The 144,179-nt window shown below is 38.6% G+C and overlaps 1 protein-coding gene across 3 annotated transcripts; it reads right to left on the reverse strand.

The window, feature by feature from the left end:
• Positions 1-12,251: 12,251 nt before the first annotated feature.
• On the reverse strand, positions 12,252-101,468 carry RAB28 (RAB28, member RAS oncogene family). 3 transcript variants are annotated; one of them, XM_031943314.1, is made up of 8 exons: positions 101,197-101,468; positions 96,323-96,419; positions 90,914-91,002; positions 77,668-77,797; positions 27,213-27,316; positions 21,627-21,704; positions 16,239-16,333; positions 13,154-13,238 (listed from the first exon to the last, which is right to left on the reverse strand). In XM_031943314.1, the coding sequence occupies exons 1-7, from the start codon at positions 101,269-101,271 to the stop codon at positions 16,244-16,246; spliced, it is 663 nt and encodes a 220-aa protein (XP_031799174.1). In that variant the 5' UTR covers positions 101,272-101,468; the 3' UTR covers positions 13,154-13,238; positions 16,239-16,243. The 3 variants fall into 3 exon arrangements, with proteins under 3 accessions (XP_031799173.1, XP_031799174.1, XP_031799175.1); XM_031943313.1 differs by lacking the exon at positions 16,239-16,333 and having other exon boundaries at positions 12,252-13,238; positions 101,197-101,459; XM_031943315.1 differs by lacking the exons at positions 13,154-13,238; positions 16,239-16,333 and adding an exon at positions 16,433-18,982 and having other exon boundaries at positions 101,197-101,466.
• Between the last annotated feature and the right edge of the window lie 42,711 nt (positions 101,469-144,179).

Genomic DNA, 144,179 nt, shown 5'->3' on the forward strand with positions numbered 1-144,179 from the left:
CTCCCTTTGCTAATGCAAGTCAGCAAGAGTCCTCCAATTTATAATCTGGATGACTTGGCTGAAATACAGAGGGGTTAAGCAATCTGCTCAGGGTCACCCAGCCAGTATACATCAGAGACAGAACGTGGCACTTCGGGGTCCAGTTCTGCTTACTATAATACACTACACCAGCAAGTAGCTTTGAGAACTGGCGTATGAAATAAAGCCCAATTCATGATTCTGTTGATCGGCCTTCGGTTGCTGTGTCCATTAGCCGGAGTCCAACCTTAAGTCAAAACATAACAGTGTGAGCATCAATTTTACATCCTGCATCCATTTCTGAGAGTGCTGCTCTTGTCACTTTCTCATGACTTATGGTGCTTTGTATGCTCACACATTAACCGAAGTGCTTAACAGACCGATTAAACGACATTAATCATTCTAATCCCTGATGGAGATAACAGAAATATTAGGAAAGAGAAATGTGAAAACAGTTCAAGTGAGGTGTAATTTGTTAGGGACCCAAGAAATGATCCACTTTATCACAGCAAGGAATTTTATTTGACATACGCATACTTTATCATTACTAACACATTTAAAACATGAGTTTACATTATTCTTATCCATAAAATTCAAATAATTTTTTGTCAGCAAAGCTTGCAAAAAAAAAAAAAAATCCGTGTTCTCAAGTATTTTCTCTAGAACTAAATATGGTCTTAATACAGTGTATGAGCAAGCAGCGGATCTCCATCTTCTCTTTCCAAATGGTTTCTCCAAAAAGGATACACAGAAAATAAACCAGAAGAGATTCCTTTTTCCATTTTATCCTAGTCTAGGGGAAAAATAAGGTTGCGCTCAGCTGGCTGTTTTTCAGTCTGGTCAGCCTTTATCTCATCTCTCTGCCCTCCAAATCTCCGGGCAAACAATTAGTTGGTTGGCAATCTGCTACTTGAAGAAAAAAGAAAAAAGAAGATTTTATGGAATCTCCAAAAGGCAATTGTGTGGTCTAGAAGAGCTTTGTCTCTTGTGTTAGAGGAACAAGCGCTTGTGTGATTCTAATTGTAGTTCTGCAATATTTGAATTGCTTTTTTCTTGTTGCTCATATTTTCTTCTTAACCTGTAAGTTTTGGAATTTGACTATGATGTTCCTCTGGGTTATCATGCTGGGATCTCTTTTAGTTAGTGAGCAGTGAATTTTTTTTTCTATTTCTATTTTCCTCTCTTGTCCTAAAACTTCAGGGCAATTTTGTTTCTTGTATTACTGTATTGATTCTTTTTTTTTTTTTCTGATCCTAGCTTTTGGGTAATCTGATTAGTCTCATGTTTTCTTAATCTGTTCTTCACATCAATTATCTTTTTATGAGATGTTTCATATTCTCTTCTGCTTTTATTTTTTGTGTTGTTTTATTATTTCTCAATCTCTAATAACATTGACTTCCCCTCGTCCAATTCTAGTTTTCAGGGCATTGTTTTCTTCCTTGAGATTCTGGATCTCCTTTTCCAGTTAGTTAACTTTCTTTTTATAATTTTCTTGGTTTTCCTCAATTACCTTTTCCCCCCTTCACCTCTCTGATTTTTAAAGTCTTTTTAGAGTTCTTTTAAAAATTCTTTTGGGGTGATCATTTGTCATTTCTCTTTAAGATTGAAGAGGATTTTGTTTTGCTTTTTTTTTTTTTTTTTGATTCAGTATCCTTCTCTGAAGATGAACCCATCTTCTTTATTTATAGTACCCATGGTTGGGTTCTTTCTCTTTTGCTTGCTCATTTGGTTTTGGTTTTATTTTGATTTGATTTTTAAGAGCCTGTTACTGTAATCCTTCTGTTATTTTTTGAGCTTTGTCCTGAGCCCAACCTCTGTACTCCTTCCCCCCTCCAAGCCACAGGCACACTCTTCTGGAAATGTTCTTGTTCTTGGAAGACAGTCTGGTGGCTATATCCTTCAGTTCTCCCCTCTGGCCTGGAACCAATATCAAAACCTCCCTCTCCTGTTAAGTGCCCACAGAAGCATCATCCCCACTGCTTCTGCACTTAATACATATCCTGGTTCCTTCTCTTTACTATATTACCTCATATTTCTGGGTTTTCTTTTTTTTTGGTAAATATGATATAATTTATAGACTTTATTCTTTCCTCTTCTGATAATTAGGGAAATTTTAAAATATAATCCTAGTCAAAAAAACTACAGAAGTATTTGCAAAAATTATTCATTATTATCAAGTTGATGCAAAAGTAAGTCAACGTTATAAAAAAGGCATATTTAATCATATGAAAATAAAAAGTAACAAGAAGATCATAAATGCAAAATAAAGCCTTTGTCAAAATATATTGTTCATACGTGTTAAAAATAGGCTTGGGATCAGGAGGATCTGCATTCATATTCAGTTTCAGACATTTACCAGCAGCATGAGCCTGGGTAAGTCACTTAAGCTCTGCTTGCCTTAGTTTTCTCATTAGTAAAATAGAAATATAATAGCATCTACCTCCCAACATTGTTGTGAGAACAAAATGAGATACAATTTGTAGAGCTCTATATCAGTGCTATATTAAATTCTGGCCACCATTATTATTTTTACCATCATTAAAAACCCCAGTTTCTTAGGTAGCCCCTCATCAGCAAGAGAGCTGCTTAGAAGTAAGTTTTCTTAGTTGTCAGGACTGATTGAAATCAATCTTAGCAAACTGATTGCTAAGAGACTGGAAGCCCAGGAACCTAGGGTTCCTGAGGAGAGAAGCCTGGAGAGATAAGGCAGCCCATCACAAAGGCCAGTGTCGGCTCACTGACCGGCTTAAAGAGCTTGGATGCTATTTTACTGTTCCCCTGCTCTCCCAGCCTCTTGACAGATCACCTTCCTCCCCCTCAGATTCTCTTTCCAAAGCTTCTCCATGTCCCTGATAACATAGACCAGGTTATCAATCTATTTTCAACCCTTTTAACCTACCTAGAGATGGGAGCTGTTCCTTGTCACTCATAAACACAGAGCATCCTCCTCGCAGATCTGCACATCCAGCATCCTCTGACCCTGCTGGTCATCCTCAGGACTGACCCTCCTCAAAAACTGCTCTTCGGCAAAAGTGGGTCGTGACACTGAGGGGAAGGGGTCAGGGACCGATACCTTCTAGCCTACGTTTATTTAGAGTTCCTCCCTTTTCTCTCACGTGACACTAATCGACTGGCTCCCCATGATTAGCAATTAGCTGGTTCCTGCTGAAGCCCCCACAGAAACCCCACATGGCAATAGCCCGTGAAGGCTCATGATGAATCCAATTCCAAATTTCCTCCCAGGTTCTCTAGTCAAGAACCATATGATGTTCCATCTTGGTAGCTCAGAGCCTAACACGATGTCTTTCCCAAAATAGGCTCTTTGTGGTTGTTCAATTGAATAATGCATAATTAATATTTAATAATGCAGTGCTTTCAATCCTCCTATTTAAATATACACACATAAATCCAAACACACATGCATTGTATATGCATGTGTGCACATGTACGTGACCAAAATCAAGTTGGAAAAGAGCATCATACCAGTTCTGATGGACCTGGCCATCCTCAGCAATGAGATCAAACAAATTATTTCCAATGGTATACCCAGAGAAAGAACTCTGGGTGATGACTAAAAACCATTACATTGAATTCCCAATCCCTATATTTTTGCCCACCTGCATTTTTGATTTCCTTCACAAGCTAATTGTACAATATTTCAGAGTCTGATTCTATTTGTACAGCAAAATAATGGTTTGGTCATGTATACTTATTGTGTATCTAATTTATATTTTAATATATTTAACATCTACTGGTCATCCTGCCGTCTAGGGGAGGGGGTGGGAGGTAAAAGGGGAAAAATTGGAACAAGAGGTTTGGCAATTGTCAATGCTGTAAAGTTACCCATGCATATAACCTGTAAATAAAAGGCTATTAAATAAAATTTTAAAAAATATTAATGACATTAAGAAAGATTCCATAAAAAAAAAAAAAAAAAAAAAAAAAAAGGAAAAGAGCATCATACTATTCCTCTCCCCGGACTGGAGGCAGAGAAGGCAACAACAGGAAAAAGAGCCCAGAAGGGACAGTTTTTAATTTTTAATAGGGTGCCAGAAAATTCTATTCACAAAGTAAGTGTCATGCACTAATATGAAAACTCAGTGCCTCCTTTAGACAACAGGGAGCGGGTAACATTTTCAGCTCTTCCTCAGAGTGGACAAATATCAGCTCCTTCATTTCAGATATTCTGCTGCCATCAAAACTTTCAACATCTTTCAATCATTTATTATGCTTTTACTATGTGTTAGTCACTTGTTCCCAGAAAAACAAAAAATTATGCAGGATTTAGTGAAAGTAGGAAAAAAAAGAAACCAAACATAAATCTATTATTTTCTCCCCTTTCTAAAATAAGAAGATCTAAAAGAAAATCCCAAGGAGAGACATTCCTCTATGAAGATCACTGAAGACTGGAGGAAAAATTCTCGTTTCCATTTTTAAATTTCATTTCAATTATTAAGTTCCATGCAATTACTTCGGTGACTGACTTCGAAGGGCCTTGGCAAACTCTCTTCTGGAATAATCAGGCAATCCCAGGAGTAGCTCTTTGAACAATGCCAAAAACCACTGGAAAGTGGTTCGCCATCCATAATAAAGGGTGCACTTCGAAGATGGTTTACAATAACTGGCTCTTGTTGAAAACCTTTGTATTTTTCAAAGTTCATTCAGCAACAGAAGTAACCACAATAAGTATCTGAAATTTCAGAGCATGTTTCTTTGAAGGGCAAAATGCCTAAAACTGGATGGAAAAGACTTATAATTTTTTAAATTAAAAAGAGGTAAAGTCTAAATAAAATAAGCCCAAGTCTACAGTTTTTGTTTCAAAAACAAAATGAGACATAGAGGGAAAATTGTAATATGGAATTTAGAAATCTGCTCCATGTATAAGTATACATATGCGTATGGATATATGAAATTCCCTTTAGCTGTCCTACTGTCAGCTACTGTCTCGGTTTGTCATAATACCCCTCCTATCCTTTCCTGCTTACCACACGTGCACAAACTCTAATATAGTCATTTTTGAATCTCAAGGATCAAGTTATTATCCACCCTTTCAGTACAGCATGGTGTGTTTGTTAGGCGAGTCAGGAAGTGTAAGTCAAACTCCACTAAGCCAATGGGAACAGAGAGAATGAAAAAACACATTAAATGGCAGAAAATACTGCTCTTCTGGAACCTAACATCACTAGTGTCTCAACAATTCAACTTAGTTCAACAAACATTTTTAAGAGGAGGCTACAGGCCAAATACTATGCTGGGTGCTAGAGACCTAAAAATGACACATTTTGCTTTTTAAAAGTTTATGGTCTAATAAATAGTTAACATTCAGCCAAAAGTAAATGTGCATATGGTTATTAGTAAAAATAAGAAACAAAAGGATAAGGGTCAAGGTTTAGGCAAAGTATATCTGAGAATCCGAGGAAGTTGAGATCACTCTTGGCTGGAAAAGATCAGAGGAGACTACAGGAAGGACTTTGGATATTTAAACAATGTTTGCCTATAAAACAGAAGCAGAGTGGACAGCAGAATGGATTGGAAGCCAGGATCCAAGACACTGTTTACAAAAGACACACTTGAAACAAAGACATAAGAGTTAAGATGAAGGGTTGGAGAGGGATCTAATATGCTTTAGCTGAAGTTAAAAAAAAAAAAAAGGCAGTGGGAGCAATCATGATCTCAGACAAAGCAAAACCAAAAAGAGACCTCATTAAAAGCAAAAAGTCAGGAAACTAGATTTTGAGAAAATGTATCATAAACAACAAAGTGATACAAAAAAAATGTTACAGCAAGTTTTTTTCTGATAAAGGCTTCTTTTCTCACATATCTATATAGGGAATTGCATCAAATTTATAAAAATAAGAGCCATTCCCCAATCGATAAATTGTCAAAGCAGATGGCAGAAAAAGAAATCAAAGTTATCTATCACCACATAAAAATGCTCCCAATCACCACTGATTAGACAAAAGCAAACTAAAACAACTCTCGAGGGATCACCTCACGCCTTTCAGAAATGACAAATATTGGAAGGGCTGTGAAGTAGTCTAACCATTCTGGAGAACAACATGAACAATACCCAAAGGGTAAGAGTATTGACTCAGCAATACCACTACTAGGTCTGAATCTCAAAGACAAAAAGGAAAAAGACCTAGAATGTACAAAAATATAGCAACTTTTTGGGATGGCAAAGAATTGGAAAGTGAGGAATGGTTGAACAAATTGTGGCACACAATCATGGCGGGATATCATTGTGGTATCCCACACAGGAAATGATGAAGGGAGTAGATCCAGAAAATCATGGGATGACAAGACCAAATGAACTGACACAAAATGAAATGAGCAGAACTAGGAAACAATCTTACACAATAACAGCAATATTGTAATGATAATAAACTGTAAAAACTTAACTATTCTGATCAAGACAATGACCTAAGCCATTCCAAAGAACTCATGATGAAAAATGTTATCCACCTCCAGAGAAAGAACCGATGAACTGAATACAATTTTCAAGTAGTTTATTTTTCTTTTTTTTTTTTTGTGATAAAGCCAATATGGAAATAAATGTGCATGATTTCACATGTATAATTGATATATTACTTGCCACTGGGTAAGGAAGAAGTAGAAGTGAAGGAAAGAATTTGGAACTCAAATTTTAAAATGAAGAATGTTAAAAATAATATTTTTTGGAAACGAAATCCATCCATTTTAGGTAGGTGAGAAACTAACATGCTCCTACAGATAATTCCTACAAAATAGTCAAACAGCAGAATTAGTCTTATTCTGTGAAAGCAAAGTGACCACACTACCTACCTACCTCACAATAAACTGAGGTGTACTAAGAACAGAAATTATCTTAGCCTTTAAAATAAAGAATCAATTACAAGAATCTAAATGTGTAGTAATTAGCCCATGAATTAGAGTGACGGACATGGGATTAGAAAGCAATGCAAGGATGCAGGACTAAGACTAAACGGGCAGGACTTAGTGATAGGGTGTCTCCTGAAGCAAACAGTTAGTGTTGGACTATCTCCATAAAGAGGAGCTCAATGGAGGAAGGAAAAGAAGAACAGAAAGAAGAGAAAGAGGAGCAAAAGAGAAGGCAAGCTCATACTCAAAAAGGACTTCAGAGGGAAGATTTCCATTTAATTCTAACGCAGCATTTCTAGTACTCGTAGAAGTTTTGTTTTGACCAGCTAATGGAGTCCTCAGTAAGTGATCTTCACAGGGAAACATTAATCTAATGCTATGCTGGGGCGACGTATTTAAAGCAGTACAAAGAGAGCTATTTTGTATTCATTGGCATTACCAATATTTTCTAGACAATTTCTAGGGCCCAAAACTCAGGTAACCATGGAAGCTTATTTTATATTCATTAAAATATACACCTGTAATCAATTTTTTAAGAAGATTGCTAAATGAACGTGATACTCTGGTGGTCAAGCTCCCCTCATCTCTCTGGGTCTCTCACATCCCTCTCTTTTTTCCACTCACACAGCCAGGCCGGGCCCTTATGGGCTCTTTCCTGAATTAGTGAATCTTGTAATGGGTCTTCCTGGCTTAAGTGCCTCTCCTCCTCTCCATCTGCCTCACTGCTGCCAAAGGGATTTTTCTCAACTGCAGATCTGACGATGAGGATGTCTAAACTCAACAAACTCTAGTGGTTCCCAAGTGACTCTATTATCAAATATGAAGTTCCCCCTTTTAAAGCTTTCAAAGCTCTTCGCAAGTTCCTGTAAACTTATCTTTCCAATCTCATTCAACATTAATCATAGCCCTGCAATCTGTGATCCAGACAAAATGGCCTGTTCTTTCTATTCACACAAAGACATCTTCCATTTTTGTAACTTTGCACTGAGCGATCATCAGACACAGAACTTCCTCCTCACTTTCCTCTAACAGAATCACTCACTTCCTCCAAGGTGCAGCTCAAGAACCACCTTCTACACAACACTTTTCTCGATGTGCCCAATTGCTGGTACCCTCTCTCTAAAACTACATAAAATTTATTCTCTTCATATTTGTTCTCTAAATATTTCTATGGGTACTTCCTCTATGCCCTATTAGACCTTTAAGACCTGGGATCATTTATTCTTTGTAATTTTATTCCCAGTGTCTAACAGTTCCTGGAATATAGTAATCAATAATCGCTTGTTGATTGAGTCCTCTGATCTATCAGTCTGGTAAAGCTGTCAAAACAGTTTTTCATCTGGTGTGATCTATTCTTAATAAATAGTCACTCTCTATGATCCCTTTTTTCCCCTAGATATTCAATGACTCTCCTTTTAATATGTTCTAGAATTTTGTGAGGAATCAAAATAATATCACTCACCTATAGTTTATAATCTCCATTCTCTTGACTTAAAAAAAGAGATATTTTCCCTTATTCAATTCTCCTTTCCTCTAAAACCACAATTGTTTATTATCACGGACAGTAGCTCAGCAATCAGTTGCCCAAAAAGTTCATTGGAGTTGGCTGCTCTCTTACAATCTCCTTATTTGGAGTTTCAGTCCCAAATTAGTCGTTTCTATTTTGTCCATTATCGTTGGAAAGGAAAACAGTAATATATTTAAATCTGAGCAGCTCCACCTTTTATCCTTTGTTATCACTGCCCAATCCCAAGTGCTAAGATCACATTTAGTTTCTCTTTTTGCCCATGTAGATTAAAGAACCCAACTTTGTTATCCTTAGCTCTTCTAAGGATGAAATAAGTCTGACTGTCACCATGATTTAGCAAACTTTCCTCCTTCAAGATTCCTTTTCTTTAGATTCTGGGGCATTTCCTAGCGGGGACCTAGACATGTCCCCTCCTCTGCTGTGCAAACTCCTGCACAGGTTAGTTCTATTTACGTGCTAATGTTCCCTCATATATCCCGATTTCCCCGTTCTCAATCTCCTAAATTCCCATGACATACTACCCACTTACTCCCTGAACCCGTCTCAACCCCTTGGTCTTGCCAACAACCCATGGTTTAAATTCTACAATCAAAAACTCCTCTTTCCAATCACAATTTCCTTTCCATCCAGGTTTCTGTACCTTACTCCCAAACTGGATGAGTTCCATCTTGACTCTGGGATCCCAAGCTTCTTTGTCTCATCCCCATGTTCTAGCCAACACCCATCTCTACTGCTTTCCCCTCTCCCAAGCCACCTCTTCCATCTCTACTCGCCTCTGGACAGATTCGCTCAATCAGCGAATTGAGCTCTCTGTCTCTGACAAGTCTCTGACAAACAGGCGAAAGGCCCTACTCTCCCCTCCTCAGGCTTTCCAATGGGCTGCTCCCACCGTGCCTTCTCTGTTAGTTCCTTCCCTATTACCCAAACATCACTAAGACCTGTAGAGCCCACTCCCCCATCAGCTCCCATCCTAAGCTCTCTTCCCTTTCTCAGCCAAGCTGCTGGCAGAAGCAACTTACTCCCTGCCTCCACTTCTCCATCTGGGCCCTCCCCGATCTGGCTTTCGGCACCACTGCTGAATCGAAGCTGCTCTCTCCAGTTGCCAGTGATCTCCAATGGACTTTTCTCACTCCTCAGCCTGCTTGATCTCTCTCTGGCACATCATTGTCTGCCGTGCTGCTTTCCTCCTGGATTTTCATAACCCTACCGGGTGTTGCAGCTGAGAGCCCATTCTCCATCTCCTCTGCTGCACCTTTACGCCCTGCTCCCTGAGGAAGGCCCTCAGCTTGGGCCCTCTTCTCTTTTGAAGAGTTAATCAGTTTCTATGGGTTTAATGATTATCTTTATGCAGGTGACTCTGAGTCTATAAATACACAGATTACATACATATGTATATATATTCATACATATATGTGGGCAGGGAGGAAGGAAAAGGGGGGAGAGAGAGAGACAGAGACGAGAGAGAGACAGAGAGACAGAGAGAGAGAGAGAGGAGAGAGAAACAGAGACAGAGAGACAGAGAGACAGAGCTCAAATCTAGTTTAGGTTTTGTATTCCACTCCTATATTACCAGACATCAATTAGACACAGTAGAGGTCGCAAACACCTCAAACTCAGCACATCCAAAACTAAACCACAAGAATCCTTTGTTTTATTGCAATTTGTGCAAAAAGTTTTGTGTTTGCAGACAATGCATTTTAAAATAAATTTTAAATATTTTAAATAAATTAAATTTTAAATAAATTTAGAATTCAGAATTTTAATTTTTTAAAAAATATTTTAAATAAATTTTTAAATAAACATAAAAGTGTGTGGCAATCCTTCAAGCAAGTCTATCGGTGCCATTTTCCCAAAAGTATATGCTCACATCATGTCTGTTACATTTAGGAAATTCTCATTATATTTCCAACTTTTTCATTATTATATGTGTTCTGGTGATCTGTGATTGATCTTTGATGTTACTGTCATAATTATTTAAGAACACCTCAAATTGCACCCGTATTAAAATGGCAAACTTAATAAAAGGTTGTGTTCTGACTGCTCCACTAACGAGCCATTTCCCATCTCCCTCTCCTCAAGCCTTCCTATTCCCTACAACACAACAAAATGGAGTATTACCAAAACTTAAGTTGATAGTAGGATTGGAGGGGACTGACTCCATTTTGAAAAAAGTTCCATTGTGGCTAAAATGCTATCAAACTATCACATGCTAGAGAGAAATCTTTCATTGTGTCATTTTAAGAAATCGCCAAGCCACCCACCTTCAGCAACCACCATCCTGATCATCAACTACATCCACCAGCAAAAAGTTATGATTTGCTGAAGTTTCAGCAAATGGTTTACATTTTTTAGCAATCACTTTAATTAAGTACATTTTTAAACATATTATATTGCACACTTAAAGATCGTGGTATGGTATAAACACAACTTATTTGCACCTGGAAACCCCACAATTCATGTGACTTTGGGAGCTTTGCTTTTCTGTGATGGTTTAGAAGAACCACAGTCTCTCTGAAGTATGGCTGTATTTACCTTCCCTCTGAAGCTACCCCACTTCTGAATTTTCTTCCTATTTCTGGTGAAGAGACTTCCTTCCAGTTCCCTCCTCTCTTTGTACACATCCAAGTATTTCATCTTTATATTCATTCTCCTCATCACCATCCCATTATTTTTTGCCTCAACTATTTTAATAGTTTTGTTCCCTGCGATTTTCTCCATGCTAATTCACTCATCCATCAAAATGACTTAAGGTACAGATCTGCCCGTATCACTCCCTCCCCCTAACTACAAATGCTCCCTATTATTTCTGGGGTCAAATATAAACTTGTTTAGCATTTAAAACAATTTTCAACCTGTCTTGATCCTCCCCTTTCCAGTCTTAAAACAGATTTCTCCCTGTATGTATTCTGTGGTCCAGTCACATTGACCTTCTCCCCCCCGATCCTGACATCCTATGGCTCTCAACTTACCTTCTGCCAGAGGTCTCTCCTGGTTGTTCCATGTCCTTCTGCCTTCCCCGTACAGGGAAGTTAGTGTCTGGTCTTGATTTTTTGTATAAATCTGTATGTGAGCATATTGTACCCTCCTCCACCCTGCAGGAATAAGTTCCTAGAGAGCAGGAACTTCACTTTGACTTTCAACCCCCACGCCTCCACAGTGGTACCTTAAATACTTGTTGGTCCCAGCTTATTCTGTGACTTAACTCTCAGCACTTTTCTAAGACCATCCTATGCTCGTGTTCCCTTCCACCTTATTTTACTGACATCTTCTATACACACCTTTCAAAACTAAGTTGGTGCGCCAATTTCTTTTGAATTCATATTGACCAGTTCTCCATTCTCCCTTCAGCATAATTATTCTTCATGTGTCCAGGTTTCTTATCCATCCCTACCTGACTGACAGATCCTTTGGAAATATAACATTCTACCTAGGCTTCTTGAAATCGGCTTTCACAAAATTTAGGTGCATGTCACATGATTTCTACTTTTCCATCCCAAATTCTATGCTAGAGTGATCCCTCATCCCCAAGGTTTCCCTCATTTCCACTTTAGTTCTTCCACACTGACAAGAATCGAATCCAGAGCAGCAATTCTTCCTGTTGGTTCTTCAAAGTTTGAAAAGTGAATGATGTAGATAAGAACCTTCCCATACTTTTAACACATGATCTCTGAGAGATGCCATGACTGAAAAACCATGACCCTTCAGCCATCCTAGAGAAAAGCCTCTCCCAAAGTAGACAGGCCAGTCTTCAGACAATTGTCCAGCACTGGGCTTTTAAATACGATATCCAAACAGATTTTGTGTCCTGCTTGGATAAAGCAAGGCAGCTGAAATATCATTCAAATAGGAGTGATTTAAATAAATTTATTTGAGGGAGAAAAAGAATATTTGAACATCAGGTATAGTCTGATCCACATTGATCCAGCAATACATCATAACTCATCTTAAGCACATAACTAAGCAAACAGTTTATGAAAAAAAAACAAAACACTTCATATTATAGCTAGTTAATGTTGATCAAAATTCATAAAGCAATCTAACCTGACTTTTAGACAATACATAATGACCATGATACAGTAAGAAAAATACAATATCAAATACTCACTCTCAGTGAGTGTCCAACTACAATATGAACAATTTAAGACCTTTTTTTAAATGAAAAAATATTATTAGCTTTATTTTAAGCATTTTCAATTAGATACAGCTTTGTACAGTTTTGATCACTCTATATATACCAAAGGAATTCCTTCTAAATTATTTCTAGATAAAATATATTATTCATTTCATGTTTTTCTCTGACAACAGCATCGGAATTTCATTGTTACATTTGAGTTTAGACCACAGAATCAGACAGGGTTGTGGCAAAAATACCTTGTTTGGAGTTGGGTGAGTTTCAAATATAGACAGTCCAATTTATGGAAACATTGGTTAAAGACATGTAGACGTCCTTAAAGAATATAAACATCGCTATCTCCAAAGAAGCAGTCTAATTCCAAAGAATAGCCTCTCAATTGGGGGGATCAAAATGGGTGGTCCAGAGGCTGAATTCTTGACAATTCAAGAAACTAACTGCTTGCCGCTTTGCAACACAAACGGTGTGGTGATCTGTTTGGTTGTGTTTTCCTTTTTGTGCTATAGAGATGGCCACTGTTACAACAGCAGTTCTTAGCAGTCCTTGAGCCCATCGGTGTAAGAGGTGTGCAGCCTGCCAAACTGATCATTAGAAAGAAAAATGTGTTCACTGAACTGTACACATCGAGCTTCTAGGAGGGTTAATAGTTTTTGACACAGGCTCCTGATTGTAGTTTACAATATCTGCCTTCACCACCCTCTGTCATAGAAAAAAAAACCAAAGTTATTATTGGAATATCAGACACAAGCACAATTTAGAAACAGCTCTACCATTTTTATTTTGTGAACTTTGCTGAGTTTGCTAAAAGCGTACATTTTAACTGAAGCATTCTTATCAATATCAAAAGAACTGATTAAAACAAACTATTGCAGTGATCAACTGCCTACAAAATCATGCTTCAGCAGTATCTTGTATTAACTTTGAAACTAATTGTTTCCGTGACAATGCCATATGCCATTAACCACCACAATCCTTTTATTACTGTTGCAGAATCATTTGCAAACGAGAAAGTTGTTATTGTGTCTTAACCTGTTCCAAGCAGTGTGTGAAATACAAACACTAGGGGCCTAAATCTGTTTGGCAAATTTAGAGAACTGTTATTGTTTGTCCCTAGTTTTCAAAGGGGACCATGACATCAGGGAGGTGATGTCATGACACGCAAATGAGTTGGATTTAGGTGAGGGAGGGCGTCCAATCACCAGCTTTATCTTTTCCTCCAGAGCCATCTGGGTTCGGGGGCAATATATAAATCAAGAAGATCGGACACAGTCTTGGATACAGTGGGAGAGATCTAGGCCTTCTTAAGGTTAAGGTTTTTAATGGGTCTCAGTTTTTCTGAGGTGACACCCATAAGTCTAAATAAGAAATAAGACAATGCTTCTTAACTAGTCAAAAAAAAAAAAAAATCTGGGAAGGGAAGACCCTCAGGATTTCTGGCCAACAAAGAAACAATTGCTGTTCACATTCACTCGGAGTCGATCAGAACTCAAACAATGACCAAATGGGGCGTGGCCTGGGCCCTCCGAGTGGTGAATCAAAGAGACTCAGAGTAATTCAAATTAAGGTAGGATCCTTAAAAAAGAAATTAAGCCAGTAAACTCTGAGATGTTTCATCAATCAAAATTTATATTCCTTTGGGCAGAGAACCTGCAGGTGGGACAGAAGGAGAGGTGGGAGAGATGGAAGAAGGAGGAGAAAGGGAGGAAGAAAGGATGAAAGAAAAGGAAGCAAGGAAGCAGGAAGGGAAGGAGGAAGGAAGGGGGGAGGAAATGAGGAAAAAGGCAGGGGAAAAGGGAAGGAGGGACAGAGGGAGGGAAAATGGAAGGAGGAAGTGAGAAAAGGAGGAAGAAACAAAGGGAGGAAAGAAGAAAGAAAAGGAGGCAGGAAGGTAAGGAGAGAGGAAGGGAGGGAGAAAGGGAAGAAGGAAAGAGAGATGGGGAGGGAAGGAAGGAAGGAGGAAAGGAAGAAGGGAGGGACAGAGGGAGGGAAAGAGTGATACTACATAGGACTTAGATACTCTGCCCAAAGGAATATACATTTTGATTGCTGAAACCTCAAAAGATATTTTGGGGTTTAGTGGCTAAATGTTTTTTAAGGACCATGCCTTAAATCCAATGGATTATTATAATCCATTGATTATATGAATATACACACATTATATGCAAATATACCTAACATCTCCTTGTCGCCCTTTCCTTACTTAATGTGATCCATATTCTATTAATTACTTTAATAGAGTTTGCCAGAAGAACACTAGGTAAGAGCTCTATCATACTTCTTGAATTACAGGCAAACTTAACTAGATTAAAAAATTCAGACCAGCCTAGTTTACAATGAATCTTCTTATCAGCTTTATTGAATGAACTGAGCAATGTTAGGCTTTTATGCGACCCAAAAGCAAAGTCACCATTATAGGATGTTAAGAGAAATGGACCTTTCAGGAAGAAAAGCATAATAAAAATAAAAACTGTCAAGAGTCCCTTATGTTGGTCACATAGACTTGGCTTGATATATTTTTGAAGTATTTACTAAAAAACTGAGCATATGGTTGACCACCAAAGGGATGAGTTTTTTGTTTCTGTTTTTCTTATCCTAGCAACTAAAAAAAATCATCTATTAAGGAGTAGTAGGGCTGAAACTTGTGCTAAAAGAGGAGCTCACCCATATCAAAAAAAAAGAGATCCTTTGAAGTGCTAGAATATTTATAAAGCTATTGTTCTACTCTACCAAAAAAGGTTCCCATCCTGAGTCTGGGGCATTAATACACTCTTGAGTGTCAATAATTGTGCTCTGAATTAAGAAACAGCATGGTATGGTAAGAAAACCAGTGAACTAAGGGTCAGGGTCGTGAAGTCCATTTTCTAGTTCTGCTACTTCCTAGCTGTAAGACTTTAGGAGCCAAGTAAGTTATCTGAAGTTTAGTTTGTTCAAATGTAAAATGGAAATTCTACTACCTATCTTAACTACCACACTTAAAGCACCCATTGTCCATGTAACAGGCAGGGGGTACACTAGGGAGAGCCTCGAGAGTTTGTGAAAACACACTGTAAATTATAAAAGGCTTTCGGAATAAGAGAGGAGTTCTCCCTTGGAAGCCATAAGCAATTTTGAAATAGTCCTAATTAACTTCCCAATAACACTTTACTGTAGGATATGGCAAAGTCAGTAACCCAAAAACACACACAACTTTAAGGAAGCAACTTTTAAAAAATAATTCAATTAAGAACAACATTCCCTTTTAAGTGGTAACTTCAATCAAAATGTTCTCAACGATTTAGTATTTTCTTTTACATCTACACCCAGAAATAAGCATCTGAAGATAAAACAAACCAAAAAAACTTATCACTGGATTGTTTCAGAAAAATTGCCGAGTGCTGAATTACCAAGTAGATGTTTCAATTTTTTTGCTTCACTGAACATAGAAAAAACATCTATGAAGTCAGTTTTGAAACATCATTTGTCTGTAAGTTCTTCTTTAAACTGTAAACCTTTCACAAAGGGCCAGGTTTTTTTTTTTTAGTTTAAGTTTTTAAACAAAGCTGCTATGTCATTGCTCTGCAAAATTTCCTCAGTTATATTGACTTCCTGTTGGTAAAACTATTATGGAAGCATAAGTCCTAGAAAGCAAAAAGCTATTTGGCATCAATTACCTCTACTACCCTTCTTTCCCACCCACAATTACAATAATTTCTCCAATACCTGTACTACTGTAAAGAACAGGTTCTACTCTGTGTAGAGGTGAGCTGCTGATTATCTTCTTCCGGATACGTCACTATTTCTGCCCTGACAATATGCTGTCAAATCCCGTACACAATAGACAAACGAGAAGGATGAGGAATAAAAAAAAAAAAAGGGGGAGGGGGGTGAAATGAAAGAGAGATAGAAAGAGAAAAGAGAAGGGAGAGAGGGGGAGGAAAAAGAGAAAGAAAATTCAATAACTAAAAAAAAGAATGAACATTCCAGAAAGAACAAATAAAGAAAATCAACGCACATTTGACTAAGTAGCCAAAGATATAGGAAAACATGAACATAAATAAAGAAAGAAAAGGAATAAAGATCCAAGAGCTAATTTTCTTTATCATCCTATTTAGTTAAATATCAAAATGGAGAAATGCCTACTGAGTCTACAGAACAAGAGTTTACTTCTTGGGGACTGCCTTAGCACACACATCCAGAATACATACCAATGTAAATGGTCAGGCTTTTTTCTATGAGGGATTAATAATAATATTACATGCGTTAGATATTTATCATGTGAACTTTTTTACTTAGTAGCCTTTTCGTCATGAGAATATTTCTATTTTTCATTATATGAATGCCCTCACAACCACTCTGATTACAACGCCCAGAAACTCAGCAAAAAGTAGGTTCATTTAAAAATTTTAAGATAGGTTCCAATTTCATAAATGCAAATCTCCATTGGGTTTGAAAAAAAAGTTCTGTACAGCTAACAAGACGTTCCATTTCTCTAAAATGTTAATGGCAGTTACTTAAAGCAATACAAATGAAAATGTTTCCCCAATGAGAGCAAGGATAGAGAAAAAAGGGCTCTGAGAGAAAGAGCTCTGGTGGGGGTTCAAAAGGCCTTTCTGAATCCTTTGTTTAATACTTACCTGTTAAAGGAGGGAATCACTCCCGGTGAATTCTAGCATTTCTTCCAGAGCTAAATCCTAAAATCCTAAAATCCAATCTTTGAATTGCCTTGTTTCGAAGTTCAAATGACCAATACATGTGAAAGGGCCTTGTAGCTGTGAAGCTCTACCTACATCCCAGTGGCTATTAGGATTTCCACTCCTACAGCTCTTAAGGACAGAGCTGACATATAAAATATTAAGAAAAGCATTTATTAGATGCATTCTGGGTACAAGGTACTGAAAAGACATGGTATTTTTTCCAAAAAATCTTTATTCTTAAAGAGCCTATAATCTCATATGAGGGATGTACAGATGTATATTAGTCCAGACAGAATAAATGCCAAAAGAGGCTGGAGCCGGCTGTGTGAGCCAATTCTAGCAAAGGTTTGGGAGCATCTTTTTGCAAAAGCAAATTTTCATTTTGAACATGAGGTTAAGAGACGTCATCCAGGATAGAGGCTGGAGCCCCCGACTCCTCTGGTTGCTCTGGTCTATGAGACATTCTCCTTGTCATGATCAAACCTGATGAGGTGCCTGCACTCCCGGCAGACAAGGCAGCCCGGCAGAGGCCGCGGGGCCCCCGGGAAGGCAGCAGGCACAGGGTACATGGAACCGCCACCCTGCGGGCCCTTGCCCTCCAGACTAGACCCAGGAGGTTCAGATGGGGGTCGATTTGTCAGAACCACTTGTGTATCTTGTCTGTAGGAAAGGGTACTACCACCTGGGGGGGAGGGGCACCAAAAGGCTTCCTGGGAGACATGGCCCATCAAAGGAAGGAGACTTCAGGCTCGAAGAGGGAGAGACAAGGATCGGGCACCTGATAAGCGTGAGCAAACATCTCTCCAAAGGCCCAGAGGGGGGTAAGAGCAGGGACGCTCGGAGGACTCGTTACTTCATCTACACAAGTGGCTTCTCCCTTCATTAGCAGGCCCCATCTTGGCAGGGAAGCTCTGAAGCTTCCATGACACTTATAAGAAAAATCCCTAATAGATCAAAGGAAAAATGCCTCTTCAACTGAAACTCCAAACTTCCCTCAGTATCTGAAGGAAATTCCAATTCACCCAACTTTCCTTTGTGGGACTCAGCCACAAAGTTGCTTTGTGAAAGTCCTTGAAAATGTCGAAGCCCCAAGGCAGGCATCCCACCATGCTGAGCTCTGAGGTCTCTGTCTTCTTGTCCACCTGCCCATCTAACCAATCAAGAACCAAGCTCTTCTTTCCCGGGGTCTCTTCTAGGTCTCTCTATTCCAGGCCCACCAAGAGAACTCAAGTCTTCTCCCTTCAAGCCAACGACCACATCTGGTGTCTCAGACCACAGGCTCCTCCTCTGGACTCATACTCAAGGACACTAACGCCAGAATAATGTCCAAGAGGCGATCAAAAAGCGCCAAAGGGCCTTCCATCTGCTTCTTTCATTAAATGGTTCTTTAGTGCAAATGGTTCTTCTCCTCAGGGAAAACTTTTCCTGACTCCATTGAGTCCACGCTCTGGAAGCATTCTGGGTCCTCCATCATTAGTCCTGTCTCACATTTACCTGGGTGCATCCTACATCCAACGCAACTCTTCAGGACAGGAAATGTAATTCTCATGTTTACATTACCCAGAAGCTGGCGTGAGACCTTGCACATAGGAGTACTTATGTTTACTGAAAACGTTTGCTGACTGCATGAATGAATGACTAGGAAAAGTTCACAGGAGGCAGGAAGTGGGAGCAGGGAAGGAAGCACATCTTCACTGTACGTGCAAGTGGAGGAAAATAACTCAAATTTATTGCTGTCAATCACACGTGTTGTTCATCACATTTAAAAATCTAAATTTTAGGATATATTCCATTATTAAAATTTTTATGTCTATATATAAGTTAATAAGCATTATTAATGTGTTATATTTGGAGAAGAAAAGGTCACAGAGACCTATAGGAACTATATATACAATATATATGTATATCTAACTATTAGTGCAAAAACAAAATTCATTTAAGTCACATCTGTCAGCTTTGAACAATTTTCTTTAAGAATGCTATTTAAAAAAAACAAGAATGCTACTTTATTTTACATTCCTCTTTCTTAAAAGAACAGAACAGAAGTAGTGCCAGACAGGCTTTGAAACTCTAAGTTGATTTTATTATATACTATGAAAAGAAAAATGAGCCATACCTACCAGTCCTGTGCTTTCATACACAATCCTCTTTTTTCTATTCTACATACATGCAAATAATGTATTCATTTGGTGTTTGTTAACAATACACATTTTTTTTAAAGTTTAAATTTCTTCTCTTTTAAAAAGTTTTCCCTCAGTTTCCAGATGGCTTAGGCCACATTTTGATGAATAAATATTACAGACCAGAGGGAAAAAAATTATGTGGAATTGGCAATGTGAAATTAAGTTCTTGTTACCAGATTATCTTATTAAAATAAAGGTGGTTAAAAAAAAAAAAATTTCATCCCTCAACCTGATAAACATATAGAGCCTTGAATTACTTCCAAAGTCACTGAAAAAGCATAATATAATTATGAAACACATTGCACCCAGTAGCACAAAAGAGCCCAGAGTTCCATGACGAATTCAAGTTAAAACTTTCTGATTTTTAATCTCTCTCTCTCTCAATCTCTCTCTGTGTGTGTGTGTGTGTGTGTATACATATATATATATATATATATATATATATATATATATATATATATATATAGTACCTACTATGTGCTAGGCATTGTGCTAGGCTGCAAAAACACAAATACAAGTAAAAATAATATAGTAATCCCTACATATAAGGAACTTACATTCTATCAGGAAATACAAAGATAGATAAATAATTAATATAAAGAGAATTAAAAGCAAATAAAAATATGATTTGTAAATACAAGCCAGCTGAGGGGGAAGGGCTAAGTAGCTGGGGGCATCAGAAGAAGCTTCATGTAGAAGAGAATGCTTCCTCTGTCTAGAACAAAGTTAATACCTTTATTTTGTTTGTTAATTAGAATAAACCAAACAAATAGTTTATTTTATTTTGTCATCCCTGTGAAGGCTCAGGAAGGTCAGGATGCGATCCTAAGTTCTTAAATCTGTGTGCCGACAGCAAAACCATGAAAGCTAGGGAAGGGTCACTGTGCAGCAAGAATCATTTAAACTTAGGTCATTTCACTCATGTCCCACTTCTCAATGAACCCATTTGGGGTTTTCCTGGCAGAGATTCTGAAGCGGTTTGCCATTTCCTTCTCCAGTGTCACAGCCAGTAAGTGTCTAAAGCTGGATTTGAACTCCAGGAGATGAGCCTTCCTGATTTCAAGTCCTGGGTTCTCACCACTGCACCACCTAGCTGCCATGTTAAAATTAATCAAGGGCTTCCTCATGTCACCCCTTTGAGCCTCACCATAGCCCAAGGCAGGGAGGGAAGTTCTCCCAGCACGGTGTGAGCCCTGGCGAGTTCTAGCAAGCTAGAGGGGAATGGTGAATCTAAGGAGCCTGGAAGCTTCTCACCAGGCTGGTTAAGATCCATAAGAGCAAATGCTGTTGTCTCTCTCTGTTCTGGTAGCCCCCAGCATAGTGCCCTGCACATCATCAGCACTTAGTGAATGCCTGCTGAATTAAAGGTTTACAAATTACATGGACAAAGTTACACAAAAGCAATCTGCTAAGTTCTAGAAGAGTTATGGTCTGTGGTGGGGGAAAGAGCACACGGACTAACAAAATTATAGTTCCTTTATGTCTTGAAATGAAGGTATGAATAATGCCAGAAAGATGGAAAAGGAGGACTGAAATAAAAGAGAAAACATCTCTCTCTCTCTCTCTCTCTCTCTCTCTCTCTCACACATACACACACACATACCCCACTCCCAATACACACATATACACAACCCACAAAAAGGAGAGGAAAGGAAAACTTCACTCATCCAGATACATGGAAAACCCATCTCAAATAGTCAAGAATTAGATATATAGAACTGTTGTGTTTTTTCAAGAACGGTCATTTTGCAACTTTGAACTACATTCAGTAAGCTAATGAAGAACTGCCAAGTAGATGTGTAGGACTTCAATAAATATATGTTAGGAAATAAAGTGTAATAACACAGGAACTTGGGGTGCAAGTTAATACTTTTAAAGTTTGTTCTCTGTAGCAAATTAAATATTCACCTTTTGACGTTGTTGTTATTACTGACTTCAGTCTATTTATACCCAAAAGTAGTATAAAATAACTTGTAACTTAATTCAAAATGAAATTTCACAAATTATAACTAATGGGTCTCACTATTCTGTCAAGTACTAATATGTCTTAATGAAAAAGATTCAATCTTTTCAATTTTCATAGAAAGAATGTTTTTCACCTCTTTCAGCAACAAAAGCCTGATGCAGTGTTTCTGGTGATATTTAAAATAATTATACTACTACAGAAGTGTGAAAAGGACCTAAAAAACTTCTTGAAATTATGTTTAAAACATAATATTCAAGACAATCACCTGTGACTGTTCAATTTCTGCCCTGTTTAATTTGATTCCAAGGATTTCAGCAGCAACTCTCTGAAAACACAGGAAGACCTGTAACAAAAAATAGAGTAAAAATAATTAAAAGCAGACATCCTCAAATTACCTTTAAATACATCAAGTTTTTTTTCACTTCTAAACAGTGACTGTTGCAAAAATGTGACGTCCTGTGCAATTCTGAAAATGAGATATCTAGAAAAGGCAGTGTCACTGTATTAAAATGCTTAAATCATAACTTTAAAGATACCATATGGTATACTAGACTGTTAAAATGAATTTGAAGATATATCCCTTAACAGTGTTCAAAGATCATACCCGATTAATAAGAATAATGAATCTCATGGAATGGTTGCATGTTTTTGAATTTGCACTATTCAAAGTAATAATTCTGTAAAATATGTTCATCGATTCAAGCCCGACAAACATAGGCAGTGCAAATTTGAATATTGCAACTATTTCCAGGGCTCTTTATTCATACTAATCAGGAATAATTGGGCTGGAAAATTTTGCTTCCCACCAAAAAATCACAGCTCTTATATTTGAATAAATTATAGCCTTTTTAAATAATACTGTAAAACTGAGAAGTGGTTCATAAATCTCGTAAGAGCTTACAAATGAAATGGATCAGTCCAAACTAATTTTTGACCATCTCCAAGTTCCTTAAGTGAGCCATATATATATCTGTTGACTTCAATTTCTCATTTCTCATCTCATGAAAAATATTCTTTAAAGTGATTGTAGTCTGTCTGTGGCTGGTAGAAACCAGAACACGACCTAGGACTAAGGCTCGTGTCATTTGAGTTAGTCATTTGTTTATCTTAAGGAGGACAGTTGTGACACAGTGGGTAGAGCTCCAGAAAGGAAGTCAGGATTTCCAGAGTTCAAATTTGGCCTCCTCTGCTAACCAGCTGCATGGTCCTGAGCAAGTCATCTAACCTCTAATTTATCTGAGTTTCCTCATCTGTAAAATGTGGATAATAAAATTATCTACTTATCAGGGTTGTTGTTGAGGATTAAATAAAATAATAGCTGCAATATTTGCTTAGTATACTGCCTGGCACAAAGTAAATGCTATTTAAATATTAGTTATTATTATTATTTCCTTGTCTTTACAAATAAAAGATACAGCTACTGTGAAGATCAAATGGGATAACAGAAAGAAAGCCCTTACCCAATTATAAAGTGGCTTCCAAGTTTAAGTTATTACTGCTATCCAACCCTTCAAGAGCTTCCATGCTTCTATCAACATACAGATTTTTCACAATTCTCATTATTTGAGAAATGTGCTAAACCTGGTAATCTTATTTTCAGAGTACAGTCGAAATATTAATTATTCTTACAAATTAAACATCTTTAAAAGGCTCCTTAATTTCCTTATAATGGAAATAATTTCCTTTTTAGAAACAGCTTTATAATCATGATAACTCATGATCAACTTCAGGTCCACATTTTTTTCCTTTCTCCTTAAATATTTTCCCTAATCCTTATTTGTCCTAAATAGTTTTTATAACTTATCCAAATGAATTTTCTATTCTAATACCACCATCACCCCAGGCAATGATCATTCTTTCACAGCGTACTGTCACCTGCACCAAGAAAAGGCATGATAAGACATGTCGTAGATCTTAAGATTTTTCAATCTATAAACCACAGTCCAACTCTGTGGGCACACGACCTGTTTGGACCCTTCTGGCTACAAAGACAATCAATCACCTGCAGAAAATAACTCTTCAGCAAGAAGCTGAATCCAGAGAGGAGTTAATACCTGCAGGGATGTGGGAGAGTTCAGGGACAAGACAGCCAGTATCAATGCTCACCCATGGCTAATCCAGTGGGCAAAGCAGAGGAAATGCTGCAAAATGCTCTTAATCATAATATGGAAGTACATTATTGATTTAGCCAGGAAGCTGAACTGAGTTACTAATTTAACCTAGGAAACACATATATAAATACATGCAACCATACATACTTACATACATTACACTTGCATACTACATGTTATTACATAATGAACTTCTAATTCTGGCTATATCATAAACTAGAGACCTCAGGAAAGTTAGTGTCTAAATATCATTTTCATTTGTAAACTAAAAGTTTAATTAAATGTTCTCTAACATGATTTCCAGCTCCAGATGTTTATGATTCCCCCATGCCACGGGCATCCTGTAAAAGAGATCCGATTCAATTTAATTAAAAAAAAATATATATATATATATATATATATATATATATATATATATATATATATATATATATTTTTTTTTTTTCCCTTGTCTATTCTTAGGTGCCAACTAATGTGCTAGAGATGGGGCTGGAAAGATCAACAAAAAAGCCCCTGTACTCCAAAAACATGTGTGTTCCTCGAAGGAAGCAACATGTTCACAGATAAGTAAAAATAAACAATAAACAAAATCATTTCTGGAGACAATGGGTAAAACCCCAGGAATGGAAGTTATCAGAAAAGGGAACTTCATACTATAAAGAGTATCGCACCCTCCAAAATCTATAAAGAAATAAGAGGAGAAGGATGGGCAGAGGGGGAAGCAAAGGGTGAGGGAAGAACACAAGGGGAATCCTTTGGTAGGGGGAGGTAATAACCAGACAAGTTACGGAGCAGAATTTAATTAGAGAGTCATCGAGGATAAGAAAGACGTGTGTGTATGTGGGGGTGCATGCATGTATATATCTACATGTGTGGAAAGACGTGTATATATGTGGGGAGTATGTATGTACATATCTACATAGGTATAGACAAATATAGCTTTTCTTAACTGCAGCCAGCTTGAGGGTGGGGGATGAAAGGGAGATATGGATGTGTGTGTGTGTGTGTACATAGCTACATATGTGCATATATAAATATATTCTTTCTTAACTATAGCCTGCTGGTCTGAGGAAGGTGAAAGGGGCAGGGGGAAGAATAAAGTAAAAAAAGTGGGCAGCAGAGAACAAAAAAAAAAAAATTTACAAGGAAGTAAAGATGGACACTCATGAATATAAATTCTTCTCCTAATATATGTACTTTCTTAAATTGGTATTTGCCGTTATAGATTTTAAATCTTCCCTGATGTTCTGCTGGGCACAAGATAATGTTCTCTTTTCTTTTATTTCATTTTGTTCTGTATTCCTTTTCTGTTTTCCTTTTCTCTTATTCTGTTTCTTCAAATAAAAAAGGACAAAAGAAAAGGGAGCTTGGAGAGTCCAAGAGGCCGTGGTGAGAAGGCAGGGCAGAGCGCTGTGGGCAGAAGCTCAGAGGTGGGAGATAGCAGGTCTTCTACGGGGAACAGAGAGGAGGCCAGCTTGGCAGGAAAAGAGAGTGAATGAGTGGGATTAATGGGAAATCAGTCTGGAAAAATAGGTTTGGAGCCAGAATATTAAGGGCTTTAAATGCCAAACAGAGGTGTTTATATTTTATTCTACAGTCAAGAGAGAACCACTTAAGTTTCTTGAGCAGGGGAGTTATACAGTCAGGTCTGTACTTTAGGAATGTCAATTTAACGGTTATGTGGAAAATGGATAAAAAAGGGAAAGACTGGAGGCTGGAAGACCAATTAGGAGCCAAGAGCAGACCTGAAGTAGGGAAAGGTCTTGGGGACTATTCTGCTCAAGTCAAAGTCTCACCATAATTCTGACTTGGCCAGGACCAGACTGGGGTCACTGCCCGACCAAGCGGTGCCCAGTTGGGGAAGAAGGTCCCTCTAGCAAAATGTGGCCATCCCCGTCCCCATGACCCGCTCCTGTGCTGAGATGCCGGGCTTCCAGCTTACGGAGCTTCGAATTCAAGGAGCTGTGACAAGTCCACGCTCTGGTGACTGGCCCAGGTTTGGCACTTCAGAAGTTCCGGATTTTTCTCAGGCCTTGCTCCGTTACCTGGGGGTGTCTGTGGGTGTATGTGCCGGGCCAAGGCTCTCAAAGACCATCTTGACACTTCAGCAAGTCCGGCCAAGCTAGAACGGGCTCGAGATGGGCCCGGTGATGGCCTGTGCCCAGCACACAAAGGGCAGGCCGGTTTCTTCGGAGTCCTCGCCACATTGTGTGACGGTGACTTTTTGGACCACAGCCAGATCAAAGTCTACTGAGGCACAGAGGGAGATGGGATCTGTGCCGGCGGACTTAGAGAAGTCACAGCTCCCTGAAGTACACTTTGTTTTCTACCTGGTGTAACCTGCCAGCAGGTGAAAAATGGTGCCCAACTCCGGCTGAGTGAAAACCAGGCTGGAGGTTTGAGAAGCTGCCATGTGTTTCTACTCAAGTCATCTTTTTATATATCAAAAAATGGAATTCTTTATCAAAATAGCAATGAACTGAAAAAGACTTTTCTTTAAAAGGTGGAAAGCACCTCCATACAATTATTCACAGTGCATCCTTAACTGTTACCTAAAACAATGTTTAATCTCTTGTCATTTGGTCATTTTAGGCATATCCAATGCCCCCCTGACATTATTTTGGGGTTTTCGTGGCAAAGATACTGTTTAGTTTTCCATTTCCTTCTCCAGTCCATTTACCTCTAGGAGGAAACTGAGGAAAACAAAACGGAGTGACTTGTCCAGGGTCTCACAGATGGTGGGTGTCTGAGGCTGGATTTAAACTGGGGTCCTTCCGAGTCCAGGCACAGTGTTCTAACTCCTGAACCACCTAGCTGTTCCATCACTATCTCTGGTTTAATATTTTCAAGGTTGGAAAGACTTGTTTCAAGTGATCTTCAAAATATCCCTGCTTCAAATAACAATCCTGTCGTTTAGCTGTCTTTAACTGTGTCTGGCTTTTCCATAACCTCAACCACAAGCAGTCTATTTACCTTCCTTGTCTTTTAAACTTAATTAAAGGGAGAGCTCTGCCAACCCCTCGGCCTCCCGGCCTTCCCTTCTTGCTTATTTCCCTGCAAGCAACAGACACCCAGAGCTTACTGAATTGGAGAATAGTTATATCAGTATTGTGGGCCTTCCTGACTGGCTTTTATAAAATATAATTTACTTGTCAATGTACCTTTTGAAAAAGCCATGTGAAGAATCCTCTCTCCACCTTCCTCATATAAGTGTGTTATGAACTGAAGGTTCCCATCCCCACACTCGTCTAAAACAGGATCAAATACAAAACTGTCCTTGATACAGAGTATGGAATTGCAAAAATCCACACTTGGACTACAAAATATTTTGGGGAAGAGTCATCTCTTCCAGAACAAACCATTTTAAACCAACTTTTATAGAGAATTTGACTTGGTTTTCAAATAGAGGGAGAAAGTCATTAGAGCCTAAACTAAACATAGCCCAGAAAATTGCTTAATGTCAAGAACTTTCATGAGTATTGGTGAATATAGGAAATACAAAAGTGGTTTGGTAAACCACCTTTATTCTAAACAATGCAGGGGAATTTCCAACTATTAGTATGAAACATTTATAAAATTAAAACATTTTAGAATTTTGGAATTGAAAAGGACATCCCTTTCAAATGTACACACACACACACACACACACACACACACCTCCAACAACTTTACAAAAGGAGTCGAATGGTTAAAGTTAGGACACAAAAGTCAAGTGGGTTTTAATTCTATTAAACACTTACAGAATCTCCCGTCTTTGCTGACACAAAATGGCTACTGAGGCCATTTTCCTGGCAAAACCGTAGGTGTTTATCAGATTTCACTGTTCTCATATGCTCCAAATCAACTAGAAAGACATTCAAAGAAAAACAAAATCCAGCGTGTTACTGTTTTGAAATAAAATTGTTAAATTATTTTTAGCTAACATGGAAGAAAATATATTCTATTTTCTTCCTGTTCTTCTATGGCACTGTCTGCTTCTCAAATCTGTATTTTATACATAGTAGATACCAAATAAGTGATGAATGAGAGAATAAATGTATAAATGCATCTGAAGAACCAAGATGTATTCAGTATAAATTATGTTAATGAAACATATACCTCCTACAATCTTTCTTTGAAATAGTTTACAATCTGACAAAATTAGAAATTTTTTCATGTTTTATCATCCCAAGGCTTTCTGGCAAACATCTAGTTAATGTCTAAACACATCAAAATATTCATTGATTTTGTTATTAAAAATATTGCTAATTTCATGAATGAGACTTCAGAAAGTTCCTTTAGAAAGTTTCTTTCTTTTATATATTTTGAGAGTGGTGTTCATTGATTTTCCCTGTGATGGGCCCACTGGAAATAAAGCACTTAAACAAGACACCATTTCACAGAGAAGTGTTTGGTGCTAAAAGCAGAACATGGAACTCAAATCTTGACAGGTTTTATCGTGTACATTCCAATTTTTCCAAATTTGATCCTGAAGTAACAGGAATCTATATAGAAAAGTTTCTCTTTTTATTGCATCGCAGTACCAATATGGGTGTTGACTCAATGCCGTCAAATTATAAGGCAAATATATTCACAAGGATTTAAGGACAACTAGGTTCTTTGAGTCAATACAGGAAAAAAAAACTTAAACTGATTTCCTGAGGAAGGGACCCAACTGACTTGTAAAAACTTGTAAATTTGCAAATCTAGTAAGCCTGCATAATAGTGGCAATTGATTATCAACTGAAAAAATGCTCTCATGCTACATAAAAGGCTTTATTTAAAATGATATTGGAGGTCTTTAATTTGTAGGCTCTGGAGATTTTCTGTAGGAGTTTTTTGGTCTAACAGGGGATGCTTAAGCCCCATTTATACTGCTTACCTTGGTTAATGTGGAGCCTTTTTTTTTTTTTTTTTTTTGGCCACATGTTGCTGTTCCTTAAACATCACCGAGGCCTTGTTTACAAGAACAGGCCTAAAAACGCCCAGATACCACAGGCATTAATTTGTGGACAACTAAAATACTAAGCTATTAGCACTAATGTTTATACTACAGTTTATCATAATATTGAAACTAAAATACTTCTAATTCAACAACAACAAAAGCAAGAACAAATAACGTCACTAGGAAAAATCCCTGATGGAATCGCTAACCAGTTAAATATAAAGCAATGTCACTTTTTTAAATTAGAATATTCTCTACCATCAAAAAGCATCCCATACCAAAAGAAGTCAACCTAGCACACTAAGCAGTATTATATAATAATTACAAATTAATTGCATTGTACAATTATCTTAATAAAGAAAACAACTGACTTTTTCTCAATAGCATTTTATTTTTCCCAAAACATGTAAAGACAGTTTTCAACATTCATTTTTATAAGACTCTGTGTTCCAATTTTTTTCTCTCTCCCTCCCTTACCTCCCCGAGACAGCAAGCATTCTGATATAATTATGTGCAATACTTTTAAGGATATTTCCATATTTGTTATGTTGTGCAAGAAAAATCAGATCAAAAGGGAAAAACACAAGAAAGAAGAAAACAAACAAAAAGAAAATACTAAGCTTCAATCAACATTTAGTCCCATAATTCTCTCTCTGGATATGGATAGCGCATTTGATCCCAGGTCTACTGGAATTGTCAAACATTGAGTATATTTTACTTCATTCTCCCCTAAACAAGCAGAAGGGAAGCAGGGATTTTAAAAATCTGTACAGTTTCATCAAGAATAGGCCGGACTAAGCCTATTGCACTATTTAAGAGATCAGTGAACCAGGAGATCTGGACCTGCTGCAAATGCAGCTTACCAAGACCGTAGCAAAGCACTTGACAAAGCATCACGATTCTCAGAGAGAAGATGAAGGGATGGGGACTGGATGATTGGACAAGGCCATGGATTCTGAACCGGCTGAGTCGACAGATTCCAAGAGTGTTAATGTTCAATGTCAATGAGGCAGGAGGCAGGGGGGATTCCAGTGGAGTACCCAAAGATCCGCAGGATTCCAAGCAATTGAATGTTTTTATCAGTGACTTGTAAAGGCATGAATGGCACGCTCATCCCCCTTTCCAGTGACACAAAGCTAATCTACCGCAACTCCAAGCCGAAGGTTAGATAATGCAAACAAAAAGACTCTACCCAAGTCGGGTCCAAATCTGCAACCCACCAGACAGGCTGCTCTTATCGCCCCCGAGATTCATTCACTACCTTTCCCAATGCAAATGTTTTAGGCAAGATAAGAAACAGATAGGCCTGTTTTCAGTTACCGATGCCTCCTCTTTTCTTAGCTATGCTTTCTGGTCTGCTGGGGATGATAAATATGAAAGAATAGATCAAGTCTATTCAATAAATTTCAGACCCAATGGCTAATTAACATTCCCTTGGAATGTAGGAATTGCAGCACCTTTTGGGGAGAGCCTCAACAAGAGGAAGGAGAAGCTTCAAGGAAATATTTTACATTTACTATTTATTCTTTCTCTGAGGGCTACAATATTTGTTTGTGCTCTACCTGCAAACTCACCAGCACTGTAAAAAAAAAAAAAATTCTAAACTCCTCCAAAGACTATGGATTCTAAAAATGACTCCTTCAAGGATTTATGAGTGTTAATGATTCCCTAAGCAGAAAAATATGTTGATATTTTGTAGACAGTTTATCTGGCCATTTTCAAGGAATGATGCCCAATAAGTCATGAGAAGAACAACTGTTACTTAAGATGTCGAAGCATTCCAAGACATGACTCATGATTGATCCTGAGGCGACCCCAAAATTCCAATTCTTTATTCTGGCTCCTTCTTTAAGCAAACCTTCGCTTAAAGAACTTTGGGGATTTTTCTTCCCTCCCAATAACATGACCCAGAGAATGAAAACGTCATCATGCCTGGGAAGTGTGCCTTGAGTTCTTGTCCTGGGGCCCTATACTAATGAGCTGCGTAACAGCCGCAAATGAGGAAAGAAGTATGTCGCAGGGATAACTGCCAAATGAGCACAGACAAAAAATTACTAGAGGAGATACAACTTCTCGCAAGGGCAATTAGAGAAGGCTTTGGGCAGGCGGGATTTGAGCTGACTCTTGAAGAACTGATTAAATCCAGGTAACACTGAAGGAATGGAAGGAGTGCTCCAGGTGGGCCGATCAAAATGAGCAAGACTGCAGTGGGGGAAACTGAGTTAATTTCCAGAGATAATGCATAAGCAAGTTTGTCTACAGCAGAGAATTCAGAAGACTCCACGGAGATAAGGCTGAAATGGCTGATGGTGAAGGACATACATGGGATGCAGGATGCATAAGGAGGCTAAACGTGATTCTGTATCATAATGGCACTTGGCACAACGCCTGGCACGTGCCAAGCACTTAATAAATACTATCCATTTCTATTGATTGACTGGAAGGAGAATGAAGGTTTTTAAGCAGGATGAATTTATGAAAGGATAGTTTGGGTGCATGAAGTGGGATCAACTAAATGAGATTCAATCATTTTATCTATAAAATTGTTTTTTTGGATGGTTTTGTTTTGCTTTGTTGGTTTTTTACCTAAGAATTTATCTATAAAAGTAGGGGATTGGATTAGATAATCTTTACTTTGCCCTCTAAAATTTTTATTCTCAGAAGAGGACAATAATCAAAAACTATCATCTACAATTCTGGAACATATCTCTTGAAAATAAAGATGCTCCCTTTCTTGTACTTTGAAAAATATGATTATCTTTCACTACAAGCCGAAGACATAGAAAAGGAGTCCTTAAGCTGGAAAAGTCACATTTTTTAAAAAAATAATGTAAAATCTGTAAAATTCCCATTATGCCACATCAGCCCCGCTGAAGCTGCCAGGCTTACTGCTATTTTGTAGAAACTGAATTTCTTTTGCTCACAGATGACATTTCAAAGACATTTTGCCCTTGCTATCTGTAGCAGTAGCTCCAATGTCCCAGAACCATCCTCGGGTAACTAGGAGAAGTGCATCCTTACAGTTCCTGACAATTCATTACTGCGAGGGCAGCACTGAGCCATACCAATAAAACGACACTGTGTGCCCCCATGGCTAGTAGAACTATTAGGGATAATTGTGGGTTTTTAAAGAAAAAATACTGGAAGGATTCTGGGAAGATGGCAGAGTAGCTTAGTCAATTTCAAACTTTACCAACTTCCTCCACAAATAGATCAAATCTGAGGCAAACACAGACTGGTGAAAAATCCAGAAGACTCAGGGCAGAACCAGGGTGCTCCAGATACTACCCAAGAGATCTGAAGAAAGACCCCAAGCTGAGATTAAGCCCTGAAGTGCAAACACCTCCAGCCTGGCTCAGCAGAAACACCAAGTGGGGAGACTAGGGGTGAGCTGGTGTGGCTGGAGCCTGGGCAGGAGCCACAGAGACTTTCACCTCCCAGAACTCGGGGGAGTCTGGATCTGGAAGACTGAGGGAACCTCTGCTGATTGTGAACTCCAGGCCCAGCTTTGCTGCAGAGATGGTCCTGGGGAAGAAGGAACCAGCCTGAGGGGGAGGGCGGGGCAGAGCTGCTGCTGGCTGTGGGCAGGAGGGGAGCTCTTGCTTTGGGGTTCCAGGTCAGAGGGGAGAGTTGAGAAGCCAGAGGCACCACCCTCAACCCCCAGGATTAGGGTTCTTACCAGGAGAACAGGGAAGCCCTGGATTCATCTTCAGAGGAGGACACCTTTAGTTTAAAAACAAAACAAAACAAAACAAAACTTCCATTCCAAAGAATAACTGGAAATGGCGCTCTGCTCAGAGAGAATTTACAGAATTTAAAAATCAAATGATACTGAGAAAACACTTAAAAAAAAAAAACCAACAAAGCAAAACAAAACTATCCAAAAAACAAGAAGATTATGGGGGGAAAAAAGTTAACCAATTAGAAAAGGAGATAAAGAGTCTCAAAGATGAAAATCACTCTGAAAATTAGAATCAAGCAAAGGAAAGCCAGTAATGCTTTGAGACCAAGAAATAACAAAAACAGATTATATAGAATGTGAAACATCTTATTTTAAAAAATGACAGATCTGGAGAATAGATTGAGAGGAGAAAATATAAGAATAATTGGACTACTTGAAAATTGTGACCAAAAAAAAATTGTGACATTGACACAATAATGCAAGACACAATCCAAGGCAACTGTCCTGGAGTGATAGAACATGAGAGGAAAGTAGAAAGAGAAAAAAAATCTACTGATCACTACCTCAATGAGACCCGTTGTGGAAAACACAGGAACATTATTGCCAATTTTCAAAACCCCCAGATTAAAGAGAAATAAGAAAAAAACAATTCTAATACGCTGGAGCTACAATGAGAATTGTACAGGACTTGTCAGCGGCCGCAATAAAAGACCCTGATCCTGAAATCATGTCTACCAACAATCAAAAGAACTAAGCCTGCGGCCAAAAAAATCACATCCAGCAAAATTATCTGTAATGAGAAAAAATGGACATTCAATGAACTTAGATTTTCAGGACTTTCTATCAATCAAACCTGAACTTAATAGAAAATTTAATATATAAAAGAAAATACCAAAGCTCAATTTCAAGGTACTCGACATGGACAAATTGGTTTTTTGGGTTGTTTTTTTTTTTTATATGGGAAATTTCTAGCATATGTTTAAGATGGATCTCAATCATAGAGCGGCTCAAAATAAGATTAGGACAAAGTTAAGGTAGAAATAGTAATTATGTCATACAAATGAGGTACAGAGGAAGAACAGATTCAGAGGCATGAGGGAAGGGACTCAAAGTTCTGAAAACCTACTCACATCGGGAATGGGTTCAATGTATCAGAAGGGTAGAGTATCTGCCAAAATTTATAAAGAAATAAGGGATAGGGATGAGCAGAGGGGGAAGGAAAGGGGGAAGGAAGAAGACAAGGGAGGGATCCTTGGATGAGAGGAGGTTAAGTAATAGCAAGACAAGTTAAGAGCAGAATTAAATTAGAGAGTCAGCAGGGATAGGAAAAATGAATAAAGTATAAAAGATGCACAGCAGAAAACAAAAGAAGACTTTACAAGGAAGTCAAGAAAAGATGGGACATCCATAAAGATAATTTCTTCTACTAATATATATACTTTCTTGAACTGGTAATTTGTTGTTATATAGATTTCAAAAACACGAATGTAATCACTGAGTTTCAACTCCACTTTGGCAAATCATCAGGACGACCTGTGTCTCCATCTTCCTAGGCTTTCCTAGCTCCCACCTATACTCTACAGACGACTAGTTCTTCCTCCTTTGGGCCACCCCTTCATGCCCTGAATGATCTCCCTCCCCTTTGCGGCCTGGCCCCTTAGAGACTTAGCTTCCCTCCCACAGCAGGCCTCTCCCTGCCCCTCTCCTGCCCGTGCACTGCCCTCTGAGACAGCCACCATTTACACCATACCCCTCTTAGATGCACAGCTACGTTCGTGCCATTCTCCCCCTTCAGAAGCAGGGTTCCTGGGGGGCAGGGACCTGAGTTTTTATCTTTCATTGTAGCATGACACCAGGCACACACAGTGCGAAATATGCTTATTGACTGAATAGAAAATAAGAAGCATTTACATTCCTTTTCTCACTCTTTTGTAAGTTCAATTTTTTTTTTCCTGAGACAATTGGGGTTAAGTTTCTTGCCCAGGATCACACAGCTAGGCAGTGTTAGTAAGTTCACATTTTTAAATCAAGAAGCAAAAACATTTAATTCATCAAATGAGCTTTCCACAAAGTCCAGTCACGGTTACATCACTATTACTCGCATTTTACAATCTGCAGGGGACCAAGTTCTGCCACTTCGAACACAAGCCTTCTCCTTGAGATAACCAGGGCATCCGTGAAATTTCCTCCCTGCCTTTCCTTAAAGACACTTCAGTGAAGAGCCCTCTGTTTGCTTGTGGTTAGGGATGGCTCTGTGAAGAGGCTTCTGTGCAAGGTTCGCCTCCTTCTCCTGGATCTACCCTGCGGCTGTGAGCACAAAGCGCTCTCTCTTCCATAGGATGGCATTTCCAACACTTTGTGTTATCTATTATGTGCAACCTGCGTGTTCTCTTTTCCAAGCTAAACAGCCCGTTCCTCCCGGCGATCCCAGTATATCCTGATCTGGAGCCCCGTGACCATTTGGATCATCCTGCTCTGGATGTGTGCAAGTTTATCAACGTCCTTTCTGAACGCATTTTGAGGCACCATAAAAATGATACATAAATGTCAAGTATAAACATCTATGTGTCTGCTGAAATGCTGCTAAAAACATGTTACACAGCTCAGAGCCAAGGACGAAGGATTCGTGGCACACGCCACCAAACTTGAGATAAAACCAGGCAAGACTTTTGTGTCTGAATTTCAAACCAGCTAAATGCAGTATAATCTGGCCCACATCTCACCTCAAAGTTGGAAAGATCATAAAGTCAGGCACACCGACGTCCTATTAGTAGAGCTGTGATCTGGAAAACAATCTGGAAATGTATCATTATACTAAGTGACTAAGATGTCCAAAGCCAGGCCCAGAGGCTATAAGAAAGATCACTGTTAACAGCAAAGTATTTCCCACTCCACAGCTGGGGGAAAATACACAAGATGACAATGACAATGGAAAGAATAATACCAGTCACAGCAGGAAAACCAAACACTGTATGATTATAACAGTCAAACTTCACCCTGAAGAAGATATGGAAAAATCAATCCCTCACCCTTCTTTGCAAAGTGGGCCAACAATCTCTATTACCTAAAATCAGAACAGTTGATGGGATTCATCCTGCTGAAATGTATCTTTCCTTTTCTCTTTCTTCTTCTTAATGGTTTTTTACAGAAGCCCAGACACAAAGTAATAATGGCCTGAACTAGGGCAGAAGAAATGTGAAAGGAGAAGTGACAGTTGTGAAAAAATACTAAAGAGACAGAAATGATTCAACCTGTGGAACAAAGAAAAAAGAAAAGTTAAAGACCATGACAGGTATCAAGTTAGGATGACCAAGAGAATGGTGGTACCATTTATGAGCAGTTGGAGAAAAAACAAATTTAAGAGAAAGATATAATTTTGGACATTCAGTTAGGGACGGTTATGTCCGAAATGTAGTTGAAAATGGAAGACATCAATGCTCAAGAGACAGATTTAATCTAGATATATAAATATTAAAGTTAACTACAAAATAGTCTTAAGTTTAAACAAAACTAGAATTTTTTTAAAGATAAAAGTTATTCAAAGATCAAAATAATGTATTAAGAAGCAGATAACATTAAAGCGAAATTTTAATTCAAAATTTTATTTGAATAAACTAGGAGAAACAGATATAAAATTATCTAATATTTAAACAACTTTCTACTAAGTAACTGCTTACCAGTTAGGACTCAAAAAGAATATACTAATAACTTTTTTAAAAATAAGTACATCAATCATTATTATATAACAGTATCAAAATTTATCATTCTATGAAATGATATAAAGTTGCAAAAAATTAAAATAAAAGAAAGTTATTTATAAAGTATGTGTGGCTGTTCATACAAATTTTAAAGTTACCTATTTAAATAATCATTTACTGTGAGTAACCAACCCACTTAGATATGTCAAATACTTTTAATAATTTATTAAATTTGATTTACAAATGCCTAAAATTTGATATACAGTAACTAAAATTAGGTATGACTTTTCCTTTCAAAATACACCTGGGTAAGAATATAAAAGGTCAAATACAAAACTTTTTAAAAATAATTTCTTCTTATATTAGTAGATAGCTTTTATTTTTGTATATTTTCTCATTCCTACACAGATCCTTGAAATCAGTGGTTAAGTCTCCACACAAATCAATTCTCCACTAAAAGAGTGTTAAATCTAAAAGTTGTCAAACCCATCAACTGAAATCAGATTAGTTATCATTTGAACTATATGAATTATGAGCATTTAAAATTTGACATTAAAATTTTAGTTTCTTAAATTCTTGAATAGTCAATAAATAATAACTTTGACCATATGGTATATTTTAATTTAGATATTTATATATTTCTCCAAATAGTCAGCCTGATAACAAATTCATCCTATAGAAATTCGCCACCATTATTTAGTATAAGTAGGTTGAAATTTTTATATAACCCTACGGCAAAAAAGGGAGTGTTCTGCAATATTTCACAATTAATCATAAGTGTGCAATTGTTAATTGCACAAAAATCATTAACATAAACTGCTATTTTTTTGCTACTGACAATTAAATTCAATAATCTCAAACTTAAAAGAATATAATGTCCCAAAAAAAGACTATTTTACAAGAAAAAATGTCATTGCTAAAAAAGAAATAGAAATAGAAGCCTAGTACAGATTTTCTCAGTAATTTTTAGGTTATCAGGAAAACATCTAGAGTGTTGATCTGGTTATACTCATTTCAAACAAACTACATGTCACATTAACTACCTCCAGGAAGTTATTCCAAACACAAAATAAACTGTTTATGCCCCTACTCAGATAGATAGCATGACAGATTGTTATTAGTTGAAGACAGATGAACTACATTAATTTGATTGTGAGCATGTGTTTAATTTTACACTGTCATGTACCCTCTAATGCTATCTTTCTAGGATGGCTTAGTAAATCATACTGTATTAGAAGAATTGTTAGTTAATTCAAAAGAATTATAAAAACTCCCTAAAGTGTGCTTTCCACATTTTCTGAATTGCTTTTAACTTTATACAAACCTTAAACTATTTCAAACAAAAATAACTACTAGCATTTAGGTGAAAATGTATAAGATTTTTTAAAAATGTATTTTCCTAACAATAAAATGATCCAAAAAATAATAAAATTAAAATGAAACTTTGCTAAATATCTTTTTGTAGCTTTTGTTATAATCCTTCAAATCAACTTTCAAGATAAATTCACCTTTAATGGTGCTCAAAATTTCAAGAAAACAATATTAAAATGAAAATATAAGTTATGAAACATGTTACACGATGTCTATTCAACATGACAAAAGTTCTTGCCCAGTAAAGTTAAATATAGCAATCATCACAGTAAAAGTATTATTATTCCCATTTACAGATAAAGAAACTGAAGATTGTAGAATTGTTGAAGACACAAAGCTTGTAGGTGGTAGAACTGAGACCTGAACTAAATATTAAACGGCAACTCCAATGCTTTCCTAGTTATACCATGGCCTTTCCTAAAGTATACTCAACATGGGGAATATAAAAGAAGAGAGGACACAGTCTCTAAAATCTTATAAGTTATGTTTTTAATTCTAAACTTAAGGATCAAAAAAGGGGCATTTCCCATATATACAATGAAACACAAAAAGAAGATTCTATATGAAACCACAAATTTCCATTTCATATCAATAGTTTTTTTAAAGCATAAAATAAATTCCACAGCTTGCTTTAAACTATCCTACTTAACTAAGCTTCCTTCTAAACTTCCTTCTGTTTTCTTCCTGCATTTAAAAAAAAAAATCAATGGCCCCCTTTTTATTTGGAATTACTACTGCTAATCCACCTCTACCATAGCATCATCAAACAAAAGAAGAAAAATGGAGAAAAAGAAAGCCCTTTTAATAAAATAGTCGTAATCAAGCAGAAAACATGTAACCATGTTCATAAATGTACCTTCCTTTATATACCTTGAGTCCATGTCCTTTCTGTCAGGAGATGGGCAAAATGATTCATCAGATGTTCTCTGGAGACACGGCTAGTCCCCACAATGCTCAGACAACTTAGGCTTTTCAAAGTTATTTTTTTAATATTGCTATGCCTTTGTATAAAGTCCAGTTTCTGTTCACTTTATCCTATAGCAAACATTAGATCATATTCACATATTCACATATCCACAATCTGCTCAGGCATTCTTTAACTGTCTAAGAAACCTAGGCATTCTAGGGCATTCTTTTTATTTTCTAGTTCTTTATGTATTTTTCTTCCTTTTACCTTTTCGGAATTAAAGTTTGGAGCTTTTTCAGCTGTTCTTTCCTTGTATTATCTTTCCTCTTAACCTCTCTCCCACTCTAGTTCCATTGTTTCCCAGTTGAATCTGATGTACCCTGTACCAGACTCTGCCAGTGACTATGTTGAAACCATCTTTGCTCTAGGTCAAAGTGAGATCCATATGACTGCCTCCTTCTACAGGTTCCCTTACACGTGCCAATGAGGAGAAACAGCAAGTTTCATCCCTTTCTCACTGTGTTCCACACCAGCGTAGTCCTGTATGTGCCTTTCCTTTTCTCTCAAAACTCTCAGAACAAAGCAAATACACCTCCAAGCCTTTCGTTTGTTTGCTTCATCCCATCAATACTTTGAGACAACATCAAGAGTCAGAAGAGATAATTGTTTCATCTTTTCCTATTGGATGTTAGCTCTACATGATCATAGGCTCCTTTCAATGATAAGAACAAATTACCTTTCTAGGCTTCCAAAATATTATAACTGCATTTCAAATCCTATGCGGCTCTCGTTTTTTTTTCCATCAGAAATGCTTAACAGTCCTTTATTACATTAAAAATCCATTTGATCTCCCTCCACCATTGAAGTCAGCTTGATGAAGTAAATTATTCTTGGTTCAAGGCCGGTACTTTTTGCCTTTTGAAATATTGTATTCCAAGATCCCTTTTCATTTTACTTGAAAGCTGCCAAGTCTTGTATAATTCTTATTGCTGTTCCTTGTTAAGCTTCTTTCTGGATGCTGAATAGAATTTATTTTCTTGTGATATGGGAGCTCTAGATTTTGGCTAAATATTAGAGGTTTTGCCTTTTGAAGTTTCTTTCAGGAGATGATAGGTGAATTGTTTCTATCTTCAATTTGTTCTCTGGTTTATATATGTCTGGGTAATTTTTATTTATGATATCTTGAAATAAAATATTTAGGGTTTTTCTTAATTTGATCATGATTTTTCAGGGAGTCCAATGATTAATAAAATATCTCTATGTGACCTACTATCCAAATCAGTTTGATAGCTTATGTTTTTCTTTTTAAAAATCTTTTATTATATTCTAAGATTTCTCTTTCAAATCTTATTTTCTGGGAATCATTGGATAAAGTGAACCACTTTTTAAATCATTTATTCTCCTTTCATTTCTTTCCTAAAGAGTTTCAATTTCTTATCTACAACTGCAGTGGGTACAAAATTATTTGTTCCTAAAGCTGCAATCATTTTTTATACCGGTCACTCTCTTCTTCAATTTACTCATCACTCTAGCTTTCATTCCTGAAATGAATAGGGCAAGGCTAGTCTCTTTGCTGATTTTGGTTTTACCCTGAGTCACCTAAGTTCTTACATCTTTATGGCCCCAAAACTGAGGTTCAGAGTAGTGGCACTTGATAAACCTCGATAGCGACTCAGTACAGTGTTTTGGACCCTGGGGCCCCTAGACTGGAGTACTTCTGTGCCACAAAGCACTCAATGTTCAATGGAGCTCTTCTGTCAGGAGGAGGGGGTGCAGCCCACTTGCGGTTTTCTGATGACGTTGGGGATTGTGGATTTCCCTGGTGCTTTCTGAAAAGAACCTTCCATTTCTATTCCTTCATGACAACAAAACCCTGGAGGTTTTTCAGGTTCATCATAGGCCTACTGAGAAGCTACTGGCTAATTTCCCAGAACTAGAATTCTTTTGTCTATAGGCTTCTGGCTCATTCTGTTTGGGTGAAATTGAGGGTAAAAGAAGTCACTCACAGTAGTTTCTTATTGGCTTTCTTGATCACTTTTTGGTTTGGGGTAAAATTTGAGTTTCTGGTGCAGCAGCTATAATGGACTCAGCTTAATGTCCAGAGATCCTCCAGAGAGCTAGTCCGGATGTTACACTGCCTGCTAAAATACCCATGCTGGCTGGAAATTTCCTACCCTTACAAAGTAAAAGGAATAAAGCTTACTCAAAAACCAAGTATGGAAAAACATGTACATCAAATAACATACAACAGCATATTTATTAACACTTCACTTGCAATTATATTGAAGTATGTGGAATCAAAGCACTTCAGATTTTTCCTTGGGCATTGTCACAGATACAGCTTTCGTATTTATGTTTATGATCTATTCCCATTTTAAACTGTTAACTCCATAGAGAGATGTAATGTTCTCTTCTCTAAAACATGTTGTTCTCTGGGAGCAGGTTTCTTGGGGGGTTTCTGGGAGCAGCCTTTCTTTCAGTTCTGTGTAATAATCGCTTCAAATGCAGCCAGGAGTTAAAGTCCAAATCCTTTATTTTCTCTTTCAAGTCTTGTCTCCTTCCTTGGGCCCAGTTAGCTTTCTTAGAGGCCTATCTCTTTCCTTAGTTCCGAGAGCTCTTGCTGCTAGTCCTTTGCCTCTGCCACAGTTTCAGCCTCTAGCTCCCTCCAAATCTCTCCAGCCGGCACAAAGGTAGAAGAAAGAATGACTCTGACTCCGCCTCCGAGAGAGTGGGCTTGTGGGCTTCTGACTTGTAAATCTCCTCGACTCGTGAATCTCCTCAACTTGTGAATCTCCTCAACTGAATCCTGGGTCTGAATCTCCCGAAGTGCCCAGCCAGCACAAAGGTGGAAGTTGGAATGAATCTGACTCCACCTCCAAGAGAGTGGGCTTCTGAACTTCTGTGGGCTTGTGGGAGCTCCTTCTTATATATGTTCTCTTAAAGGTGTGAACTCTAATAAGTACTAAGTACATAAGCATTGCCTCCATCAATTCCAGTGACTTAGTACCTTGTAAGAATTCTAACAGAGAGATGATAAATACTTAATACATGGCTGTCAAATAAGCTGAAGGTTAATGGGCAGTAGAGAGCTCTGGGCCTGGAATCAGGAAGAACTGAGTTCAAAAGCAGCCTCATACACTTATGAGCGGATGAATCTGGGGCATATCTCTTAACCTCGGCCTGCCTCAGTTATCTCACATGTTAAAAAGGGGAATGATAACAACACCTATTGGTTGCTATGGGGTTGTTATGAGAATCAATAAAATAACAGCCGAGAAGCATTTAGTGCAATGTCTGCATTTTGGAAGAACTTAATGACTGCTCTCTTCCCCTATTCTGTCAATGATTCTGCAATGCAAGTCATAAATTCTGCTTCCTCCTCCTTGGATGTCTGATAATTTCAGACTTTTTTCTCAGTACTCCTCAATCACTCACTTTCTGACCCATTTCCCTTTGGCAGTGGATGTTCCAAGGCCTAAAGCTGCCTCGGCTTCCTCATACAATGAGAAATGCACCTTTCACAAGTCCTGGCCCGACTGCCAGCAGTGCAGAACTAGCTCTTGGCTAAGTGGGGCTTCTTCCCCCTTCTCGAACCTCCAGCTCAAGTGACAGAGGATGGCGGCAGATAGTTGGCAGAGCTGAAATCTACAGGTGGTTGCCACAGAATAATAGGGTGAGCACAAGGGCAGAGTGTGCGCTGGCAGGGACTATGCTAAAGCACACGATGGCAGGGGAGAGGGGTTAAGCATACTGGAGATAAAGAACCAGAACTCCCTGACACTAATTTATCAAGCTAATATTTTTCCTAATATTAAACCAAACCTATGTTCAGGGCCAAAATCCAACCTGGTCAAAACGTATAATGTTCATGAAATAATAATGATAATGATGATGGCTAGCATTTAAATAGTACTTGCCTGTCCCATTACTGTGCTAAGCACTTTACAAATATTATCCTGTTTGATCCTCAGAACAACCAACAGAGGCAGATGTTATCATTTCCATTTTGTAGATCAGGAAACTGAGGTTAAGTGACTTGCTTTAAGTCAGACAAGGGGTAAACATCTGGGGCCTAATTTGACTTGGGACTTTCTCACTCCAAGCCCAGCACTCTATTCACACTACCTATTAGCTGCCTCTAATTATGATGACATATTTATTAGTTTCTTTGCTAGTATTTTGCTTAAAATTTTAGCATCAATAGTTTTCTTTTTCTGTTTTAACTCTCCCTTGCTTTTGTATCAAATCTTTATCTGCATCCCAGAAGGAATTTGGTAGACTCGCTGTGTCTTTCACACGATAAATACTTAATAAGGGCTTGTTAATTAACTCAGGGTCTATGTATACTTGCACGAAAAGCAAGAACTAGAGATCTGAATAGAAGAAAGTAAAGTGGGCTTGACTAACATCAGAGATCTGGCAAGATAAGCCTTGTTACACAATGGAACCACAGAGAAACGTAACTCAAGCAAAAGCCAAAGAGATGAAAAGCAGGTGGAAGAGAATGTCACATATTAAATACAGATTAGGAGAGCTTCAGCTGAGAAAATCTAGAAACCTGGAGAGGACTCTCCTCCAGAGAGCCATTTTTAGGCAAAGGACCATGGAGGGTGAAACCAAATGTTACAGAAGTCTCCTTGAGGGTACCGGAACAGAAAAAGACAACAGGAAACAGCCTGCCCAGCACTGAGGCAAGATCCAGCAGTGACAGGGGACATCAATAAAACACAAATTTGCCAGAACTCTCGTTTTTGCCAAGGCAGAGGAATGGATAACTTCTTGGCTTTTACCTCAATAGCAATTTCTTCCTTCAAAAGATGGAAGAAATAATAAAGGTCAATGTGATTCTGAACTTCATTCTGACCAGCAAGGGGTAACAGATGGCTAAAGCAGAAATGCTGAGAAGCCAGAGGGGGAATGGGGATACAACGGCTCTGTCTTAAAATTAACAACACAGATGAGGCAGGATATGACATTATCTCTTTGGCCCAAACCTCTAATTTCATCAGAATATGTGACCTGGGACTGAGTGAAGGAGAAATAGCAGAAGCCTTTGGTTCTTCTCAGCTAACGAGTCACTTACTGCCCGCCTTCCACCTTTGTAACGTTGTGCCTTTACATAGACCATCTCCATCCTGACTTCTGCCTCAGAAATCTGAGCTTACCTCAAAGCTCAGTCAAGAGCCACCTCCTATTTAAGGCCTTTCTTGGTCCTCCCAGCTGCTGGTACTTTTCCTCATCCTAATATTAGTTTGCATTTCATTTGAATATGTTTCATGATTAAATATAATCTAGCCAAGAAAACCACTCAGGCTCCAAAGGCTCCATCCTCCTAATCTTTAAGACTAATGTCCAAATTCATCATGTCCACATGTACTGCCTCTAGGAGAGGACAAACTCCCACCTGGAACAGCACAGATTACCAACCTTCCCCCTGTGTTCCTTAAATCTCCAGTGTCCCAAGAGCAAACTACATGCCCAACTCCAATCCAGTCCTCCTTCCCCAGCCCTCTGGAGAAGGGGAAAATAACCCCAAATTTCCCTTTACTCCGGGCTTCTCCTCCTATTTGTTTCTATTTGCTCACACTCCCTGAGACACAGCTTCCCCCAGAAGATGCTGCAGAGTGGACTGTCATTTTCAGCCATAGCCACAGCTTCACTCTGTATGCACTGGTCTTGGAAGGAGAAACAAGAAAACAAGCCTATACAAAATAAGCAACACAAAAAAGAAATAGGAAATAATTAAAAGAGACAAGGCAACAGAATTAAGAGTTGGGCTCTCTCCAATCTATTTAAACTCCTCTTTTTAACTTCCACTTCCTCCTCTCACTTTCTCTTCAAACCTTTAAAGTCTGACTTCTGACCTCCTCACACTAATAAAGCAGCTTTCAGCTGTCACCCACCTGACCTGATGCTCCCGTTTCCATTCTCAGCCTTCAGGTAGGGGGCACTGGAGGTGCCTCCTCTCCCTGGGACCCTCTGTGCCTTCCATGCTCTTTCCTGGTTCTCTTCCCATCCTCCTGACCATTTCCCCTCAGACTCCTCCCCCTCAGTTTTCCTTTGATTGCTAAGTACTCCCTACAGCTCAATTTTCTCCTTTGGGGGTCTCCACAGCCCCCGTCAGTTCAGTTCTTATCTACACAGGTGACTCTAGGAGAGCTACAGAGTCACAGACACAAGTACATGTGTGCTTATGTGCACATGCACTGAATGATTTTTATTTAGGGTTTCTCCCCCTAACCCTGTATTATTTCCACCCCTCTATGCTTCTGTTCTTTCATTTCTTCCCCCCACACACAGATCCCCACATACGTGCGTGGAAGTCCGCTTCCCCAGTCTCAGCCCCAAGGGTCAGTGCCATACTGGCAATCACCAGATGCCCTGGCGAGATATTCCAACACTCCCCAAGCAGGACTCTGCCTTTATTTACCTCCAGACCTCCCCCCTTTTGCTGCTAAAGGCCGCCCCCTGCTCCTGGCCTTCCAGCGGCCCGAGCTCAGGCCCTCACCCCCAGTCGTATCTGGCCCAGCCCCGTATTCACTCAGCCAACCCTCGCCATCTCCACTTCCACAACCTCTCCCACATCTCAGTCTTTCCTGTCCACCTGACCATCACTTTGATGCAGGTCACCTAGAGGCACGTCCCTAACTGGTTTCCCGAACCACTTCTCTCCCCGAGTTCACCCTGCTCGCAATGGTCCAACTGATTTTCCTTCGCAGTAACTGTTTGGTGAAAGATGGTGGAGGTCTGAAATCAGGGAGAAGTTACATAAATAGAGAGAGGAGAGCAGATGATGAGAGATACTGGGGAAGCAACACAGATAGCACTTGACAACCGATTTTATGTGGAAAGAGGAAACAGTTAGGAAGGGGATAAGCCCAAGGGGTGAGCCAGAACAGCTAGCAGGATCCTGGGGCCGTCCAAAAAAGCGGGCAAGTGTGGAGGAGGAGGAGAAGGAAAAAAGAGCATGACTGGGGGAGAGCCACACTTTGTGAGTAAGAAAAGGAGGAGCAACGCTAAGATCCCAGCCCAGGAAATTTCAAACCCCATTTTTTAATCTGCTCAGTATTTAGGGAAATCTTTTTAAAACGCACTCCACACATCCCTGCTTTCTAAGAGTATCGCCAACACTGGGCACAATACACACTGTCTCCCAGCCGGGTGACCTAGGCATGCTCCATGCCTCTTACACACACTTTACCCTTTTCCTGAAGATTAAATAGGAAAAATAACCATGCCCATGTTGAGTTGCAATAGAGAGATGCTCTCAGGTGAACCTTTATGGAGTTCTTTGGTCCCTATGCAAAATATTCCTAGAAAGTGGTTTGATCTTCTTGTATTTTTTTAAATCTCTTCCCTTATATGATAGAAGCTGTCACATCTTGCTATTGACAAGGTGAAAGGTAATACCTTCCTTTAAGGGAGAGTAAAGTATTATGAAGAGAAAGCTAGTTTTAGTGAAACCTGGGCTCAAATCTTACCGAATATTTGCTGAGTGATGCTAAACAAGTAATTTAATGTCTCTGAGCCTTGTTTTTTATTTAAAAAAAAAAAACAGGCTTGGACTTAATGGATCTAAGGTATAATACACCTCTACTCAATTACACTATTATCCCTTCCTTTTTTACTTTGCCACTTCTAATTGGACATGTACTTGGAAAAGATATGTGAGCTTATATGAACTGGGCATAAGATTAAAAAAATATATATACACACACACAAGGTTAAAAGATAGACAGAAAGACAGATAGATAGGCTCTAAGTAAAAGTCAGAAAGGCTTTCCTGTAGACAAAGAACATGTAGACCTTTAGGTATTATTTTTTGGCCACTTAGAGGCCTTTAGTGTTTATTCCCATGCTCCTTATGAGAGAGATGACTAGATAGATGAATTCTGGAAAGATGAGGTTAACTTTAAATTATGTGAAAAAAAATAGAAAACAAAATTTAAAATAATCTGTTCATCAAAATAAAGAGAAGATGCCCTGATGCATGTAAAAATTAATATATAGTCAAAAGATATTGGATAGTTTAACTCAAATAAAAATAATTTTAAAAGCTAACATGTAGCTTATTTTTATCTACTAACATTTTTATGGGAAAACAATTTAGTCAAGGAAAAGGTACTTCCACAAATACAAAATCATTTTTTCTATAGTCAAATTTCCTTTAAACCACAGTATTAAATTGTAGTTTAAAAAAACTATCAGAAGATGGTGCTAAGCTAATGTGATAAGCCAAGAAACAATCTATTCAAGCACTACATAAAAAATACTCTGTTTCATTTGTACTACTAAGAGACCAAGTTATTTGAGGAAAGACTATGTTCAGTGTCAAACAAAAATCCATTTAGAGAAAAATTCTGATGTATCATCAGAATATATTATTAACAAAAAATGGATGGGTACTAGCTTGAAAGCTACAATGGTGACAAAAATTAATCCTGTTAGCTTAATTTCAATCCTAGAGAAAATAAATTTCCATTGATATGGAATTCATTTTAGCACAAAGATTTAATATAATGCATTAGAATATTAACTTTAAATTATGTATATGAAAATCTCCATATACACACATCGTACACATACAGAAACGTGTACACATATATAGCTAAATATATATTCAATTGTGTGTATGATACATTAATAGTAAAAAGATGAACAAACAATTCTGTCAAATTTCAAACTGAAAAACAAAAAAAATCTTCAAAGAAACTGAAACAAATCCAGCAAATGTCACTATTTGTAGTCTTATTTTTTCAGATAAGATGTTGAAATCTATTGAAGATAGAACCTTCTTTCTATTGTTTATGCTTATTCAAATACAATTAGAGAAAAAAGAAAAAAGAAAAATACAAATATAGGATCTGCCTTAAATTCTACTTAAGGATTTTAATTTTTTTACTTAATTTTCAAAGGACTCCACACTGCTCTCTAATATCTCTCCCAAAGAAAATGAAGCATAAGTTTGAGGATCAAGTCTTTTTTATTCACATAACTAAGAAAATGCTTTCATATGAAGGGAAAAAGTGAACCTGACAAAGGATAAGCCCCTTGAATTGACAGAAGCTTGCATCTACCATTAAATAAGATGCTTTAACCTTATGTGCCATTCAAACAAATAGCATACAATAAATGCTTTTAACTAAAAATTTAAACACCAGAAACACAGAGATTTAGAGATAGCCAGGTGGCCCAAGTCACCTCATCTTCCTGGGTTCAAATAAAACTGCAGAAACTATCTAATTGCATGATCCTCGACAAGTCACTTAATTCTGCAGGCCTCAGTTTCCCATTTGCAAGATAAGGCTACAGAAGTAAATGGCCAACCACTCCTGTATCTTTGACAAGAAAACATCAAGGATGGTATCAAATTGGATATGACTGAAAAACAGAACTAGAGCTAGAAATACTAATTCTATTATGCTAATTCACTTTTAGAAAATAATTATAAATTGGTTACTAAATTTCCATACAACTAATTAAACCCTTTTTTTTTTTTTTTTTTTTTTAACAATGAGTGAATTTCAACACAGAAAACCTAAAATTTTAGTCCTTACTCCTGGGTATTCATCTCATATTATGCACTATTTCACGATGATCTTTCCCTATTACTTCATCTTTTTCAGACTTGTCAAGCCTGATGATGTTCTATTAGTGTATCCTCCTTGTCAGCTACACAATTGGGCAATCGGGTTGCTTCCAGTTTTTTTTTCCTATTTTTATCCTAAGTAATATAAAAATCAATGTAAAACTATACAAAAATTCTTGAATAATTAAGTTTTTTTTTGGTTGGCTTTTTCAGGGGAAGTTGAGGGGACTGGGTGAGGAAAATGGGACCCCCAATCTCCTACCTAGAAATAAAATTTCTCCGGATCTGATTCCATGCTGATCAGCACAGAAACTTAACTCTTCTCCATAGTTTCTACCTGGGTCAGTCTGTTTCTCCTTGAACAGCCTGTTGACGACCAACTTTTTTGATCGCCATTTTGATGACAGGCTCAATGCAATTAGCACAACTGCAATCTACCAACCCCAGCTTCCTCTAACAGTAGGGATTACAGGCAAGCATCGCCACCCCCAGAGTTAATATTTTCAGATTTACTGACAACGATGTAATTATTGAGTCAAAAGGTATGGCTGTTTTTCTAATTTTAACTGCATATTGCCAGACTACTATAAAAATATTCTACTAGCTTGCAAATTCAACAGCAATGAACAAATGTAACTTTTTCTTTGCACTATTTCACTACTTTTAATTATTTGTGCCAATTAGTATGAGGTGTTATTCAATGTGGTTCTAATTTAAATTTTTATTATAAATGAAACTCAGATTCAAATAATTTAACAATTTGTGGGATTTTTTAAAAATATTTACATTTTTGGAATATTATTCACTGGGCCCAGGGAATTGCCTGAGTATTTAAAAGTTCTCTCTATATAAACAAATATGTGCGTATGTATATACACACAGATATGTTTGGGGATGCTTTTTAAATATAACTGTTACTTTTGTAATAAAGAAATATACTTAACCAAAGTATATTTGATTATTTGGCCCCAACAAATTGGGCCAGAAGGAATGGAAAATAATTAAGAAAGAAATTAAGAAAGAAAAAAATTTCAATGAAGACTCAATCAATAAACAAATTTTTTTAAAATAAAATCTCTTCTAAGCATAGTGCTATGAACTAAGGAGTAATAAAAAAAGTGAAATAAACTCTATTCACAAGAAGTTTATATAATAATGAGGAAGACAAGTAAATATGTAAAACAAATGTAAAATAAAGAGGTATAAATACATACAAAGCATTTAGATATTGTGAAAAGATTTGACAACTGATTGGATATATGGTATGAACAAAGATGATGAGCTCTACTAGGAGCACGAGTTGATATCTATAGGTCCAACTGGCAATGTCACCAGTTAAGAGGCAGACCCATAGATGGAGCTTCTAAGTCTTGATGGGGAGGGAAGGGCTGGTCAAAGCATCAGGGTATCTGGTCTGCTTGGAGTTCAGAAAAGAAAGAAGAGCTGCTAACTTCTCATTCTGCATCAGCTTCTTTGTTAAGGAGAATAACAACCAAGAAAAAAGGCTTCCCCGGGAGCGGACACTGAAGACAAGTCTGAATGACTAAGGGTCCGAATGAATCTGAGCCGTAGGGGGCACGCGCTCCATGCCCACCCTGGGGAAAAGTGACTTCTCCCCAGCAGTGACACTGAAATATCCTGGAAATGGCATCATGAAGAGTAAATACATTCCTCAATGCCACATGGCACTTCCACAATAATGGAATAGGTCTTAAAGTTCAGAAGAATGGTAAATAAGTGCAAAATAAAAGTACCACTAAACACCTACTTTACAGAAGAGAACACACAAAAAAACAGCAATTGTTTCAGAGGTCAAACAAAAGACAGCCCCAAATGGAGACTTAATAGTGAAGTTTTAAGTTACAAATGGATCAAAGATTCCATCGTGGAAACAACAACTAAGTGAAGACACTGAGAATGCTGGGCAACAAACATACCAACCCTCCCAAAATACAAAGAACACTTCTACGGCTAACGCACGGGGAGGCTTCTGCAAGTTCTCTTGGCTTGGAGTACCTAAATGTGCTTGCGAGCTAGGCAGACTCAAGACTGGTCAGGGCCCTGCTACAAGACCCAGTGACTGCCTTGGCTATCTATCTCAATTTGTTCAGCCCCTCCCCATCTGAGGGGGGTTCGCTTTTTTTTTTTTTTTTTTTTGGCTACCACAGGAGTGCTATCATTACTATTTTGTACCTACAAGTCATTTCCTCTTTCTTAACTTCTTTGGGACATATGCCTAACGGTAGTTTCATAGGGTCAAAAGGTAGCTTAGTTACCTCTCTAGTTCCAAATTGTGGTCCAGAATAATTAGATCAATTTATAGCTCCATTTATGTCTCAATTCTAAAATTGATCTTTTTCCTTTGTGAGTCATCTTTACCAATCAAACTGTACAGAAAATAAAATATTTCAGTTGCTTAACTTGTATTTCTATAATTTTTCTTATTTGATAATTTGCTAATAGTCTGTAACTCTTCTTATATTTTGGCTCCTGTATTGGGAACAAATATCATTCTATGTTAGGAGCAAATTCCTTACAATTGGCACATTAGTGATAATTCAAAGCTCGGCACCTGGTGTGAGTCTTCACATAAAATGAGAAGATAACAATGTACTGAGGTCCTTGAGATCCTCGTGTTCCAAAGATATTTCTGTAGGGATTTTTTCAATCTGTTTATTATGTGATTTTAGGGTGACTTGGTCTATTTTCTCTTTTTTGCCTAGGTCAAGGGCTAATTATTCTTTAACTGCCTTACTGTATTGGATCTGACTTTCATTACTGTTGTTTTAGCTTTTGAGAGAGTACTTTCAAAATCTGTTATTGGTCCATTACTGATTTCCAAAAGTATGCATTAAGAATGATCCTGCATTAAGAAGATGATATGTCATTTACTTTTGATGTGTTCTTTCAACTCAGCTTTGAATTTAGAATTCAGTAAATTTTTTGACATATGGTCACATTTTCTTTTCTATCCTGAAGCTGAATTTGTTCCATACAATGCAGACCATAGAATTTTATGTATTGCCTTCATTTACAGGTTCAATGAGACCTTTGGGTTCAAGCTCCAAACTTTCAGTCTTTTTGTGATGTACATTAAGAATTTTATACTTACTGAGTACAAATGACAGCTTAACACCAGTGAAGAAAGTTTTCATGAGATGAAGGAGTTGTTAAATATAAGTTTTTGATGAAATTATGTAACTTGATGTCATCTATGTATGTCAATTGATTAATAAGATGTGCTGGTCTAACAGCTCTCATTAATATGATAGTCATTCTTTCTCTTCAGGAGATTTGAGAATGGATTTATTAGAACCATAATGGACTTAAACTATCACCCCCAAAATATTATCTTTACCATCAAAGAATAAGAGGGAATGGTTATTAAAGCCATAGGGGAAAAGACTGACATGTCTTTTTCAGGATTGGTAGTTTTTATTTGACTAGAGAGCTAGAGAGCCAAGAAAGTTCAGAAGTACGAGTTAGAGGTGGAAAGGTATGGTAGGGTTGGTGAGCTCTCACCAACTGGAGCATAGGGTCACACAATAATGGAAGCTTGAGATGCAGTTGGAAATGGAGGCTGGAAAGCAAATAATATAGCATGAAACTAAACAGGAAACTTCTTGGTAGTCACCTTTTAATTTAAAATATTGTTATAACATATATTATTCTCCAAGTTCTGTTTATTTGGCTCTAATATTGATCAGTTCATGGAAATCTTCCCACTTCTCAAATTGTTCATATTCATAATTTCTTACAACACAATCATAATTAATTACATTCATGCACCATACTTTTCCCACCATTCCCCGATGAATGGCCATCACTTTGCTTCCAGTTCTTGGTCACCACAAAATGTGCTGCAAAAGGCACATGCTGGCCCTTTGTTTCTGGCTTTGACTTCCTTGAGGTACCCAAACCTCACAGCAAGATTGCTGGGCCAAAAATGTATATGCAGTTTAGTCACTTTCCTTGAATAATTCCAAACAAATTTTTTTAAATGCTACATCGCTTCCAAGTTTCATTATCAGTGAATGTATCAGTGCACATTTTTCCTCCCACAGCCTCTCCAATACCAATTGTCACCATGTTTGGTCATCTCTACTATTTCATATAGTGTGAGATAAAAACAAATCTGTTTTAATCTGCATTTTTCTTACTTCTAGGGATCGGAAGCAGGTTTCCATGTATTCATTTGTAATTTCAAATTCTTCTTTTGAAAACTTCTTATTCATATTCCTTGATTATTTTTCTAATGAGAATTTGATTTATCTAAAAGGGATTTACATAAGATTAGAATTTTATCCATGCAAACAAAGATTTGCTTCTTTTCTATATTAAATTACTAAATCCTCAAAGGGATAATTTTGAATTTGGTAATAACCTGATTAATATAATCTGGGAGTTATAGTTTAACAATCTGAAACCTATTAATCCAAATTTTTTTTGGTAGTCTCTCTTTTCATATTCTACATGATACCTATGGCCAAAGGAGAATAGAAAGGTGGTTTGAGAGAATAAAGGATGGAAGGAGCATCTAAAAGTGATAAATCCTATGAGGATAATCACTTAAGTATAGTTTATCTGCAACTGTCAACTTTTGTTAGCCCACAATTCTCTACTTACATGTGGTGAGTTCAAAAAACAAATGCTAAGACCTGTAAACGCTAAAATCTTTGCCAAAGGTTAAAACAGATGTCTATAAATCCTACTATAATGACAAATCCATCAACGAGTCTTCCAAAAAATGTGTTAAGGCTTTAGTGTAATTACTCTATGAAATTTCCTTTCTCACATAAAACTATGACAGAATTTTACACACTTTTCATATTACTTTGATTGAGGTTTATAAATGTTAGGAGTAAGAAGGAAAAGAGGATGAAGGAGGAACAATGGGAAAAAAAAAACTTAATTCCCAAAAGAGAGCAGGTAACATAAGGATGGGAAGAAATATTTAATTTAATACATATTTCATTTTAAAATAAACTGTATGAAACAAAAATTTAATTTCATAAGCAAATTTCCTTTAAATTCTTTTATAGAGAGAAGTTCACATTTGCTGAAATAAAGTTAATAAGAAAAAGATAATAATAAAAACAATCTTAGAAGCAAAAACAAGCTTTTATAGGACGGCTTCAACAGAATCTTTTCCAAAAAATATGGGAATGAAGTAAGGATGCCTATTTTTCCCTACCATAATCTGGTTTTGCAAATGCTAACAATATCAATAAGATGAGAAAGAAGTTAAAGGAATAAAGATAGGCAAAGCTATCAAAGTTAATGACATGACTGATTATATTAGAAAATCCTGGGGTAATCCAGCAAAGATACTGATTGAGAAAATTAATAGGTGCAGCAAAACTGCAGGGTACAAAATAAATCTTCTGAAATCAAGACCATTTCCAAAAGATTATTCTGAAGAATCGCATGGTATAAGAAGGTATGAATGGATTATGATCCGACACTAATAAAATCAAAGACAGCCTCAAATATTTAATTATTTGTATGAGGAGGTCAATACATTTTGCTAATGTGTTAATAGGGCTGTGAAATGTCACACTTCAAAAGTATGTCTTTCCAATCTAATCTTAGGTTACAAAGATAAAAGGAGAGAATTTCTAGGGACAGCTAGGTGGCACAGCGAATAGAGCACGAGCCCTGAAGTGAGGAGGACCCAAGTTCAAATCTGGTCACAGACACTTAACACTTCCTAGCTGTGTGACCCTGGACAAGTCACTTAACCCCAATTGCCAAAGAATTTAAAAATCAAATGAGAAACATTATGGAAAAATGAAAAAAATAAAAGCTATCCAAGAAAAATAAGATTATGGAAAAGAGTCTCTTTAAAAATTAGAATTAGACAAAGGGAAACCAGTGAAACTACAGAGGACCAAGAAATTACAAAACGGATTAGAAAGAATGAAAAAAAAAATAGAACAGAATGTGAAACATAAGAAAAACAATAGATCTAGAGAACAGATCAAGAAGAGAAAATATAAGAATAATTGAACTGCCAGAAAGTTGTGACCAAAAAAAGGACCTTAACACAATAATGCAAGAAATAATCCAAGAAAACTGTTCTGGAGTGATAGAACATGACAGGAAAGTGGAAATAGAAAAAGCTCACCTATCACCATCTCAACGAGATCCTTTGTGGAGAACACAAAGGAATATTATTGCCCAAATTTTGAAACCCCTAGATCAAAGAGAAAATTTTGCAAGAAATGAAAAAAATGATTCAAATATGCTGGAGCTACAATTAGAATTGTACAAGACTTAGTAGCAGCTACAATAAAACTGCAGGTCCTGGGATCCTATCCACTAACAATCAAAAGAATTGGGCCTGTGGCCAAAAATATCATATCCTGTAAAATTATCTATATGTTCAACAAGAAAAAAATGGACATTCAGTGAACTTATAGATTTTCAGGACTTTCTGTCAACCAAACCTAAACTTAATAGAAAATTTAACATATAAGAGCCAATATCAAAGATCAATTTTAAGGAACTCCACATGGACAAACTGTTTAAACCTAGATAAGCTGGGTTTTTTTCACATGGGATAAGTATACTATATGTTTAAGATTCACATCAACAAAAGGGTAGCTCAAAAAAAAGATTGGCAAAGTTAAAGTAAAAATAACAATCATGTTATACAAATCATGTATAACAAATGTTATATAAATATTTTTCCTCTTGCAGAAGAAGAATAGACACAAAGGCATTGGGGGGTGAAGAGGGCTCGTAATTCTGAAAATCTACTCACAACAGTAATAGGTTCAATAGGCAACACTATACACATACCATGAAGGCTCTAGCACCTTCCAAAATCTATAAAGAACTAAGGGGGAAGAAATGGGTGGAAGGGGAAGCAAAGGGTAAGGGAAGAAGACAAGGGAGGGATCCATGGATGCGGGGAGATTAAGAAACAGTCAGGCAATTTATGGAGCAGAATTAATTAAAGAGGCAGCAGGGATAGAAAGGACATGTGTGTGTGTAAGTATATATCTACATATGTATACATAAATATATCTTTTCTTAACTACAGTCTGCTTGGGGGTGGACTGGGTGGGGATGAAAGGGGAAAAAAGAATAAAGTAATAAATAAGGTGCCCAAAGGAGAACCAAAGAATAATTTACAGGGAAGTCAAGAAAAGATGGACATTTATGAATATAATTTCTTCTATTAATATATATAAATATTTATTTTTCTTGATCTGATAATTATTTTTTATATTTTTTGTATCCTTCTTGATGTTCTGCTGGGCACATGAGAATGTTTTATTTTGCTTTGTTTCATTTTGTTTTGCACTCCTTTTCTGTTTTTCTTTCTTTCTTACTGTTTTGTTTTTCAAAATAAAATAAATTTAAAAAAGAGAAAAAGGGATGAACAAGAAAGCTATACTATACTAAAAGGAACTATAGATAATAAACCAATATCAATAATAAACCTTTACATCCCAACTGTCTTGACATCTGAATTCACAAAGAAAACATTACCAAGCAATTCGACATTAGATAACACAAAACTGATACATTTCAATATCCCTCTTTCTATTTCTGAAAGGTCTAAAAGAAAGAAAAACAAAAGGAAATATATAGAACTGAAAAAATTCCTGGAGAAACCAGAATTAACTAGAGTTAAAAGACTCAAGGCCTCTTCTAAACAGAACAATCAAAGAATATACATATTACTCAGTACCACATAGTACTTTTACAAAAACTGACTATGTAGAAAGGACAAAGTTATTTAAAAAATAAACAATAAGAAGCAGAAATACTTAATATATAATTTACAAACCATAATATAATAAAAATAGTCAACTGTTCAGAGATTACACACAAAAGATACAGCCCTAAAAGACTTTATAATGAAATCCTACATAATGAACAAATAAATGAACAAATCACAGAAATAATTAATTATTGTGCAAAAGAAAATAATAATGATGAAAGAAGAAAGAAAAATTTCTGGGATTCGGCTAAACTACTACTTAAAGGAAACATTCTTATAAACATAAATTAACAAAATGGAAAAAGAAATCATATCCTTATAAACACATGAAAAAGAATTACTGAACAAAATGTATGTTTAAAAGAATTAGAATGCAAAAAAATCTAAAATAAGCCAAGTATTAAAATTAGTGAGGAAATCAATAACTTGGAAGCCAATAATAATAATAAAAAATAATAAAAATAACAATAATAAAAAAATAAAAATTAAAAATAAGTTTAAAAGCTGTATCTTTGGAAAGACTAATAAAATTGACAAACCTTTATCTGAGCTGATAAAAAAAAGGTAAAAGCAGAAAATCAAACTAATGAAAGAGACATGGATTAAAGTGAAATAACAGGAAAGCCACAAGAAATAAAATAAGGACATGACATACATAGCTATATATTAACAGTAAGAACATAAAAGAAATAGAATATCGTCAAAAATATAAAATGCCGAAATTATCAGAGGACTAGATACATTTTAAATAACCCAATCTCAGAAAAGCTAACAGATCTAGCTATAAAAGAACTTTTAAAAAATAAACATTCCTGGTATTGATGGATTCACAAAAGAATTTTATCCATTTAAAAAAAAAATCAAACATACACAAATTATCATTAATCTAAAAAATTGACCCAAAAAAGCACTCTTGCAAAAAAATGTTATGAGATAAATGGCAGAATTTGTAGAATTATATCTAACAATATGATATATATTGTTGGTCAAGCTGTGATACAATACAACCATTTTATTAGGAATTATGCAAATAAAGCGATGGAGATGTCCTACTCTATTGCCATTAACAGCAAGTAAAGGAGCTCCTTCTCCAAGATTTGCTCATACCCCATTGTAATGCCTCTCCATGACAGCAGCTAGACTAACTAATAGACAATATAATTCAAAAACACACACCAGGTGGGATTGATGAGATCAGCTTTAGCCCTGGCCTTGTAGCCCTGGCCTTGTAGCCCTGGCCTTTCCCTGTAGGAAACTGCTCACTAATCAAGGCTGTTTTGGGACACAAACATGACTGACCTTGTTTACCAAGATCTTTGAAACCTGTAATCCAACCAAGTCCCCTCTACACCTGATTGTGGGGGCAGTCATGTGTTATTTCTTTGTTCTTTGCAGTTGGCTCTCCAGGGGAAATGGCTTAGCCTGTGATCCTGACCCAGAAATTTCTATAAATATGGGACCTTTCTCTAGCTTGCTGTTAGTCCCTTAAGGAATAAGCCCACCTCACTGTTCAGAATATAATCTTCCTTGAATTTAAAAAAAAAAAAAAAAACTAGCTCCTAAAATTCTTTTCCCAAGATCCAGACAGATCCTGATCAATGCTCACTTAAGAGCTTTTACAAGCCACTTCAGCATCTAGTATTTGAAGTAATTCCAGCAGATTCTTCTACCTCTTATCAGGTGTTACTTTACAAATTACCCGCATAAAAACAAACAGCAGAGAGACTGATCAAATGAGCAAGCCAAGAAAAATTACCAACCCAATTAAGAAATACTATACAACATGACTATCTTAAGAAGACACTCAAAAAGAAAATAATTTTGCAATAAAAACTAGAAAAGAGAATGAAAAGATCAAAAGAACCCCTAGCATGACAGAATACAAATTAATAAAATAAAATAATAAAATAATTAAGAAAGATGAAAAAAGAAATATCAGGGGTAAGATTTAAGTTCCTAAAGAAACATATGAAAAAAATAACTAACTTAAAATAAAAAGTGGACAATCTTAGTGAAACACTGAATATTCTTTTGTGTTTTGGTTTGGTTGGATTAGATTTTTGGAGAGGGAGCTTTGAGCCTGGTGTCAGGAAGTCCCACGTTCAAATCCAGCCTCATACACTTACTAGTTGTGTGAGCCTGGGCACACAATTTAACCCTGTTTTCCTCAGTTTCCTCATCCGTAAAAATAAAGTGAAGAAGGAAATTTCCTTGCCAAAAAAAACCTCAAGTGAGATCACAAAAGTAGGTCATAATTTAAAAACAAAATCGAGACAAACCTCATAGTCATTGAGAATCACACTAGCCTACTGAGGGAGTTGTAGGGATTAAGAAAGCAAATGGCTATTTGTGGAGCTAGCTCAGTTCCCTTTTTAAACAATTTTGGATTTAATCCAACTTTGAGTTTATGAGAAAACTTTACTCCATTGTGCAAATTGGGAAAAATCTTTATTGTACTGTTTGAACTCTGCCCTGCATAGCTGGGAAGCTGGACCCTTACCTGCTGCTAAGAGATCCTTAAGTAAGGACTTGATTATGTGGGCCAGAAATTCAGTCAGATCCAAAGACTGATGCAAGGAGTTTTCTGACAACTGTAAATCTCAAACTACCCCAATGTCTCATCTGAAAAGTGACTCTGAAAACTGACCCACATTAATAATCAGTTGCTGTTTCCATGTTTCCTTGATTATTTACAGATACTGGAGAATAGGATTATCTCCTTTTCTGATTCACAGAACTGCACTTATTTACTCTGCCCCTTCCAAATCTGAAAGCCCCTAAGCTTTCATCCAATTACAAATCAGTTACCTAATACTGTATCATTTCCTTTTCATTGTTCTTACATGATTGCTTTTAATGATAAAATTTGAGGTCCAGGAATAAGCTGAAGAGGTATGATCCCACTTTGTAGGGAATTAACATGCACTGCTTAATAAACCGGTATCAGATCAAATCACTGTTTTCCTCAGCAGTTTCATTTCTCACTCACCGCACTATTCAAAACAGTGATAGCTGATGAATTGTAAAAGTCGAAAACTACCTATTATAAGCTAGGCAGCTAAGTTATAGAACTATGTTTACATATAAGAGAACCACTACTTCAATGGGTCAGAGTCAAAAATAGGATTAAGTGCAGAGTATTTTGGAACAAAGTTATTCCCTCTTTTGATAAGTAAATATGTTTGCAATTCGGTAAAGTATGTTAGAAATAATCAAAACATCATTTTAAACAGCTTGGCAGCACAATGTTACTATAAATATATGGCATACAAATTCAAAAACAGCTATAACATCTAACAAGAATTCCTTAGCCTGCTTCCTCAGAATCTCAGCCTTGTTAAAATATACCAAAATTCACATATAAAATGCCCTTTCTCTTTCAGACAACAGTCATCTGGCTGCCTCCTCATTTCACTTTTTTTCTTCCTATTAATTCAACACTCAAATACTTCCCACTGACCCAAAGAATCTAAAGGGATCTGACTTTTCATTTTCTAGTGGTTGGAACTTTCTGTTATTAATTACTCTATACAAAACATTTTTTCTCTGTTGAAAACCTAAACTGCAGGAAAAAATTCCCCTCAGGAGGAGGGGAGCAGATCAAGCAACGCGTCATCAACCTGAGAAGCCGGGGAATTCCAGCCAGTTCCCAGGGAGAGGAATGTTCATGGGTCCCAAGGTATCTTATCTCAGTTCCACCCAGAAACAAACTGGAAAGACTAACTAAATGGGAGGTCCACCCAGGTGGGCAGCCTCCGCACACAAATGGAAGCTAAAGAATAAGGGTCCGGGGGCACTTAGAACAGGGACCCGATGTTGTCACAGGCGAGAGCAAAGGGAATCTCACTGGAGCTGAAGAACCAGGTGCAATAAGCAACTTCTAACAAAGGATTGATCAAATGCTTTAAACTGTTCTTTTGATCAAGGACAAAAATCAGAAGAAATGAATGAATCAAGGTCAAGGGAGGGTTCCCGAGTGAGTGAAGAAAGAGAATGACAGGGAAGTGTTAACTGTACACAATAAATAGGGATGATGATATTGAAAAGTTCTCACTTACGTTCAATATAAATCTCCACTTTAAAGTTTGCCCATTTCTTCTTTGAGCTTCCAGAACACACCTTCTTACACAATGAATTCAATATCATTAAGCATCTATGATGTGCAAGGCATAATATTAAGTACTAGAAAGAAAAAAACAAAAATAAAACTCTTTCTGTCCTAGGAGAGCTCTGCAACATACAAAAATCATAAAAATTTTAATGCTATCTTTTATTTTTATATCACTTGGGTATTTCTTTCCTACCCAGATACCCAGAGACATCACAAATAAGGAATTTATAAGGAACTCTTTTAAGCACCTGTATGTGGAACAGGGTGGGAAGCACAGAAAGAATTTGAATAAAGAAAAGGAAATCAATTCATTTGATTTATTTCTGTTTAATCTATAACTTTAAAGTATATTCTTGGCTAATTTTAGGAAATGAACCCACTGCTGATCAATTTTGCACTGGAAAATTCTACAGACTTATAGACTACAGACTTTTAGAACCCAGCACTGGGTGAATATTTTCCATCTCTCTCCATTTCAACTCTAGCACTAAGAGAATCATTATCCTTTTCATGAATTTTCCTTCGAGTTTTTTTCTGGGTTGCTCCCACTTTTATATAATTACTAACATCATTATTGATTACTCATATTTTTATGGTACTTCCTTTACAATCAAACCTAGGAGGTTGGTAAAACAGACACCCTTATTTCACTAAGGAAACTGAAGCTCAAAAAAAGCAACTTGCTCATGATGACAGAACAATCCACAACAGAAAAAACCTAGGAGACGAAGAAAGCCTGTTGTTCAGAGAGCAGTTCCACCTCACACTGGGCACAGCAGCCAAACGGGGTGCCTCAGACCTGACTCCACCTCCCCCGGCCCCCTCCTCACCTGTCCATCTCACAGAAAGGCTCTCTTCCCTCCAAACTGCCAAACTCCCTCTTCTAGGTGGAGTCTTTGCTGATTTCTCCAACTGAGAGACTCCTTCTAATAAAACCACTTTGTTTTTACTTTTACTTGTTCTCTTCACTCTTTGTACATAATGGGCTGTCACTAACCTTCTCAATCTTCCAGGCAGTTTTCTAAGATGCAGAGATGTCATCCTGCAATGGTAGGAGGCACCCCTACCTCACAGCTCCCAATAGCCAAGAAATCACAGGTCCAGATCATACACCCAACACACACGGGTAAATTTATCTGCTTTATTGGGTTTTTTAAATTTGTTTCTCAGACCTGATCTCTTTCTATTCTTGTAACAAACTGTGAGTTCTACAGAAACATCTCAACTATAGAGATAATGAAATCTTAGATGAGCAGTAAATTTAGTGAAATTATTTTTAATGTTCATTTTCTAGGTTCTAGTGTATTTTTTAAAAAGCATTTTATTCAGCAGGACAAAATGCTACTTTAAAGAATCTCTTCCAAAAAGGTATCTCCTATCCATGTATCAACTTCATATAAGATTATTCTAAATTCTTTACATAATATAACGGGAATAACCTGGCTCAATGACCCTTCTGATAATATCAAGCAAGGTATAAAACAGGTAAACACATGTCACTGAGATGGAGAAGAAAAAGAGGGATTCTCTATAAATTGTGAGACACTGTGGATGTTTTGTTTGCAAATGCTGTTTGCCATTTGCATCTAAATATTGAAGAGCATCCTCAAGGAGCCCCGTGAGAGCTTTAGCCTAATCATCCCCAAAAGAAAAAACAAATGGATCCTCTTGTCCAGATCATGACATGCATTCAGAAGGCCAACTTGTATAGCTCAGCTAACAATATAGACTTCTATTATTGGTCTTGAAAACTTAGTTGGGTATAATTTCAACTGAGACAGAAAAAATCATCTTCAGGAAATTATAAGATCCTTAAATGGACTTCTCCCAGAAACAAAAGGTCCACAGTTTTTAATACGAGTAGTTTACTGGTAGGCTTTATGGCCGAGAGGCATAATTTCTAAAGAATAAATAGAATATCACTCCTATCCAATGTAAAATCAAAGGGCTACTATTTGAGAGGCTGCAATGCAACAAAAAAAGAACTTTGAAAAGAAAAGGTGGCCATCAAATAAATGTATTATCACGATTGTGACAAGAACAAGGGAGAAGTAGGCAAAAATCTCCAAGCTCCATGACTTAGGATATAAAGAGAAAATATCCCAGGTTCCCAGCACATTGCAGCTAATTTAAGGGATTTCCATAAACTCACTGATATATCTTTGGTAGAAGTGCTAAATAAATTTGTTTTGGCAAAAGACCTCAATATAAAATTTAAATTTTAAAATGTACTCTTCAGCAATCAGCATAGTGGGATCTTAACAAAAGGTACTAATTTCTTTATTATCTTCTTTGTATGTTTCCATAAACTTGCCCAAAAATGTGTTTTGTAATTTAAAAAGAATTGAGGCCATAGACTGTATCTCATATTATCTTTTGTATCAAGCTACTGGTAAACTTGGAGGAATATTTAATTCCTTTATCAGTCCCGTTGCTCTTGCACTGTCAAGTTGCTAAAAAAAAATTGTGTTGCTTCATATTTTAAATTATTTTCATTTATGAAGTCACAGATATATTCTGAAAAAAAAATCATCTTAAAAGTAATCACCCAATAAAATAACTGACACAATAACGTTTGTCCTTATGAAATTTTTCCAGAGTCAAGGGATATCAATGACTTTTTCACACTTCACATTGGCTAATCTCTATCATCGACTCCCTTTAATGATAATATATGAGACTCTATTTTCACAGTAGCTACTGGAGACATTCCTACAAATCAATGTGCTGCAGTGATACCGAAATAAAAGTGTGTTTCACTGTAATGATGCTTCCAGACTCCCCTCCAGTCAGGTGGTTACTTGCAGTTAATGACCTGTGACATACCACACAAGTAGTCCTAAAAAGACTGATTATCCACTGCATGTGCAACAATATTTGCTTTATGGATGGCTAAATGAATGAAGACATTCAATGTAACTGTAAAAGTTAAATCAAAAGAAAACTTACAAGTAACATGTTTTCTTTGAGTAAAAGGGCTGTGACCATTTTCCATTAATACTTAACCTTTTGCTGGAGGAGTGCAACCACATATAATGCTTGAATCTATAAAGCCCAAGAGCTGTTCTGGGTTAATGCTAATTAGCTACCCTCAATCAAAGTATAATAATTTTTTTTTATCTAATCTCACCAACTTCTTGGAATTGGTGAAGTCGAAATCATATTAGATTGAATCACAGGACAAAGACAAAAAATCTTGAAGATTTCCAATGCAGCCAGTTCATTTTATCAATGAGTCAAGGAAGAGTAAAATGGCTTGCATATGGTCACCAAGCTACAAATGAGATGAGACCATACGAGACTTCTAACCATAAGTTGAATTTTTACTGGTCATCAATAACTCTTAAAAGATAACACCTTGAGCTTCTACGGCATATCTTTTAAGCAAATAAGAAAATTATTTAAATTTTTCACTATCCACTATTAACTCTAACATAAAAAGAGCAAGAGAAAAGAACTATGCAAGAATACTACATCAGAAGCTTCCACCAGCATAACCCTTCTCATTGCTGCCAGACTTTGAAACATTCACATAATTTTTATTTATAATTCGATTTCATTTGCTAGACACAGCTCTATGTCCATCACATGTCCACAATAGATTAATTATTCCCTTAGGTACAATTACGAGGTTCCCATTTGTTGTAAGAAGAGCTAAGTATGATGGATGCGGCCAGAAACAACATTTATACCTAAACCAAAAACAGAAGCATATTCAAACTCAAATGATGGTTCACACAACATCTTTTTTTTTATTAGACACATGTCCTTATTACAAAATAAACCAGATATAAATTCATAGCAATAGCACAATAACCTTCACCCTTTCTGTTTAGCTATTATAAAATGGGAGGTTCCTACCAAATTTTGTATTTAAATGACATACAAACAGAACATTTTATCATTTGAATTTCTAAAGTACAGCTTAACAAAAGTTTAGCACCCACGTATTAATTATAAGCAAATTGTCTTTCTGATAAATTCTTGAATATTTTAAAAATACATAAAACCAAATCTCTGTCTTCCATGACGTGAAACTGATTTGAGACAAAGAAAAGTCATTCATTTCAAACAAAAATATGAAACAGTGAAAAGCTGAAGAGGGAAATAATTTTAATTTCTATTAAATTGATCATTGAAGTGAATATAATTAAATATTGTTTGGAATTCATTTGAATTTAGAACAATGCAAGCATATTTAAAAACAGAGTGGCTTTCAATATTTTCAATGACAAATAATAGCTTCTCTGTAGCTAAGCCAATCTTGGGAATACCTTGCTTAAAATACAGATAAAAAGATAGTGCCTCTCAATTTTTAATTACATTTTCCATAATCAATTCATTCAACAATTACTCAGTATTACTTATTATTTATGCCAGAACCCACTCCTAATAGGGGTGTAGCCTGAGAAAGTGAAACTCTGGAGTAGACTCCTCAACAATAGAAACTATATCATTCTTCTCTGTGACTTCTAATGTAATAAGTATAGTACTTTTCTTGCACACAGTAGGTATTCAAGAAATGAGTGCTCAATTAATTTGATTTATTTGAACCTTCACTTCTAAAGCATATATTTCCTACAATTTCCATTACCTAGCTCTAATAACAAAAAAAAAAAAAAAAAATTCTCTTTACCATCACAAATAATTCCAAACAAATATAAACAATTGGGATCTTGCAAAGGTATAACATTCCGACACTTTCAAAGGTCTTTTCCATACATCGTTGGATACAGACATGATCATGGGATCAGCAGGCCAGCTTGGACTCGTGTCTCTGACAAATACCGGCTATACGACCACAGACAAGAAACTTAACCTTTCAATAGCCCAGGGAACTCTTTGACAACATAAATTGCTAACAAATTTATGATTTACATCTGTGGAGAGGGTTTCTTCATACAGAGACCCCTATACCCCCCAAAAATACAAACAAACCCCAAACCGCACAAAAATTCTACAAAATAAACAGGCAGACAGTGTACCCCCCAGAAGTTTTATACTTAAAGAAAACCTATGAGCAGAGGGTACTGCTAGATGACCAGTGAGAAGGATAAACAGGCAGAACCCAGCGATGAGTTTCAGGCCATTCTACTTCTAGACACTTTCCAAAGTTTGGCTTCCTCAGTATTGACAAAATGGTTCCTTCTCTCCAGATACTGACTTTTTATACCCTGCTCTAGAGGAATTCATAATGGAAGTCAATGTGCCCAGCGTCCCAGGTCATGGTTCAGATCTGCAGACACCAACTTGAGAAATTTGTCCCAGCAACCAGTCTGGGCTGGCCGCCCAACCACATACTCAAGACCATGGACCAACCTCCCCGTCTGCCATGTGTGTGGAGAGATTTCCTAAACAGTCTATCTAAACCCTGACAACTGAGAGAAGGGGCTAGCGCCTGCAATCTGGAGAACATATGTATGCGGGTCAGGCTGCAGTCTCTTCCCGAGCTCGGACTGGAGGCCGTGAGGGAGACCAGGGTAACCTTCAGGTCCCCTCTACCTTGGTCCTGGGAATGACTAAGAAGTCTGAGCTCCCCTTAGATGCCCAATCCTCAACAGCCACCTCAATCAACCATTTGTTATCTGTATGGTGCAATTTTAAGGGGAAGTCCATTCCCCAAGATCTGAATAGCACCCTGTTATGTCCTCAATGATGAAATATGAAGACTGTCCTTTCTCATTCACTTCCCAAAGACATTAACTGCCCCTGAAAGTCTCAGTGCTACTTGAGATTTTTTTTAATGTTCAGAAATCCAAAATTATATTCAACTTTCTGCTATGAAAGAGATCATTATCCTCCATCCTCCCACCTCCCAGTGCTTCCTCTCTGGCCATTTTATTGCTTGCTCACATCTCCACCAAAAGTGAAAAGGGGAAAGAAAAGGAAGGAAAACTGAAAATCTGGCAACTTTTCTATTTGCTATTTTGCCATTTGCTATTTACTCTTGTCAAGGTTTGGTGAGGATGGAAAGGAGATTGAAACTATTGACTATTCTGAGGTTTGGGATTCTACCAACATGTGGATCTCATTTAACCACACTTATCCCCTCTTCCCCATTACCATGCATAATCTTTCACAGCTAGAATACTATAATAGTAGTTACCTCTATTTTCACCACTTATTAAGTAACATTGTGTATTTTGTCATCAAATAATAGAAAAGAACAAGATTCACTATTAAACAAGAATGAAAATGCTACAAACGCCACCGGCCCCCTTCCTTTGCAGAAGAAAAATGATTCAATGTGACTAAAAAGTCAGCCTGAAAAAGAGAAGCAAAGATCCTATCCTATGGAAGGGTGAGCCCTCATTTTCACAAGGGAGTGTACAGAGCTAAGAGCTAACTGGGAGGTTTAGGGCTAAAAAAATAAGCCATGGCCACATACTCGAAACTGAGTCCAGCCTCCTGTTGGCAGATGCTCTGCGAAGGCTGATGGCAGCGGCCTACTCTCCAGATTGGGCCAGACAGGAAGGGACTTGCAGGACAGGGGCTTCGGGGGACATACGGGGATCTCGGATGGGGTAACGGAAGCCTCGTTTGGGTGAAGTGGTCACACAAGGAAGCAGCAGTGGTCACCATTCAAACCCCCGGTTCCCAATTTTGATCTTATTTTACTACACAATCACATAATATGCCGATTTAATTAAAGTAAGCAGAAACCTAATAAATAATCACAATTTTTATTTATCTAGAACTTTTTAAATATAGATAGCATTTTCCTTACAGTGATACAAGACAGGCAGCCCACATGATTATCTCCATTTGACACATGAGATAACAATCTCAGAGAGGTGAAGGACATTCAACTAGTAAACAATGGTACCAGGACTCAAACTCGGGTCTCCCAACTCTCCCCTGTTTTTTCCCTTCCCTTTTTCTCCTTGCCTTGTCAAATTAGGTGGCTTCCATCTCATTTCTCAAATGAGTAAGGAATGAGTCAAATTTAAAAAAAAAAAAAATACCCATTCCCCAATTTAAAAATGACCAAAAGATATGAAATATGCCCAAAAGGCTATAAAATCACACATATCCTTGGACCTAACAATACCATTACGAGGCATGAATTCTAAGAGAGATTTTTTTTTTAAAAGGTAAAGGGCATACATATACAAAAATATTTATAGCAGCATTCTTCTCAACAAAATACTGGAAATTGACGGGATGCCCATCCATTGGGAATAGCTGGGTAGGTCATGATATATATGGCGATGGAAAAGTTTTGTTCTATGGGAACTGATGGGCAGGATGCTCTCAGTAAGACCAGGAAAATCCTCCATGAACTCAAGCAAAGTGAAATATACTGGGTACAAAGTAATAGCAATGTCAGAGGATAATCAGCTACGAATGACTTTGCTAATTCTCAGCAATACAATGATCCGTGACTACTCCAAGGACTTGTGATGAAAAACGCCATCCATACCCAGAGAAAGAACTGACAGTGTCAAAATACAGATTGAAGCATACTTTTTTGATTTCTTTTTACTTTTTTCTTAAGAGTTTTTTTTTTTTTTGAGCGAGGGGAGGGGGAATCTATGTTTTCTTTTACAACATGACTTTAATAGAAATGTTTTGTATAACTTCCTATGTGCCTTCTTTAAATAACGAGAAAGGAAGAGAACCTAGAACTCAAAGTTTTAAAAACAAATACTTTAAAACTTTGTTTTAAATGTAACTGGAGAAAAATTAAAATATTAAATATAAGGAAAAAGAAATCTCACCCCTCCTATCCCCAAAATGATACAATTTTCCTTTTTAGTGTACCAGAGGGCTAACCATTTTCTATTTTTCTGGTGAGCTTGAAAATCCATTCAAGTTTCTCTCCACAGCAGAAAAAGCTACTGTTTCCAAAAAAATCTCGGAACATTGCTAAGAAGTGGCACACTTGAAAACATAGAAGACTAAAGATAATTTCTACTTCATTGTCCCAGACCCTTTTTCAATATATACAAATCAATCAACAGGATTTATTATGTGTCTAACAAGTGCCAAGCCCTGTGTGGCAGTGGGGACACAAAGACAAACATGAAATTGTTTCTTTATTCAAGGAGGAAGACAACGTGAATATGGTTATTGGAAGGGTGCAGGATGGCACTGGAAACTAGGGGATCAAGAAAGTCCTTGACTAGTGGACTTTAAACAAGCGAACTCAGCTTTGAGGTAAATTGGGAATTCTAAGAAAAGTGATTCCAAGAGAGCATGTTCCAGCCATCAGGGGCACGCAGTGCAAAGACATAAAGGGGGAGATGAGGGTGTCGGGTTGTGGAACAAGAAAGCCAGCTTGGATGGATTTTGAACACGCAAATGGGAATAATGTCTAATAAGGCTGGAAAGACTCGATGGAGCCAAGGTCTGAAGAGCTGAAAATGGCAAAAGGAGGAGTCTGCATCAGACACTGGAGAAAACAACCCACCCTGCAATGTCTGCTCCATCTTTTTCACTCTTTCAGTTAGAAATTCCAAAGAGATTTCCAATGAAATGATGCAGCGCACATGACTGGCCTCCCTCCCTGAACTCTGTTTACCTTTGTTCATAGATACTTTATTTATTCAAGTTTTATTGATGTCTCTTATTTTACATTAGTCATGTCTGAAAATATCCCCTTCCACTCATATTCACTAAGTCTTCCCTTGTAATGCAGAAAGAGTTTGCAGTCACCACACTGATGGCATAAGCAACACTCCAGCAGCTAAATCTTAAGGGGTAGACTACAACTTTCTATCAATTGAGCAAGTATGAAATGCAAAGTTTAAAAGGCAATGAAAAAGAATCTGAAAAAAGAGTTTCTATAATGCTTCACAGAGTTTTTATGAGGATCATATCACATAGAGTGGTTTACAAGAAAATTCTGTTAAAATGCCAGCTACTATAAGACAAAAAAGAAGGAAAATTATTTATTTTCCACTGGAAAATGGAGAAATTTTATTTGAAATCATAGAAAAATATCATGAAATAAAAATAAAACATTCTAAACTGAATAAGAACCCTGAAGCATAAAAATTAGCATCTATCAAAAGGCAAAGTAATTAGATTTATTCTGCTTAACTCTGGCAAGTAAGATCAGGACCAATGAGGAAGAGATAGACAAGTAGATTTCTATTCCACAAAAGATTCCAAACAATCATGGCTGCTATTTGCAGTCTGATTGTTTCAAGAATCATCCACCTTATAGTAGATGCATCTGCAGGAACTATGCTCCTCAAATTATATTACACAATAAAAAAAGTCTAAGAAATCTGTCAGCTGATTTACAGGCAGTCAAAAAAGGTCAAGAGCTACAACTTTAGAGCAGAATTTTGTACTATTTTTAAAAATTAAAGTCAATAAACTCAGGAAAATGCATATGCATAGTCATTAAATTAATACACACACCTCCCCAGCTGGGATCAGACAACCACTGAATAGTCCCCATCCAGCCAACTCTCAGTTTTCAGATAAGAAAGCTGTATAGCAGAGGAAGGTAAACAATTTGAGCAGATTAGCAAGTGGCAGAGTTAGAACTAAATATCTGGTTTCCTTACTTCTCATCCTCTGTTCTTTCTAACCACACTAAACTGATATAAATTAAAATAATTTTTAAAATATTAAGTGGCACCACATGTTAACTAAATAACAGCATTTTCAGATTTCACGGGGAAATCTATTTTTGGATCACTATCTTTCCATTAAGTTGCACACATAAAGGTCCTCATAATTCAGTCTGATCTGTCGCCAAAGACAAATAAAAAGCAAAGCAAGCAATATATTCTACATAAATCCTGTTCAGAGTTATGAGATGAACATGTGTAACAATCTCAATAAACTCAAAAACTCAAGGAGATAGAATTCATAAAAGCATGACATTATTGTCAAAATTCACATCTCTTAATGAAAAATTCATTTCCTTGGATCTAGATAATATACATATTGCTTAAAAAAAAAAAGGCCTTTTACACTTATACTTAAAGAATAACTTACAAGTATCAAATAAGATTGCTGCCACAACAGTCGATTACAAAAGGTTTCCGATTAATGTTTTGAAAAGGTAATGGCATAAAAACCACTTTTCTAACAGTAGTCAGTCACTTAAAATGAGGGGCTAGGCTAGAGTGAACAATCTCTAAGGTGCCTTTTTTTAACTCTGAGAGTCGTCAAAACACAAATATATACACATACTCAGGGATGCTAAATCATCTCTGGCATATAAAAGGATAAAAATACCATGTGAGAGTTAAGTAGGGGTAAATATGAAAAGTATCAAATCTGGGACGCTGGGATCCAAACTATTAGGAGTCCCAAAATAAAACCACTTACGCAGGGCACAGAAAGGCAATTATCTTCCCCTAGCAGTTAACTACCCACAGTAACTGCCTAGTAAAGACTTTTTCATTCATCTCAATTAAAAAATTCTAGAGGCAAACAAAAGAGGCATGAAAAGAAGAAGTACAATTAGAAAAACTCTTCTATTATACGGCTACATAGCTGTATTTTTGCTATGTAGTCTGTATTTTAATTAAACTAAATGCTATCTAGTACACATTTTCCTATACTGTATCAAGTAAAAAATCTGAAAACTCAAAAAACATCTTGTGAATTTGCATTAATTTTTCAAGATAAAAATATAAATACTTTTTATCTACTATTGTTTTAGGAATAAAGTATCATCCTTAAAAATCTGAAAAGACATTCAACTTAAAAGAGCAGTTAAAAAAAATTCTATTCTGCAGTTTACTTGTTGCTCTAATATATGATGACCACTAAGTTCATGGAGCACAAATTAGAGAATACATTAAAATATAGCCTTTAAACCTCCCAATAAAAAACATCATTTCCTGTTGTAGATAGCCCTCCATGAATAATCAATCACTCCGAAGACGAATATACGGTCAACATCATTAATTAGTGTTGATGCACTCTCTTCTCAGCCCTCATCTGTCATGGCGACTGTTTAAAAATCTGAGTTATTAGTCTTTATTTGGGAGAGGATCTGGTTAATATCTTTAAGAGTAGATATCATTCATCCATCCACTATATACTGGAGGCCTGATAATACCTACACCCAATAGAAGGTCCTGATAACCACATCCCCTACAGCAGTGAGGACCATAAATCAAGCAAAGTGCAGCTCCCATGCAGCCCCAGTTAAGTTCTGTTTACAATATATCCACCGAGAATGTTGGCTTGACAGGGGAAAAGCTGGCTGATGGATCTGATAGTGGAGAAGCAAAATAGGTTAAGAAGTGAAAAACAACAAAATGATAAATTTAAAAGGCCCAAACTTACAGAAATGGGTTCTTTGCACTAATTTTAACACTAATACAGTTAAATTATAATATGTCCAAGTATTTATCAAATGTTATCTTATGACAGTGATTAGCATATGCCTCCTTCAGTATAATTGTGAATTTGCAACCTAGTAACAATTTATTATTTCATTAATTTACGCATATGCAAAAAAAAAAAAAAATTCCTTCACCAACATTTCAGTGTTGAAATCCAACTATGATTTCCTCAATGTTGGCACAGCATCCGGGGAGATTAAAATCTGCCAATGTCTTCTCATGAGAGGCAATTCCTTCTTGTTTGGGGTCTCCCACCATCTTCAAAAAGAGGCTTCCCCAACGTGGACAAAAATAAAGCAAACACAAACCAAGAAAAGCATTTGAAGATGAAAAGCCAACGGGTGTTTGTGAAGCCTTCTTTTAAGGCTTGTGAAGCAAGCACAGCACTTCCCATGAGCCGGCACCGCCCTGGAAGTCTCATTTGCTCCTCAGAACAACCATGGAGGGGAGAGGGAAGGTAGGTGCCCTTAATATCCCCATTCTGCAGGTGAGGAAAATGAAGCAGGCCGAAGCCACGGGACTGCCCAGAGTCACACAACTAGTAAGTGAATGAGGCATTTCCTGCTCCAGGCCGGGGGCTCCATCTTCTTTGCCACCTTGAACCAGGAAAACCCTAAGACACAAAAACTGTAACAATGTGAATGGAAAGAATGATGACGATCATAACGGAATGATTCAAAATTATAAAGACCAAATCTGCTCCAAAGAAGAAATATGAAAGAACTCCAAAGTGGGGACTCTAGGGGGAGAACACATTTTCAGCCCATTGGTTAATTTTAATGAACTACTTTTCTCTCCTTTTCACTGTTATAAGAGATGGTGCTCTGGGAGGGTGGTAAATGCAGGAGATATAAATCATAAGATACCACTATAAAAATTAAAAGAAAAAAAAGGCTTGAATTAAAAAACAACAACAACTTTACACAGATAGCAGTAAAAATCACTCTGGAACAGCAATTGGCCTGTCTCCTATTTTGAGTCTCACGTCTCCTGAATAACATCATTTACACCACTTCATATACACTAGTCACCATTAGTAAAAGGCTTCCATTTATTTATGGCTTCCATGCATCTCTCCACTGACCTGGAGGTCACGTGCAGTACTGATTCTTTGGAGCCCACAGTGCTCCATGATTCTGAGGCATATAGCAAGAATAAAAAACACTCGTGGGAAAATGAAGGGTTTTTGTTTCAAGGAAATGTTTGGGGTCATCATTAAAAATATGGTGCAATTTTCCAAATGCAATCCAGACTGTTCTCTTTCACTGTTTAATTCTGGGACCAGTTTAGTATTCATTTGAAGCATCTGTTAAAAATATATATATATAACGATGGGCTGGCTTAATGAGCCGTCGCTCCAACTGAATATTGTGGCCTAGACAACAGGACATTTGCAAATATGAGATTAAACAAAGTGCAAAACGTTAACATGAGTATGGTGACTTTAATACTCGAAGGCTCTGCAGTTTCGTTAGTGTGAGTATTCTCCAACAGCGCCAGTCACAACATCTTGTGCCTAATTAAGACAGTTTTTAGGAACTGCTAAAAGCACCTGAAGGGCTGCCTCCTGGTAAGAAGTCTTCCCAAACTTCCATAGGCCAGTCCTTGGGTAAGAGACAGGCAGTAATTCCCAAGACTTAGACATGAAACCTTTGTACTTCTGGCCCAGCTTCAAGAACCTAGGGTTACTTCCAAACCATGATAAGGCATTCCAAGAGAACCAAAGTGAAGGAAGATTATTTTACAGCTTTTAAAAGAAAATGGGAATTTCGAGGAAACTTCTCGGAGCATGTCTACTTTTTAAATTGATACAATATTAAATGGTTGCCCTGACAGATATATATCATTCCACTATATTTGGGGTCTAATCTAACATATTACAATTATGGGACACACGATCTTTCTTAAGCTCATCCCTGCAACATTAGGATAATAGGATTTTAGGAGGAACTACTTCATCACACAGAAAGTTAGATTTCCCAGGATTTTTGTAATTTAGATTTTGTGATTCCATGAACGGGAAACTTAATGTAAGAGGGTTCCAATTCAATTCCATTCAGATCATCCAACACTAACGTACCTACTCGGTGTGCTTTGCTAGGCTCTGGAGCTACAAAGACAAACGGGAACCAGGTCCCATCTTCGAGAGCTCCTCGGTCCATCTTGGAGCTCTCATAAGGGGATTTACTCTACATATCCGCGCTTGTGCCTCCTTGAATGTTCCCTTTCCTAGCATTCTGTGATGTAAAACAGGAGGAAATGTTTTCTGGGTAGATTTCCCCACCAACCCAATACTTTTTTCTTCTTTAAAAGAGCAAATGGCACCTTGGAGGTTTTAAGAAAACCTATCAATCAATTCTAGAGACATAAAAAGCCCTTTCTTCAGGATTTGGAGTTTTTTCTTTCTTTTAAACAGAGAGCAGAATGGGCTTTGCCCTTACTATAAAAAAAAAAAAAAAAAAAAAGGCTGTAGGAAGCTGTGGGGTGTGGGGGGAGTGGGGGAGGCTACTCCCCCCAGCCAGGAGCCCTCATGGGTTCAATTCCAAGCTTTGTCCCTCACTTCTGCGGTGGCTTGGCATAGCCGACTCCAGCTCTCGGGTCATAAATTTTCCCATCTGCAAGAAGCTCCACACTCAGATGAAGGAAGGACAGCCTGAGCCGAAATGCACTTCTCCCCCGACTTTTAATCCTTCGAAGCAGCTCCCCCCCCCAACTCCCCCAAATGAGGAAGGCCATCTCAGCCAGAGGCCCCCAGGTTCCCGGGATGACCCAGCATCCACAGGAGGGGGCAGTTCCCCAATCTGTCTGTCCTGGGACCAACGAACGACACTTCCGTCCTCCAGGCCCAGTTTTTGACAGTGCAGGAAACACCACCTTTACATTCTCTCTCTTTCGGGTTCTCCTTCCACATACCTACATTAGCACTCACGCAAAGAAAGGTCTGCTCTGCCAAGTGAAGAGTGCTTCTTAATCCAGCTGTGGCTCTCACATCCATTCTTTTCTCTTTACATCTACTCTGGATTGTCAAACGGGAGAAACAATGGAGAAAAACGGCAAATCAAACGGCTAAAAGACCAAAGCATCTCATCACCAGGTGAGCTATTCTAAGAGAAGTGAAGTAGCCACAAATTCACTGCTAGGTCGCGGCTCTGGTGTTTTAAAGAGACAGGCACAATTCCCCTGGAATCACACTTTTAATCACTGAATATAAAGGCATTCAGTTTTCTCCATCTGACATTAGTCCTCTAGTTTTCCAGGAAGTCTACAGGAGAATTTCTAATATTTACTACCCAGAAATTCCAGCCATTCACACACCAGGAGTCACGTGTGAGTGACAGCTGGCCGATACATGCTGACCTTGTCTGAGGACACAGAGGAACTACAATTCCCTTTGTGCTTCTCCTCCCCAGCGTGAAACAATTAAATTGTAGGGTCCTTCTGGCATGAAACGAGGCAAGGCAAATATTCTGGTTGCTTAAAGATAAAGGGTGAGTTAGGATGAAATGATCCCCACCTTCAACATTTAAGGTGCACAGTGCCCACGTGAGGAGGGTACTCACAATCTCTCTAAGAATGGAGGCCTCTGACTCCAGAGCCAAAGCTTCCCTCCACTGACCTGGGCAGCCACCATGAATGTCTTCAACTGCTTCTTCCCAAGGGAATTGGAAGAAAAACATCACCGCATAATTAAGTCCCAGAGCCAGGGGGATTATCAAAATCAACAAGTTGGGGGGATTCACCAGACCCCTCCACCCGGCTGAACTCAGGACTGGTCAAATGGGATAACTGAGAGAAACGGGCCCTCTCTGAAGGGGCCCAGGTGGTAGTGATGAGGTAGGGATGGCAATTTCTAGTTCAAAACACGAGGCCCAAGGCTCCCGTGAAGAGTTCACAGGAGCTTCTCTTTGTGTTTACAAGAGCAGGTCGCAGACAGAATGAAGAGGTAAACAGATGCCAGGAGTGTAAATGTGAAACAGATTGGGTAGAGCACACAGCAAGGAAAGGGGGAAGGACCATGAAGTGGGACGGATTAATTGGCAGAGGAGTTTAACAGACTAGTCCCAAAGGGGATTATACCACTGACTGGCAGGCTACTCCCCAAGGGACTTAGAACCCTGAAAGAGTTAACTAGAACAAGGTTCAGTGAGGTAGGGGGAAGGGAGAAGATGATGGAGGCCATGAAGCAGAGCATGGCATATTGACCCCAAAAAGGGGCTGAGCAAAGATGGTGGAGGTCATGAACAGACTTATGGGGAAACTTCCCCTCAGGAGTTTGACCTCATAATCTGGCTTTCTGGTGGGGACAAGAAGGGGGGTTTCCCAAGACCTCCACCAGAGTGGGACTGAAAGGCTGAGGAGATCCCATCAGGGGCAACTTCCTAGAATTTGATTTGGCCTTGGACAAAAGCTAAGATGGACACAAGCGCAGAGGAGGGACAGAGCTCTGGGGAGACAAAATCATGTAAGCAGAGTGGAGAGACATTAATAAATTAATTATATGAAACAGATGATATCATGTATAATGTGTCACAGTATTTGGACTATAGCATGTGTATAATAAATAAAGCAATGAGGAATCAGTTGTCTAGAACAAATGGATTATGTCATTTTTTCTCTGATTTATCCATGTAATCATGTAAACATGTTTAGCTAGGCTAAAAATTCTTGCCTCCTATTGCCAATGTTTCCTAGTACCCACAAAATATATTCATTTTTAACTCTTATTTTCTAGAATTTAGGCTGCCAAGAACAGTAAAAATTAAATACAAACCAAGCCTGGAAAACTTGATTCTATTTCAATAGTGATGAAAACAGAATAAAGCTGCATGTAGTTTTCTATGTTTCTATTGCTTTAAGTCCAACTGTCTACATTTTTTATATAATTATAAATTTTCCTTTAAGAAAAAAAATTTTTAGCCTAACCTCAGGTTTAAAATTCAAATCACACATTATTCAGGAAACTCAGAACTACAGTCCTAGTAACTTTAATTGAAGGATCTTTCATTACATGAACATGCGATAGTAGGCCAAATGACAGACTATGAAGTAAATTAGTAGAAAGGGGACTAACTTTAGTCAAACTCAAAGAACTCATTTAATACACAACAGAAAGTGATTCCCAGCTATGGGAAAAGCTGGACTTTTGTGTATTTCTAACAATATATTAGTGTGTTTTTGCTTAAATTCACAGTCATTGTACAAATATTTGTTTTTAAGACCTGGGACCTGGTGATACCAGAACAGACCATTGGGCCATCCAGTCTGACAGCCTGTCTTTGACAGCGACCAATGCTTAGATGTCTCGGAGCATAACGCAAACGTGGAACGTAATATGTATAAATAACTATGCCAATGCACCACGAAAAAAAGAGGGAAACTTATCCCATGCCCAGATGGTGATCGGAACATGAGGAAAATTAAGGCAAGACTCTCCCCAATCTTCATCCTCTGAAGATTCTCCCAAAAGATGCAGTCCAAGTTCAATCATACCCACTGACTGAGTCTAGGACTAAGACAGATGATCTGAAGTGGAGACTAACACATTGACAGGATAAGGAAAAAGTCATCTAAACCTACCAGGATTTTTCAAAGGCAGGAGGCAGCTGGATGATGCAATGGTGAGATCAGATGACCTGAATTCAAATGCAGCCTCGGACACTTACTAGCTGTGTAAAATCCTTAGCCCCAACTGCCTCCAAAAATAAAAGAGGAGTAACATGCTTATTAGAAATCATTTTATTCAGTTACAAAAAGGTTTCATAGAGAGCAGATGGAGGAAGAATGCAAATAGTCCCTATCTGATGCAAAGAAAGCTGGCTAAAGCTTTACAAAAACAATGGGATTTTCTGCCCAAATCATGTCGGGATAGATGAAGTTATTTTCTACAAAGCATAACTGAATTTTCATCTAAATCATGCTATGTTATAATGCTAGAAACAAATTCTCTCTCCACCTTCTCCCATCCCATTTTAGTATATCTACATCTATTTAGAGTCATAGAATAATAGAACAGGAGAACCGTAGGTCCTTTCTTCAGAAAGCAATGTACTTGAACCATTCCTTGACAAATAACTTATTATTTTTTAAATGGCCTTCGGAGAAGATAATTCTTTTGGTAATCCACCCAATTACTTAACTTTCACCGGGAGGAAATATTTTGTTATACCCAAACGGAATTCCCTCCTGCGATGCTTTCTTCTTGGTCTAAACTCAAGTGAGACTGAGAGCCGCAGGCCACTGGCCTCTGAATATTAAACACTGAACAACTATATTCTAGTCTTCATCCTTAAGCTCCTTCTCTAGGACAAGGAGCATGATAATACTCCATTGCTGAATATAAAAGAGAAATTAGCTCCAAATTCCCACATACCACATTTCAATCTGGAAGATAATTTCCAAAAAATGACATAGCCAAAATTTTCACCTTCCCATGCAGCACATCCCCACTTACCACTGTATCCAGACTCATCCAACTGCAGAATGATCTAGTCTTTTAATACCAATTCCCCAAAGTTTACCAAAGGAAATACATGAAAATGTGGGGAAAGTGTGTGTATGAGACGACCTTGCCTCAGGCAACCCCGTCCTTCAGAAAATCTCCAGGGTAGAGTGTACAGTCCGGTACTGTCCAAACCTGAGGCTCTGTTGCTGTTCCAAATAGCCCGACTGCATGTTCAGGCCTCAGGCTCGGGCCTGCACTTACCTTAAAAGAAGCAGGGCACAAACCGGAAATTCTGTGAGAGCCGCACTGCTCTAAGTGTATCCCAGCAACTATTCTTTCACAAAGGAGAACAGGAGCTCTACCGCAGCAAGCCCAGGGAACGGGGCAGGCCAGGCATCCTAGCGAAGCCACTTACTTTTGTTGCCCACCAAGGCCACCAGAGGCTGCGTCTCGGACTCCTCGTTCACCTTCTTCACCATACTGTGCCAATCTTCCAAATTCTCAAAGCTCTGGTAGTTGGTAATGTCATACACCAGGAGAATTCCCTGTGGCAAAAGAGTTTACAGCACGTTTACAAACTCTCAGGGGTCGGCAGCAAGGCGCGATAAAGCCACATTGTTCCTAACAGGACGCCACGGACAAAGGCCCAGGGGAGAAGTTGGTACTCTTACTTTAAACCGAATGGGGTCCGAGGCAGCCTCGGCCTCTGTACAATCCTCGGTGACTTTAAGTGCACAGAACGAGAGCGTTTTAGGGATTTCAGGGGTTCTCTGAGGGCCTGATGAGGGGCTCAAAGGCGAGCATGGTGAGGAACTTTCTCAAAGTCACAAAATATATAATCCAAGGATTCCACTATGGGTTTTACCAAAAGTACATCAAGATCATCCATTTAATAAGGTCTTAGAATGGTGCTTGAAAAATACAATCAAGTGAGTAAATCAGTCTGCAAAGCAATAAATGAATATATCCTTCATACAGTTAAATGCCAAAACTATCCACCAGACAAGCAACTACCAGCTGATGCTGTTTTAAGCATCTCCCAGGGCTGGAGAGTCAAAGTCTGTCTCATTCATCTATTTCCACGATTACATTTTCTATTGCTGCCACTTAAGACAATTTTTTTAAATCCACTATTTATGACAAACAACTCACTAGCTTCTTCCTCAGCAAGCCCACACACACACACACACACACACACACACACACACACACACACCCAACACCCCTCCCTTAACACATCCCATGCGTATGCAGGTGTGTCCTTCTATTTCCAACTCCCACCCAACTTGTAGCCAAATACTTAGCAGTGGTGCTTCGACTCAAAATGCAAATCTCCCTAACTGGTCTTCAGTGGCTCATGGTCTATTTTTTTATTTGTTGTTTTTCTTTTTGTTTTTTTAAGCAATATGTACATTCAATTTTCACTTCCCAATTTCATAACTATGTCTTTTGTTAACTTTAGTCAAATGTGTCAAGTGTGTCTTGAATTTCTACCATATGTGTCTATCTTGTTTTTGATGGACTTATTTATTTTACTAAGTTTCAAAAAAACCAATCCACAACATAGAATATTCTAACATATAATGAGCAAACTCTCTCAGTGATATAGACAGCAAAAACATATTAGTCTTCCAAAAAAATCCCTCCTTCTCCACATCAACTCCTAGGTTACAAATTGTAAACTTGGGGACTTCTTCCCAGTCCATCAACCTCTTCAACCGCTATGATCTGCACCAGCACTCTCTCAATCCCACAAAAGAACATTCGTTCCTTTGATCTCATCATCCACAAACATTTTAATTCCACAGTACATATATCTGCCTGAATTCCATTTCTCTAATCAGAGGATCACACACACAGAGCTTTCCAGGGATCATCTGGTTGAACGTTATCATTTCAGAGATGAGCAAACTGAGACCCAAGGAGTTTAAAGAGTTTTGCACAAGCTAATATAGATAATAGTTGTCAGTGGTGGTTTTTGCAGCCAGATCTTCCACCTCTACACCCGGAGCTCTTTCCACTGTCCTTCCTTTCTCTCTGTGTTCCATTCACCCCTACTAAACCTCTCCTTGTTCCTCAAAGCAACTTCCAATCATTCTATCCCTCCTTACCAGACCAGGCAATTCTTTTATTTCTCTTTTCATTCAACCTCTTGCCTCAAGTTCAGACCCTCAAATCCTCTTCCTTTATTTAACTAGTTTGACTTTACACCGCCCTTAGAATCAGGCCTGAATGCCCAAGCCCTCTGTGCACTGATTGTTCCCACAATCCGCCTTCTTCATTCTTGTTTGACTTCTGCAAAACTCCAGGAGATAAAGTCATAAAGGCGTCGCTGCCCTTAACCTTCCCCCTCACAGACTGGGGGGCAGTGGCTGTGCCCACATGTACGGACATGCACGGAATCCCTTGTGGGTAAGAGTGAAGTCCCTCAAATGCCTGTTCTCTGGGACCCCACGCCCACCCCTTCTTTCACCCTTCTCTACAAGTGTCCTCCAGCTTTGATCACACCTTCTGTTTTTCCCTTTAAATCTCAGAAAGGCAAACACCAGACTCCCAGCTCCTCCATTTGGGTTTTGATTTCACCCATCAATGTTCTGGGAATACCTTCAGGTTCTGCAAGGCAGAACACAAGTACTCCATCACCACCCCTTCTGATTTCTCAAATCACTTTATCCTTCTAGGTTTCTCTAACCTCTTAGTCTTACATTTTAAAGGTCCTACTCTGCTCAAATCTTTCTGGAATGACAATTTTTCATTAGATTTCTTGAGACTTATTTGTTTAAACTTAGTTTTGTTTTGTTTTTTGCTGAATTTGACATTCATCTAAAGAGTCTGCTTCCATTCTGGTCGCCATCTTGGCCAGAGAGTCTCCATCTCCCTGTGTCTCACCCTCCTCGTGGGAATACTTATGCGTGCAAATAGAGCTATATAGATTCTTTACTAAAATAAGTTCAACTACTTTCTTTGGGAAGATGAATTCTACATCTACATATCCAGCTCATCTCCAACTATATTTTTGACATCTATATCTGCATATACCATGGATATCCCAAAAGCAACATATTCAAAACAGAATCCCTCACCATCACTTTGCTATTTCTGTCAAGGGCACCACCATCCCGTCACCCAGGTTATAAACAATTATCATCTTTTGCCTCACTTGTCTCTCACGTATTACAAGACCAAGTGCCAAGTAGCATGGATCCTACCTCCTCAAGAGAGCCATTCCTTCCTTCTAGTCACAAGCATCCTTGGCACTTCTCCCCTCAGCGATTGCAACAGTCTCAGAACTGATTTCTCTGCATCCTCTACAATCGATAATTCGTACAAATTTACATTAAGCATGTTTTTTGTACAGATTGTGAATTTATTATGCAAGTATCAGGTTATATTGTTGTTGTTCAGGCCATTATTCAGTCACATCTGACTCATCATGACCCCATGAACCAGAACGTGCCAGGTCCTTCTATCTTCCACTATTTCTTGAATCTGTCCAAGTTCACGTTCATCGTTTCCATCACACTGTCCAATCCAGCTTCTGCCATGCTCTTTTCCCAATATCAGGGTCTTTTCCAAGGAGTTCCATTTTCTCAAAGTATTTCAGCTTCAGGGTCTGGCTATCCACTGAATATCCTGAATTAATTTCTCTAAATACTGGCTGATTTGATCTCATTCCGATCCAGGGGACTCTTAAAAGTCTTCTCCAGCCCCACAACTCAAGTGTGTTGATTCTTCAGTTCTCAGCTTTCCTTGTGGTCCAGCTCTCAGAGCCATACTTGGCTCCTGGAAAACCCATAGCTTTGACCATACGGATCTTTGTTGGCAAAGTGATGTCTCTGCTTTTTCATCTGCTGTCCAGATTTGCCGTAGCTTTTCTTCCAAAGAACAAGTTCATGTGGCAATCACCATCTACAGTGTTCCCTGTGCCCAAGAATATAAAATCTGACACTGCTTCCATTTGTTCTCCCACTACCTGCCAGAAGTAACAGGCCAGTTGCCAAGTTCTTGGAGTTTTTTATGTTAAGCTTCCAGCCAGATTTTATACTCTCTTCTTTCACCCTCCTCAAGGTTTCTTAACTCCCTTTCACTTTCTGCCTTCAGAGTAGTATCACTTGCATACCTGAGATTGCTGCAACCTAGATTCCAGCTTTTGATTCACTCAGCCTGATATTTTGCATGAAGTACTCTAATACAAGCTGAATAAATAAGGTGACAACATACAGCCCGTCATACACACTTTCCAAACTTCACCTAAGCAGCTGTTCCATGTTCAGGTTTAATTCTTGCCTCCTAGTGGGCAGAAAGGTTCTTTGAGGACTTGCCATATTTTGTTGTGATCCACAGAGTCAAAGCCTTTAATGTAGCCAATGAAGTAGAAGCAGACATTTTTCTCGAACTCCCTTGCATTCTCAGCAAATGTTGGCAATTTGGTCTCTAGTTCCTCTGCCTCGACCAGCTCTTCTGTCAATTCTCAGTTCAACATATTCTTGGAGCCTGTATTGCAGAGTCTTAAGCACAACCTTGCTGTCCTGAAAAAAATGAGCAATCTGAACATTCCCTGGCATTTCTCTCTCTTCTTTAGGTTTGGGGGTTTACAAACTTGCTGGCTTATTGAGTGCAACATTTCAACAGCATCATCTGCTAGAAGTGTAATAGCTCAGCTGGAATTCCATCGCCTCTATGAGCCTTACTGTTAGGAAGCTTTCCCAAGGCCCTCTTGAATTCATTCTCTAGACACTTTAACATATTTAACACCTATCAATCTACCTGCCATCTGGGGGTGGGAGTAGGAGGAAGGAGAGGAAAAATTGGAACAGAAGGTTTTGCAAGGGTCAATGCTGAAAAATTACCTATGCATATATCTTGTAAATAAAAAGCTATAATTAAAAAAAAAAAAAAAAAGAATTCATTCTCCAGAATGTCTGGCTCTGGATTGGTAACCACATCATCATGGTTACCAGGGATGTTAAGCTCTTTCTTGTATAGTCCTTCTATATATTCTGGCCACCTCCTCTTATTCTCTGCTGTTTCAGTTAAGTCCCTACCATCTCTTTTCAGGCCCATCTTTTATTGAAACATTTCTTTGACGTCTAATTTTCTACAAGAGATCTGTCCATCCCACTTCACTGTTTTTTTCTATTTCTTTATATTGTCTTAAAAAAAAAAAACCTTTTCTCTTTTCTTTTCTCTATAGACACACATATAACTGCAAAAGTTATGTAAACACACACACACACACACACACACACATCTCAAAAGTGATTTTCCTAAAATATAAGTCTGACCATGTCATTCCTCTGTTCAATAAATGCCCACGGCTCCCTACTGTCTTAATGATCAAGGATATATTCCCTGTTTGGTATGCTGAATGCAGCACTTCATAACCTGGTTTCAATATAATGTTTAATTCTTATATTAATCTACTTCTCATACTCAATAATCCAGCCAAATTAGCCTTGTCCTGTTATTTATACATGGCATCTTTTTTTCGTTTTCATGTTTCTGCACTAGTCATGTCTCAAGCTTGGAATAAATTCTCTCCTTACCCCCCCCATTTCTTAAAATCCCTGATTTCTTTCAAAACTCAGGTAAGGTGGGGCAGTTGATGGCGCAGTGGATAGAGCACCAGCCCTGAAGTCAGGAGGACCTGAGTTCAAATCTGACCCCAGACACTTAAGACTTCCTAGCTGTATGACCTGGGCAAGTCACTTAACCCCCATTGCCTCAGCAAAAAAAAAAAAAAAAAAAAAAAAAAAACCCTCAGGTAAGGTACTACTTTTTCTACAAACCTGTTCTTAATAGTCCCAGCTGCCAGAGCTTTTGACAAAAAAAAAAATAATCTTGCACTTACTTTAAGCATACATACATATATGTATATGTACTCATACATACTTTGTATATATAAAGATATACATTCATATCTACACACACAAAATCTCCCCAGATGAATTGTAAAGTCCTTATGGGCAGAGATTATTTCACTTTTAACTTTGTTTTCCCACAACCCACACAGGGCCTGACACAGGGCCTGACACAGGGCCTGACACATGACAAGAGCTTGCTCCATACTAATTGTCAGGCAGACTGATTCCCAGTCAGGCTTCAGCCTGGCTCCCTGGCTGGCCACCCACCCTCCTCTCCCAGTTCATGCTCCAGCCTCATGGGGCTATTCCCCACTCAGGAGACATTCCCAACCCCCACCTCCTTTGGACAGGCCGTCACTCACACCTACTCAAGAGGGACTTGGAACCTCTCGCTGCTGTCAGGATCAACACAAAAACATCCTTGCAAGATGTCTTTCCTGAAGCCCCCGCTGGCCTCCAATCCTTTTGTAAGTCACAGAGTTATAGATCAACAGTTGGAAGGGACCACAGAAGCTTTCTAGTCCAACTCCCTCCCCCTCAATAAGTCAAAGACTCAGGGAGGGGAAGGGACTTGAATGCCACAAAGGTAGCACATGCGCCGCGGCCTCACAGTGACTCCAAGAACAGCCTCATGTGGTCGAGGGCAAAGATTATTTTGTTTTTTATTTGGCATCCCCTGAACACAGCACATTTCCTGGAACATGGGAACACTTCATAAGTGCTTATTGATTGAGGGACAAATCAATGAAAAATCCAAGAAGAAAAATAACTGGAACAGAGATTCCCTATTCTAGAAGAACTGCTAGAATAGCTGCCTCAAGTGTTGCATTTGTTGATGGAACTGGTTTTGCTTAACTATTTTTCTCTGTGGGGAGCAGGGGATCTTGTGAATTATCTGTAGTGAAGAAAAACAAAAAGCATCGGTAAAATTTTCAAGAAAAAAAAATTATCTTCAGGTCTCAACTCCAAAGCAGTTTTTTCAATACAAACTCTTAAGGTTGATATTGAATGACTGGGCACCATATTTGAGACACAACTTACTAACAAAGACAAATCTACCTAGTAATCACTAAGTAGACAATTTATAAAACTTTGCACTATACTTTGAAGTAATGCAACTCTTCTATATTGTTTTTTTTGCCCATGTGAAAATAACTCCCGGTCAGAATAAGATAACACTTGAGTAAGAAAAATGAATCTGTCCATTATGATCACAATTTCCAGATAAGAGATATTCCCCAAAATCTTGGGGTACAATCTGGTACCCAAAAGCACTTAACAAGTAACCCTGCTTCCCCAGTTTTATGGCAGTATTTGTTAATCCACTCTGAGTTGAAAGAGGTTACTCCAAAGTGCCAAAGTTCAATCTCTTTGGGCAAAAAGCGTGGAGAGGGGAGAAAACCAAAGCATTGTAAGGATTCCCATGATTAGAGTTAGAGGGTAACTATAAGTCATCTAACTCAACCCATTCATTTTACAACGAAAGAAACCAAGGGCCAGAAAGATCAATTCATTAAGGTCACAAGTAATAACTAACAAATCTAGAACTAACTTAAAACCCAGGTAGTACCCTGATTAAAAATCCCAGGCTCTTTCTACTGCAAGAAGGGAAACAATAAGTTTTCACTGAAGGTTCCAATTAATTTTCCTGCTCGACACTTCAATGTAGATGATTTCTCCATTTGTATTCCCAACACTAATCACAATAGTTGGCATACAAGAAGTGCTTAATAAATGCTTATTAAGTGATCAATTGGTGACTTCACTAATATACCTCTTACAATAGAAAGCAACATTCATTCAAGATTTCTGCACTAACAACATTCAAAAATACTCTAATTAATATGGCCACGATGACTGCTATCTCTATAAGGCCTGGCTGAGAATAATTTAATATTCAGAATATTCCTTCTCCAAACTTTTTTCAGATTAATCGTGAATGTTAGAAACTGAAACTGCTGCAGCTAAGAGGATACAGCTGGAATTGAAAGCAGTGAAATACACACAACACTGTAAGCTTCAGAAGGGATCTATAAGAAGCAATAGAGGACCCTCAAGTGTGAGACACTGCAGGGGAGGCAGTGCTGTCTACTTATTTTATTGGAAAGTAAGAAACCAGCTTTTTCTCCTCCTGACTCCTAAGTCTGGCTATCATCACTCCTCCTTTTATTGCTTACCTGTACTCTTGATAAGGATAAATGAGAACATCTATGAACAAGAAATGAATCTGAATGTGACCAAATCATATCATCACACTAATTTCAAAAATGTTTCTCTAGGCCTGGAGAGACTTACATGAACTGATGCTAAGTGAAGCAAGCAAAGCTAAGAGAGTACGGAGTAACAAGATCATGTGATGATCAAATCTGATGTACGCAGCTCTTTTCAAAAGCAAGGTAATTCAGGCCAGTTCCCATGGTCTTGTGAAGGAGAGAGCCACCTCCCCCCAGAGAAAGCACTGTGGGAAGTGAGTGTGGATCACAACATAGTATTTTCATTCTTGTGGGTGTTATTGTTTGCTTGCTTGTTTTTTTCTTTCTCATTTTTTTCCCTTTTGATCTAATTTTTCTTGTGCAGCATGATATTTGTGGAAATATGTTTAGAAGAACTGCACATGTTTAACCTATATTGGATTACCTGCTTTGGAGGAGAGAAGGGAGGTGATAAGGAAGGGAAAAAAATTTGCAATACAAGATTTTGCAAGGGTGAATGTTGAAAACTATCTGCATCTATTTTGAAAAATAAAAAGTAATTATTACTTTGAAAAAAAATTTCTATAAGTCAAATATCACTAATAATGCCAGCTCTCATAATTTTCCAGATGTTTTTAGCATCACATACATATACATGTGTATACACAGACATACATAATATATATATTATAAAATAGGAATTGAAAGGATAGAGGAGGAGAGATAGTACTCTTTATATTTAAAAGTGTATTTATGTTATAAAAGAAATCTCTTGAAAGCAGAGACATAAGCCACTGTACTACAAATAAAAATAATTATATCTCATTTTCTTACTTATCTCAATACTTAAATTTTAATAACTGAAAACTGCATTAAGATTTTGGGGACTTTCTGTATGCCTATTTTCCAAAATTATTAATAAAGTTTCCTCAGAACTCAAATTCTGAGGCTCTGATACAATGATGATGAACAGCACTTCACAGGAGATTATGAATACTCCTATTACAGGAAATTCTGAATCACAACAGAGTACACACACACACACACACACACTACCCTTATAAACAAAGAATCAGATTCTTTCCTTCATGGAATATAGAGCTCAAAGGACCCTCAGAGATCACCTACCCCATTTTAAAGATGAAGAAACTGAGCCCCAGGGAGTATAAGTCCCATTAAGAGTTAAATGATATGAAGAGATGTTTAAATCAGATTTTCTGACTCTGAACTCAGCACTCACCAAAATTGTACAACCAGTAAGTAGCAATGCAAGAACTCTAACACAATTCGATCATTATTTTGGGAACCAACACATAGGATAAGAAGAAACTATTTTATTTCCTCTATAATATGTCATAGATGATAAAAGTGCTGGAGATTTCGTCTGAAATTCAAAGAGTGAAAGAAAAATGGGAAAATTCTACCAATATGTCAATTAGTACTTACGAGGTGTCTACAGTTATACCAAATACCATGCATCCATACTCTGCCAAAAAATAATTATTTGAAGCAATGTAACTAAATAGAGCTCAACCCAAAGTACAATTTTAAGTGGATTCTAGATCTTAAGTGGAAGAAAATGTATGAAGTTTAATTTTCATATAAAGTTACATGTCTTTAAAAACAATAAACACCTTTATGATTTTTAATATCTCTACTTATAATAAAAGGGTTGTGATCTTTATAGATGAGCAAATGTTGCTGAAAATTGATTTATTTTTTATTTTTAACACAATATTAACAAAATTTTTTTTTCCTCATAGTTCTATGCTAACCACTTAAGATCTACAAGCAGACAAATTAAATTATAGATTTTGAGCTGGAAGGGATCTTAGGAATCAGCTAGTCCAAGTGTCTTATTTTTCAATTGAGTCTCATTTCTCAAATATATACAGAGTACCAAACTGAGTCAAATGTATAAAAATGAAAGCTATTCTCCAATTGATAAATGATCAAGGAATATAAACAGGGAGTTGTCAGAAGATATCAAAACTATCTACAGCCATATGAAAAAGCATTCTAAATCACTATTAATTAGAAAAGTGCAAACTGAAGCAACTATCACACACCTATCAGACATGACAAAGGCCGAAGAAGAGGAGGGAAAAATGAACGCTCTAATGAATAATTAGTGAGATGGTAAAGAGGTTCAGCCATTCTGGAGAACAATTTGGAACTAGCCCCCAGAGGCTGTGAAACTGTATAATGCTCCTGGTGGGTGTAAAGCCCATCTGCACAATAATATTTATAGCAACTGTTTTTGTGGTAGCAAAGAATGAGAAGTCGAGGATTCTCAACCGCTGAAAAATGGTTGAACAGCTTGTGGCACATGACTACGACAGAATGTTACTGTGCTAGAAGAAATGACAGAGGCTGGGTTTCAGAAAAACCTGGCAAGATCCGTATGAGCTGACATAAAGAGAAATGAAAAGAGCCAGAAAATGGTGCCAAAAAATCACAATGTTGTAATGATGATCAACCATGAAAGACTTGGCTAGTCTTGAGCAATAGTGATCCAAAGTGATCCAGAAATTCTCATGATGAACAAATCTAATCGTCTGGTGTCAGGAAAAGCATGCTGACAATGAAAGGTAAAGAAGAATGGATAGACTGTTTTAAAAGTAAGATGATTCCTCCTCCATGTAATTCTTCAAACAGAAAATGGATGGCCAATCAATCAACAGGCATCTAGCATCCACTATGTATTAGGTTCTGAGAACACAAATGGAATACGCTTGCTAGACAATAACAATGATCATGACAACATTAACTACCAGTTCTACAGCTTCTTAAGGTTTTCAAATCACTGAACTTCTGTTACCTCAACTCGGAGGAGCAGTGGCCAGTGGAAGGCCTGCAGGCCTGAAGAAGGCTCCTCTTCCTGGGCCAACAGCTGGTCTCAGGCCCTTCCCAGCTGTGTGACCCTGTACCAGTCAGTCCATTCCACTGCCCCCAGTTCCTCACTAATAAAATGGGCTGGCAAACCACTCCAGTGTCCTCGCCAAGAAAGCCTCAAGTGGGGTCACAAAGAGTCACACACGACTGAAAACCACAGAATGACAACAAATGTGACAGCAGGGATTTTCTTTGACAGGCATGTACTCAATGATGCAAACCAAGAGGTCCTTTCCAGTTCTGAAATTCTATGATGGTGTTAAGGTGGTACCTAAATATGACATGTTTGATCCACCTTAGCTTGCAAGCTTTTCAGAAAAGTAGGTCCTTTATATGGGAACCTTTATCCCAAGTTCCATAATACTCAACCACTCAAGAAAAATAGCAAAATGATTTTTCAATAACATTCCAAATAGGAGGACAAAAGATGCTAAGAGAAGTCTAAATACAGAACTACTAACATGACTGATGCACAGACATCCAAAATAATTCGGTAAAATGGGTAAAAATAGTTTTTTAAATTAAGACATGGCTTTAAAGCCAGATTTCACTTTGCAACAGCATTTTGCAAGTCCTCAGTCCATGAAGAATAATATGCTAGATCTACCTGTGTATGTGGAAATTCAAATTGCTTCCAACTTCAGATAACAAAATTGTTTTTTACACAGTGGTTCTTAAAAGTCCAAAGTAGGACTGTCCTACCTTAGAGAACCGCTTCAAAAAAAAATTATGTGAAGATTGCTGGTAATTAAAGGCTTTATTCCAAGAAAATATCAACATCTTATAATATCATTATATGAATTGAAAAATATATAATTGAATTCAAGAAAATCGAATAAGGGAAAAAAAGAAGGGAGAGGAAAAAGCTTATTTAAATAATTTAATAACTGAATAAAAGATCATTTTTATTAATCATTTTTGTTCAAGATAAATTCAACATAAAGCTACTGTAAGAGGTACAGTGTACAGTCCAATAGTTAGCCATATTTCTAAGTACTTAGATTTAAAGCAATTTGGCCAAACACAAGAGAGATCATTTTTCAGATTGCATGAAGTAAACACATAAATTTGAAATTAATGCAAAAACAAAAATGTTTTACACTTAAATAAGCTTCTTATACTTTATTATCTTAACTGTATCAACTCAGACAAAGCAGAAAGGTAACTTTTGGCATAATAAAGTTACTACAAAGTAATTTTTGTCTTCTTTGCCTGTGGGTTAATATAAGTAGTTGGTACCCTGTAATGCACTATAAAAATACAAAGCATTCTTATTATTAATACAAAGAGTTTTACTATTTCTAGTGTGGGATTAAATACTTCTCAGGTTACCTTCTGTCTGTATATATCTTTATGTGTATCTAGTTATTTATCTAGTTATCACTAGAACATAAGCTCCCTGAGGGATAGTTTTTGTCTTTCTTTTTGTTCCCCAACACTGACCAAAATAAAATGACTGAACACACATTTTGCCTTAATACACTGACATATACAGCTCTACCACACTTGGCCCTAATATACATTTTAACTTAGTTTCATAATCTCACACAAGACCTAAATTTTTAATTTTCTACATAATTGCCAATATTTATCAAAGTATCTTATAACATTATACATACTTAAGTACATAGTGTCTCTTCTGTTGCAACATAATTTCTTTTTTGCCTTTTATTTTAATGCCCCAGTGCTTAGAACAATCCCAGGCCCATAGTAGGTACTTGGAAAAATATTTGCAGACTCACTGGAAGCTTCCTTTGGTTTTTTCCTTGCAACTCTATTCACTTTCTAAATTTAATTCATAGGATCCCTTTTAATTATCTTTTTCGAACTATTTTTTCTAATCCATCAATCAATATATATTAAGTGCGTGCTATGTTCTAGGCACAGTGCTAAGGACAGGGGATACTAAAAAAATCAAAAAAGACAAAATACAGTCCCTGCCTTCAAGGACCTTCCAGTCTAAAGGAAAAAAAACATACAAAGTGAGCTATATACAGTATAAAAAGGAAAGAAATAAAAGGGAAGGGACTGGAATTAAGAGAGGCAAGGAGTGGGGTGGAAAAGGCTTCTCATAAAAGGTGGAATTTTAGATGGGGCTTAAAGGAAGCCAGGGAGGTCAGTAGGTGGAAGGGTTTCCACGCACAGAGGACGGCCAGTATCACTGGATCCAGGAGTACATGTCAAGCACAGGTAGGAAGGGGCCAGGTCATGGAAAGCTTGGAAGGCCAAGCAGAGCAGGGTGTGTCTGCTCCCAGAAGTAATGGGAAGCCACGTGTGTATGCATGCGTGCATGTGTGTGTGTGTGTATGTGTGTGCGCGCACATGCATGCGCATACCCACTTGCATGAGCAGATGCTTTACAGAGGAAGTACAAGACCACATGCTCTGGTAAATTATATTCGTTATAACTCATGAACACCTAAAAACATTTGAGATTCTCAGCTACTGATAATAAAAACTTGAAATAAAAGCATGGAAAATATGAAAGTTGTACAAGAAACACAAGTACTAATATATGTAACAAACTACTTGCAACATCATTTTACTGAACATGAATAATGAAAAGATTTACACATGTAAATTTATGACATGTTTTCACAAAATTTTCTTCTTCTCTGACCAAAAGAGAACTCTTAAGAATAACTTAATTTTTTAAAAAACAAACTTTTCATCAAATATTTAGTTATTAAGTTGCACTATTTTACTGTACCTGTGCTCCATAGATATATTTATCCAACATCTTGCCGCCTATTGTTTGCCCTCCTATATCCCAAACTTGTAGGGTAACATTAAGGTTTCCTGAAACAAAAATAAACATAAAATTGAGCAAAAATAAAATGCCAAGAAGCATCTGGATCGACCAAAATCCAACAAAATAATAAATATCTTCAGTGAACACTAAACCCAATTTCCCTCTTAGTCCACAGGCTCATAAAGTCAGGTATTTGAAGTTCTGCGGTAAAGCTGTACTAACAGATCATAGGAGGGAGTTGTACCCTTCCACCTTTGCCCCGATCCAATGAAGCTGAATCCTCTCAAAATAATGGGAAGGAAGATCAAGGAAATTTTAATTCTTTAAAAAGTTCTTCATATCACACAAAATTTCATGCCTAGTGAAAAAACGTAAAATCATAAATGGGACAAAATCAGATGACATTCATTTATTTATGCCTATAAATGTCAGAAAAAAGCTCAAGACAAAAGTTCAAAAAAGAAAAACACAACAATACAACAAGGCATGGTTTTTATGATATGAAAGACACTTGTGTAGAAAATAAAAATGGAAACTTTATAATTATTAATTCCTTAATCTTTAATAACATCAAATAAAACAGTAATATACCTCAACTCTATTAAGAGAAACTGTCAGAAAGTTTTAGGTTTTAAGAGAATACACAAAATAGCCATTTCTGTGATTACTAAATATTAATACTTTATAAAAATATAAGGTAGAAGTTTCTACGGTGGTACTAGAATGCATGGGTTTTTTGTTAATGTGAATATCATAAGATTTTAAATAAATGACTGATCTGACTATCAAAAGTTCATGTATAATAAAACAATCTGCTTAACAATATCACTCAAATTACAAATTTACAAACAAAATTACAAGTTTTTTTCTTTCCATCATCAAATCTCATAGAATGGAGCCTCTAAAAGGCTGCTGTTAGTAATCAGATATCTACTGTATATGCATATTCCATCTACTATGTTGAGTCCAGCCTCTGTTCTGAAAAGCAATATTTTATTGCAATAGAAATTGTTAGGAAATTTGAGTATATAAAGCTGCAAACAACAAATGTACAAGATCACAATTCTTTTCTAATATATATCTAGGAATTGCCTATTCACTAAATTACGTCATTTAATAAAATTGGGCAAAGCATCTATCAAAAAAAAAAAAATCAAGTATATTCCAAATCATAAATTCAAAATGAGCCTCAACAATCAAAAGAATCGTTCCGACCCATATGAAAATTAAGAAAATCAAGAGTAAACGTATGTTAAATACAAAAATTATACTTTTTAAATGATTATCACAAAATTCCATGATATATGAATCTGTGATAAAAAAAATTTATCCATGTAAAACAGCTTTGAGAATATGAAATTATGATATTCAAATTTCCAATGGAAATTTCAGACAACTCATACTAACACGAAATTTAAAAAATCAAAATATTTGAGTCTCAAGCAAAGTTTTAGCTTCAATTCTGAGTGCTGTGGGTTTATATTACAATATTTCCATTCTCTAGACATAGTCAAGCCTGTTCCCTAACCAATGTGCAGAGGATTTACCTGAGAAACTTCCATTAGCATTAATAAGAGCTACTCAAGTTTATTACCCTTCATCACGCTCACATACAGACACATTCAACACATATTCAAACGCATAGAGCAATAACCAAATACTATGAAGATGCTCTTGCTGACTCTATGACTGAGGAAGTCTACATTAAGATTGAAGTCTGCCCAAACCATGGAATAAAATGGTTTTAACTGCCCCATCTATAAAATTATCCCTTTAAAAAATCCAGCAATCTTTTCATTTCTTGAAGCTGAAACTTTTTTCTATACAGATAATATGAATATAGTGATCAAACAGCACCAACCATCTCTAGTATTACTCAAACTCAGTGCTCTCAGAAGCCCATAGATAAAAACAAAGAATTCTCTCGATTATTTGCTAGTTGACAATTATTTATACCATCTTATAGGGAAAAATGGTATTTTATTAACAAATAATTGTAAAAGTGTTTTTACATACAGCTTTAACAAATATTCAATCTGTCACATTTTTCTCACTAGAAAAAATACCTATTCCTTTATTCTCACACCCAGAAATATTGAGTTATATATATTTTTTTATTAGCAGAACTAGAATTACACATGAATAATAATGGAATAAATGAGGCAGTGACTTTGAGGATTACCATCTTCATGCATAGGCTTCTATTACTTAAAATAATACTAATATCATAGCTAATTGATCGAGGAGTTGGGGGAAGGAAGGAAATCAAAGTTTTCCCGACAAAGCTTTTAAAACATTTAAATGGCATCTTACATTAATTCAATACGAATAGCTACTGATTAGCAGACATAATCAACTGATATCTTGTAAGTGTAAAAGATATTCAATTTCACAATCAACCCACATTCTAAAATTATTAAATTATTTACTCATTTTAAAAGAACTAAAACATGTCCTCACTAAAATGGGAAGGGAGAGATTACTCTGAGGTCAAAATCAAATTTAAAAGATGAGTTTCAAGTGAATATTAATTTTCATTCTGGAGGTAACATGCATACAACATCTTCTATTAACTCGTCATTTTCCAAACTATAAAACTAAAAATGAATATTAAAATAATTAAATTATGCAGACAGAGTAAAACCTCAGTGGTTTACTTCTTGAATACTTAATCTGAAACTGTCCATCAATAAAGAATTTTGATGAAAGTGCCAACAATTAGATTTAAATTGAAAATATTTTTTTATTCTTTCTTTTTTGTATGAAATCATACTGAGAAAATGAGTGACAAAAGACAGGTAGGTTTCGATCCATTTAAATTAAAGGCCCCCAAAGGATAAAACAGTGACTCTATCAAAGGATCCTTGGTTAACCTTACTTAAAGTGCTACAGAGTCAAGATGGAACTGAAAACACAAGGCTGCCCACTTCTTGTACTGAAGCCTTAAAAATCCTTTTCACAGTAGAACCCTGTTTACTGGACTGTACCCACAACCTTCCTGAAAGTATTTGGACTATGGCTCTTAAGCAGTTCTATCAGCTGAACCTCTGACGAACAGATAGACTATTTTAAGCAGTCAGATCTGCACAGTGGCTGCATCCAGACTATACAGCACACTGGATCATGAAATAAACTAAAATAGATCAGTATTTGGAAAGTAACTGACTTGAAAAAGTTTCAAGTGGAAAAGTCAAAAGCTTTATCAGAATTCTAACATTCTATTTTGTTCTAATTATACGTAGTTATGTTATCATTTTCATTCTATGCCCTGCAGGACTTTCAGCAAAACAACAAAAACATTTATCACACAATATCAAAAGTAAATTTTGATACCGATAAGATAACTAAAATTATAAACTGTAAAACTATACTATGTCATTTAAAATAATTTAATTAATTATGTCAAACTATATTAATGTTATTTAATATATCCATTTAATTTCAATTGTTCGCATTAAAATAGATTGAAAACTTTTTTTCCTGCTGAAATCTGTACCCATTAAGTAGCATGAAACTCACTGGCTTTGAAAAAAAAAACACAAGATTTTTCCTCCCTTTGGAACTTAGCCCATCAAAACAAAACCTTAATCAGGAAAATTAAAATATAGATTCACTACAAGTACACATTTCCTAAAGTTGGCTCTTAAGGTATGTACTTTCTGATATTACACTAAGACACAAAATGCATACTAGAAGACTACGAATGTGTAAATAGTCAAAGATTATTTTCTATAGTCAAAGCAAACCAAAAAAATGCTTTTATCAAAAAATGCTGTAGAACAGATATGACATTTTCAATTACATAAGTATACATATGTAAATATATAGAAAATAGAAAAGCCAGCAAAAACCGTTCAAGTATTTTGTTAAAGGTAGTTGATGACTGTTCTTTTTAACTCTTAGATATAAAAAAAGTTCAAGGAATAATAAAATGATCAAGAAGGATAGCCTCTTTAAGAAGCTCTCCAATCCAACAAAAACGGTTAATAACTAAATACTTATCTATAGAAGCTCTTAAGACAACAGCTAGTATGGGGGATGGGGGAAACCTTTGTAAAAATACCATTTCACAGCAGGCATACTGTGTGATTTGTGTATGCATTCCACTAGTGACTGCTGTTAATTACCATGAATGTTGTACTTAGGCTCCGTGATAGTGGAAATAATAAAAACATAATCAGATTGTCACTTTCAGAATTTTTTTTAATCTGAACAAAATATTCAAACAATTCTATTAACCTCTTACAGACCAATAATGGAACGAGAGTAAAGCTGAAAGAAAACAGTTCTCTTTTTCAGCCTACTTTTCCTGGGAAAATGCAGATAAATCTTTTTGGAAGGATAATAATAACAAAATGTATAGAAAACCACCAACTGTCCAGTACTTTGTTATCCAACACATTTAATTTAAGCTTTTAAATAGAGAAAAAGTTTTCGGACTTTAGCCAAATGATCCTGACTTTTAATATCATTAATATATCAATTTTATCACCTCTACAGTAAAAATGCTGCTTAAATTTGCAAGTTTTACTTGAATCTTCCCAAAACATTAATATGTTGAAGGAGAATGCAGTTTACCCTGCTCACTAAAATAAAAGATTTTAATGGAATACTTTCAAATGCACAACTGAACCATCACAACTAAACAAATAGTCCATTTTAAATCTCCAATTGTTCAGAAACAAACTTCAAGCAGAAACCACTCTGTTATTATTTCTTTGCATTTTCCACACGGTGTGCTTAACTGGCATCTAAATAGTTTCTCTGCGTCGTGAACTGAAACATCTTGAATGCTCAAACTGTATTTTTATGAGTGCCTAGGGACCCTAAATTTTAGTGGTCTATTAAATGCCAGCAATTTCATGCTGCCTTGCATAAAACAGCATTCACATATTAGAGCACAGTGGTTCCATAGCTACATTATACTTCCCCTTCAGCATCCCCCAACCAAAAATACAAGTACAGACTGCCTAAAATAAAAAAATATTTTTAAAGAAATCATCTTTCTCAATGTTTTTTGCACACAAATTTGTATTCCTGAACTCTTTAAGTATTTATTTTAAAAAATATATAAAGAGTTCTATGGCCTTCTGAAAATGCCACAAATTCTCATCCTATAACACATACAAAATTTTCACTATGTGATAGAAACAGAAAACTAGCTCTTAAAAATCATTCCTAAAGTGCTTGTCTTCAAACTAAGAAATGCTGATGAAATATGCCTCCCCAAACTAAGTACTCTGGTTATGTTTAAGTTTTTGTTCAGAAGCAATACAACCATTTTACACGTTTCTGCTTTATGTCCCTCTTTGCAAATGCTACTACATCTATCTCTCTCAATATTGAGACACTATTATAGTCCCTTACCTGGCAATGTTATCCTTTTCAAAAAGAAGTCCAGTCCTACAGTTTGTTTGTACTGTTTCCCAAAAGCTTCCTGAGCAAACCGCGTAGCTAAGGAGGTCTATAAAGAAATAAAATGTAAATGCACAAAATTAAAATTAGTTTATATGTTTTTCAAATCCTAAGCATAGATTCTGCACAAAATCTTACTAAACAATCTTGGTAATTATGCCTCTGTTAAACCAAGGGGCGATTTTAAGTATCTCTAATTATTGACAGGGTGAGGGCAAGCTTAAATGCTTACCTGGTAAATTTCACTTGCCAGCATTAGTGGGAACAACACTATTGAGCCTCTTAAATCTCTAAAAGTCCCCTGATAATACCCAATTTCTCTTTGCAGGAAAATAGGATTCTAGACATTTAATTAAAGGAGGAAACAAGAATATGATTAGAGATATAAATCTCATTTAACTTAAGTACTAGCTAAAAAAAATAAAATAAATGCAAGTGCCACAAAAAAAAAATTCACAATATAATTTCTAAAGGCACCAAGAATGTAACTGACATACTCAGCTAAAAAGTAAGATAGCATAGTAAACAATGAGTAGGAAAATCTTTATATAAAAATCCTCTAAAAATCTAATCTTTTTTCTTTATTTTTAATGGAAAATAAATATTTTATTTGATCTTTTATATGATGAAAACATGAACACAATTTAAAATGACAAACAATATGCTTTAAAATTGCTGGCTCTATAAAAATAATTTTAAATTTGGGGCGGGGGGGGGGGGTTGGGAACTAAAAAGGGGAAAAAAAAACCCTTAAGCTTAGAAAATATATTCACTTAATTTAAAATCAAGTATCTAACAACAAACATTCTTTACTTGGTTCACTTTCCAATGAGTATAATATTCCTAAGCTGTAAATTAAGAAGAATGGCCAACATATATAGAGAGCAACTACTATGTGTTGGGCACTGTGGTAAACAGTTTATAAGAAATGTCTCACAAGAATATATGTACAGCTATGTTTATTCAAATTTAAAACCATAATGTGCTATCTCCAAGTATGAGGGGTTCTCTATTAGTAGATATATTTCTGAAATAAATCCAGGAAGAAATTTAATCATTGACTTTCTAATGTCAGTTGGAACAACTTGAATTTTTTTTTTTAATTTATCATGTAAATAGGGAGGGGTTATGATGGGAAGGAAAGAACAAAATAAATGTTTCACTAAATTCCTTTTCCATACGAGGCATTTCCCCAAAGTAATAGAAAAATAGTCAGCTTTTATATTAGAGGAAACTAAACATTCAAGATAGACCTTATTATACATAATTACAATATAAGTACATCACTAGTAAGAAGAAAAAAAAAAAGAAAACATCCAAATTTCAGTCCTGAAAATTACATTTAATCAAGCACACCTTAAATTCCATTTGGCAAATCACAATCTTTGGAACATAAAAGAGTGATCTCAAATTTAAAGCTACTAGTTTTGTAGGTATTTAAACAAGCAATAATTATTTTTAAATTAATCACTGCTTTAGATATCAAAAAGGATTCAATATGATACATATTTTTGTTACTTGAATCAAAAAATTACATCATCAAAACTGAATTTAATATAAAAGAATTAAGCTAAATATCCCTTAGACACATATTTCATTTTCATTTATCTTTTCACTATATCATTAAATTGGCTAATTCACAGACCTAAAAAGCAGTAAAATAGCTCAATGAAAAATAACTCAATCATTATTTCTTTCATAGATAGATACATATAGATTGGGCCATGGATTACACATAATAAAAATATAGATTTTATATACAATATATAAAATTTCACAAAGCTCAATACCATAAACTGAACCAAAGTGCCTTTTAAAGAAAAAGTCAACAACACTGATTTTGCATCAAAATTCCATTTACAGTATATCATTTTCATCTAAAGGCCTCAAAATTCACTATAGCTATTTATTAAGACTCACAGCACCCCTGTCAGGTCAAAAAATACAAAATATTGAACAACGTATAAGGCCTTTTCTCCCTCAAAAAAGAGACACCAATTGACTTTCTCTCCAAAGCCATCTTCATACAGTTGCATCAACAGTAGCCAATACTTTAGACTAAGACTGAGCAGGAAATGACAAAATGACAGACTTTAGGGAGCACAGGAAATATTCCTTAGGATACTTGACATCCCCTTTCCTGAGTTCGTGTCTGTGGGAGACAATTTCCCAAGAAAGAACCTCTTGGACTAAGTCGATTCCTCACAACTCCACGCCACTATGAATGGTGATTCGTAACTCAGAACTCCCCTAATACTCGACATGGTATAAACTTCTTTCTCAAACAATTTGAACAGATAAGTGAAAAAGTTTGACCTGATGCTTTACCTTTTTCAGATGTGGGGCAAATCTAATAATAATCAGAAGACACTATGTGTCTTTGGGGGCAATTTAACTTTAAGAAATGATAATATAGTTTAAAGTCAAAGCATGACGGTGCAGCAGGATTGTATCTCTAAACTCTTTATGCTACATTTCCAGGAAAGTGTGAGCTCCCCGGCCTAAACAGATCTCTAAGCTTCTCTTGAATTTTAACTCTTCTGCCATTAAGAGGCAGTTAGCTGGTGGCTCAGAAAGGAAGAGTGAGCAATGATAAGACAAACAGAAAGGGGATTAAGCTGATACAGAATAACCTTTTTTCCCCAATTATTTGCATCCTGTTTCCAAAAAGGATCAAACCAAAGGCAGAAAGACAAAATGGCCTAAGGGGACATGGAGACTAGAAAAACACCTGGGGAAGCAGAAAGCGATTGGGGCCCCATTCTGCAGCAAGCTCCTATGTTAGCACAAAGATGAAACGAAGAGTTTTTGCCCTAAAGAGTTTAGGACATAAGGGAGACCAAAAAGCCCATGCTTGCGTTCCCAGGGCTCTCAGAGGGGAGGACTTAGAGGAGCACCACCGCACAGCAGATGCTCCCCCAGGAACCGGAACTCAGCCAATGAAACTAAGGAGAGCAGCAGAAAAGGGGATGGAAGGCAACAGATCAGATGGACGGAAGCCGATCCTAGTCTCCTCGGAAGTGGGCACCTCACACCCAGGATCACCCGCTTCCCCTCCCTCCCCCACCTTAATCTCCATCCCACGGGGGGGCGGGGGGGGGGAGGGGGGCTGGCCAAGTAATCTAGGAATTAGGAGCCTTTAGGCTTTCTATGAAGGGGGGAGGGGAAAGGAGACCTCAGGCCTGCAGCATATAAAATTTCCTTCAAGGAGCAACTCGATATGCAAACTTCACAATCAGCCCCAGAACACTTTTTTTAAAAATTCTTGGAGGGGCATAATAATTATCATGAAGGGAGGGGGGAGGAGGGCAGCCCACAGGAAGATAACTGGTCAGGAAACATTTGCAAAAAGGATTTAGGAGCATTAAGGACTTAGGGATCATTATAAAGGGCATCCCGGGAGTCTGGGAGAACACAGGGCCAGAAGTGCTTCCAATAGCAAACGGCCTCTCCCAGCCGCGATTTCCACAACTGTAAAGCCAGCCTGAGATGCCGGATTATGTCCAAGGTCTCTTCCAACTGTGTGAGCCCTAGTATTGCAGCAGGCAGCAACTGGCCCGTCTGGTCCACTGACAGGGGCAGCAAGGAGGGCTCTAGGAAGGAGGAAAATGTGGGGGAGGGGAGGAGGGAGTGGGGAAGAGGAGGGAGCCAAAATGGGGAGGAGGGATAGGAGAGAAGGAAAGAGAAAAGGCTGGAGAGGGAGATGAGAGGGGAGGAAGGAGAAGAAGAGGGATAAGAAATAGGGAGGAGGGAGAAGAGAATGAAAAAGAGAAAAGTTGGTGAGAGAAGAGGAAAGGAAAAGCGGTAAGAAACGGGGAGGAGGGAGAAGAGAGAGTGGGGAGGAAGGGTGAGAAATGAAGAGTAGAGAGAAAAGGGAAAAGAAGAAAAGGCTAAGGAGGGAAGAGGGAAGGAGGGTGAGAAATGGGGAAGAGGGAGAAGAGAATGGGGAGGAAGAAGAGGAAGATGAGGAGGAAGGCTGAGAAAAGAAGAGGGGGAAAAAGAGGCTGACGGAACAGGGAAGGAGAGAGAGAAATGGGGAGGAGGGAGAAAATAAAAGGAATGAGACATGGGGAGGAGGAAGATAAAAGGGGGAAGAAAGAGGAAGATGAAGAGGAAGGCTGAGAAGAGGGGGGAAAAAAGGCTGGAGAGGGAGGACAGAAAGAGGGGTTGAGAAATGGGGAGGAGGGAGAAGAGGAAGAGGGAGGGAGGATGGAGAGCAGGGGGTGAAGGAGTGAGAATGGGGGAGAGATGGGGAGTAGAGAGGAGAGAATGGGGAGGGATGGAAACGGGGACAAGGAGGAGGGAAAGCAGGGGAAACGGGGACGAGGAGGAGGGAGAGCAGGGGAGGACGAGGAGGAGGAGGGAGAGCAGGGGAGGAGAAGGAGGAAGAGCAAGGGGGAGGAGGAAGAGGAGGGAGGGGGGACGAGGAGGGAGAGCAGGGAGGGAGGAGGAGGAGGAGGGAGAGCAGAAGGGGAGGAGGGAGAGCAGGGGGGAGGAGGAAGAGGAGGGAGGGGGGACGAGGAGGAGAGCAGAAGGGGAGGAGGGAGAGCAGGGGGGGAGGAGGAGGGAGAGCAGGGGAGGAGGAAGAGGAGGGAGGGGGGACGAGGAGGGAGAGCAGGGGGGAGGAGGAGGAGGAGGGAGAGCAGAGGGGCACGAGGGGGGGGGGGAAGGAAGAGGCGGGAGAGGGAGGAGCAGCGGGAGGACCACAGGGCCCCGGCCCCGGGAAGCCCGAGGCAGCGCTGCCGGCCGGGCCGCTCCCGCCGGGGCCGGGGCAGGGGGGGCCGGGGCAGGGAGGCCGGGGGCGCCGGGCCGGGCGGCGGACTGACCTTTCCGGAGGTGCCGTCGCCCAGCAGGACGATCTTCAGCTGCCGGTCCTGACACTCCTCCTCCGAGTCGGACATGGCGGCCCGGGGAGCGGGCCGGCCCCCGGCGGGGGAGGGGGCGGGGGCGCCCCCCGGGGCTCAGCAACCTGCCGGCGGGATCCGGGACGAGTCACTCGCCGGGCGCCATGTTGAGCCCCCTCAGGCCCCGCCCTCCGCGGCGCGAGCCGAGGTCACACGGAGGGAAGGACCATCGGCCGGCGCGGGGGGGGGGGGGGGCGGCTCGGGACCGGGCGGCGGCGGCCCCGGCGGGCGGGAGGGGCAGAGGGCAGCGGCGCAGACTCAGACGCAGAGCCAGGCCAGCGGCGGCCCGAGGAGCGGGAGCCGGGGGCGCTGCCGGGCTCCGCGCCCCCCCCCGGCCCGCGACCGCCTCAGCCCCGAATGGTTTGGCCGGTTGGCGGGGACGACGGAGACGCCGAGGCCGCGCGCTGGTAACTAAGGAACCCGGAGGGGAAAGGGCACGCGGGGGCGGGGGCCGGGGGCGGGGCTTAGGGGCGGGGCCGGGGCTTAGGGGAGGGGCCTAGGGGAGGGGCGGGGCCGAGCTGAGCAGTTGCTAGGTAACGGCCCCAAGGCGGAGGATGATCTTTAAAGACTAGGAAGGAGACGGCGGGAGCTGGAGCAGCATTGACCCGGGTGAGGAAGGAGGACCGTTCCGCCCCAGGCTCAGAGGTCCCGCTCTCAAATTCATCAGCCAGTGTGCTCCTGTGACCCCCTGAGTCTCAATTTCCTCCTCTGTAAAAAAGACTTTTTTTCTTTTATTAAACCTTTTTACTTTGTATATATATCGTATTTAACTTGTACTTTAACATATTTAACAGGTACTGGTCATCCTGCCCTCTGGGGGAGGGGGTGGGGGAAGGAGGGGAAAAATAAAAGGTTTGGCAACTGTCGATGCTGAAAAATTTCCCAGGCACATATCTTGTAAATAAAAAGCTATAATTTAAAAAAAAAAAAAAACCATGCATAGGGAGTTTTCAGCAGTCAGCCTTGCAAAATCTTGTGTTTGAAGTTTTTTCTTCGCTCCCCCTTTCCCCACCCCTTCCTCTGGACAGCAAGTAATTCAATGTGTATGAAACATGCACAATTCTTCTACACTGATTTCCACAATTATTGTGCGGCAGAAGAAAAATCAGATCAAAAAGGGGGGGAAGTGAGAGAGAAAGAAAAAAGCAAGCAAACAACCACCAAAAAGGTGAAAATGCTGTGCTGTGAATTCATACTCAGTTTGCACAGTCCTCTCCCTGGGTGCAGATGGCTCTCTCTGTCACAAGCCCATTGGAACTGGCCTGAATCACCTCGCTGTGGAAAAGAGCCAGGTCCATCAGAATTGATCATCATATAATCTTCTTGTTGCTGTGTACAATGTTCTCTTGGTTTTACTCATTTCACTTAGCATCAGTTCATATAAATCTGTCCAGGCCTTTCTAAAATCATCCTGATGATGGTTTCTTATAGAACAATAATTCATAGACCATCACTTATTCAGCTATTCCCCAATAGATGGGCATCGACTCAATTTTCAGTTCTTTGCCACTACAAAAAGGGCTATTACAAACATTTTTACACATGTGGGTCCTTTTCCCAAAAAAGGGGGTTTTGATATCCCTCTCGATGCCAGACTTTGCATTCCCATCTGTAAAATGGATTATGTAAGACCTAAAGTACCTACTTCATGAGATGGTGACTTCCAGAAAGGAAGATCTGGGTTCAAATGCTGCCTCTGACCCCTACAGGCAGAGTGAGGTGTCTTGGTTTCTACGTGCTCTAGACAGTGCAGTGCTTGTAGCAGTGAAATCACAAGGCTGATTTAAAAAATAAAGATAAAAAACCTTTTTTAAGACCCCCTTGCTTTTTTAAGCCTCCCCACCCAACATACAAATTTTTGTTAGATGAATCATTAGGGAGAATCTGCTAATTAGCCCATGCTCCTCCTGTAGAAATTCCCATTTCTACAATCCATCTATCCTGGATTGCAGAAGAGGCACTCTATGCTAAGGAGTCACTTACTCAGAGAGATGTCCCAGCTACTGAACACTCATGAAGCAGTGGATGCTGCTGTGCCACTTTGGGAGATTCAAAGTTTCCGTGAAGCCAGAAACGTTCCAGCCCAGTCATGGTTTCTGCTTGGTTCTGGCCTCAGATTTCCAGGCCACCAGTGCAGAACCCCTTTTCTAAAGACGTTGGTGAGAGGTTTCCAGAGTGGCTTTTTTCTGTTAGACCCAAAAGCAGCTGGTATTCTATTAACCATGGGTCTTCAGAAGATTGCCTGCTTTATGGAAGCCACCTAAAGAGCGGCATTATGGATTTGGGTGGAAATGTGCCCTGGTGAACCATCCCTGCCTTGCTGGCTGGGAATCCCCCAAAGTCCAACCTGCCTCCTTTTACAGTGCTGAGGAACTCATGTTCTCCCAAGAAGATATGTCTACCCTCCAGGTCATGGCAGGGTTAACTCAGGATTAACTCAGGATTAACTCAGACTTCAGAGTCCAAATCCCATGCTCTCCCCACAAAGGTAGGCAAGAATCGACAGGAAGCCCAGCAACCCTTCATCTGTTACACCTCTGACTCAGAGCAGATCTTTGGGCAAATCTTTCTGCTTTCCAGGAGTCCATTTCCTCAGCTATATGGGGAGGAGAGGGCTTTGGCTATCTTATTATTATAAAGAAAGCAGTTCGTAAACCTTAAAGAGCTACAGAAATTTTTTTTTTATTTCTTATTTATCAACTGCAAAATGAGAGGGATTGGGGTATATAAATGGTTCTTAAAACTTTTTGGTCTTGGGATCCCTTTACATTCTGAAAAATTATTGAGGCTCTTTCCCCAAAGAGTTTTTGCATATGGGGCCTGTATCTGTTAATGTTTATCGTGTTAAAAATTAAACATTGCTATATAAATCATATTGACCCCAGGACCCTTGAAAAGGAACCTCCAAGGGTCCCTGGACCTACACGTTGAGGACCACTGGACTCAATTATCTCTAAGGTCTCAGTCAGCTCCAAATTATATGATTTTGAGTCACCTCAGGCTTTGCACGGTACCTTGTTTCAACCAGTTAAACAACAAACTTAAAGCGCCTACTATGTGCTAGAGACTGAGGATACAAAGACAAACCCGTAGCTTACTCCCTTCCATGGAAATAATATGTACACATTTGAGCAAATACAAAGTAAGCAAGAAAGTAAATACAGTGTACTCTTGGTGAAGGCCTTCTTAGCTCCTGTAAACATCTAGAATAATTTCATGATACAGGCAGCACTTGAACTGAGCTCAAGTTATGGAGGAATCTTGGAGGAAGAAGGTGTGCACGATAGAAACAGAGGAGTAATCCAAGCAAGACATGACATAAGGATGGAATGCTAGGTTCTGGGAAACAGCCAATTTGGCCCGACCAAAGACTCCAAGAAGGGAGGGAAACTGGAAGCAAAGTAGAAAGATCCTAATGTGGATAAGGCAATGGGAGGGTTATGGTGCAGAGGGCAGGGCCCAGAGTCAGGAAGACTCATCTCCCTTAATTTAGTCTGGATTCAGACACTAGCTACGTGACCCTGGACAAGGCACTTGACCCTTAGTTTCCTTATTTGTAAAAAGAAGGAAAAGCCAAACCGCTGTATTATCTCTGCCAAGAAAACGTCAGATGGGATCACAGAGAATCAGACATGACTAAACAATGAACAAAATGCTTGGGAGTTCTCTGCTGTGCCTTTTGTGTAATATCAGAGCTTAGACATCTTCTTTGTTGAGGGCACTCCCCAATTAGACTATAAGCTCCATGAAGTTATTAGTCATCTAAATTGTGTATCTTCCACAGCCCCTGATAGAGGGTTCGGCACACAATAAGCATTAAATATTTGTTGAAGAATCGAATCCCTTTGTACTTGACCAGTTACCTAGTTGTTCCTGAAGACAGAACTATCCTAGGTCTGGCAGATAAAGCTGTGAGAAAGATGCCTTATTAATCTCAAAGGAGCTCAATGAAAAGAGTTTCATTGAGGTGTGCTAAGCTATGGAGCATGTCCGTTGGAAACCAATCACACGGTGAACAAACCCAGTCTTGGGCTGGAGTACAAAGGACATTGTTGTGAGGAAGAGTGGAGACCGCAGTCCCACCAGAACGCTGTTTAATTCTGGGGACCACTGTTTAAGGAGGATGTTGATAAACCACATACTCCTCAGTACCCAGAAGGGACTGGGCACATTTAGTCTGAAGAAGAGAGGTCTCCTTGTTGTCAAGTACTTGAAGGATCTTCATTGGAAGAAAGGTTAGACTTAATCTGCTTGACCCCAAGAAGCAAACTTGGAAGCCTTGGGTTAAAGTTGCAAAAAGGCATATTAAGGTTTGAAAACAAGAAAGATTTCCTAATAATTAGTGCTGTCTAAAGGTGAAATGAACTGCCTCAAGAGGAGGTGGCTTCCCTCAGAGATCTTCGGTCAGAAGACCACCACTTGTTGGCCATGTTGGGGAGGAGGATGGTGTCCTTTCATATAGAGGTTGTTAACGTGGCCACTAAGACCCCTTCCAACTCTCAATTTCTATAATTCTGTGGAACTGAAGATCATCGTCTAGGAAGATCCATTGGGGGAATGGACTTATTTAACCTTAAGAAGAAAAGTCTTAAAGGATATGATAGCTTTAAATTGAAAAAGAAATGAGTACTTCTTTGTTAGAAGTAGTAGTTTTACTGGGGGAGGAGGGTGTTAGGAAATGATATCTATATTTTTAAAGTGTTAAAAGTAACAGGAATCAAATCTATTCTACAAAACTACTATACTAATAAATAAGAATATAAATGGAGGTGCAGTGAAAAGTCAAAAATGGTACCCAGTAAAGTAGCATCACTATCCAATTCAATCTGATCAGCTTTTATGTTAAGAAAATGTTCTTTCCTTCTTTCTTTGCTTCCTCTCCTTTTTTTCCTTTCCTTTTCTTCATTCTTTTTTTCTCATTTCAAATACTGCTTCTACTATTTATTTCCTGTCTTTCCCCTCTCCCCACAATGAGCCTCAGTCTCTTCATCTGAAAATAAAGGTGTTGGACCAGGTAAGCTCTAAAATCCCTTCCCTAAATGTGTGCTTCTATAATCTTACAAACTTGGTGTCAGGGACTAAGATGAGCTCGGAGATGGAAGAGGCAGGTGAAGGTGTATTCCTGCCAAATGAATTTCTAAGAGACAGCACAAAGGAGGGACCCCCGAGGGCAGACACCTTTGCTTGGCAATGCTGTAGAATTATGACATCAGGAGAATTGTATCTCCTGACAAGACAGGTAAACTCTGGAAGACTCTCCTCTGAGTCACTGACACCCATACAAATGTTCTCCCTTTAGCATTGCCTGAGAACCAAAGGAGAACAGGCTGACTAATGTGATTAACCTGGGATCCCCAGTGAGCTTTCGTGCCCTATACCATTTGTTGGCAATACCCGAGAACAACTGGAGGGGCAGAGACCTGAGGAGCTGGGAGAGGCAACGCTTCCCCTGGCTTGTGATGGCAAGGGATCCTTGGGAAGTGCTGATTTCCCATAAACTCTATTAGGAGTTCTATGTGACCTCTTCAACTTATAAAGGCTTCCCATCTTTGAGTGCCATGAACTGTGTGCTTGTAAGCAGACCGAAGTATTTCACTGACCAATATATGGCACCAAAGCAACCGGATTTTGCTGCTAATATAGTCATTATAAGACAGGAACTAGCATAGGTGGGTTAAAAAAAAATCATTTTTTCCTCTTTCACTTACCTTTTTTTTCTGACTCAGATTCATTTCTCTTCCAAACCAGAGTGGATTTGGGGAATAACAAATTCTAAAAGAGTTTTCTAAAATAGATGATTGCAATCAGGCAGCCTGTGATTCTTGCACCACTGAGTCTGGAGTCAGGAAAACATGAATTCAATTTTGGTCTCAGATATTCCCTAGCTGTGGAAAGCAAGTCACTTCACCCGATTCGCCTCATTCACTGGAGAAGGAAATGGCAAAGCACTCTAGTTTGGAGACTAAGGCAGAGCTGCACAATGAGCTCAAATCTCACCCGTGGCAGCTGCAGCCACACTCCGGAGTCACCATCTCAGCAAATGGGACAAAGCGGAGTGTGGCTGCAGCTGCCACAAGTGAGAATTCACCAAAGGTGAATGAGCAAGCCCTGAAAAGGGCTCAACAAACCTTTGTCCCAGAAGTGCTCCTGCTTCCTGAATAGCAAAAATAAGATGGAGATAAACTCAGGGAGGGATTAATCACACAGACTGGAAAAAGGAAGAGAAAGAAAAGAAAGGGAAAAAAGAAAAGCTCACTGTCTCCTCTTTCACTATCCTTCTTTGTAAAAAGGAAAGCAAGAGTAAAAATAGAGAAAAGTGTAAGACAATAGGATAGAGGGATTTACACAATGAATGATCATAACTAGGAATGGTTTGATCTCACCCATTATATGGAAAAGGAGAAGAAATCTGGCACCTTAGAACATCTGGAGAAAAACTTCACTCAAGAACAGAATGCCTTCATTCAAATGAAAACTGAGTAGGCCAGAAAGAAAACAATACAACAGCATATAAATGCAAATGGACCCAATGGCCTCTCCTGACCAAAAACCAAGAGACCACATCCCTTCCTCCCATTGGTTCTGAAATCATTCTATCGGGAGCTTCACTCCTCCATTTTCAACCTTCTCCTGGACATATTCCATGGCTGTCTCAGTTTTAACTTGTGGTGTACTTACATGTCTAAAGATGAATTCATTAAAAGCTTTTCCCTATTGAAAAAGTCAAAGGATACGGCTGGGCAGTTTTCAGAGGAAGAAATACAAGTTATCAATAACCATATGAGAAATATGTTCTAAATCATTCATAATTAGAGAAATTAAAATCAACTCAGAGATTCCATCTCACAGTCTTCATATTAGCAAAGCATATTATATATTCATGTTACAAAGCAGTAATCATCAGAACAATCTGGTACTGGATAGGAAATAGAGTGGTAGATCAGCGAAATAGTAAATAGTAGGAAATGACCATAGTAATCTAGTGCCTAATAAACCCAAAGATCCAAGCTTTGCAGACCAAAACTCACTATTTAACAAAAATTGCTGGAAAAAATGGAAAGCAATATAAAAGAAACTAGGTATAATGTGCCACAAATTGTACGCTATTAATTTCAAAATGGATAAATGACTTAGAGATAAAGGGTGATATCATATGCAAATTAGGGAAGAATGGAAAATTTTACCAGTCAGATTTATGGATAAGGGTAGACAAGACAATGTCTTGAGATAACCAGAGATAAAAAAGATCATGGTAAATAGAATAGATAATTTTGATTAAAATGAAATTAAAATGATTTTACATAAAAAAACCCAATGCAATAAAAATTAGAAGGAATGGGAGGGAAATTCTTACTCCGGGCCTCATTTCTCCATTTTTGTGGAACTGAGCCAATTTAATAAAAATAAAAGTCATTTCTCAATTGACAAATGGTCAAAGAATATAAACAGGAAATTTTTAGAAAAAGTAATTGAACCTATAAATACTCTTGAAAATTACTCTAAATAGCTAATAATGGAAGAAATGAAAATGAAAACAACTCCAAAGTACCAATAAATTGACTACTATGACAGAAAATGAAAATAATAAATGTTGGAGAAGATGTGGGAAAACTGGAACACTAATGCATTATTTGCTGGAGTTGTAAAGTAATCCAGCCATTCTGGAGAGCAATTGGGAACTGGGCACAAAGGATATAAGACTGTGCATGCCCTGTGATCCACCAGTGTGTATCCCAAAGAGATCCTAGAAAAAGGAAAGGGGCCCACATGTATAAAAATATTTACAGTAACACTTTTTGTGATGTCAGAGAATGGGAAATTGTGGGAATGCCCATCGTTTGGAGAATGGCTGAACAAGTTGTGATACAGGAATGTAATGAAATACTACTGTTCTATAAGAAACGATGAACTGGTAGATTTCAGAAAAACCTGAAAAGACTTACATGAACTGATGCTGAGTGAAATAAGCAGAACCAGGAGAACACTATCCATAGTAAGAGCAACATTGTGCAATGCTCAACACTGACTGACTTCGCTATTCTCAGCAATGTAATGATCCAAGACAATTCCAAGGGCTACACCCAGAGAAAGAACTAAGGAGTCTACAGATGGAAACAGACTATTTTCACTTTTTTGTTTGCTAATTTTCTCTCTCAGGTTTTTCTCTTTTGTTCTGATCTTCTTTCATGACATAACTAATGTGGAAATAGGTTTAACATGACTGTGCATGTGTAATCTTAAAAATAAGACAAGACTGTTCTTATCATTTCACAACATTCACTTTTCATTTTTTCAAATAGTTCTTTCTATTTACATGGTTGTAGTTACTGTGTGTATATATTATTTTCTTGACTCTATTTTCTTCACTCTTCATCAGTTCATGTAGATCTTTCTATACTTCTCTACATTTATCACAGTCATTATTTTTTGCAACCCAGTAATATCTTTACATTATATACCACAGTGCATTTAGCCATTCCCTCTTTCCATAATAGTCGTGGCTATCTAAATCACATTTTATTTCTCTAGCCACAAAAAAAAAAAAAGTAAGATAGCCTACATTATAGCAAGAATTTTTTATTTGTTTTAAAGTATTGAGGTATTTCATGGCTTTTTTGTTTCTAATTTTTGTTAATATCAGGTTTTTTTTTTACTATGTTTATTGCAATTTATACCACAAACGCATTTTTGTCAAGTATTCAACTCCTTCCTTAAGTCAAGCAAATCACCTACTTTCTCAGTAGGGTTAAGGTCAAGACTCTGAGGGGAGCCACTCCTTCCTAATTAGTTCCCCAGACTCCTCGCTTTTTTTTTCTTTAAATGGCCACCCTAGTCTAGAAAAATGTTTGGAGTCATAACCCTCTTGATAAATGAATCCATGATCAAGCAGCTGGTTTCCAGAAGGGACTCCATGCTGTGCTGCAATTATGCTGAGACTGAACTCCAGTAGTTCAGGTCACCGCTAAAGTACTTGAGGGAGAAAGGTCTGCCTCTGTGTTCTGCCTCCCAGCATACAAAGAGGAGAGGTCCCTGCCTTTTTCCTCTAAAGATATCACCCAAGATGTCAAAGTTCTGCTTATTTAAGGAAAGAAGTGCTGATCTGAATGCACGATGAGCGTCCTTTCCTGGAGACTGAACCAACAGCAGAATCTTTGTCAGATTGTAAGGGAAAAACCCATCATTTCAGAGAAACATATAAATTTAATGCCCATTATTGTAGCCTTGGAAATTTCCCACCTTTATCATGGATTCCCAGTATGTCTTTGGACAGTGAATTTAACTTCTCAGTTTCTCATCTTTTAATATTTAATATATTTCTTCCAAGTGAAAATATTTTAAAGGAAAAATGACATCCGTGCAAGATGACCAGTCAAACGCAAAGGAGATGCGAGATTGTGTGTCTCTGTGGATGGGAGCTACCTCATGGATGTTTGGTGGTTGAGCCAGAAAGAGCTGCCCATTCTGGGGGTGATAAAGAGTGAAAAGAAATGGCTTCCAGACACCTTCTAGTTCTCTCTTTGTAGGGCCATAGACAAAATCTGTTCCTTTTGTACTTTCAGCCTGGGATGTGAGAGGGAGCCGTGGCAATTGCACCCATGGCAGCAAGGGTCCATGTTTACCTAAGCAGGTCTGAAATTGTACCTCCCATCCCTGCCCGCCCCTTCTCCTTGGGGTTTCTTTCGGTCACTGAGCTCAGGTCACCCAACAGCAGTCCTGAGAAATGGACGTTTGCATCCCTGTCAGGAACCTCATGAATTCAACAACTGGCTGACCAGCAGGAGGTGATTGCTGCCGTAATTTCTAAGAGGAGATGACAGTCACCATTAATACGCCGCAAGTGGAAGAGCTAGAGAGTCTACGTCCTGCCCTGGCTTGCTAGGAGGTCTGGTCTTGTCAGTAGTTTAGACAGTTTGGATCCAAGGTAAAGGTCAGTATCTCTTACTTGTCTTAGCTAATCGGGGCAACACAGATTGCTCCTGCCTCCTGCTCCTGCCATAGTAGCAACAGCTCCCTAAGCATTCTGAACACTTCTGATACAGAACTCCATGTTTGGAAACACATCTAAAGAACATATCATGTCCTTTTCCTCTTGGGAAAGCACAGGCCAAAAAAAAAAAAAAAATAGAAATATCAAAATTATCATCCTAAAAAACACCAGCACTGACCATGTCATTCTCCTGATCAAAAGTTCTGAGTCGGAGGGTAAAATCGTAGAGGTCTTTTTGCCTGCGAGGAAAATGCCAGTTTTCTTGGGGTGGAATTTAAGGCTCTCCACCATTTGGCTCAAATCTGTCTCCTGGCAAACCTTGGTCTCCGATGACCCGCATCATCATCTCAAAGAGCACTAGGGAATCCCCAGGCCGCCTGTCAGCTCCAACAGGTATTTTGAGCTCACTAAATATCTAAGCCTGAAAAATCAATCTGATGGCTACTTCTTGTTCCCTACAAGCAGAAAGAAGGAAAACAAAAGCAGCAGCTGTGACCCAGAGAGGACTCTGGGTGAGACGCGTTTTATCGGCCATCAGATCCACGTTGATCTTTGGAAGTTCTTTTCCCGTCTTCAGTTCTTCTACTCAGTGCAAATGAGGAGACAACGTTGGCATCCCAGAGTGCCCAGTTCCCCGCAGCACTGAGTGCAGCACACGTAGCCATCAGAAAGCAGAAATCTCAGCCTTTCCCTGTTACACGCACAGGCACATGGAAGCTAACTGAGGAGAGAAGCAGGAACAACCGAGGGGACCAGGAAAAACTTCACACAGAAAGCAGTTCCTGAGCTCAATCTTGAAGGAAACTAAAAATGTGAGAGGGGAGGGAATTTGGAGCAAGTCACTTAGCCTACGGGGGAAAGCCAAGATGGCAAATTAGGGGCAGGCAGCCAATGACCATTCCCAGCATTTCCTTCCAAAAAATGTAAGATAATGCCTCAAATCAAATTCTGGAGTCGCAAAGCTGACAAAAACTCAGAGTACAATATTTCTTCGGTCTTAGAAAACAGCTGTCAATAAAAAGTTATAAAAAAAAAAAAAGAAAAGAAAACAAGAGGGAGGAAGGAGAAATTTGTGACACCAGACTGGACACCTAGTAGAAGTCTGTCCAGAGCTACACGTGTAGCTGTGAGCCACAGCGGTCTCAGCAGCAGCTTCAGAGCTCTAAGACCAAGACAGTGATGGTGTAGGACGACTGGTAAGAAAGAGACTAGAGGCATCCTTTGATGGCACTGAATATAGCTGATACTGACTGACAACCCTATAGCCCATACTGGGAGCAGTCCTAGGGAGGAGAGATACACTGGGGGGCAGCCCAGGGGAGCGGGAGCCCGGGCACAGTACTAAAGCAAAAAGAAGGGCCGGTGGGTGTAGCTTCAGGGGAGCAGGGGCCCTAAAGACCAGAGCTCAGACCAGGGGAGCAGGGACCACCCCTCTCCCAGGATCACACCACCTGGGAAGCCCCAAAGAATAAATTGTGGAGGGCTTGGAATATAATATTTAGGAAAAAGAAATCTGGATTACAACCAAAAATAATCTACCCAGCAAAATGGAGTGTAATCCTTTAGGGGGGGGAGTAGATATTTAATGAAACAGAGGACTTTCCAGCATTCCTCATGAAAAGACCAGAAGTGAATAGAAAATGTGTCATTCAGCATGAGAGAAGAATAAGATAAACGTTAAAGAGTAATCAGAAGGGATTCAAAAAAGTTGAACTGTTTACATTTCTGATTGGGAAGATACATGAAACTCATAAAATGTTGTCATTGTTAGGATGGAATGGTCTAAAAAAGGTGGAAGGGGAATGAGAAAAAGGGATGCACTGAAAGAAGGGGAAGGGAGAGGTGGAATAACGAAAATTTTCCCCCATAAAAGAGGGCACAAGGAAGAGTTTTACAGTGGAGGTAAACATGGGGAAGTAGCAGGCAATGCTTGAACCTCACTTTTATCAGAAAATTAGCTCCAAGAGAGGATATGCTTCAATTGTGTATAAAAATGTAACTCACCCAATAGGGAACTAGAAAAGGAAAAGGAAGGGGATAAGAGAAGGAAGGAAGATGACAAAGGGTGGATTAAGGGAGGGGGTTCTTAGAAGCAAAACAGACTTTTGAGGAGTGACAGACAAAAAGAAAGAGAGGAAAAACAAAAGATAATGGGATGGCGGGAAATGCATGACAATCATAAACTGTAAATGTGAATGCAATGCGCTCACCCATCAAACAGAAGCAGATTGAAGAATAAATTAGAAACCAGAATCCAAAAAAAATATGTTGTTGGCAAGAGACACACTTGAAACAGAAATCCACTGAGTTAAAGGGTCAGAGTGGGATCGAATATGCTTCAGCTGAAGTTAAAAAGGCAGAGGAATCTATTATGACATCAGACAAAGCAAAAGAAAAATTGACTTAATTAAACAAATGAATCAGGGGAACTATATTTTGATAAAATGTATCATAGACAATGAAGTAATATAAAAAAATTACAGCAAATTTCTCCGAGAAAGATCCCATTTCTCCAATATGAATATTCAAATTTGCTTTAAAAAAAAACAAAAACTATTCCCCAATTGATAAATGGTCAAAGGATATGGGAGAGTCAGTTTTCAGAAGAAGAAATCAAAGCTATATAAAGTCATGTGGAAAAGTGCTCTATATCACGTAGTAAAATGATGATAATTTTTGAAACTCTGCAATACCATCTCACATTTATCAGAAATGACAATACTGAAAGGATGAGGAAAAAATAGGTATATTAAGGAACTGTTTGTGGAGTGATGAACTGGTCCAAGCATTCTGGAAAACAATTTGGAACTATGCCCAAAGGATTATGAATGCCCCTTGACTCAGGTAAAGCACTATTAGGTCTGTAGCCCAGTGAGATCAAAGAAAGAGAAAAAGGACCCATATGTACAAGATTTGTAGCTGTCCTTTTTGTGGCGGCAAAGAATGGGAAGTGAGAGGCTCCTCATCAACTGGGGAATGAATGAAGTTGTGACATAGAAGTGACGTGAAATACTATTGTGTTATAAGAAATGATGGGCGGAGGGGAAAAAACATGTCAAGACTTACATGAACTGAGGCAAAGTGAAATGAGACCTGGGAGAACATTGTGCACCATAATAACAATATTGCAATAATGATCAACTGTGAAAAAACAATATTGCAATAATGATCAATTGTGAAAGACTTGGCTAGTCTGAGTAATAGAATGATCCAAGACAATTCCAAAGGACTCATGATGAGAAAAAAAAAAATGTTGTCCATCTTCAGAACTAAACTCTGAGTTCAAATTGAAGTAGAATTTCTCACTTTCTTTTTCTTTTTTGAAAAATGGCTAGTAAGGAAAAATGTTATGCATAATTTCACATATATAATTGATAACATAATGTCTGTCTTCTCAGTGGGTGAGGGAGTGGATGAAAGATAGGGAAAGAATTTAAAACTCAAAATTTAAGAAGAAAAGAATATAAATAATCTTGTAAAGGAGAGGGTTAGTGTATGTAATTTTATCAAGAACAGGGATTAGGATTCTAAATTCAATGAATTCCCAGTGGATCATTTTGGCCAAAACATGATGAATATGAAAGAGAATAATATAGAATCATATTGTAAAGGTATGTGAGAGAGGGAGGGCTTATGTACCAGGTTGAGGAAGATGTATTTTCTTCTCCAAGCATTAGGAAGGTACTGAAGATATTTGAGCAGGGGAATAACATGCTTAGACCTGTGCCTTGGGAAGGTTACTTTGGCAGCTATGTGAAGGTTGGATTGGAGTGGGGAGAGAATCAAAAATAGGAAGGCCGATTAAGAGGCTATTACAAGAGTCTCAGTGGTGTGAGATGTGATGAGGGCTTGGAATATGATAACCTCAGAAGGATGATAATTGGAGGTGACCTAAGGAGCAACTGAAAGAAATGAATAACCAGGTTGCAGCATGTTTCTGGTGATGGTTTAAATATAGTAGTAGAAAAGATATTAACAAAGACATAGGGGATTTGAAAAAGGATGTAACTTATTCATGTAGCAAAATTGAGCTATTGGTATTCCAAGTGCCATACTTTAAAGAAAAAAAGAAAAGAAGAAGGTCCCAAATATACTGGCTGGGCACTCTAAAAAGGGATGTATAGAAAGACATACAAAGGACAGAAGGATGTGAATGGGATTCACTCTTTTTTGGTGAGGGAGTGAGGAATACAATCAGGGTTAAGTGATTTGCCCAGGGCCCCACAGATAGGAAGAGTGTTAGACCGAATTTGAACCCATATCTTGCTGACTCCAGTTCTGGTAAGCTGTCCACTGTGAAACCTGGCTGCCCCAACCCATCCATACTTAAAAAGAGCACCCAGATTAAATTAGAAAAATTATAATGGTCATTTTAAAAAATCCCTCTTGTAATATATCCCTAGTTATTGTGGAGTCTTATGTAGAAAATCAAATAATTAAGTTTGTGTTACTTGCCTTCTGTTACCAGGAAAGGTCAAGTTTTGGGAGGAAGATTCAGAAAATGAAAAGAAGATGATGTGGCAGAACAGAATTTTTGTTTTCTGTTTTCTGATACAAGTTTGAGGGTTCCTTTCCTCTTCTTCCTGCTACAACTGACATTTTGCTAATTAGAAAGCTCCCTGATTTCATTAGTGTGGGTATTTCCTCTGCCACCATTTGTGTAAGTTCCTCAACACATTCTCCTCCTGACTATTGGTCCTTTCTCCTGGAGAAGCTGCTCTAAATGCTTCCCTTGTGATATTTTGTTATCTTGTGAGTAATTTGTGAAATGATCAAAATGATCCTCAGTCCTGTGACCACTAGGAGCCATGATTTAATCTGACTTGAGTACATTCTAGTTTATGAATTCTTACAAAGGATGGAATCTACCTCATAGAGAAGAATCTATTTGGCAGAGGATTTACTAGTCTATTCAAGAGACTCCTTTCCCTTTACCCAGAATGTATTTGGGTTTCCCTATTTCAACTAATGTTTCCTGGACTTTTTTATTCCTAAAAAGTATTCTATCCATCTCATCTTAAATATACATATATACTCAGTTCTTCCATTCCTGACCTAGCCAAATTCAAAAAGGCTTCTCACCACGCAGCTGGCTTTTTGACAGTGATACTCAAAGATCAGAATTAAAACAACAATTAAGTTAATGGAGGGAATACTCAAACGGGATTAAATTATGGCTCCTTGTGGTCGCAGGACTGGGGATCATTTTGATCATTTCACAAATTACTCACAAGATAACAAAATAATAAAAGGAAGCCACGTGGGGCAGCTTCTCAAGGGGAAAAATGACCAATAATCAGGATAAGAATGTGTTGAAGAATTTACATATATGGAGATGGAGGGAAAATCTGCACTAATGAAATCAAGGATCTTTCAGAATTACAAAATATCAGTGTTATAGCAGCAAGAAAGAGAAAAGAACTTTCACACTTGTGATGTATTTATTTTTGTTTCTGTTTATCCCCCAAAGTCTATGCGATAGGGCATCCAGTTCTAGAGTACACAGCAATTCAAAAATCTTAATACAATCTTACCCTTCAATAACTTCAGAAGTATAAATGCTACAAACTTTGAAGAAAACACATTTCAAAGGTTAATTTTTTAAAATATCATATGTTTCTTATTAAACTTAAACATAATCACTGTCTTATGCTAAACCAACACCTCATCATTTTTAGAACTTTGTAAAAACTTTCATCAGCTGCTGTTTAAGTGACTGCATTTGTAATCCTTACCTTGACCTCATCCAAAGCATGAGGCTTTGGTGCATGAATGACAGTTTTGACATGATTCCACAACATAATTAAATAACAAAAATTGGATGGTCAAAAATCACAGCAATAACAGAATTTTTTTTCAAAGAAAATGACAAGGAGACAACATCCTACATATGGGATGCAAAAGAAATACCCATTTTTAAGGGGAAATATAAAACCAAGAACAAATATAAGTTGTAATGGAGGAAAGTAGATTTTTTTCAATAAAATCAGGGGTAAAACAAAGTTGTTCATTATCATTGCAATTATTTGATTTGGTGCTAAAATGTGGGCTCTTTGCCAGCCTTTTTTCTTTTCCTTTTTTTTTCTTTTTGGTCTTTCTTTGTATCCCCAGTGCTTTCCACAGTGTCTGACTGGCTCATAGAAAGAACCGAAAAATGTTTATCAACTGATTGACTGAAATGTGAGCTGTAGAGATAGGACAAGAAAAAGAAATTGAAGGAAAAAATTGGCAAAGAAGAAACACAACTATTGTTCTTTTCCATTATATAATGGTCTACTTAGAAAATCTAATGGAGTTCATTAAGAATTTATTGCAATAATAACTTCAGAAAAGAGGTAAGGTAAAGAATACGTCGGTGTAAATCATTGGCATTTCTGTTTATAGAAACTCAGAAGAGATAAAAGAAATTTCACTCAAAATAACTACAGAATACACTCACTATTTAGGAGTCTACCAACACACATCCAGAATCATATGAACAAAACAACAAAACACTTTACAGAAACAAAGACTTAAATAATTGGGAAAGTGTTAATTGCTCCTGGGTAGGTCATCTCAATACAATAAAATTACAATATTACCTAAATTAGCTTAAGTTCAATACCACTAAAAACTACCAGAGGATTTTTTAATAGAACTAGAAAAAATGATGAAATTCATATGGTAGAAAAAGAGTTATAGAAGCTCAAGATAAATAATGAAAAAGTTGTAAAGGCAGTCTAGCAGTTTCGTAACTCCAACTAAATTATAAAACGATAAGTACCACTTGAAACTGGCTAAAAAATAAAGAAGTTGCTCAGTAGAATAGATACTACACAACAAGCAGAAACAAACAAACATGGTAGCCAAATGTCTAATAAACCTAAAGATCACAGCTCCTGAGGTAAAGATTCATTATTCTATAAAAACTGCAAGGAAAACTGGACAGCAGTCTTGACAGAAATCAAATTTAGACCACCATCTCATATTATATACCAACTCAGGTTTCAAATAGGTACATGAATTATTCATAACACATGATATAATAAACAAATTAGAGAAGCAAGAAAGAAACTATGTTCTGAATCTGTGGATAAAGGATGAATTTATAACCAGACAAGGGAATGAAAAGATCACAGTAAAACAAAGTGAACCCTTTTAAAAGTTTTGCCCAACCAAAGCCAGTACACTTATAATTACAAGGAAAACTGGTACATGGAAAAAAAAAAATACTTTCAGCAAATTTCTCTGATAAAAATCTCATATTTAACTTATGTAAGACACTGATTCAAACGTCTAATAAGAACTATTTCCCAGCTGATAAGTAGTCAATTGGCATAAGCTGGCAGTTTTCAAAGGGAAAAAAAAAAAACATATTTAAAAATGTTCCAAGTAATGAACATTAAAGCAACTTTGAGAATCTACCCCAGTCCCATCAGATCGATAAAAATGACAAACTAGGAAAATGGCAATTGTTTGAGGAGCTGAAGGAAAGCAGGCAACCAAAACACTTTTGACAAAATATAACATCTAGTTCTGTCTTTTAAAAAAATTATAAAATATATGAATTAATGAACTTTTTATTTAAAAAAAATAAATAAAAAGCAAGAATTAGCATTAATTTGTAATGAAGATAAAGTAGAATATTTTCCAAAAAATTTATAGGTGACAAAAGGATGTTTATTTATGATTACTTCTATTTAACTTAGCAATAAAATAAAGAAAAGAAATTGAAGAAAGAAGTTGAAAATGCAAAATTATCACTTTTTGTAGATGACAATGGCATACTTAAAGAACTCCGAAAAGTCAACTAAAAGTTAACTGAAACAATAAGTTCAACAAATTTAAAGGATATAAAATAAATCTACACAAATCACCAGTATTTCTAGATAATACCAATAAAACTCAGTAGGAAAAGATATAAAGAGAAATTCCACTTAAAAATCACTATTTACTAGATAGTGATAGTGCACTACTAGTGCACTGTTGGTGGAGCTATTAATTGGTTCATCAAAGATGAAAAGGATATAAAAATATGTAGAGTAGGTTTTCTTAAGGGGAAATTCTTTGTTTTGTTTTGTTTTTTTAATCTTTTTTATATTAGCAAAGAACTAGAAATTCAGGGAGTACCCAACAATTAAACAATGACTAAACAAATTGTGATATATGACTATAACAGAATTCTATTGTACTGTAAGAAATTATGAAAGGGATGGTTTCAGACAAATTTGGAAAGCGTTGTATAAAAGGATGCATAATGAAATGAGGGGAAAGTGAATAATTTATCCATTAGCATTATAAAGGAGGGGGGGAGGACTTCAAAAGATTTGAGAACTCTGATCATTTCTATATCCATTTATTACTCTAGAGGACTGATGATGAAGCTTGCTGCCGCCCTCTTGAAAGACTTGATGGAATCAAAATGCAAATAATGCATATATTTTCAGGCGTAGGTACTGTAACAATTTGTTTTTCATGACTAGGCATGTTTTCTCCTCTCCCCCATGGCAGGGTGTAGAAGAAGAGAAGGAATGATGATAAGGTAGGAAAAAAAAATAGAAAGACTAATTGAAGAATATTTCTTAAATGCACAAAAATCCTGGGCACGGTGCCACATGACTGCTACCATAATCCTTGATAGTGGGGAGGGCTAAGACTGACAGATCACTTGAACTTGAGAATCCTGAAGTACAGTAGGATAAAGCTCATTGGATATCAACACTGAATCCTCTAGCAAAATGGTGGCATGCTGACCCCCCAAAAACAGGGATTGCCAGGCTGTCTAATGGGGAGCGATCTGGCTAGGTCAGAAAGAGCATCTATGCCCACTGGTAGTGGGACTAGACCCGCATGTGGCTTCTGCACTTCCAACCCTAAAGGAGATAGGGAGAGCTACTCTCAGAAAAAAAAAAAAATCAACAATGAGCACAAAGCCAGATAGAATCACAGACAAACAGGAAAGCCCTGAAAGTTAAGGGTTGGATTTATTATATACATATTTTTAAATGCAAGGTATATAATAGAGATTAAATCCATAATTTCACACAGAATCTCTTTTCCATTTCTACTATGTGGCAATAACCATTTTATTTTGTGTTTATTAATTTCCAAATAAAAATGATTTGAAAAGGATTTAACCCCTTTTCCATCACAGTTTTTCCAGCCCCCATTTTCTTCTCTACCTGGACAGAATTAATCCCATGATAACATCACAGCAGTTAAAAGGAATATTGAAACAATGCAAGGATTATTATAAGTGTTTAAAACAGTGCTCACACTCACCACTCTTTTCACAACCTACAATTTCAAGGAAACATTGGCTGTGAGTCCTTTTGGCTTCAGTTTCCCTGCTGGCTTCTTTGCCCACCACTGTAACTTAGTAGAAGAGTAAAAACAAGTTTCTAAATCCACTCTGTAAGAGCTCCCCAAATGGTTAGATCAGCATAACACAGTGTCCCAGGGGAAGGGGAAAGGATGTTATCAAGCCCGGGAACCTTGCAGGCTCAATAATGTGGCACTGGATCTGCAAAGTATTTTTGCAAAAAATACTCCTTAAAATGAAAACTCCAGGGAGAAGAATCCCTTCTGGCTGTTCCCACGGAAGAAGGAAAGCTTTCTCGCAGCATCCAGAGGTGGTTTGGTGACATCTTGGCTCCCCACGTAGCTGTTTTGCTTTCGTCCTCAAATCCTATCTTTTTCATAGTGCCTCCCACTCAGTCCCCCCCCACACACACCCAGGCATCCAGCAAACTCAGCTACCATCACTGCCTGCTGTATTCCACAAAGCGAGGTCTATATTTCCCCAGGAAAATACATTCCCCTACATACGTGAAAAATGGTGTCGGAGCCAACATTTCCACTAATTTAAACAATAACTTGGTTGAGGGCTGAAATATGATGGTTAAAAAGGGGTCGGGGGGTTGGATTTAGGAGTCAAAGGACCTGAGTTCCAATCCTAGCTCTATTTAACTTAATACTTCTATGGCCTTACTTTATTTCTCCAACAATTGCTTTTCTTGTTTGTAAAATGAAGGATTTGAACTAGATCATGTTCCAGTCCAAATCTCATGAAAATAACAGCAGACTGTGAGAGGAGGGTATATTAGCCACACTTTTGAGCTTTATCTGCATTGTTAATGTTTTCTATCCCTTTCTTAAGTGTAATCAATAAAATGATAAAACAAATCTGGACTTGTAGATTTCTGAGATGTTAAATACTTACACTGAAAATTTAACAACTGGCTCTCCTGAGAAAGTTTGAGTTAGCTCCAGCACACCTTAGATTTAGTTTTTTTTTCATAACATCTCTTTTTAGAGATCTTCCTTAGGAAAGAAGGAAGGAGGAGAAGAAGGAAGGAAGGAATGGAAGAAGAAAAAAGGATGGAATGAAGGAAGGAAAGAAGGAGAAAAAGAAGGAAAGAAGGAAAAAAAGAAAGGAAAGAGAAAAAAGAAGAAAGGAAGGAGAAAAGAAAGAAGGAAGGAGAAAAAGAGGAAGGAAAGAAGGAAGGAGAAAAAAGAAAAAGAAAGGAAGGAAGGAATAAGAAAAAAGAAAAAAGAAAGGAAGGCAGGAGAGAAGGATAGAAAAAGGAGGGAGAACGAAGAAAAGAAGGAAGAAGGGAAAGGAAGGAGGAACGAGAAGGGAAGAAATACATGTTGTAAAGCTTTCTCATTTTTGTGAGGCCTTTTGATGAAAGGTGCTATGCTTACACTGAGTAACATTGTCTAACTCACCCTTTAAAAACACTAAAACACTTAGGACTGGAGCACGCACAGGGCTTCAGCTGACCCTCAGAGATTTGGACAATGCACGGCACTGTTGCAAACACGTCCAGTAATCTGGCACAGAAAAGGGAGATATTCATCCCTTCACTTGCTGCGGGAGAGATGGGGGAAAAAAACAACAACCTGGCCTTCGAGTGAAGAAAGGGATCATATCCAATTAAAACTGCAGAGGAAACTTAGCAAGGCAGAGAATGTAATTAACCTTCTCTGGACCGTGGCCAAAACACCAGGGTAGTGCTCCAACTCTTAGAAAAGTGCCAGGGGGATATTTAACAACTGTAGGTGGCCAGATGCTAACTCATAAGTCTCATCAGAAACACTCATTTACAGCAACTGTATTCAGCAGGCCAAAGTAATATTAAACAGCAAATCATACGTTTGATTGTCATTCCTAAATCCTCACGGTCTTGTCTACCAATTAAAACTACCAATTAAAGTCCCTCCTCCATAGAAAAAGAAAGATAGAAATAAAAACCTTTGGGCTATTTAAGAGCCAAAGCTAAGCCACATTGTGGTTTTATTTGATTCAGCACCAGGGCCAAAATCAATGGGACTCTGGATCGATAACTGAGCCCAGCTTTGTGGGTGCTCCCATGACTCCGTGGGCGCTCCCATGATTCCGTGGATGTCTTGGGAGAAACTCTCATAAATTTTAACGGGTCAAGTGACAATTTCTTTTAGCAATATTTCCCATTACATCCTTGTTGTTGTTGTTGTTTTAATGACTTCAACTTAGTGAGGCCGTTTGACATAGATGCACTTCATTTAGAGTCAAGAGACATGGGGCTTACCAGCTGTGTGACCCTAGAAAGGCTGTTTCTTTGTTCTGGGACTCAGCTTCCCCACATCTAAAATAAGGATAATTTTCCTTCTTTCCTTCCTTTTTATTTTTCTTTTGTCTCCTTTCTTCCTTCCTTCCTTCCCTCCTTCTTTCCTTCCTTTTTATTTTTCTTTTTTCTCCTTCCTTCCTTCCCTCCTTCCTTCCTTCATCCCTTTCTTCCTTCCTTCATCCCTTCCTTCCTTCTTTTCTTTTTTTGTTTTTTCCCTACTTCAGGGTTTGTCGAAGGTAAAGCTCTCATGATCTGATGAATGACCAGCCCTCTCTAATTGGTTAGCTAGGCTAATCTTAGATAGCAGTCTGATAACAGGACCCTCCTCAAAGCAAGGACTGAATTGTAATCATATGATAACTCACATTTTCATAATGTCTTAGGTTTTCCTCATCCAGTGGCTCAGAAAAGCGATCTATTCAAGACCAACCCGAGGGATTGTTTCACAGAGCGAGAAAACAGTCAAGGCTTGGGGAGTCCAGGCAGAAAACAGCAGGACAGTGGGAATGCAAGTGAGGGCAGAGACACCGGAACACGGCAATTTGGACCCAAGGAGGGGCCAGACCTCCTGGACCTGAGCAAGAAAGAAGCAAATAGGCGTCGGGCATTCCCCGGCGCCCTCCAGCATCCAGCTGCACACAGCAGATCCCGACTCTAGGCTCTGGATCTACTTAGCACCGCTGGGTGAATGAGGCTGCTCTCTTGTGGCTCCCCGAATGATGCTTTCCTCTTAATTCCCTTTTGCCCATTCTGGGTTTTCCATTTTTCCAAATCTGACCTAAAAGCAGCGGGCAGCGAGACCACGTCGATAACCGAATCATTATGTAAATGAATTTGTGCAATGAAATCTAAAAGCCGCCTATTTTCAAATGCTGACTGCTTTAGAGCCGCACTTGTACCTGCTGTGATTTAAAAGGCCAAAGGCCTCATTTTGAGCCTCTAAAATTCAAAGTGACAGAAACCTACAAATTTTTATGACTGTGCATTTAATAAAATTTACATTTACAAGCTGTCAGTCTGAAATGTTGGATAACGGGCACTTTAGAACGCTGAACAGCAGGTTGGGTTGGTTGAGTTGGAGGGGGGGAGGTTCATTACTACCTACTTACAATGGTTCTTAAATACTCAGAGTAATCCTTCAGTCTAAGGCTTTTGATATCTATTAATTCAGCGTGGACACAAAAAAAGCCATTGAGTTTGCAGGAAGGTCAACAAAAGGAATTTATCAGGTTCCCATAAAACAAGGCACAATTAAGAGCTCCCTCTTTGCTTGTTTAACGTGCAAACCTGAGAACATTAGGGCCAATGTCCCATCCATTGCTTGGGTCCTGCAGCAGCTGACTAGGTTTTTGTTAATTTACTTACTCAATTATGTCGACTCTCTTAAATCCACAACACTGGTGGGTGGTAAGGTAGATGGCTAATGAAGAAACATGAGGTAGGAAACCCCTTTAATGCCTGTTTTACACGTATCTTGGGTAACATTTGGTAGGGGCAGAATTGGGGAGAACGAGGATTAAAGACTGTAACTTTAGAAAACTCTCAGGATGGGAATAATGTACATGGGTTTAAGACACCCCTAAAAATTATGAGATGGCTAATATCCCTCTGATTTTGTGGTCTGTTCTAAGAAATAGTATTAAACCAAATGTTTGGCTCTGAATAATAAAAACAGATTATCTAATGGCTTCCAAGGGGGAAATATGAGAAAGACCATTCATAAAGCTTCCTTAATAGTCATAAATTATAAGCACTTCCTCATTCTCTGTGGAAGTGAAAGGACCAATAGAAACTTTGTTCCATATAATTTATTCATACATCCTCGAAAATGCTACACTTCCCTCTAAAATTGTTTGTTGTTCTTAAGGTTGTTCCCTATCAGCATAATGTGTTCTGGATTTAGCCTCAGGAATTTTCTTCCCTTAATTTTGATTCTCAATATTGATGTTACTTTAGTGTTTCAAAACTTCAAATGAAGGCCAACTTGTAATTGCTTCTCAATAAAGAATATTATGTATTTGAATAGCTAATATTCAAGTCAGATTAAAAAAACAGAAGTAAAATGGAAAATTAATGGAGACTTACGTGTTCATTGAAAATTACGTCCTTCCTTCTGGTGCTCGACACAACCAACGAGCTTAGTCACGCACTTCAGTTTCATTTTGAATTTTTTAATTGAGTTTTTCAAAGTTCATATTACAAGTTGCTAGTTTTTCACACATTTCGGGCACCTCTCTAATTCTAGAATTCTTGTAAAAGCCAGATATAATCACTATTTAATAAACTAAAGTAACTTACCCCAATTCATAATATTTTCATGGTCCCATCACAAGTATTCTTTGTATTATTTTGCAATTATAAATCAAGTCCCCCAGCAGCCTTGAGGGAGGAACTGACTTGCCCTAATTTTGCAGGGACTGGAAAATAATTTTTGAAAAGTGAATAATAAGCCAAGGACTATAATCGAGCATAGATGCATTAGCACCTGTAAATTGCATTTTGTTTGGGGATTCTTTTCTCTTAAATGATGCAGTGGGAGAGAGAGACACACAGAGAGAAACAGGAAAACTACAAGAAAATACTTCATTTTGTGCTGTTCCCTCTTAGCTATTTGATTCCAACGTATTTTTGTTTTATGCTCAAAGGAATAGCCACACAAGAAATATTTCATTTCAGCGAGGGCCTCCCGGGAGTTTTAGGCCAATTAAAGACTGAGAAAGGTCGCTCTAATACTAGACAATGAATGGGCCTGTCTGCCTTTTCAACAACTTTCAGTTCAGAGTCTACTCCTCAAGCTTAAGTATCAGCCTATGTAAAGGATTTAAAAAACTATAAGATTTTGTTTTTAAAATGAAATGTGAGGCATGAATACGCCTGGTAAAGCTGCAGATTGCTACAAAACTAATTGAAAACATAAGCAGGTGAAGTCCTTCTTTCTTGGTCATTATTCCTGAAAAAAAAAAATTATGTATGTATGTATGTATGTATGCACTGACCTATGATACACATAGATTGATACTGGCCACTACATTAATTCTCTGTGCTGATTATGGCCAAGGTGGGTCAGTTAAAGTCTTTGTTAATAGATGTCAGCCATTGAAGGGTGAGAACAAATATATATGTCAAAAATGGAAAAGCAAGAGGTAGAGTGAAATGTTTCTAAAGAAAAGAAAACTACCTATTCATAGAATTATGGTGGAATTTTAGTTCCAGAAAGAACATTGGTCCAACTAGTCCATCTCATGAAGCCCAAAGGAGCTTCCCTAAGGTCACATAGCCAGGAAGTATTAAAGTAGGGACCTACTAGGGTCTTCTGACTTCTGACTCAGAGTTCTTCCCAATATACCATGATGTATTTATTTTATGTTGAGCCAGTCAATTTCAATCATTTTTGCACACATTTTTATGTTTTGCTCACTGAAATTGCCACCTGAGAAAGCTTGTATTTTAGGGAACACTTGGAGGTTATTATAGACATAGAATGGCATATTGTCAGTCAACAAGCATTTATTAAGGGCCTGTTATGTACCACTGGGGTTCAAAGAAAGGCAAAATTCCAACTGATCAGTGATGAACAAAACCAGCTACACCCAGTGAAAGAACACTGGGAAATGAGCGTGGACCACAACATAGCATTTGCACTCTTTCTGTTCTTTGCTTGCATTTTTGTTTTCCTTCTCATATAATTTTTACCTTCTTTCTAAATCTGATTTTTCTTCTGCAACAAGATAACTGTATAAATAAGTATACATATATTGTATTTAACATATACTTTAACATGTTTGACATGTATGGGACTGCCTGATATCTAGGGGAAAGGGTGGAGGGAAGGAGGGGAAAAGTTGAAACAGAAGTGTTTGCAGGGGGCAATGTTGAAAAATTACCCATGCATATGTTTTGTCAATAAAAAGCTATAATAATAAAAAATAAGAAGAAAATGAAAATTTTTTTAAAAAGGCAAAAGATAATCCCTACTCTGAAGAAACGCACAGTCTAATGAGAGGAACAATATGAAGCCGATGTGTAAACAAGCGACACACAGGACAAATTGGAGATAATTGGAAAGGTGCTACTGTTAGTGGACCTAGTCATGTTTCTTTAAAAAAAAAAAAAGGTGGGATGCTAACTGGGACTTAAAGACACCGAGGAAGCCATGAGATGGAGGATGAAGCTAATCAAGGACCTGCTACTCCATTAGGTAGTTGAGAGTCAAGGCAAGATTTGAGAATTCTTTCCCCCATAATTAAAAAACAAAAAGGCAGAATCAGATTAGGTGCTCTACTTTCCTTTAATCCACGGTTGCCCCTTTCCATTGCTAACCATAACAATTAGCAGTGACATAATTTTGGTTTGGAAAACTTGTTCAGGGCAGGGGACTCACTTTAATTACTTTGTACATTTGTATCTGTTTGGTTTTTTAAATTCAAGATAAACTATCTCCAAGCATCAAAAGTAATACTGAGATCAGTGCAGTTGTATGTCCCAACTCCTCCCTACTCCCTCCCTCCTGCCTGTTACAAGTTAGGGAGAGATGAGCAGCAATATCAGGACCAAGTACTTAAAACTAATGCTTATAAGCCCTTGAGATACACCCTTGTTTCTGTTCCATTGAAGACGATCAATAACATTACTCATATTCAAAGGATAGTAAAGTGATTAACATACAACATAAGCAATAGGACAAAAATATCAATCCCTAACTTGCAAAGCTATGCATCAGTTTCAGGATTTTTTCCCCTGAATTTTAGAAGATTAAGTTTGGAGAGTAAGGTTCTCAATAAAATAGGCTGGTAGACTCTGCAGAAAGTTGCATGTGTTGTTAGTAGTTTATTTTGCTCAACTGTTTCTCTTCCATAGAAGGATTTAATGAGGTAGACAGTTACTAAGAAATGACAGAAATGTAAAAAAAAAAAAAAAAAATCACAAGATATTTTCCCCTAGGGATTGAGTTCAAACATTAGTGTCTATTTAAATAGTGTTCTAAATGGCTTATAAATAGTCAATAACATATAGCGTCAGTAAGAATAAGAGCTCACATTTAGCTCACCCTTTTTGGTTTTCAAAGCATTTTCAAAGCATGTCACAAGTCTGTGAGACTGGTGTTATTAGGTACATTTTATAGATGTGAAAACTAAAACTCAGAAAGGTACAATGCTTTGCTTAGTGTTGCAAGATGTGCCATGACCAGGACTCAAAGAGCCAACCAAGTGAAATCTTCCATTGGAGACAAATTCATTTTTTATAATTGGCTGGTTTTTTAAAAAATGAACTATTTTATGAAGAAAATATATTTTATACAAAAAGAATAAATCCCTCCATTTTATAGGCTTCCTTTCAAGGGCTTTTCCTCCCCTCTCACCATCTGCATGGCAAAAGGTAATTTAACTTCCCTGGTCAGTTATCCTTTCTGAAAATCCCGCATTGGCAGGCTTGGAAATGGAAGGAATTTTTCTTAGGGATTAATTCACAGTTCCTCTTAGACTCAAAACTCTGAATATCTTCAGTACACAAGCCAGGGAATTTGCTTGTTGGAGTCATTTTTTTTTTTTCAAACATAAATTTTAAAAGAAAAGTCTTTAAGAGGCTCCAGATGTCACTCTAACTCTAGGAGAATTATCATCAAGTATGTAAACAGATATGCAGAACAACAGGCCCTCCAAACGGGGCATTGTCTTCTTGATGGAGTGAAAAACTCCATTTTTTAAAAGCTTCCATGTTGAGGAGTTTGCAATTTGCAAATCCATTTCTAAACTTTACCACTGGTTGGCCCCAAAAGAATATCACTTTCAGAACGAAATTGGGAAGGAAAGCATTTTCAAGCCAGAAAAGAGGCCACCGTAGGACTCATTTCACAAAGACCAGCTGCTTTTCTCAGTGCCTATTAGGACAACTGCAAAGCAACTAGCCTTGACAGAGAGCCTGTGTGACAGAGTCATTCGGTTTCCAAGAACAAGTTGATATGTCATAGACTGTGTATTGCACATCAAAACACCCAGATGATAAAAATCTCCATTGAATATCTACATCTTTCCTCAAGTGATCTAAGATTTGGAAAGTCATATTTTGGAGGTGCAAACCTGTGGTAAAAATTAGAAACGTTTTTACCAGTTTCAAAGTCCTAAACATTGAAGCTTTCTTTATTGACTTGCATAGTCTGATTAGGAAGAAGATTGCTCATTCGAAGCTGCTTTTGTTCTAGGTATCAATTTTACATAATTGGTCATCATTCTGAGATTTTCCCATTCACTCCCACCTAACTGGTGGTCAAATGTGTTCATCTGGAGCTGTGTATTTAAAGGAAACCACACAAGGGGCCCCAAACTCTCCTCACAAAAGAGTGTATGCTACCTGGAGGCAGATTTTGTTTCTGTATCACTAGTCCCTGGCAAAGGCCCTGGCACAATAGTAGGTACTTAAAATGAAGTTTGTTGAATTGAATTGAAATTAAATTTTCCACTTCTTATGGCAGGTATTTTGTCTTTGTCAACAATAAAGTGGGAAATGAGTGTGGACCACAACATAGCATTTCCATTCTCTGTTATTGTTTGCTTGTATTTTTGTTTTTCTTCCCAGGTTATTTTTACCTTCTTTCTAAATCTGATTTTTCTTGTGCAGCAAGGTAACTGTATAAATATATATATACATATATTTAACCTATACTTTAATATATTTAATATTTATAGGATTACCTGCCATCTGGAGGAGGGGGTGGAGGGAAGGAGGGGAAAAATCGGAACAGAAGTTTTTGCAAGGGTCAATGTTGAAAAATTTCCCATGCATAAATAAAAAAGCTATAATAATAAAAAAAAAAAAAGTCTCTGTCATTTGCACGATAAAATGGAATTCATTTCTATAGGGATTTCCAGATTCCTCCTGAGACATTCAATTTGCTATCTATCATCAACTGCAGGGGGAAAGTGTATCTCTGTACTATATGCTCCTGTGTGTGTGTGTATATATATATATGTATATATATATATATATATATATATATACTTTGTACTATATATACTCCTAATCCAAATTATAGAATAAAATGACCATTTCTCTATTTCTAAGAAATTTACGTATGTTTGCATAGATGGTTTTCTTGTATATATACATATATGTATATACACATATATAGCATACACATATGCTATAATACTTTAAAAATAACAAAGGATGATGTATCATGTTCCAAAAAGATGTATATTTCCCAGCATATGACAGTACTATATCAGACCTTTAAAAAATAAAAAAGTTTCATTTTCCAGATCCATTGGTACCAGCCTTTACTTTTAGATGATGTTGTGTAGTGTTCATAAATCCACTTAAATCATTCATTTAAAAAAAATCTTTAAGATAGACATCAACTAATCATTATTGAGAACAGCAAGGCTAGAGTTCTTTTATCACTGTACTAATCTATCAGTGGTAGCTTGGGAAAAGGGGGTTGGCAATAAATGCAAAATGACAACAGGAGACAGGTTCAGAGAAACCTGGGAAGATTTGTGTGAACTGATTCAGAGAGATATGAACAGAATCAGGAGAACCATACAGAGAGTAACACTATTGTAAAGATAAAAAATTCAGAAAGACTTAGGAATTCAGATCAATGCCATGACTATGACTCCAGAAGACCAAAGGCAATGCATGCTATGAACTTCCTCACAAAGAGATGGCAGATTTGAAGTGCAGCATGAGACATACTTTTCCAGGCTGTGTATGAATTTGTTTTGATTCACTATGTTTGTTGATTTCAAAGTTTTTCCCTCTCTGTCTCCCCATTCCAAGTTCAGGGAGGAATGTGAAGTGAGAGAAAAGAAAAGCTAGTAATAATGTGGCCAAAAAAAAAAAAGCTTCATTGAAGATTTTTTTAGAATGCTAGAAGAATTCGTGGACAAATAAAACCAAGATTAGAAGGAAAATAGAAAATTGGGGGACATTTTTACAGACAGTTCCTTGGATAAAAATTTCATATCTCAAATACATAGAGAATGTTGTGAAATTTATAAGAATATGAGTCATTCCCCAATTGACAAATGGTCAAAGGATATAAAAAGATAATTTGTGGATGAAGATATCAAAGTTAGATGTAACCATGTGGGGGGAAATGTTTTAAAACATTATTGATTAGAGAAAGGCAAATTAAAACAACTTTAAAATATCCTATCAGATTGGCTAAAAATGATAGAAAGGGAAAATGACAAATGATGGAAGGGATGTGGAGAAAATGGGACCCGAATGCACTGTTGGTGAAACTGAAGACTGATCCAACCATTTTGGAGAACAATTTGGAATTATGCCCAAAGAGGTGTAAAAGTGTGTAAACAGTACCGCTATTGGGTATATTCCCCAGAGTGGTCAGGGAAAAAGGAAAAGAACCTCTATGTTCTAAAATATTTATAACAGATTTTGTTTTGGTAGCAGAAAGCTGGAAAATAAGGGAATGACATCAATTAGGCTAAACAGGTTGTGATCTATAATTGTGATGAAATACTACTGTATTATAAGAAATGAAGAACAGGTTGTTTTGAGAAAAACATGGGAAGACTTGTATGAAATAACAAAGAGCGAAATAAGTAGAACAGAGAATGTTGTACACAGGAACGGCAGTATTGTTCAAAGAATAATTGTGAAGAACTAAGCTTTTCTTAGTATTATAAATATTCAAATTGACTACAAAGGACTTATTAAGGAAGATGTTATCCATTTCCAGAGAAAGAGCTGATAAATAGAAGTATTCATAGTATGGTTTTATATATGGGTGTATATCTGGTGGCCTTTTCTAGTGTGGTTTAGGAAGACAGGGTGGAGGAAAAGAAGGAGATAGCCCAAAACTTAAAAAACACACACACACACACACACAGTAAAATTGAATTGAAAAATGCCTTTAAAACCACAATAAAATAAAATAAACTGCACAGATAAGAATAGAAGGAAGTTTAGAAGAAAAGGCAGAGAGGCAGGACGGTTTTGAAAAATAATATTTTTAATTTATTAAATCCTTTTTTAAAAAGCAAATTATGCAACAGAATTCATGGTTTCCATATAATCATTTTTATTTTCTAGTTTGCATATGAAAACATTTATGCTTATTAATTTATATGTTTATTAATTTCAGGATATAAAATTTGTTTTGAAAAAGAAAGAAGAGGGTAAATGATATGAAAGTTTGGAAGGAGGGAAGTCTTGAATGTTTACATTTAATTCCAATCCTTCATTAAAATAGTGACTTTTCTAACTTAAAGCTACTCTGTGAATCTCAGCTGTTTCCTTTACAACTCATGCAAAATAATCTGTTTTTGTATAATTAGATTCTTTCAGTTCTTTTTCTGAACTTTTTAAAAACTTCCTTTCTATGGAGTGATGTGTTTCTAGATACCTCATTAGTCTATTTCAATTATTTTTAAATTTGATTGAAAAAATGGCTGTAGACATTAATAGATTAGCAATAAGGGGCTCATTGTATGTTGGGGAATTATTTTTACCAGGATGCTAGTATTGGAATTGACAAAAAGACTAAGTAAATTCTTACTTGAATTGCTGAATTCAATGAATCCTGAAATTCTATGACTCTAAGCAATCCACCGAGACAGCTTCAATGCAGTTTCCACATTGGTCCGATAAATAGCTAAAATATAGGCAAATATAGTCATTGAATCCCCCAGATATGATGATGGGCTCACCATCTGGCCTCGGGGGGAAAAAAAATCCTTTGGTCACTGAGAAGAGACTAGAAGAGCATTTACTGTGGCATGGAAGAGCCCCGTGTGCCAGGGACGCTGTAGGAGAGAACGCGAGGTTTGTCTGTGAGGAAAACTTCCACTTGGACAATGTAAGCTGGATCCTTTAGTTTCTGCAAACCCCCGACAGATGCAGGGTTCCCAAAGAAGTCAGTGGGAGTTCAATGGCTGCGTAAGGCATACAAATACAGCCCAAGCAGGCCCATAAAAGCCAGGAAATGAAAAAGTTAAAGTTCTCATGGTGTGTTAATGTGCCCACAAATGTACCTACTTTATACATTTAACAGCTCATGTAGTAATGAAAAATGCCATGTAGAACATATCTGCATGTGCAGTGTGGGCTAATTAACATGCTATATGAGTTCCTTAATTGTTGCAGTCTCTGTATTTCAGTTAGTTTAACAATTTGCAAAGTGTTTTATATGAATAGAGCCTTTCTTTTTGTATCGAGTGGCAATCCTAAAACGCTGAGGAAAAATATGAATAAGAAAACTCCGAATGTTCCCATCTCATATTCTAATGAGAAGAGTGTAATTCTCTTGATTTCCAGCTGTCAGAGAGCACGGGGCTCAGGATCACTGAGTCACTTAAGTTGTTGGAAGAGTAAAAAGAGCATTTCCAATGCAACCCAATCCTTTGCCAGCTATTCTGGGCTTTTAGGATATTCACCCAACAGGCAGCATTGAGGACCGATCGGACACCAAGTTTGGAATTGTAAAATTCAGGCATTTTTGAGTTATAAAAAAAAGGGAGGGTGGAGAGAAGCGGTGGAAAGAGAGGAAAGTCTTGAATTTTAAAGTTCTCATTATTACCGACATAAAACTCTGAGGTTTGGGGTTTGCTTCGTTTATTTGTTTTTCTAGAACTAAAAGGCGACTGCAGAGATTTTCCCCCTCAATCTTTCATAAGCATCTTTAAGCTTAAGGAAAAAAAGGTGAGGAGATGGCAGATCCAGGGCAGGAGCCACACGGGGGCATTGGGGGCGCCCCCTTTGGGGACATCCTGCTCGAGGCGGAGCCACTTTCCCCGTTCCACGTCCTAGGACCGTTCCCAGGGGCGCCCTTGGCACACAATTCCCGCTTTCAGTCCTGAAAGGGAAGGCGCTTCTCTCTGCTTGGCAGTGAATGCTAATGCAAATGCGTCTGAGCAGCAGCACCCAGGGATCATCTCTGCATCCCCCCTCATTGCCCGCCTGCTCGCGCTCGCATTCGGGGAAGTGCATTTTCGGGGCAGCCCCGAAGTGGCCCCGCTTCCAGGATCCCGGGCTCTCCCTGCCTAGGCCCGCTCGGCCCCGCGGCCTCCCCACAGGTGGGAGGGTCCAAGGCCGAGTCCTCCTGCGGGGCCGGCTTCTGTCTCCCAACTCCCCGGAGGGACTTGCCCTTTTCTCCCCGGGTCCCCGTAGGCCGGCCCTGCCTCGCTGCTGCTGGGGGGCGGCTGAGTCACGGACTGCGTGTGTGTGTGTGTGTGTGTGTGTGTGTGTGTGTGTGTGTGTGTGTGTACAAGAAGCATTGTATGCTCCCTCCGGGCGGGAGCTTGCCCCGGCTGCCCCCTGATCTCTAAAGCCAGAAGGAGACTCGGTGCTCGGGAGGCCGAAGGCCGGACTCGGCCCTCGCCCTGTGCCCCGGGGGATCTTCACCTGAAGTCTCCGAAAGTAGGTGCTGGTCACTGTATTCCAGCCTCCTCGGCTGCTTTTCCAAAGCGCATCTTTCAGGCCTTTCCCGGCGTTCTTCGGGGGAAGAACCTCCAGCTTTCGCCCCTGCCCGAGGGCTCCGGGATTGAGAAGCCCTCGGTTTCCGCGCTCCGTGAGCCGGGCAGGAGCAGGGCCCGCGGAGACGAGCGGCGGGGCAGGCGAGGCGGTGCACGGCCCACCGCGAGCCGAGGGGCTCGAGCTCCCGGCCCAGCGCTCAGGCCGCAGCCGGGGAGGGCTGCAATGGGGCGAGCCCTGGCCACTCGGCGGCCTGGCCCCCAGCTCGGGAGGAGGGCAGCCCGATGCCCCGGGCCTGCGGCCCGCCGGCACCGAGCAGCTGGGGCGGCCGCGGGCCCTCGGCCCGGCCTGGGCCCACTCTTGGGAGCCCAGGGCGGTCCCGGCGCCCCCGCCCCGGGGAGGCTCCGGCTCCGGCCAGAACCCGGGGTCCAGGCCAAGGGGGAAGCCACTTCAGCCCGGGCTTGGCCCGTCGGGCCATTTCTAGGGAAGGCGGAACCGAGACGAGGCGCCATCGTCTGCGGCCCTGCAGGGAGCCCCAGTTCCTCCAGCTGTGAAATGGCGAGGTCAGCTGGGGCCCCCCATGATCCAGCGTCCTCCCGAGCTCCCGGGATCGGGGCAGTGCTCCCCCAAACTCCCCCTCCCTTACGGGGCCTGTTCTACAGCGCTCTCGGATGGCCCCGAATGGCCGCCGGCCTCGAGTCCTTGCGCCAGAGACCTCGATTCAAACGCGGGCTCCGCTACCAACAAGCCGCGGGACCCCGAGCCAGGCCCAGCTCAGTATCCTGTCCCGGGCGCCGCCGTCCGCCCTGCGCCTTGCGCCCACCGAGGCTCCGCGGACCTCACGACCCCACGGGTGGAAGGGCCGAGGCGCTCGGGCCGCTGCCTTGCTCCTTGGGTCTCCCCGGCCTCTCCTCGCCGGGTCTCCCGCCTCCGGTTTGGTTTTCTGGCTTTGCCAGTAGCCCCCCGACTCTAGTCTTCCCAAACCTCGGAGAGGACTCCTCTTCTCCCCTCCCCTTTCCTCTTCTTCCCTTCTCTTCTCTCACACTGTCCGTCCCTCTCTCCTGTCCTTGCCCCTCCCCTGGTCTTCTCCCCTTTCCTGCTTCCCTTCCCCTGCTCCTCTCCCCTGCCCTCCTTCCCCTCCCCGATCCTCATCCCTGCCCTCTCTCCGCCCTTCCTCCTCCCCTCCCCTGGTCCTCTCCCTTCCCTCTCCTCTCCCCTGCTCTCTCCCCTCCCCGGCTGGTCCTCTCTCATTCCCCCATCCCCTGAACCTCTCCCCTGCTCTCTCTCCTCCCCCAGCCTCCACTTTCTCGGGTCCTCTCCCCGTCCCCTTCCCTCCTTCCCTCCTTCTCCTCCCCGAGCCGGCTTTATTTTTGTTTTTTAACCGGGGTGGCTCTTCCCCCGCCTAGAAATGGAACCCGGGAAAGCAGAGACACCGACTGGCTTACTCTCGGCAAGACAGCCAGACGCCCAGGGTGCTCCCCATAATTGACCAGATGTTGCTAATCCAAAAAGCTGGTTTTGCAGCGGCCCCACGGGACCGGCCCGAGTAAAGAAACATTTAGGGAGCGCCTGGTGTATGCGGCTAAAGCGTGGGGAGGGGGCGTGCTGAGGGGGCGGGCTGAGGAGCAAGCAGAAAGAAAAAGAAAACCGAACAGTGTTGGGCCCGAGGGATTTGCTGATGGAGAAGAGGAGGAGGGAGGTCAGCTGACAGGTACAGAGCACACAGTAGGTGCTAAACTTGCAGTTAGGATCTATCTGGTTCTCACAACAACCTGGAAGGCAGGTGCTATTATGACCCTCATTTTACAGATGAGGAAACTGAGGCAGAGATGAAGGGACTTGTTCAGGGTCACACCAAGTGTCTGAGAGCCCTCTGGGCTCTGTCCGCACTCCACCTAGCTGCCCTACCTGGTGCCGGGGATGCAATGACCACGTCCACTATTATTGTCATCACAACATCAACAACATGCAGATACTTGGAAGTAGAATGTGACGGGCACAAAGGCCGGTGTTTGGCGGGGAGAGTCCCCGCTGATGTGGAGGGAGCAGGGAGGGCCGCTCCAAGGAGTTCCCGGTTCCCACCTTGAAGGAAGAGAGATTTCAACAGGTAGAGGAGAGGGGAAATTACCTTGCAGGCAGCCAAAGGGAACCACGGCAGGAAGGCAGGAGGCAGGAGGGCCAGACAGCATCTGGAACCAGTTTGGCTGGAAGTGAAGGGGAAAAGGGATCGGATTAAAGAGGATTGGAAGGGAAGCTCCGGGCGCACTGGGAAGGGGCTGCGAGTGCAGGCCCAGGAGCTTGGACAAGATGATAAGAAGCTATCGCGGGGCTTCCGTCAAGGCCGGGATCTGAGTAGGCCCCTGCCCGGGGTGTGAATGTGCGTTTTCTTGGTCCCCGGACAGGTTTGGACAAGCTCGCCTCAGCACTAGCGTGATCACCCACGGCCTGCCATCCTTCTGCAGACTCCAAGCCCGCTCAACCCCAATGGGTAATTCAGTCAATAAAAGGCAGAAACCCGGCTGGCTCCCAGGTGGCTCGAGCTCTCTTTCACTTGGGCCAGCGTTCTCCTGGTGAGGCCTGAGGAATCGACTCCTCCGAGGAACACCTTTCATCCCCTGGGGTCAGACCTGGGAAGCCTTGAATAAAATTTCCAGGAGGGCCCTCATATAGTCTGTGCTCCAAACTATTCATTTGTAATGGTGGGGAAAGCGCTGGATCAGAAACAGGAGGAGTAGAAATTGAGAAGGGGCAGCTCTGTGGTGCCACAGGGAGAGTGCTGGGTCTGGAGCCAGAAAGACCTGGATTCAAATCAACCTCAATCCCTTAACCCTGCGTGCCTCAGTTTCTCCACCTGTAAAATGTGCTAGAGAAGGAAATGACAAACCACTCCAGTATCTTTGCAGAGAAAACCCCAAATGGGATCACAGAGAGTCGCACAGGGATGAAGTGACTGCACAGCAGCAAGGAATTCACTGGGTGAAAATAGAGAATATTCCCACCGTAAGGAAGAAGATGAGCAAATGCAGCAGAGCTATGAGCCGTGGGTCAGGGGAGAGAGAGTTGCTCCATTTCACATGGAAGAGAGGAATATGAACTAATTAAGGGAAAAAGTAGAGTGCCGCCTGGTTGTAGAAAGACTTGAAGGTCAAGAAGAAAAATTTAAATTTTACTGGAGAGGCAATAGGGAGTCATAGAATATCTTTGAGCAAAGGAGCAATAGGTGACCGTGTTATTCTGGCACTGGCACGAAGCTTCAATTACAGGAAGAGAGAATGGAGGCTGGAATATAGTTCATAGAACATTGGATACGGAACCAGGATTCCAATCCCTCCCTGAGCATGATGAGCTGTGTGATTCTCGCTAAGTCACAACCATTTTTGTCTTCAATTTGCGCATCTTTAAAATGAGAGGGTTGCACATGGGGACCTCGAAGGTCTTCCAGCTCTAAATCTAAAACCCTATAGCCTGTCTGCAGGTGCTAGGTAATAAGGGTCCATACTGGAGCATTGGGGGCGGGAGTGGAAACAGGTGTGAGCGCTGTTCACAGAGTTCACAGGGAGAGGGGAGATTGGGAGATAATGTCAACATTGTAAATACAGGAGGACCAGGGAAAGCAGTGAGTGGGACAAGTAGAGAGGCAAAGAAGTAGGAATAATAGTTACCATTCCTATTGATATCATTCTCTTTTTTTCCCTGAGGCAATTGGGGTTAAGTGACTTGCCCAGGGTCACACAGACAGGAAGTGTGAAGTGTCTGAGACCGGATTTGATTATTGATATTTTTTTTAAAAACTCACAAAGAAATATGCCCTAAATTAAAATCTATTCCTTCCTACCAGTTTCAGAGGACAAGGTGGACTTCCTTCTTGGAAAGGCTAACCTTTTTTATATGTAGCCTTGAGCTTATACACTCCCATGTTCTCTCCAGGTTTTTGCTCTATTCTCTCTCTCTCTCTCTCTCTCTCTCTCTCTCTCTCTCTCTCTCTCTCTCTCTCTTTCTCTCTCTCTCTGTGTCTGTGTGTGTGTGTGTGTATAAATATATATATTTATAGATATGATGACCATGGACATTAGTTCCCACATCTGTATATATGTGTATATATATGATCCATCGGAGCAGTATCTCTTGTATGTACATTGTGCTTGGCTGTACACCGTATACGTATGTCTAGTTTGTACACGCGTGTGTCCAATGCGTGTCTGTGCGTGTCTGAGACACACTCCTCCCCACACTCCCTCTGTGACGTCTCGGGGGCCAGGAGCTCCTGGTGAGGCCCCGGGCAGCCCAGCCTAGCCCCCACCTTTCCATCCCGGGCTTCAGCCCCTCCTCACCCTTACTGTTCTATCCTGGGCCCTAGTAACAAGGCCGGCAGCCAGGGGCAGGACGCTCCCCCACCGGGGACTCCGCTGATTGCTTTGGGAGCCATCCCAGCTTCACAGCGACAGGAAGGAGGCAGATGCTAAATAATCGCCCTCGTTGTCAGATGAGGAACCTCAGGCAAACTTTGTCTTTGGAGCGTTTTGAACTCAGATCTTTCTGGCTCAGGCCCAGGGCTCGGTTCAGAACAGCCTGTCGGCTCTAGAAACGATCCTGGCCACAGGACAGGGACAAGAGGGTGGCCCGGGGAGGAGCCTTTGAACACCCGGCCCAGCTCTGCAGCCCGGACCCAGTTTGTCCGGTCTGGGGGCAGCCTCTCCACCGTCCGCCATGTTGCCGGGCACCTGTTCGTTCAGGGGCCATGGGCTTTTCCAGGTTACCTCAGTCACCGACTGAGCCGCCTTTGGCCAGGAAGCCTTCCAGCCCTGACCCAGAGGGCGATTCCATGTGTTGCTGGATACTGTCACTAGTGGGAGAGCTTTGGACACTCGTGGAGCCCGGAGGAGGCTTCCTGCCCACGCTGAGGGTCAGCCTTCACTTTCACGCAGCCGGATCTAACTCCGCAATCCCCTGGGGGTTTTCTTGGCAGATGCACTGGCCATTTCCAGCTCATTGTGAAGAGGAAGAATTGAGGCAAACAGGGTGAAGTGATCGGGCCAAGGTCTCACAGCTAGGAGGGGTCCGAGGCCACACTGGAACTCCGGGAGCCTCCAAGAGCTCTGTGCACTGAGGCTTCCTCGCTGCCCTAACCCATGTGGCCGCATGTCAACAAAGAAACACAATGGGGTCAGAGAAGAGGCCGTGCCCTAGCATTCAGTTATTTATAAAAAGGAAAAGCCCCCTCCAGTATGGATTGAGATGTGGGCTGAGAGAGGGATGCAACATGAAAACCAAGTGCAGTAATTTTTTTAAAAGCCTCTCTGAATTTTGCATCCGAGCAATCAACGGCTTGCTTTGCTTTCTCCAAGTCACAAAGCTGGCTCTGGGCCTTGGAGGTTCAGAGAGGAGGTTGGATGGGAGGATACTGAAGGTTCTGTCCGGCCTTCAGATTCTCCCATTTTAAAAAATTCATTTTGTTTCTAATTTATGCAATAAAACAAACAGAACAATAAAAATGATTGCACTTAATACAGTAAATCCCAACTTGCTGTTCTTTTCAAATATATTACAAAACTTATCAAGTCCATTTTTTTCCTTTTTTTTCTTCCATCCCTCCCCCCTCCCCCCCAGCTGGCTATCCTTAGACACAAAAATGTAAGATTATTCTACACGTACAGCTGTTAATTTGTTCTTTCTCTGGATGCGGAGAGCACCTTTCTCCACATGTCTTTTTTAGCTAATTGGGGTATTGATAAGTAGTTCAAATAACGTATTTGCTCAAAATCATGCTTAAAACAATCAAACAACACATAATGTTCTCTTGGTTCTGCTCATCTCACTCTCCATTGTTTCATGCAAGTCTCTCCATGTTTTACTAAGATTATTGACCCCATCATTTCTTTAGCATAGTGTTATTCCATCACAATCGTGTACCACAATTTGTTCAACTGTTATTTTAAGAAATGTATCAGATTCAAGATAAAAATCAGAGTTCTCAAGAGCTATAAGCTCTCAAATAGAGGTTGTAGTCTCAGTTTGAGAAATATGTCAATAGTTCTTTCTAAAAAAAGATAACCCCATTCTACAAATGATGCCTTCCGGAGCAAAGAAGGAAGGAAGGAAACAAGCACTTATTAAGCACCTACTAAACGCATGAATCAGTATAAAAGGACTTAACAAATATTATCTCATTTGACCCTCATCACAACCTCAGATTCATCCACCTAAGAGCCTCTGTAAGAATATTTCCTAAAACTAAAGCAAGTCACCCATCCTTCAAGGCCTCTACAAAACCTTCCTTGATCACACTCAGAAGAGATTTCCTCTTTTTTTCCCCCAGAATAAGTGTAGTATTTACTGTCTGTACCATTCTCCTAACATTTAACACATGGTTGCCTTATTCTCTCTCTATGTGGCTATGTAGTATATATATTCCCTACTTCCACAATAAGCTCAGAAGGCTATTACTAGTCTTGGTGTCCTGATAGCATTTGACATGGGAAGTTGAATATAATAGGATCCAATAAATATTTGTTAAATTAGGGAACTTGATTCAGAACCTTGGCTTAAGCTCAGTTCAGCCTGAAAATCAGTTGCTCTGAAATGGCATGTGGTCATAATAACATATATACACCCAAGCTTGTGACTGAAGACTTAATTTTAACTAATATCTCCAGGATGATTAAAATCTTTATCAGGAAAATTTATGAAAAAATATGTCACAAAACATTTGTTATCAAAACTTCAGGGGGAAAGGAACTACCACCATTGACATCATTAAGTATATTTGTGTGTTCTCCATTCTGTAAAATTCCCTAGCATGAGGACAAATTCAATGACTATACTATATATAAATATATGCATATGTATATATCTTGCCTACTATAATCAAGGATTAGTTTCCTACTGAAGTAATTCAGAACGTAAATTTACACAAAATTATAGGTCAAGCTAAAGTAAATATAGTAAATTTCCTAATCCTACTTCCAAGTTCCTGACACTAATCTTTGATCTGCCCTTAGTTTTTACATGTCTCTGTGTGTGTCTTTATAATGGGAGCATTAGGGTTTCCCCACATCTTCTCTAGACAGAGGACATCCCATTAGGGCATAGTGGAACTGATCTGGGCTAGTAACCCAGGGACTGAGAGAGTCTCATGTCACCCCAAAATATCCAATCCTTGAACCCCTAGTCAAAGGCCAATTGGACTCAGCAGCTACCCACATGCTCCAATAGAGTGTTCTAGTCAGGGTAGTTGGGGAGAGGGGTAGGGCTGATTACCTCTGCAAATGCACATACAGATGTCACAATGTATCTTCAACTATTAATATACAGGGAGCCTTCCTTCTCAGTATCCTCCACAATACTTTCCCCCCCTTAATTACAACTTTTTTAAAACTAATAGAATAAAATTCAGCCTTATTGACTCTCCTCCAACCAAGTCTTTCAAGATAACTTAAGATCAGATACAATTTCTTGACAAAGCTAACAGTAAAGATGATCCTTTTTGTATGAGATATATTAATTGCATGAAGACCCAGAACACTAAAAGGTTTCCTCAGTAAAATATAAAGTTATTTTTAAGGCAATTATCTAACAATCCATTCAAGAAAAACAAAATGGTTGAAAAATACATAGTGGTTCATCTATGACATTAAGCTTAAAAGCCATTTTATCAAATTATTCCATTGATACATACATCTGAAATAGATGCTGCAGATGGACAATTAACTGGTCCAGAATTTGAAGAGAAAGAAGAGTGAAGGGAGAATTGTATTTGGGAAATTTCAGGAATTTTATTTGATAAATTCCTATCACAAAGGTCCATTTTTTAAAACCAACGGAAAAAGTGGAGTCATAAATCAGCACAATCTCTGAGGAATTAAAGATGAGGGGTGATTCAAATGACAGCAGAGGCAGAAGTAGGCACAAACAGGCTACAGCTTATTTTTAAATAATGTACACACAAGAAGCAGACTTTCTGGATGTCAAGAAGATCTATAATCGGAAAAGCATCTAGGCCAGCCAGGAGGCAACAGATGGATAGTTAGGATTTTCCACCAGCCCCTCTGAAAAGGAAGATGGTCTAAAGGAAGCCCTAGAGCACAAGAGAATTATCCTTTTGGAAAGATTTATGGCAAAAGATGGAAAAGAATTGTATAGAATGAGAAGGAACAAGTGGAATGCGTGGAAATAAAAACGTCAGGGAGATCTCCAATATTCCACGGAAATATTTCAGTGGACTCAGTCATGGAGAACTGGACCATGGGAGCCCCATTCTGAGAGCATAAACAGTGTAAGTTCTGCCTGCTGCCCAGCCATGCAAGGAGGAGCTTGCCGAGTTTACTTCTAGAAGCACTGAATGACATAGAATGGTCCCGCTACCCACTTCAGAGCATGTGAATTCTAGACTCGGTGTTCTGTCTGCTTACTTTGTGGTAAAGAAAAGGAGCTTTGATTCACTGATGCACAAGACCTGGGTGTTCATTGAAAATACACTAATCTTCCACATGGAGCCTTTCTCCTTTCCTTTCCTGCCCTTCTGCATCTGAGTGAAGAGGAAAACAATGATGTAAGCCTCCAGCTGGGGAAAGAAAATGGAGACCAGCAAGCTACTCTCTCCACTGAGGGTTTTGCCAAATCAGGAGTCCCTGGCCCTCTATAACTTCTGCTTGTGTCAGTTCTTTCCTGCCTCAGATTGAAGAGCAATGGAGTTGGAATGAAGGGAGCTTCCATTCTGGGGTTTCAAAAAGTCAAGAGATTCAGACAGAGGTCCAGGGATGGGAGTGCAAGAGTTTGTAACCAGCTGAGTCTGGGAGCCCGGTCTCCTAGCGGAACCTGCGGGAGTTAATGCTACCGATCCAGCCATGGGTGACCTGCACCCAAAGTACCAGGAGAAAAAAACAAGACAAAAAGAAGGGAGTAACTTTATCCAGGTTTATATCTTTTGCTTTTTTCTTTCCTTCCCTGTCTCCCTCTCCCTCTCTCTCTTTTTCTCTTTCTTTCCCTTCTCTTTCTTTCTCTCTCTCCCTCTCTATCTCTCTTTCCTTTCTCTCTTTCCCTCCCTATCTCTCTCTCTCCCCCTTTCTTTCTTTTCAGAGCTTAACACAAGGCACAACACACAAAGCACCTGATTTAAAAGCTTACTGACTAACTTGGTTGGGCAAATGCTTTAAGTTGGAGTCCACCATTCTCAGGGACAGAGGTGGTAGAGGGGAGAATGTTGAGGGCAAGTGTTTGGATTTCTGTTCCTGTGATATCTTCTCAAAAAATAGCTCTCTGTAGAACTTAATTGATGTAATGACTAATATGGAGATGTTTTACATGATTGCACATGTATAACCTTATCTGATTGCTTACTATCTCAGAAAGGGTGGAGGGAAAAAAGAAGGGAGGAATCGAATTTGGAATTGAAAAATTAAGAAAAAAACAGATGGTGAAAATTGTTTTAATATGCAAAAGGGGGGAAATGCAATATATTTTAAAAAATAATCGATGTTCACTGGTTTTATGATACTGGAAAATTAATCACTAAAGAACACTAATCATATAAGGGAAATAACTAACTGTAACTGGTGAATGATTTGCGGAGAGAACACACCCAAATCAAACCAATAGCACCATAGGACCCCAGGACCATCTCAGAGATATTCCAAGGACTTGATAAGGAGATACAACTAGCTCTGGGAGACCTGGTTTGCTACAGTAGTACTTAAGTTTGTTTTAAAAAAAGTCTCAATAATATTTGTTTTTCTGTTTGTTTATATAATATACACACATGCACACTTGCAGAACTTGTTTTCACTATGTATGTGCTTGGGTATATATGTGGGGATAGTGTGTGTGTGTGTGTGTGTGTGTAGAGAGAGAGAATATGTTTGTATGTATATATATATATATATATATATATGTGTGTG

The sequence above is a fragment of the Sarcophilus harrisii genome, chromosome 6, assembly GCF_902635505.1.
Source record: "Sarcophilus harrisii chromosome 6, mSarHar1.11, whole genome shotgun sequence".
In the NCBI taxonomy this organism is placed as follows: domain Eukaryota; kingdom Metazoa; phylum Chordata; class Mammalia; order Dasyuromorphia; family Dasyuridae; genus Sarcophilus; species Sarcophilus harrisii.

Coding starts and splice junctions, on each gene's coding strand:
- RAB28 (XM_031943313.1), bottom strand. CDS start 101,271: ATGTCCGACTCGGAGGAGGAGTGTCAGGACCGGCAGCTGAAGATCGTC. Junction 96,420..101,196: donor GCGACGGCACCTCCGGAAAG/GTCAGTCCGCCG, acceptor ATTTCTTTATAG/ACCTCCTTAGCTACGCGGTT. Junction 77,798..90,913: donor AATATATCTATGGAGCACAG/GTACAGTAAAAT, acceptor CTTTTGCCACAG/GGAATTCTCCTGGTGTATGA.